General features: G+C 40.7%; 2 protein-coding genes and 2 long non-coding RNA genes across 6 annotated transcripts in view; 2 read left to right on the forward strand and 2 right to left on the reverse strand.

The window, feature by feature from the left end:
* LOC148100827 (uncharacterized) overlaps positions 1-403 on the forward strand; it is a 733-nt gene extending 330 nt beyond the window's left edge. For both annotated transcript variants that reach the window (XR_015719688.1, XR_015719687.1), the window contains exon 2: positions 1-403. This exon is cut by the window's left edge and continues 96 nt beyond it. This is a non-coding gene — a long non-coding RNA (uncharacterized LOC148100827).
* Positions 404-33,484: 33,081 nt separating this feature from the next.
* Positions 33,485-34,216, forward strand: LOC148100828 (uncharacterized). 2 transcript variants are annotated; one of them, XR_015719690.1, is made up of 2 exons: positions 33,485-33,534; positions 33,718-34,216. It is a non-coding gene; the product is annotated as an uncharacterized LOC148100828 (long non-coding RNA). The 2 variants fall into 2 exon arrangements; XR_015719689.1 differs by having other exon boundaries at positions 33,493-33,583.
* A 3,728-nt stretch (positions 34,217-37,944) lies between these two features.
* Positions 37,945-98,389, reverse strand: esama (endothelial cell adhesion molecule a). Its single transcript, XM_006800509.2, has 7 exons — positions 97,966-98,389; positions 48,360-48,511; positions 45,554-45,746; positions 45,294-45,449; positions 44,819-44,941; positions 43,110-43,245; positions 37,945-42,569 (listed from the first exon to the last, which is right to left on the reverse strand). Exons 1-7 carry the CDS (start codon positions 98,033-98,035, stop codon positions 42,032-42,034), a joined length of 1,368 nt encoding a protein of 455 aa, XP_006800572.1. The 5' UTR covers positions 98,036-98,389; the 3' UTR covers positions 37,945-42,031.
* Positions 98,390-102,378: 3,989 nt separating this feature from the next.
* Positions 102,379-109,143, reverse strand: part of msantd2 (Myb/SANT DNA binding domain containing 2) — a 7,471-nt gene continuing 706 nt past the window's right edge. The window contains exons 2-4 of the mRNA XM_087847111.1: positions 106,404-106,659; positions 106,250-106,313; positions 102,379-106,127 (exon numbers count right to left, since the gene is read on the reverse strand). Coding sequence (XP_087703237.1) covers positions 105,206-106,127; positions 106,250-106,313; positions 106,404-106,659 — 1,242 coding nt within the window. The 3' untranslated portion in view covers positions 102,379-105,205. The remainder of the gene's footprint in view (positions 106,128-106,249; positions 106,314-106,403; positions 106,660-109,143) is intronic.

Raw genomic sequence — 109,143 nt, forward strand, 5'->3', positions numbered from 1 at the left:
ATGGTCTTCACCAAACCTCCACAGGAGCAGCTCAGCCGAGTCGCTGCCTTCACAGACGGTACCTACGCGCCTTCACGTCTGCAGTGCCCGGTGGTGCTTTCCGTGGCTCGTTACAAACGATGTGACATATATGAAGTCGTAAGTGTTTGTGTATTTAATATCGTACTAGGCAGATTTACTGCACTACCATTTACTACACATTTACCTGTGTATGGCTATTGTCAGTACATGTTGCTCATTGTAAACTTTCTTTAAGTGTGTAACATTCACAATGATACTGTTGATGGTAACGTGTATGATTCCAGCGTACCTGACAGGCACTATTGACTTTTTGTACACAGTTGATTATGTAAAGCCCCTCGCATTGGATTCATAATCAAGTTCACTGACTGACTACACTGCAGTGCTGTTTTCCTGTATTCCTGTTTCATCCACTTTAATAAAGTGTCCTGTGTTATAGTAACAGTGAGTTGTGGATTCACTTAATGAATGCCTAAGTTGGGCTTTAATCTGCCTTAGACTTACTGATCTTCTTTGAATCAGCACCACAATAATCGTAAGGGCACTGACAAAACATACAAGTATAAATAAATAAAATCTATAGAAAGAGAAACATGTTTGATATGTTTTTATTAAGTTGCACACAAATAGCATTCTCTGCCAACAGGCTCAGAAGACAAAACTATGTAGAAACTGTGGAGGCAAATTTTCTCATGTATTAATCACATGTTTAATCATATCACATTAGTTGTAGTAATATCACTTTCTCACTTTACTATAGTAAGAGCACTCCCATTACCAGTTTACATGCATGTGGAATGTTAACACAGCCATTGTAATGGGAGACGTTAAACAGATAGTGGGATGATCCTAGTGTTTCACTGGGATGCTCTCTCCACATTGCAATGTGTTTATTAAACCCACTTCAAATCAAGCTCACTGGGTGTGTTGCAGGTTATTGTTAAAATTTCCATAACAAAACACATAACAGACCGGAACCACAGAATCAATGTGTACAAGCAGGTGGCAAACACACGTTTTTGAAGTATTTGTACAACACATGCCTCTGCAACAGCTTCAGTGTTTCCTGGAATTGATTCGGAAACAATAACAAAGCTATTATCTATCTGTTATGACAGTCAAATTTCCCCCAAATAGTCTTGGTTGAGGTTGAGTGACTGTGGAAGGTATATGATCACAACATTTTCATAATGAACTATTCAGTGACCCCTCTTCAAATATTATGTCATAGGACAAACATAATCTCTCATAGCATCTTTGTCGTGATTTTACAACTCTTTGACCTTTGACAAGTGGACCCTAACATGGCAGCAAAGTGCAACAATGTCTCTTCGTGTACGGGTCAAGAGTTCACGGTATGCATTTAATTTCTTGCCTGACTGTAAATGATTAGTACAATGGTATGAATAATCCTTCACATTTTACCAGTATAAAAGTAAAACAATTACATCGTCTCATCGGGGCAACCTAAAAGACTCCTTTTATGGCTAGTCTTTGCACATCATAATAACACAGAAGAGAAGAAAGCAATTCATTGTCGATTGCTGTTAATTTCAGGGGATTTTCCAACCTGTTTTAGTTCAAAAGAGCCAAAGGAAAATCCTCATCAATGTTAGAGTGACAACTACATGCTTTTATTGCATGTGCACTGATAATGCTTACTGTCCTGTCATTGTAAGCCAGTCAAAATACATAAATAACACATTGTGATCATGCTGAAGGACCACAGACGGCAGTCCAGGCGTCAGGTGAGACAAAGGAGCTGGAAACATCACCTGATAAAGAAAAAAAGAGATATGAAAAAGAGAAGTCTCCTTTATTGCACATTTTTCACCAATCACAAGCCTCTTCTTCCCCCTTCTGCCACCCTAGACTTTTGACCAATCACCGATCAGGATGAATTGCACTACTGGCTGATAAGGATACGTGGAAGAGGATGGATGGATAATAAACATGAGCATAAATGAAAGCAAAAATATTATGCAAGCATCAAGGCACAAAGGAATTTCAATTGGCTTACAAAAATGAAGCCAGAACAGCGCAGCTAATATTACATAACTTTAGGTGGTACAGTGCAACATTATATCAATTTTCTATATACAGAAAGAAATCCTGTGCTCTAAACAACGGAAACAGTTAAGGGAGACGAGACAGAAAAAGAGGGGACACACACACACACACACACACACACACACAAAGGTACACAGAGGACAATCACACACGGGGAACCTAACCTAGACATATATGCACATGTGTGACTTTCTTAGTCTCAGACAATTTGCATGTTCATGATCAAGGAAGAATATAATCTCTGCTAACACTGTAGCTGCGATTGACTGGTGTTCCCTGAATGCCTCACATACAGCTCCAGGACATTCAGCCACGAGTCACTGATCCAACTTCCAGATTTAAATCCCGGATGAGCACATCTGGTGTTTAAGACTTTGCTGCTTCCCTGTTGACGACTGTAATTTGTTACTATCAGGATTTCCTAAAAAACAAAGCAAAACTGACAGGGAACAGAAAGGGAGAGCATTTTTCTCCTATACTGGCTCCTCTGCACTGGATCCCTCTCAAATCCAGGACTGAATATAAAATACTATTTTTACTTTTAGAGTCTAATTTTTTACATGACACTGTGCACTTCAGGACTTTCAAATATGATTTTTTTTTTCTTTTTTTTAGAGTCAAACAGGAGCTTGTACTTAGTCATGTTGCTGCTGAGTGATCTTATGAAGTGATGATTTTCATCCATGTAACCTGACAAACATTATTGTTGTTTTGGTTAATTTTCACACACAGCTAAAGCTTTGAGCACTTTCCTAGTTTCTACTCACTCCACTATGTGCTTCCATGTTTCACTTGAACTTCTTTGGTCCATCCACATAAATCCATCCATACACACGAATCGATTTTGAATTTTCCTGTACCAGAAAGAGATCCGATGAAGGAGGAGCAGAGGGGGAAAGCTCTTCATTTATGTAAGGCTTTTCTCTGTTTTGCACTTTTCTTTCAGTTGTAAATCAGTGTGAGTTTCTCCAGCAGGCTTGCTTCTTTCCTCCTTGTCTCCCATCCAGTACAACATGGTAGGCTGAACCTCACTGGGATTTATGTAGCACCTCTACAGCCTCATTCTAGAAAATTCATACACAATAACATTCACAGCTGTTTATTGCTGTATAAAGACTATGCAGAAGCAGAAGGTACTGGCTCATCAAACTCTCAACAGCAATAATGTAGACATATGAAGTTGGTGGGATTGTTGCAAAGCAAACAATCAGGCTGTTAGAGTGAACCTGTGAAGTGTTTTAGCTTTATGGATATCAAAGGGTTGCTCAGCGAATCGACCAATAAAATCTGACACCTTGTGGACAGATGATAGAATTACAGCTGATAGAATCACCGGGTTTGTTCTTTTTAGGGGTTATTTTTATGCCTCCAGTGTAACAGTGTGAGCTGTGTTGAAGTACTGCGGGTTCAGTAGAGGTCTCAGGACACCAGTCCTCAAGGCCTGGAGTTGCCCACCCCTTCTGTAGAGGATGCATAGGTCTGATCTTGGAAAAACGAAATGTGTTTGGCAAAAAGATGAAGATCAAAGAATCTTTTTTAGGTCACACAGAAAGCTCTGATCCCAGGATGTTTTTAAGGGATTGTCATACTTTTGAGATCATTGTATTTGCTGATTATTCATCAGTTCGGTTCCCTCTGTCCTCTCCATGCTGACCTCCTACTTCCTGTCCTTCTCTCCACCTCAAGCTATCTACTCAATTCCTCTGCTATCCTGGTTTGTGTCTTTACATGTGTGTGCTTGTTTTTGTGCAGCAGCGGGACTTAGTGGAGATTTTCTGCCTGTTGGTTCCACACTTCCACACGCCTGTGATGACATTGTCCTGAACCGCTACTTAAAGGAGTGGCTGGTCCTCTCTTGGTGCTGGATTGTTTAATGACAGATCCTTGTCAGCTTTTTTCTAACAAAAAACCAAAGAAAAACCCTGTGTCCCTTCAAGCTCAGTTATCAATCCTTCCTTCCTTCTACAAGCTCGCCAAGAAGACAAAATTGGTAAAACTTGGAAAACAAGTAAAAAAACAAAAAACAAAACTGACAAACAGCTGATCTTTTTAAATTTTAATTGAAAATATAATAGAAGGCATTTTAAATGAACATAAATATGGAAGATACAAGTGCACACTGCACATCATTGTCTACAGTTTAGGCCATCTGTATAAATAAGCATATTTGTTTGGCCACCAATTTGTCCACAGCAGTTATACAATCCACACTGGTTTATAACTCAGTGTGATAGTGAGCACCTCTTTCACTTTTCTTAATGTGCTTTTTATACATGTACAATATAAAAATAAAGGCTTGCGTTTAATACATTTGAATGTCCATAATGTACACTTTTAAAGGACACAGAGTCTTAAATGCACAGCAAACAGATTTCCTCTTTTCTTTCAACTTCCCTCATGAAATCTTGGCTTTAGTCTTGAGCTTATATTCTCAAGTGGTTTGCATGAGATGCTTTTACAGTATGTTTTCCTTCATCAGCCTTCATCTCAGAATGTCATGTAAATAACTGTAAAAATATCTGTGCACATTAACCAAAAGCTTAAATAACAAACATATGCTCCAGTGTAATTACACTACAGCAGAATATGACCACGCTTTCTTCTCTTTTCCAAATCTAAATCATATTCAGTAACAACAGACATTACAAATAGCACTAACGTGCAAAAACATAATAAATAGTTTTAGCTCTTAACCAATGAAAAGAAGTTCTGGAATCATTCAGTGTATTAAAATGACCTTAGCTATTTGGATACATTCTTACAAATGTGATTTTTACAAAACAGTGCCTCCCTCACAGCAGTTTTTATTCAAAATATGTCCACACATTTTGGAAATGGAAAATAGTTTCTGAACCAAATCTAGTTTATTCGTTTCAGATTAGAAGCAAACTGAAACACATTTGTTAACTTCCAAGGTGCATGAAGAAAGTCTAAAGAGGTCGAGATTCCAGGAATATCTGTAGTGCGAGACTGATGGTCCTGCAATAATGTTGATGGAGTCTTTAGGTTTTTAGCCAAAAACTCCATCAGCTTAAATGAAACTTGATAAAATGGCTCAAATTTGCTGACCTAACAATGTATCTCGAGGCTTCTTAACAGACTTTCGTGCGCTTTACGCTTGTTAACATTTCCCCAAATATTTCTTAGTAGAATGTGAATACTTGATATACTCAAGTAAAGAAACTATAGAAATTTGTCAAATGTGCTACATAACTGTATATCCACAATTTCTTTCCAAGGAGTTTAAATACATAGGTACTGAAGTGTGGTGGACCATTTTGAAAGGAGACCTGCCTTATGGTTCTAATCCTGATGTGATGCATAGTGGTGCTCTGCTGCTAGCTGATATATTTGGTGGCCTCTTTTTGATCTTCAGTTCAATTCAATTTTATTTATGCAGCAAATCACAACATCAGTTGCCTCAAGGCGCTTTATATTGTAAGGTGGACCCTACAATAATACAGAAAAATAATACAGAGAAAGTCATATTATTGTTAGTTGCCCAACAGTAATATGACCCGCTTTGGCAAGCGCTTTGGCAACAGTGGGAAGGAAAAACTCCCTTTTAACAGGAAGAATCTTCCAGCAGAACCAGGCTCAGGGAGGGGCGGCAATCTACCGCGACTGGTTGGGTTGTGGCAGATGGCCGGTTGTATATTTTTTCAGTTTCTTGATCCACTACTGGTCAAAGAAGGTGGCTCCTGTCATGTATTGATATGGCTATGTCTTAATGTGATGACCTTTGAACCGGATGTTGTTGTCCGAAGGAGGCCCCGTTAAGTGGCTAGTTGTTAGATGGACAGTATTCAATAAAGCAAGATAAAGACCGTGCTTTATGTCCTGATTCAATTCAGAGTGCTCTGCCTAATTTAGTAATAAGGTGGGCACACAACAATGGCGACGAGGATGACACGGACCTGGATTTGTTTTTGTGAAAAGTAGACCCAGCGGCGGTACGGTGTTAGCGAAAAACTTGTGGGCTAACATGGAAAAGTCGGGTATTCAACCGTTCGCCTGCTACACTGATCCAGCTACGCTCGGACCGAGATGGATGCGGTGGTTAACATCCTTCGAGTTGTTTGCTGATGGGAAAGGTCTTATTTTGACGGATAATGCTACAGACGCAATCAGACAGCGGAGACGCGCTCTTCTACTGCACTTGGCCGGACAAGACGTGCAGGACGTCTTCTCCACTCTACCACAGACGGGAGAGGCAAAGGATTACACCGCTGCGGTGACTGCACTCAACACTTATTTTGTTCCTCAAGTGAATGCAGCATACGCACGCCAAACTTTCCACAAATTGTCCCAAACACCAGGTGAGACTGTGCAACAATTTTGTACACGTTTAAGGCGAGCTGCAAAAGACTGTGACTTTCAAGGTGACAATGATAACCAGATACGGGACGCTATCCTGAGTAAATGCACTTCTGAATATGTACGGAGAAAGCTGCTTGAGGAGGGTCCAGGCTTAACCCTAACTCGCACGTTGGAGGTGGCTTCACACTGCGAACGCGTGGAGGAGCAGATGGCGGCGATGAGCGTCGCCGGGGAAAAGAAAGGAGAGGACACGGTCAGCCAGATTTTTACAGCAAAGAAAGAGAAGAACAACAGACCAAAAGGAAAAATGAGAGATGATAATAAAACAGACAGACAATGTTACAGGTGTGGTTATACTGACCACATGGGCAAAGATCCCAAATGCCCAGCACGAGGACAAACATGTCACAAGTGTAATGGTAAGGACCACTTTTCAAAAATGTGTCGTACCAAAAGACAAAAGAAACAAAATGTGAATGCTGTTGAACAAGATGATTATGCATTTACTGTAAATGATGATAATGTATCTGAGAAACTTACCTTTTCTGTTGGGGGAATAGAGTTGAAAATGTTAGTTGACTCTGGAGCTACAAGTAATGTGATGGGCGAAAACATATGGGAAAAGCTAAAAGCTGAAAAGATAAAATGTCACTCATATGTACCCAAAGAGCAGAGGAATTTATATGCATATTCCTCAGCACAGGCACTCACGGTTAAAGGTGCATTCAGATGTGAAATCAAGATTGGTGACAGGACTGAAGAGGCTGAATTTATTGTGATTAGAGGTAATGGTGAACCACTCCTGGGGAAAAAGACTGCCATAAAGTTAGGAGTGTTGAAAATAGGTGAAAATGTGGCGGCTGTCACAGATTTAAAGCACACTCTTAAAGAAAAGTATCCAAAAGTGTTCAAAGGAGTAGGAAAGCTAAACACCAAACAGATCAGCCTGTACATTGATCCAAATGTGAAACCAGTAGCACAGCCACTGAGGCGCATACCTTATCATTTGAGGGATGCAGTGGAGAAAAAGATTAATGAACTAATCGACATGGACATTATAGAACGTGTAGAAGGACCTACACCTTGGGTAAATCCTGTAGTGGTACTCCCAAAGAAATGTGACAAAGATATCAGAATGTGCTTAGACATGAGAAAAGCAAATGAAGCAATAATCAGGGAAAAATACCCCATACCCACTGTGGATGAAATCTTGCAAGGACTAAATGGCTCTGCAATCTTCACCAAACTCGATCTCAAGTGGGGATACCATCAGCTAGAGCTTACCCCGGAGTCAAGAGAGATAACTACATTTGCAGTGCACAACGGAGTATACCGGTATAAAAGGCTAATATTTGGAGTCTCATCAGCTAGTGAGCAATATCAGCATGAGATTGCCAATGCACTAGCTGGCATTGAAGGAGTTGAGAACATTTCAGATGATGTAATCATACATGCGCCAGACCAGGAAACCCATGATAAGCGCCTGCATGCTGTGATGAAGAGACTCTCTGACTGTGGCCTGACACTAAACTCAGAGAAGTGTCAGTTCAACATGGACAGACTCGTGTTCATGGGAATACTGCTGACACAGAAAGGCATCGGCCCAACTGAAGAAAGAGTGAGAGCTGTGGTGGAAGCCCGAGAACCAAAGAATGCTACTGAGGTGAGAAGCTTTCTGGGACTGGTAGGCTTCAGTAGCAGGTTCATACCACAGTTTGCTACACTCTCTGAACCACTTAGACGTTTAACTCGAAAAGAAACTATGTTTACATTCGGGCCAGAACAAAAGCAAGCATTTGAAAGACTAAAGACTGAGTTAGCCAGAGCAGGTACCCTAGCCTATTTTGACAAAGAAGCCCCAACCAGAGTCATAGCAGATGCGAGCCCTGTAGGCTTGGGCGCAGTGCTAATACAAATACAGAACGGAGAAGAGGTACCAGTGTGCTACGTAAGTCGGAGTTTAACAGACTGTGAGCGAAGATATTCTCAAACAGAAAGAGAAGCCCTAGCACTGGTATGGGCATGTGAGAGACTACATCCATATGTGTATGGCAGGAAGTTTGACCTCATCACAGACCACAAGCCATTAGAGGTCATATATAGCCAGAGATCTAAACCTTGTGCACGCATAGAAAGATGGGTTCTCAGACTGCAACCATATGACTTTAAAGTAGTGCACATTGCGGGAAAACAAAACATTGCGGATTCACTGTCAAGACTGCTGTCTGACACCACGTCAAAAGAGATAAATAAGCATGAATCTGAAGAATATGTGAGATTTGTTGCAGTTAATGCTACTCCAAAAGCACTCACAACAAGAGAGGTTGAAGAAGCCTCTGCTACAGACTCAGAATTAACAGAAGTGCGAAGAGCTATTGAAAATGGACATTTTGAAAAATGCAAAACATATGCTCCCATTGCAAATGAACTGTGTGTCATCGGCTACATAGTTTTGCGGGGAACTCGAATTGTATTGCCAGAAAACCTCAGAGCTCAAGCACTTTCACTAGCTCATGAAGGACATTTAGGAATTGTTGGAACCAAACAGCATCTCAGAACAAAAGTTTGGTGGCCAGGGATGGACAAAGCTGCAGAAAAGTTTTGTAAAGCTTGTCACGGATGTCAAATAGTAGCCAGACCAGATCCACCTGAACCACTGAGAAACACACTTTTACCGGATGGACCATGGCGAGATGTGGCGGTAGACCTACTGGGACCGCTACCTTCGAACCACTCAATACTTGTACTGATAGATTACTACAGTCGGTACTATGAGTATGATGTAATGTCATCTACAACTGCTGAAAAAGTCATTGACTCTATTGACTGTATATTTAGCAGACATGGGCTACCAGTTACCATGAAATCTGATAACGGCCCACAGTTCAAATCTGAGCTGTTCAGAGAATATTGTGAAACTAATGGAATCAAACATATAAGAACTACACCAAAATGGGCTCAAGCAAATGGAGAAGTGGAACGGCAAAATGCATCATTGATGAAAAGAATCAGGATTGCACAAGCCGAAGGACTTGACTGGAAGCGAGAGCTAAGAAAATATGTAACAGTGTATCGCAGCATTGAACATCCAACCACGGGCAAAAGTCCAGCAGAACTCCTGTTCAACCGCAAAATGAGAGGAAAGTTACCGAACATCGGTGAGGCAAAAACAACAGAGTTAGACGTGCGTGACAGAGACGCTGAACAGAAAGGAAAATCAAAGATTTATGCTGATGAACGAAGGGGAGCTGAGTATTCAAAAGTTGACACGGGAGACACAGTGCTGGTTCAACAAGACAAAGTGGACAAGTTTACAACACCATTCAACGCAACACCACACAAAGTTGTAAGCAGAACTGGAAACCAAGACATTATTGAATCACCAACAGGAGCTCGCTATCACCGGAACACCACACATGTGAAGAAATGCGAGACAAATGAGACTAGAGAAGGACACTACGACACAATACCTGAAAGGGAGGAAGGTGAAACACCCACAAAGACTGACATCTTCACTCCAACACCACAAGAGGGCTCCCAGGGGCCAGAGAGATTAAGTAGATCACAAAGGGCTAAAAAGATACCTGAGAGGTCTCGTGATTTTGTGGTGAAATAAACTATAATATGTTAAGGTGAAGAGGTAACTGAAAATGGGCAAGTTTCAAGTTGCAAGTTCATATGTGTATGTCGACATGTATATATTGGAAAAAAAAAAGGGGTACGTGTGGTGAGACAGTTAGAAAATATAATTGTTAGAAAGTAAGACAAAAAAAAATGTTCAATGTTGAAGAGAAAAAAAAAAGACATCAAAGTTATTAAGACTAAAGTTTGAATCTAAGGAAAAGAGGGATGTCATGTATTGATATGGCTATGTCTTAATGTGATGACCTTTGAACCGGATGTTGTTGTCCGAAGGAGGCCCCGTTAAGTGGCTAGTTGTTAGATGGACAGTATTCAATAAAGCAAGATAAAGACCGTGCTTTATGTCCTGATTCAATTCAGAGTGCTCTGCCTAATTTAGTAATAAGGTGGGCACACAACAGCTCCTACTCTTGTTAAAAGCGAGAGCTTTATCCTCACTGTGCGGGACTGTGTGATCACCGGGTGTCTTTCTCTAATGCTATAAGCTCTTTGCGCCAGTCTAGAAGAACAGGTCCAAATAATGAATGTATGTAATAAATTTATGTTGATGACGCAGATGATGACTAAGTTACAAAAGAATGCCAACACAAAGTGGTAATAAAGGCAAACATGTCCCCTGTTTCTGTTGTCCATAAAGGCAGCACCCAACAACGTGCTACCAATTACCCCCCAAAATTCACGTTTACAATTTGAATGCTGCAGGCAACTTTAAATTATTAGTTATTAGCAGTGATGGGAATAACGGCATTACTTTTTTCAGTAACGTAATCTAACTAATTACTATTCCGATCGTTACAACGCCGTTACAGTTACTAACAAGAAAATGCGCTCCGGTACTACTTTTCAAGAAACAGACAATTGAAGCTGTGTTCAGCTTACCGCATTTTATATCAGTTGCATGGAAGTAGCTGTAAGCAATCTGGACGCTACAGCTTTAAGCAGCCACGCACTCCCGCGGACGGTAGTCATGATCACGGTCTAGCACAACACCTGGAGCTCAGGGGGCAAAACAATTACATGAGTGCTGCTGTTTGACTGAGGAAGAATAAAGTAGTCTTGGTAAGCCAATCACATGACCACTTAAAGACAAAGCAACAAGGTGATACCAGTTTATAAATTGTGTTGATAGGCGTAAAACCAGAGTCATGATAAACAAGATATACGCGGCGTTTTTTCCTCAATAGTTTCGTCATGTTTACTGTCTAAGGACAGCGCAGCGAGCACTCTCTGCTTATAAGCAAACCCCCCCCCCAAAAAAACGGGAAGTTTTAGGAGTGACGACGCTCTACTCCCTTATTCAGACGTTTTAAGTCCACACACACTCTGACCTCATCCTTGTTGCGCTTTGGAGCAGGCACCATTGGTGCACACCAGTCTGTTGGCTCGGTGACTTTCTCGATGATGTCAAGTTTGAGCATGCGCTTTATTTTCTTTTCCACCTTTGGGAGGAGAGGAAAAGGCATCTTCAGTCAGCTCGATTTTTACAGGTTCACAGTTCAGCAGGCCAATTTCTCCGAACACATCCTCTGATAAGTCATTACTGATTTCGTTAACTTTAGAGACAAGTCCCATGCGCTTTGCCACAATCTTCCCCAGTAGGTTACTTGCGTATTAAGTCCGCCTCGAGCTGTAGTTTTTGTGAGACATCTTTATCAAATAATCCAATGACGATACGGTCCAGGACCTGCTCGTCTTTACTGCTGTCAGAAAGCCTCGACCGTCTCCCCGGCCCTCTGGCTCCGTTTGTGAAAACAGGCACAGTCGTGGATAACGTTTCTCTTTGGGACAAAGTGCTCATCGAACTTTTGTATAACCAGATCATACTCAAACTGCAGACTTGGCCTGGCCTCCGTAGCAGCAGGAAACACAAATGAGCCATATATTGGTTCAGCATCTCTCCCGATGGAGTAAAGAAGCGAGTTCACCTGCACTTCGCCGCTCTCCATCCCTAGCTTGGACGCCACTCGAAAACGGGAGAATCTCTGCTGCCATACTGGCCACTCTGCCGTGTGAAGTCAAATGGTTCTGGAGGTCCAAATTTAGCCATTTCTTCATGTAACTCGAAGTGAAGTCCTCACTTCTGACACCGCTGACAAAATCTCATAAGTGTTAGCTTTATTTTGATACCACAATTGTTTACACAGAGTTTATCATCATCATCGCAAACACGGGGAGAACATGCAAACTCCACACAGAAAGATCCCGGCCTGATGGTGGAATTGAACTCAGGACCTTCTTGCTGTGCGGCAACAGTGCTAACCACCGCTGCTCCTAGTTAAAATATTATATTCATATTTCTAGGAATACAGGACAATTGCAGTTCTTAAAGCATAGACAATCAAAATGAGAGCATTTTGATTATTTTTTTTAAGGGGGATCGACGTTAACATAGATATTTAGCCATAACACTACAATATATTCCCCACAAATCAAAGTCCAACATTTTCTTTATTTAGTTTTAATCAGGAAACAAAAAACAGGAGTAAAAATAATAATCTATTGCTCCTAAAACAGTAACAGTTATAATATTCATCTAGCATTGCATATAGTATTTTTACAACTGCAAGCACTGCTGGAAATGTTGCCTCACACACTCAGTTAGGTATGCTTATGTCCACATCACTATCCAGCAACATTTGTCAGCAACAAATGGACACAGCTGGAAGGAAGACAGAAACAGCTGCTAAACATTTTTCCACCCTTTTTTTCATAGAATTCTATGATTTCTTCCAAAATCATGCTCACATTCCCACTGCTACCTGGTTTTGTAATTATATGCTTTGATCAATTGTCACCATGTAATGTATTGTGATAAAGTCAGGCACAGGCTGTTTGCAGAAGTGGTTAAAGGATAGGTTAACAAATCGTTAGAAGTACTGAACAAAGTGATGGTAATTTATATGAGAATGCTGTTACAGATATATGCTGATTAATGATTAATTGATTATCTGCCATTACTACCTCCTGCCATGCAGATGAAAAACAAAACACTTTCTGTGTGATAACTGAAAGTGTTTTGTAATAACTGTCTTTTTTGTACCTGTTTTTCACTTACAGCACAGAGGCATATCTGACTGGAAGAACGCTGTGTACAGTGGTTGTGTGACTGGAGGAGCTATTGGCTTTTGCAATATGTAACTTACTTTATTAACTTACAGCAACTTTATGCATTTTGTCCACGTGTTTATTTTTCTGTTTTAAAGCTGGTCTGAAGGCTGGTGTTTATTCTCTGCTGCAATTAAACATGACTTGCGGTGAAGCTCTATGGAGTGGCTCGATGGACAAAAACATAAATATTACACATGTGGCCCAGAGAAAGAAGACTCGCGTTGTGAGTTTGCTAACCCTGATGTTTCCCTGGACATCAAGGATTGCTGTTAAAGCAGAATTGAAGTGTACTGTTCAAACACAGGGATTTTAAGTGGCACCACAGTGGGTTAAAACAGACAAACAAACATAAAAAAAGACATGTCGGTTTTTCCTTTCATATTGTGGACAGTTAGAGGAAGGAATGCCAATTTCTCATGGTGAATCTTCAAAGACAAGCAGAGTGGGTCTGCTTCAGTGGCGCACTGATCAGGTGATGAAAGCTGAACTTGTGTGAATTTCACTCTGGGTCTGTAAAAAGTCAGATGAGCAATGTTCTGCCTGTAAAACATTGGTTTGATGTGTAAGTAACTAATCCACACCAGGATTATTTATAATAAAAGCATCTTTTTAAATTGTGGATTTACTACAACACCCAAACTAGTCATTGCTTTAATTTTTTTCTTTTTTTTATTATAGCGAAAGTGGTGTTCAGGAAAAGTTCTCCAGGCTTCTTGAAGGACATTCAATTCAATTCAATTCAATTCAATTCAATTCAATTCAATTCAATTCAATTTTATTTATATTGCACCAAATCACAGCAACAGTCGCCTCACAGCACTTTATATTGTACAGTAGATCATACAATAACAGATACAGAGAAAAACCCAACAATCATATGACCCCCTATGAGCAAGCACTTTGGCGACAGTGGGAAGGAAAAACTCCCTTTTAACAGGAAGAAACCTCCGGCAGAACCAGGCTCAGGGAGGGGCGGTCATCTGCTGCGACCGGTTGGGGTGAGAAGGAAGACAGGATAAAGACATGCATTTAAAGCTCTTCTTTGGATGTTGGCTGCCTTTCCTTCCCTTCTCTGTCAAGATGATCCCACTATTCACTAATGTTGAGGTCCAGGGTTTGGGGAGGCCAATACACAACTGATAGCGTTCCATAATGTGTTTTTCTATTTGACGATGGTGGTGTTGTAAATGCTATTGTATAATTACGTTAGCACAATGGTGATAGGAAGGCCCCAACCCCGCCTTCCTAATGTGGGAGCCAACCAATAGGACCACTCCCTCCATGTCTGCGACCAGTGAGACCACAATCATCACCATCTAAAGAGGTACCAGTGATATGAGACACATATGTTGCTTTCCACTTGTATGCACAATCATACTGGGTCACAGGTTGAATAGATATCCACAGGTGGTATAGGGGAAGTGTGGTAAACAGGTCCCTGGTGGCAGGAAACTAAGTCCGTGGGTCAGAGGGGGCCAGCCGAGATTCAGTCTCTGAGCATGTTACATGTAGGATTAGGGATGGGTATTGATAAGATTTTCACGATTCCGATTCCATTTTCGATTCTGTTTAACAATTCGATTCTTTATCGATTCTCTTATCGATTCTTCTTTTGTTTTTTTAAAAGGAGACACTAAGGTCGATTAGCTTAGAACTTTGTTTTATATCTTCTCTTTGAACAAGATAGAAATTTAGGAGTAACATGGCCTTACAAACCCAGCAGTGTGATCTTAAGAGATCACAGGGTCCCCGGGGAAAAAAATTGTAAATGTAAAATAATAAAATAAATATTCTTCTGTAGCAATTACACAAGAATATCCAGTAATGTCCCTGCCTACAATTAAACACATTCACTTACCGAAAATCGGGGGCATCTGCTGTGGCAGCCTTTTACCACAAACTTAGTCACTGCTCGGTAGGGATGGGTATCGTTTAGGTTTTATCCGATACCAGTACCAAACCAGTACTTTTGAAACGGTGCCGGTGCTTAAACGGTGCTCGAACCGGTGCTTAAAGAATGGAGAACACAAAATTGGTCCAAAAACCTCTCATGTTCAGCTGTTTTTTTGTAAAAAGATAACAATGTTAGCCTTTTCTGCAGCTATAGGGCATATATGGTATCACTCTTGGCTGGAAGCAGTGCTTAATCAATGGAAAAAACACAAACTTTGTCCAAAAACCTCTCATGTTTTGCTGTTTTCCACCTTTTCTTTGGTCATTTTAGCCTTTTTGGCCAGGGTGAAGGGAGTATCTGCCATCAAACAAGAAGACAGCCGCATGTAACTACGACGGTGTTTGCTAGTTCACCTTACATGCATTAATGTAATAACGTGGTTAGCTTACTCAACGTAAATTACACACGAACAACATTAAGCTACTCACGCAGAGAAGAACGGCTGCTGATGCCATCATCATCCTCATCATTTCTGCTACACTGGCAGGGCTAGGGGCCAGGACTCTCCTCTTCGGGTTTTTGGGGAATGTTGCTAACTCCGGGTCCGATAACAGGCACCACACGTGCAGTAGATGCGCTCGGTGTGAGGTCTCGCAGCAAGCTATCAAATACGGCGCATTTCTCGGCTTTAAAAAAAAACGCAATGCGTCGCCAGGTGTTTCATCGGATTCGAGGTGTTACCTCCTTTGGACAGTATCACAGTATCAGCTTAAAGCACTTGTTGCAGCTGCTGAGTTTGCATATTTTGCTGTGAAGTACAGCCAGACTTTGACCGCTTCGCCTTGGGCATTTTTAATCTGTAGCTCTGCTCTAAAAGAACATACGTACCTGGACCCGCCTACTATCCTCAGAAACGTAAAATGATTGGCTAGAATCTAAAGTGTATCACAGCTCAGGAAAAAAAAGCACCGAAATAAAGCACCGAAATGTGCGCTTTTTTTCGGTCTGGTTACTACCGTTTATGTCAGAACCAGTCCCATCATAGCACCGGATACCGGTACCCATCCCTACTGCTCGGTGACATTCGTCTATCCTGGCCTGAAAGGAGACGCTAACGGTAGACTGCAGCGACAACTGCCAGCATCTGAGCCAGCCAGACTCTGTCTGTCTCTCTCATCATGGTCACCTAAATGCACAGTAATGGCAGGTTTTGTAATAAGGCAGATCGCGCTAACATAATATGCACTGTTAGTTGATTATTTACCTGCCGCATTAACGGGAGAGGACGTGCAAATGTTACCACTGCTGCTGGGTTAAGATTCAGGAGTCCGGAGCGAAATTAAAAACACGACATTCATTTAAGGTTGTCACGTGTTTTGTGAGCAAATGCTTTTGCATATTCGTAGTGTTTCCTCCCTTAAATGAAATATCTACTTTGCAAGTATTGCAAGTTGCGCTGTTGTCTTCCGTTCTCGTAAAGTATAATCAAACTTTTTAGTGTTTGAGGCGCTTAGGCGCCGTGTTTTCTGCCAGGTAAATGACGCTCCGCAACGTGGTGACGTCATTCGGGGCGACTGGAATCGATAAGGGAATCGTTTGCAAAAATGGCAAACAATTCCAAGGAATTGAAACAGTGGGAACCGGTTCTCAACAAGAACCGGTTTTCGATACCCATCCCTAATTACGTTAGCACAATGGTGATAGGAAGGCCCCAACCCCGCCTTCCTAATGTGGGAGCCAACCAATAGGACCACTCCCTCCATGTCTGCGACCAGTGAGTTGGGTTCTGTGTTCCCTCTGTTTAGTTTCTGCCCATGTGCTCCTTCTGTTCTCTGTCTGTTACTGTGTCTCTGAGTCCAGTCTGTGCATTTCCTGTTTTATTTTGAAGGTCTGTGTCTTACGTCAGTGTGTTCAGTTTTGTGCTCTCCCTGTCTCGTCTGTGTAATCAGTGTCAGCCGTGTCTCCCAGCTGTTTCCTTTCAGTCCTGTTCACCTCTTGTATTTAGTGTCTGAGTCTTCCCCTGCTCGTCGTTGCGTCGTTCTTCATTCTACTCTGTTTGTTCTATTTGTCCGTTTTCCTGTCTGTTGCTTTCCCAGTTTAGTTAGTTTTCTGTTCAATCGGCAAACTCCCAATAAAGACGGGTGTTTTGACTTCACATTTGCCTCTGTGAGTCCTGCTCTTGGGTTCCTGCCTGCCTTCACACAGCCATGGCATTAATTTCTTTTTTTTCTGTTATTTATCTTCCTTTGTTGAGTCTCTGTTTCCTCCTTTTCTGCTTTGCAGTTTTTCACTTTTTCCTTTTTATTTGTTTCCTGTGTTTGTTCCTGCTGCTTTTATTGGATGCAAGCTCCTCTGCAGAAAGAAACACAATGTAGGACACATGTAGCTTTGGAAGATGGGTGCAACACTGACTGTCCAGCTCAGCTCAAAATTCAGTGTTTAGACATTTTTCTAGCTCTCCCATCTTCTTCTTCTTCATCCTCCTCCTCCCTTGGTCTCCTCCTCGAACCGCCTGGTACTGGGTTTGGGGGCAATAGCACAGGAGCATCCTGGCCATTGTCTCCATCGTCATCACTGTCATCTGTGTCACTATCAGGAGCACTTTCAGTGTCGCTCTCAGATCCCTCATCTTCCCACCACCACCCCATTTCGTCAATAATTGGATCTTCTTCTGCTCCATTATTGTACAAGGGTCGTTCTATTTCTAGAGGTGGATTTCTTTCTCTGTAATCTCCTGCTCCCATCTCTGCTCCATTAATGAACAGTGGTCGTTCTATTTGTTGGGGTGGATTTCTTTCTATGTTATCTCCTACTCCCATCTCTGCTCCATTAATGACCAAGGGTCGTTCTATTTGTTGGGGTAGATTTCTTTCAATGCGATCGCCTACTCCCATTTCTGCTCTATAATTTTCCCATGGTCCTGCTATTTCCTGGGGAGGATTTATTTCGATGCCTCCTACCGGAACATCAACTGCCTCCTCTTGTTGTGGCAGTTGATTATCAACTAAACCACGCAACTGATCGATTTCAATCCAGGGGAACATCATGTGAACTGCTATAAGATTTCCCTGTTGCAGCAGTGCCAAAACCAGCTCATTGAGTGCTAGCTCTACACCAACATGATTTTGTTCACCATCGTCATGGTTTTGTTCACCATCGTCATGGTTTTGTGAGCCGTCTCCTCTATCCATTTTTTGAAAACAGTCTTAATAGACTGGAGGAAACTGGTCGGTACAGCTGTCAAACTTTAGCTGATTGTTATAGAACTTTTAAAATGTCCTTGAAAAAGAGTTTAAATCGCTTTTGCAAACTGTTTAAAAACACGGAGCAAATGTGAACTAATCGCAACTGATTGCTGTGAGGAACACTGCGAACTAACGGCTATTTGAGGATTTTCAGAGATCAAAGTCAAGATTTTGATTGGTTGTGCTTTGATCTGACTTTTGTGACGTCATCGAATTTGGTTCATTCTGATGACGGTCAACGTTCTGCTGATGAAAAAAATTCTGGCTGAATTAAAATAAATTAATTTAAATAAATGATGGAGAGATGAACGTCATCGATTTCCTTTGACGCTTTGTGTTCCTACTCTTGTGACCTGTGATAGTATTTCTTTTGATGTATTTGTATTCTATTACCAATCCTACCAATCGTCAGTCGACGGAAGTTGCGTCACCACCACAACAACAACACGTACCGGGACAGCGAAGCAGCCGGTAAGTCCGCTTTTTTTTGGTGAAAACTTGCATTTCTTTTATGTTTACGGTAAGTTATAGTCTCTAAGACGCTCCTGGACTTAGCTGAAATTACACGAGGCTGAATAGTTCATTCAACGCTTTCTTTAGGGTAAATGTTAGCTGCGCGCTAGCCAGCATCTAATGCATTACGCCCATTTCTAGTCTTTTCAAGTGGCTACACCTGATGATGGCGACACTAGCAATTCGTGTTATACATCCAGATGCCCCTGCACATCGTCAGCAGGCCGGGTGAGAAGTATGGTCTTCACCAAACCTCCACAGGAGCTGCTCAGCCGAGTCGCTGCCTTCACTCAGGCACAGACGGTATCCACGCGCCTTCACGTCTGCAGTGCCCGGTGGTGCTTTCCGTGGCTCGTTACAAACGATGTGACATATATGAAGTCGTAAGTGTTCGTGTATTTAATATCGTACTAGGCAGATTTACTGCACTACCATTTACTACACATTTACCTGTGTATGGCTATTGTCAGTAAATGTTGCTCATTGTAAACTTTCTTTAAGTGTGTAACATTCACAATGATACTGTTGATGGTGACGTGTATGATTCCAGCGTACCTGACAGGCACTATTGACTTTTTGTACACAGTTGATTATGTAAAGCCCCTCGCATTGGATTCATAATCAAGTTCACTGACTGACTACCCTGCAGTGCTGTTTTCCTGTATTCCTGTTTCATCCACTTTAATAAAGTGTCCTGTGTTATAGTAACAGTGAGTTGTGGATTCACTTAATGAATGCCTAAGTTGGGCTTTAATCTGCCTTAGACTTACTGATCTTCTTTGAATCAGCACCACAATAATCGTAAGCGCACTGACAAAACATACAAGTATAAATAAATAAAATCTATAGAAAGAGAAATATGTTTGATATGTTTTTATTAAGTTGCACACAAATAGCATTCTCTGCCAACAGGCTCAGAAGACACAACTATGTAGAAACTGTGGAGGCAAATTTCTTTTCTCATGTATTAATCACATGTTTAATCATATCACATTAGTTATAGTAATATCACTTTCTCACTTTACTATAGTAAGAGCACTCCCATCACCAGTTTACATGCATGTGGAATGTTAACACAGTGAGGCCATTGTAATGGGAGACGTTAAACAGATAGTGTTTCACTGGGATGCTCTCTCCACATTGCAATGTGTTTATTAAACCCACTTCCATAACAAAACACATAACAGACCGGAACCACAGAATCAATGTGTACAAGCAGGTGGCAAACACAAGTTTTTGAAGTATTTGTACAACACATGCCTCTGCAACAGCTTCAGTGTTTCCTGGAATTGATTTGGAAACAATAACCAAGCTATTATCTATCTGTTATGACAGTCAAATTTCCCCCAAATAGTCTTGGTTGAGGTCGAGTGACTGTGAAAGGTATATGATCACAACATTTTCATAATGAACTATTCAGTGACCCCTCTTCAAATATTTTGTCACAGGACAAACATAATCTCTCATAGCATCTTTGTCGTGATTTTACAACTCTTTGACCTTTGACAAGTGGACCCTAACATGGCAGCAAAGTGCAACAATGTCTCTTCGTGTACGGGTCAAGAGTTCACGGTATGCATTTAATTTCTTGCATGTCTGTAAATGACTAGTACAATGGTATGAATAATCCTTCACATTTTACCAGTATAAAAGTAAAACAATTACATCGTCTCATCGGGGCAACCTAAAAGACTCCTTTTATGGCTAGTCTTTGCACATCATAATAACACAGAAGAGAAGAAAGCAATTCATTGTCGATTGCTGTTAATTTCAGGGGATTTTGCAACCTGTTTTAGTTCAAAAGAGCCAAAGGAAAATCCTCATCAATGTTAGAGTGACAACTACATGCTTTTATTGCATGTGCACTGATAATGCTTACTGTCCTGTCATTGTAAGCCAGTCAAAATACATAAATAACACACTGTGATCATGCTGAAGACCACAGACGGCAGTCCAGGCGTCAGGTGAGATAAAGGAGCTGGAGACATCACCTGATAAAGAGAAAAAGAAATGAAACAGAGAAGTCTCCTTTATTGCACATTTTTCACCAATCGGGTATCCCCTTCTTCCCCCTTCTGCCACCCCAGACTTTTGACCAATCACCGATTAGGATGAATTGCACTACTGGCTGATAAGGATACATGGAAGAGGATGGATGGATAATAAAGCAACATGAGCATAAATGAAAGCAAAAATATTATGCAAGCATCAAGGCACAAAGGAATTTCAATTGGCTTACAAAACTGAAGCCAGAACAGCGCAGCTAATATTACGTAACCAGCCTGGAGTTGCCCACCCCTGCTGTAGAGGATGCATAGGTCTGATCTTGGAAAAACGAAATGTGTTTGGCAAAAAGATGAAGATCAAAGAATCTTTTTCAGGTCACACAGAAAGCTCTGATCCCAGGATGTTTTTAAGGGATTGTCATACTTTTGAGATCATTGTATTTACTGATTATTCATCAGTTCTGTTCCCTCTGTCCTCTCCATGCTGACCTCCTACTTCCTGTCCATCTCTCCACCTCAAGCTATCTTCTCAATTCCTCTGCTATCCTGGTTTGTGTGTTTATGTGTGTGCGCTTGTTTTTGTGCAGCAGCGGGACTTAGTGGAGATTTTCTGCACACTTCCACACTTCCACACGCCTGTGATGACATTGTCCTGAACCGCTACTTAAAGGAGTGGCTGGTCCTCTCTTGGTGCTGGATTGTTTAATGACAGATCCTTGTCAGCTTTTTTCTAACAAAAAACGCCAAAGGAAAACCCTGTGTCCTTTCAAGCTCAGTCATCAATCCTTCCTTCCTTCTACAAGCTCGCCAAGAAGACAAAATTGGTAAAACTTGGAAAACAAGAAACAAACAAAACTGACAAACAGCTGATCTTTTTTAATTGAAAATATAATACAAGGCATTTTCAATGAACATAAATATGGAAGATACAAGTGCACACTGCACATTATTGTCTACAGTTTAGGCCGTCTGTATAAATAAGCATATTTGTTTGGCCACCAATTTGTCCACAGCAGTTATACAATCCACACTGGTTTATAACTCAGTGTGATAGTGAGCACTTCTTTCACTTTTCTTAATGTGCTTTTTATATATGTACAATATAAAAATAAAGGCTTGCGTTGAATACATTTGAATGTCCATAATGTACACTTTTAAAGGACACAGAGTCTTAAATGCACAGCAAACAGATTTCCTCTTTTCTTTCAACTTCCCTCATGAAATCTTGGCTTTAGTCTTGAGCTTATATTCTCAAGTGGTTTGCATGAGATGCTTTTACGGTATGTTTTCCTTCATCAGCCTTCATCTCAGAATGTCATGTAAATAATTGTAAAAATATCTGTGCACATCAACCAAAAGCTTAAATAACAAACATATGCTCCAGTGTAATTACACTACAGCAGAATATGGCCACGCTTTCTTCTCTTTTCCAAATCTAAATCATATTCAGTAACAACAGACATTACAAATAGCACTAACGTGTAAAAACATAATAAATAGTTTTAGTTCTTAACTAATGAAAAGAAGTTCTGGAATCATTCAGTGTATTAAAATGACCTTAGCTATTTGGATACATTCTTACAAATGTGATTTTTACAAAACAGTGCCTCCCTCACAGCAGTTGTTATTCAAAATATGTCCACACATTTTGGAAATGGAAAATAGTTTCTGAACCAAATCTAGTTTATTCATTTCATATTAGAAGCAAACTGAAACATATTTGTTAACTTCCAAGGTGCATGAAGAAAGTCTAAAGAGGTCGAGATTCCAGGAATATCTGTAGTGTAGTAAACATGCCATTGTGGAACCAAGGCTCAAAAAACCCAACCTGGACCCAACACTACTTCAAAATTTAAGACCTATCTCCAAACTCCCATTTATGTCAAAACTCCTTGAGAAGGCAGTAGCTGTCCACCTTACGGCATACTTGGAGAAATATAACATCCATGACCGTTTTCAATCTGGGTTCCGTAAATTGCATTCCACTGAGACAGCACTACTGAAAGTAACTAATGATATTATGATGTCAGCAGACTCCGGAGAATACACAGTCCTAGTCTTGTTAGACCTTACCTCAGCCTTTGATACAGTCAACCATACCATCCTGATAAACAGACTGAGAGACCTGGTTGGGATGTCTGGCTCTGTTTTAGACTGGTTTTCATCTTATATATCTGAAAGGAGTTTTAGTGTGTCTGCGAACCAGATCATGTCGGAATCTACAGAGTTGTTGTGTGGAGTTCCTCAGGGCTCTGTGTTGGGACCTATTCTGTTTTTAATATACATTCTTCCTTTAAGTCAGATAATACAGCAGTTTCCTGAAGTATCTTACCATCTTTTTGCTGACGATATTCAGCTATATTATTCGTTTAAGCCTGCTGAAGCTTATAACCTCTCCAATCTGATTGACTGTTTAACCAACATTAAATAATGGTTGAACAATAACTGCTTACAGCTAAACCCAGACAAAACAGAAACTTTGATGTTTGATGAAGCTTTTTCTTTGGAGGGGCATCTAAATCAGACAGTAAGAACCTGCTTTTTTCACCTGAGGAACATTTCTAAACTTAGATCCATCGTGTCAACAAGTGAACTCGAGATGATAATACATGCTTTTATCTCTACAAGACTTGACTACTGTAACAGCCTGTTTACTTGTCTAAACATGAAAGGGCTATCCCGCCTACAGGTTGTTCAAAACTGCAGCGAGGCTACTGACCCGCTCGAACAAGGGTGCTCATATGACCCCTGTGTTAAAGTCGCTGCACTGGCTACCAATCAGATTCAGGTTCCATTTTAAAATTCTGGTTTTAACTTTTAGAGCATTACAGAGACAGGCACCCCCCTACATTGCTGATCTGATTCATACACACACCTCCACTCGTAACCTGAGGTCAGCAAACCAAAATCTTTTAGTGGTCCCCCACACTCGTTTTAAAACCCGAGGGGACCGATCTTTCCAAGCTGTTGCACCCAGATTGTGGAATGCACTTCCCCTATTTCTACGGGGTTTGGACTCAGTGGAGACCTTCAAAAAGCAGCTAAAGACATTTTTATTTCAAAAAGCTTTTAATTAGACCAGGGTTTTCATGGTGTATTTTATGACTGTATTATGTTTTTACCTTGTAAAGCACTTTGTGACATATGTCTGTGAAAGGTGCTATATAAATAAAGTTTACTTACTTACTTACTAGTGCAAGGCTGATGGTCCTACAATAATGTTGATGGAGTCTTTAGGTTTTTAGCCAAAAACTCCATCAGCTTAAATTAAACTTGATAAAATGGCTCAAATTTGCTGACCTAACAATGTATCTCGAGGCTTCTTAACAGACTTTCATGCGCTTTACGCTTGTTAACATTTCCCCAAACATTTCTTAGTAGAATGTGCATACTTGATATACTCAAGTAAAGAAACTATAGAAATTTGTCAAATGTGCTACATAACTGTATATCCACAATTTCTTTCCAAGGAGTTTAAATACATAAGTACTGAAGTGTGGTGGACCATTTTGAAAAGAGACCTGTCTTATGGTTCTAATCCTGATGTGATGCATAGTGGTGCTCTGCTGCTAGCTGATATATTTGGTGGCCTCTTTTTGATCTTCAGTTCAATTCAATTTTATTTATACAGCAAATCACAACAACAGTTGCCTCAAGGCGCTTTATATTGTAAGGTGGACCCTACAATAATACGGAGAAATAATACAGAGAAAGTCATATTATTGTTAGTTGCCCAACAGTAATATGACCCGCTTGGGCAAGTGCTTTGGCAACAGTGGGAAGGAAAAACTCCCTTTTAATAGGAAGAATCCTCCAGCAGAACCAGGCTCAGGGAGGGGCGGCAATCTACCGCGACTGGTTGGGTTGTGGCAGATGACCGGTTGTATATTTTTTCAGTTTCTTGATCCACTACTGGTCAAAGAAGGTGGCTCCTACTCCCTCTTGTTAAAAGCGAGAGCTTTATCCTCACTGTGCGGGACTGTGTGATCACCGGGTGTCTTTCTCTAATGCTATAAGCTCTTTGCGCCAGTCTAGAAGAACAGGTCCAAATAATGAATGTATGTAATGAATTTATGCTGATGACGCAGATGATGACGTTACTATTTTTCAAGAAACAGACCATTGAAGCTGTGTTCAGCTTACCACATCTTATATCAGTTGCATGGAAGTAGCTGTAAGTAATCTGGACGCTACAGCTTTAAGCAGCTGCGCGCGCTCCCGTGGACGGTAATCGCGATCACTGTCTAGCACAACACCTGGAGCTCAGGGGGCAAAACAATCACATGAGTGCTGCTGTTTGACTGAGGAAGAATAAAGTAGTCGTGGTAAGCCAATCACATGACCACTTAAAGCAACAAGGTGATATATACCAGTTTTTAAATTGTGTTGATAGGCCACGTAAAACCAGAGTCATGATAAACAATATATACGCGGCGTTTTTCCCTCAATAGTTTCGTCATGTTTACTGTCTAAGGATAGCGCAGCGAGCACTCTCTGCTTATGAGCAAAAAAACAAACAAAACAAACAAAAAACGGGAAGTTTTAGGAGTGACGGCGCTCTACACCCTTATTCAGACGTTTTAAGTCCACACACACTCTGACCTCATCCTTGTTGTGCTTTGGAGCAGGCACCATTGGTGCACACCAGTCTGTTGGCTCGGTGACTTTCTCGATGATGCCAAGTTTGAGCATGCGCTTTATTTCCTTTTCCACCTTTGGGAGGAGAGGAAAAGGCATCTTCAGTCAGCTCGATTTTTACAGGTTCACAGTTCAGCAGGCCAATTTCTACGAACACATCCTCTGTTAAGTCATTACTGATTTCGTTAACTCTCTTTACTTTACTTGCGTATTAAATCCGCCTCGAGCTGTAGTTTTTGTGAGACATCTTTGTCAAATAATCCAATGACGATACGGTCCAGGATCTGCTCGTCTTTACTGCTGTCAGGCTCCACACAAAAGCCTTGACCGTCTCCCCGGCCCTCTGGCTCCGTTTGTGAAAACAGGCGCAGTCGTGGATAACGTTTCTCTTTGGGACAAAGTGCTCATCGAACTTTTGTATAACCAGATCATACTCAAAATGCGGACTTGGCCTGGCCTCCGTAGCAGCAGGAAACACAAATGAGCCATATATTGGTTCAGCATCTCTCCCAATGGAGTAAAGAAGCGAGTTCACCTGCACTTCGCCGCTCTCCATCCCTAGCTTGGACGCCACTCGAAAACGGGAGAATCTCTGCTGCCATACTGGCCACTCTGCCGCGTGAAGTCAAACGGTTCTGGAGGTCCAAATTTAGCCATTTCTTCATGTAACTCGGAGTGAAGTCCTCAGTTCTGACACCGCTGACGAAATCTCATAAGTGTTAGCTTTATTTTGATACCACAGTTGTTTACACAGAGTTTATCATTGCAGAGAAATAATTTATTTTAGGCATGTCATATTTCCAAATGTTGGTCTGGATGGGAGACACTATTGATATTGTGAATGATTTATAGAAATGGTATAAACAGAATAAATTCCAGTGATGGCAGAATCATGGAGATGACAAAATGAAGCAATATTTTTAATTAGTTAAAATATCCATCCATCAGCTTCCGCTTATCCTTTTCAGGGTCGCGGGGGGCGCTGGAGCCTATCCCAGCTGTCATAGGGCAAGAGGCGGGGTACACCCTGGACAGGTCGCCAGTCTGTCGCAGGGCTAACACACAGGGACAGACAACCATTCTCACTCACATTCACTCGCGCATTCACACGTAGTGGCAATTTGGATTATCCAATTAACCTATCCCCACAAGTTGCATGTCTTTGGACGGTGGGAGGAAGACGGAGTACCCGGAGGGAACCCACGCAAACACGGGGAGAACATGCAAACTCCACACAGAAAGACCCCGGCCTGATGGTGGAATTGAACTCAGGACCTTCTTGCTGTGCGGCAACAGTGCTAACCACCGCTGCCCCTAGTTAAAATATTATACTCATATTTCTAGGAATACAGGACTATTGCAGTTCTTAAAGCATAGACAGACAAAATGAGAGCATTTTGCTTATTTTTTTTAAAGGAAGATGGACATTAACATAGATATTTAGCCATAACACTACAATATATTCCCCACAAATCAAAGTCCAACATTTTCTTTATTTAGTTTTAACAGGAAACAAAAATCAGGAGTAAAAATAATAATCTATTGCTCCTAAAACAGTAACAGTTATAATATTCATCTAGCATTGCATATAGTATTTTTACAACTGCAAGCACTGCTGGAAATGTTGCCTCACACACTCAGTTAGGTATGCTTATGTCCACATCACTATCCAGCAACATTTGTCACCAACAAATGGACACAGCTGGAAGGAAGACAGAAACAGCTGCTAACATTTTTCCACCCTTTTTTCCTAGAATTCTATGATTTCTTCCAAAATCATGCTCACATTCCCACTGCTACCTGGTTTTGTAATTATATGCTTTGTTCAATTGTCACCATGTAATGTATTGTGATAAAGTCAGGCACAGGCTGTTTGCAGAAGTGGTTAAAGGATAGGTTAACAAATCGTTAGAAGTACTGAACAAAGTGATGGTAATTTATATGAGAATACTGTTACAGATATATGCTGATTAATGATTAATAGATTATCTGCCATTACTACCTCCTGCCATGCAGATGAAAAATAATAACTGTCTTTTTTGTACCTGTTTTTCATTTACAGCACAGAGGCATATCTGACTGGAAGAACGCTGTGTACAGTGGTTGTGTGACTGGAGAGGCTATTGGCTTTTGCGATATGTAACTTACTTTATTAACTTACAGCAACTTTATGCATTTTGTCCATGTGTTTATTTTTCTGTTTTGCAGCTGGTATGAAGGCTGGTGTTTATTCTCTGCTGCAATTAAACATGACTTGCGGTTCAATTCAATTCAATTCAATTTTATTTATATAGCGCCAAATCACAACAAAAGTCGCCTCAAGGCGCTTCATAGATACAGAGAAAAACCCAACAATCATATGACCCCCTATGAGCAAGCACTTTGGCAACAGTGGGAAGGAAAAACTCCCTTTTAACAGGAAGAAACCTCCGGCAGAACCAGGCTCAGGGAGGGGCGGCCATCTGCTGCGACCGGTTGGGGTGAGAGAAAGAAGACAGGATAAAGACATGCTGTGGAAGAGAGACAGAGGTTAATGGTGAAGCTCTATGGAGTGGCTCGATGGACAAAAACATAAATATTACACATGTGGCCCAGAGAAAGAAGACTCGCGTTGTGAGTTTGCTAACCCTGATGTTTCCCTGCACCTCAAGGATTGCTGTTAAAGCAGAATTGAAGTGTACTGTTCAAACACAGGGATTTTAAGTGGCACCACAGTGGGTTAAAACAGACAAACAAACATAAAAAAAGACATGTCGGTTTTTCCTTTCATATTGTGGACAGTTTGAGCAAGGAATGCCAATCTCTCATGGTGAATCTTCAAAGACAGAGCAGAGTGGGTCTGCTTCAGTGGTGCACTGATCAGGTGATGAAAGCTGAACTTGTGTGAATTTCACTCTGGGTCTGTAAAAACTCAGATGAGCAATGTTCTGCCTGTAAAACATTGGTTTGATGTGTAAGTAACTAATCCACACCAGGAATATTTATAAGAAAAGCTTTTTTTTAAAAAAAATTGTGGATTTACTACTTTTCCTTGATTATTAAAGGACTACAACACCCAAACTAGTCATTGCTTTAATTTTTTCTTTTTTTTATTATAGCGAAAGTGGTCTTCAGGAAAAATTCTCCAGGCTTCTTGAAGGACATTCAATTCAATTCAATTCAATTCAATTCAATTTTATTTTTATTGCACCAAATCACAACAACAGTCGCCTCACAGCGTTTTATATTGTACAGTAGATCATACAATAATAGATACAGAGAAAAACCCAACAATCATATGACCTCCTATGAGCAAGCACTTTGGCGACAGTGGGAAGGAAAAACTCCCTTTTAACAGGAAGAAACCTCCGGCAGAACCAGGCTCAGGGAGGGGCGGTCATCTGCTGCGACCGGTTGGGGTGAGAAGGAAGACAGGATAAAGACATGCATTCAAAGCTCTTCTTTGGATGTTGGCTGCCTTTCCTTCCCTTCTCTGTCAAGATGATCCCACTATTCACTAATGTTGAGGTCCAGGGTTTGGGGAGGCCAATACACAACTGATAGCGTTCCATAATGTGTTTTTCTATTTGAAGATGGTGGTGTTGTAAATGCTATTGTATAATTATGTTAGCACAATGGTGATAGGAAGGCCCCAACCCCGCCTTCCTAATGTGGGAGCCAACCAATAGGACCACTCCCTCCATGTCTGCGACCAGTGAGACCACAATCATCACCATCTAACAAGGTACCAGTGATATGAGACACATATGTTGCTTTCTACTTGTATGCACAATCATACTGGGTCACAGGTTGAATAGATATCCACAGGTGGTATAGGGGAAGTGTGGTAAACAGGTCCCTGGTGGCAGGAAACTAAGTCCGTGGGTCAGAGGGGGCCAGCCGAGATTCAGTCTCTGAGCATGTTACATGTAGGATTAGGGATGGGTATTGATAAGATTTTCACGATTCCGATTCCATTTTCGATTCTGTTTAACAATTCGATTCTTTATCGATTCTCTTATCGATTCTTCTTTTTTTTTTAAAAAAGGAGAACACTAAGGTCGATTAGCTTAGAACTTTGTTTTATATCTTCTCTTTGAACAAGATAGAAATTTAGGAGTAACATGGCCTTACAAACCCAGCAGTGTGATCTTAAGAGATCCACAACCTACGACTCTTCAATGGGGTGTCACAGGGTCCCCGGGGAAAATAATTGTAAATGTAAAATAATAAAATAAATATTCTTCTGTAGCAATTACACAAGAATATCCAGTAATGTCCCTGCCTACAATTAAACACATTCACTTACCGAAAATCGGGGGCATCTGCTGTGGAAGCCTTTTACCACAAACTTAGTCACTGCTCGGTAGGGATGGGTATCGTTTAGGTTTTATCCGATACCAGTACCAAACCGGTACTTTTGAAACGGTGCCGGTGCTTAAACGGCGCTCGAACCGGTGCTCGAACCGGTGCTCGAACCGGTGCTTAAAGAATGGAGAACACAAAATTGGTCCAAAAACCTCTCATGTTCAGCTGTTTTTTTGTAAAAAGATAACAATGTTAGCCTTTTCTGCAGCTATAGGGCATATATGGTATCACTCTTGGCTGGAAGCAGTGCTTAATCAATGGAAAAAACACAAACTTTGTCCAAAAACCTCTCATGTTTAGCTGTTTTCCACCTTTTCTTTGGTCATTTTAGCCTTTTTGGCCAGGGTGAAGGGAGTATCTGCCATCAAACAAGAAGACAGCCGCATGTAACTACGACGGTGTTTGCTAGTTCACCTTACATGCATTAATGTAATAACGTGGTTAGCCTACTCAACGTAAATTACACACGAACAACATTAAGCTACTCGCGCAGAGAAGAACGGCTGCTGCTGCCATCATCATCCGTCATCACTTCTGCTACACTGGCAGGGCTAGGAGCCAGGACTCTCCTCTTTGGGTTTTTGGGGGATGTTGCTAACTCCGGGTCCGATAACAGGCACCACACCCGCAGTAGATGTGCTCGGAGTGAGGTCTCGCAGCAAGCTATCAAATACGGCGCATTTCTCGGCTTTAAAAAAAACGCTATGCGTCGCCAGGTGTTTCATCGGATTCGAGGTGTTACCTCCTTTGCACAGTATCACAGTATCAGCTTAAAGCACTTGTTGCAGGCTGCTGAGTTTGTATCTTTTGCTCTGAAGTACAGCCAGACTTTGACCGCTTCGCCTTGGGCATTTTTAATCTGTAGCTCTGCTCTAAAAGAACATACGTACCTGGACCCGCCTACTATCCTCGGAAACGTAAAATGATTGGCTAGAATCTAAAGTGTATCACAGCTCAGGAAATAAAGCAGCGAAATAAAGCAGCGAAATGTGCGCTGCTTTTCGGTCTGGTTACTACCGTTTATGTCAGAACCGGTCCCATCATGGCACCAGATACCGGTACCCATCCCTGCTGCTCAGTGACATTGGTCTATCCTGGCCTGAAAGGAGACGCTGACGGTAGACTGCAGCGACAACTGCCAGCATCTGAGCCAGCCAGACTCTGTCTGTCTCTCTCATCATGGTCACCTAAATGCACAGTAATGGCAGGTTTTGTAATAATCGCGCTAACATAATATGCACTGTTAGTTGATTATTTACCTGCCGCATTAACGGGAGAGGACGTGCAAATGTTACCACTGCTGCTGGGTTAAGATTCACGAGTCCGGAGCGGAATTAAAAACACGACATTCATTTAAGGTTGTCACGTGTTTTGTGAGCAAATGCTTTTGCAGATTCGTAGTGTTTCCTCCCTTAAATGAAATATCTACTTTGCAAGTATTGCAAGTTGCCATGTTGTCTTCCGTTCTCGTAAAGTATAATTAAACTTTTTAGTGTTTGAGGCGCCTAGGCGCCGTGTTTCCTGCCAGGTAAATGACGCTCCGCAACGTGGTGACGTCATTCGGGGCGACTGGAATCGATAAGGGAATCATTTGCAAAAATGGCAAACAATTCCAAGGAATTGAAACAGTGGGAAACGGTTCTCAAAGAGAAACGGTTTTCGATACCCATCCCTAATTACGTTAGCACAATGGTGATAGGAAGGCCCCAACCCCGCCTTCCTAATGTGGGAGCCAACCAATAGGACCACTCCCTCCATGTCTGCGACCAGTGAGTTGGGTTCTGTGTTCCCTCTGTTTAGTTTCTGCCCATGTGTTCCTTCTGTTCTCTGTCTGTTACTGTGTCTCTGAGTCCAGTCTGTGCATTTCCTGTTTTATTTTGAAGGTCTGTGTCTTATGTCAGTGTGTTCAGCTTTGTGCTCTCCCTGTCTCGTCTGTGTGATCAGTGTCAGCCGTGTCTCCCAGCTGTTTCCTTTCAGTCCTGTTCACCTCTTGTATTTAGTGTCTGAGTCTTCCCCTGCTCGTCGTTCTTCATTCTACTCTGTTTGTTCTGTTTGTCCGTTTTCCTGTCTGTTGCTTTCCCAGTTTAGTTAGTTTTCTGTTCAATCGGCAAACTCCCAATAAAGACAGGTGTTTTGACTTCACGTTTGCCTCTGTGAGTCCTGCTCTTGGGTTCCTGCCTGCCTTCACACAGCCATGGCATTTTCTTCTTTTTTTTCTGTTATTTATCTTCCTTCGTTGAGTCTCTGTTTCCTCCTTTTCTGCTTTGCAGTTTTTCACTTTTTCCTTTTTATTTGTTTCCTGTGTTTGTTCCTGCTGCTTTTATTGGATGCAAGCTCCTCTGCAGAAAGAAACACAATGTAGGACACATGTAGCTTTGGAAGATGGGTGCAACACTGACTGTCCAGCTCAGCTCAAAATTCAGTGTTTAGACATTTTTCTAGCTCTCCCATCTTCTTCTTCTTCATCCTCCTCCTCCCTTGGTCTCCTCCTCGAACTGCCTGGTACTGGGTTTGGGGGCAATAGCACAGGAGCATCCTGGCCATTGTCTCCATCGTCATCACTGTCATCTGTGTCACTATCAGGAGCACTTTCAGTGTCGCTCTCAGATCCCTCATCTTCCCACCACCACCCCATTTCGTCAATAATTGGATCTTCTTCTGCTCCATTATTGTACAAGGGTCGTTCTATTTCTAGAGGTGGATTTCTTTCTCTGTAATCTCCTGCTCCCATCTCTGCTCCATTAATGAAAAGTGGTCGTTCTATCTGTTGGGGTGGATTTCTTTCTATGTTATCTCCTACTGCCATCTCTGCTCCATTAATGACCAAGGGTCGTTCTATTTGTTGGGGTAGATTTCTTTCAATGCGATCGCCTACTCCCATTTCTGCTCTATAATTTTCCCAGGGTCCTGCTATTTCCTGGGGAGGATTTATTTCGATGCCTCCTACCGGAACATCAACTGCCTCCTCTTGTTGTGGCAGTTGATTATCAACTAAACCACGCAACTGATCGATTTCAATCCAGGGGAACATCATGTGAACTGCTATAAGATTTTCCTGTTGCAGCAGTGCCAAAACTGCTAGCCCTACACCAACATGATTTTGTTCACCATCGTCATGGTTTTGTTCACCATCGTCATGGTTTTGTGAGCCGTCTCCTCTATCCATTTTTTGAAAACGGTCTTAATAGACTGGAGGAAACTGGTCGGTACAGCTGTCAAACTTTAGCTGATTGTTATAGAACTTTTAAAATGTCCTTGAAAAAGAGTTTAAATCGCTTTTGCAAACTGTTTAAAAACACGGAGCAAATGTGAACTAATCGCAACTGATTGCTGTGAGGAACACTGCGAACTAACGGCTATTTGAGGATTTTCAGAGATCAAAGTCAAGAGTTTGATTGGTTGTGCTTTGATCTGACTTTTGTGACGTCATCGAATTTGGTTCATTCTGATGACGTCAACGTTCTGCTGATGAAAAAAATTCTGCCTGAATTAAAATAAATTAATTTAAATAAATGATGAAGAGATGAACGTCATCGATTTCCTTTGACGCTTTGTGTTCCTACTCTTGTGACCTGTGATAGTATTTCTTTTGATGTATTTGTATTCTATTGCATTCGCAGAGTCTGGCCCAATAGGAGCGCTGAATCCCACTTTAGACTACCAATCGTCAGTCGACGGAAGTTGCGTCACCACAACAACAACAACACGTACCGGGACAGCGAAGCAGCCGGTAAGTCCGCTTTTTTTTCATGGAAACTTGCATTTCTTTTATGTTTACGGTAAGTTATAGACTCTAAGACACTCCTGGACTTAGCTGAAATTACACGAGGCTGAATAGTTCATTCAACTCTTACTTTAGGGTAAATGTTAGCTGCGCGCTAGCCAGCATCTAATGCATTACGCCCATTTCTAGTCTTTTCAAGTGGCTACACCTGATGATGGCGACACTAGCAATTCGTGTTATAAATCCAGATGCCCCTGCACATCGTCAGCAGGCCGGGTGAGAAGTATGGTCTTCACCAAACCTCCACAGGAGCAGCTCAGCCGAGTCGCTGCCTTCACAGACGGTACCTACGCGCCTTCACGTCTGCAGTGCCCGGTGGTGCTTTCCGTGGCTCGTTACAAACGATGTGACATATATGAAGTCGTAAGTGTTTGTGTATTTAATATCGTACTAGGCAGATTTACTGCACTACCATTTACTACACATTTACCTGTGTATGGCTATTGTCAGTACATGTTGCTCATTGTAAACTTTCTTTAAGTGTGTAACATTCACAATGATACTGTTGATGGTAACGTGTATGATTCCAGCGTACCTGACAGGCACTATTGACTTTTTGTACACAGTTGATTATGTAAAGCCCCTCGCATTGGATTCATAATCAAGTTCACTGACTGACTACACTGCAGTGCTGTTTTCCTGTATTCCTGTTTCATCCACTTTAATAAAGTGTCCTGTGTTATAGTAACAGTGAGTTGTGGATTCACTTAATGAATGCCTAAGTTGGGCTTTAATCTGCCTTAGACTTACTGATCTTCTTTGAATCAGCACCACAATAATCGTAAGGGCACTGACAAAACATACAAGTATAAATAAATAAAATCTATAGAAAGAGAAACATGTTTGATATGTTTTTATTAAGTTGCACACAAATAGCATTCTCTGCCAACAGGCTCAGAAGACAAAACTATGTAGAAACTGTGGAGGCAAATTTTCTCATGTATTAATCACATGTTTAATCATATCACATTAGTTGTAGTAATATCACTTTCTCACTTTACTATAGTAAGAGCACTCCCATCACCAGTTTACATGCATGTGGAATGTTAACACAGCCATTGTAATGGGAGACGTTAAACAGATAGTGGGATGATCCTAGTGTTTCACTGGGATGCTCTCTCCACATTGCAATGTGTTTATTAAACCCACTTCAAATCAAGCTCACTGGGTGTGTTGCAGGTTATTGTTAAAATTTCCATAACAAAACACATAACAGACCGGAACCACAGAATCAATGTGTACAAGCAGGTGGCAAACACACGTTTTTGAAGTATTTGTACAACACATGCCTCTGCAACAGCTTCAGTGTTTCCTGGAATTGATTCGGAAACAATAACAAAGCTATTATCTATCTGTTATGACAGTCAAATTTCCCCCAAATAGTCTTGGTTGAGGTTGAGTGACTGTGGAAGGTATATGATCACAACATTTTCATAATGAACTATTCAGTGACCCCTCTTCAAATATTATGTCATAGGACAAACATAATCTCTCATAGCATCTTTGTCGTGATTTTACAACTCTTTGACCTTTGACAAGTGGACCCTAACATGGCAGCAAAGTGCAACAATGTCTCTTCGTGTACGGGTCAAGAGTTCACGGTATGCATTTAATTTCTTGCCTGACTGTAAATGATTAGTACAATGGTATGAATAATCCTTCACATTTTACCAGTATAAAAGTAAAACAATTACATCGTCTCATCGGGGCAACCTAAAAGACTCCTTTTATGGCTAGTCTTTGCACATCATAATAACACAGAAGAGAAGAAAGCAATTCATTGTCGATTGCTGTTAATTTCAGGGGATTTTCCAACCTGTTTTAGTTCAAAAGAGCCAAAGGAAAATCCTCATCAATGTTAGAGTGACAACTACATGCTTTTATTGCATGTGCACTGATAATGCTTACTGTCCTGTCATTGTAAGCCAGTCAAAATACATAAATAACACATTGTGATCATGCTGAAGGACCACAGACGGCAGTCCAGGCGTCAGGTGAGACAAAGGAGCTGGAAACATCACCTGATAAAGAAAAAAAGAGATATGAAAAAGAGAAGTCTCCTTTATTGCACATTTTTCACCAATCACAAGCCTCTTCTTCCCCCTTCTGCCACCCTAGACTTTTGACCAATCACCGATCAGGATGAATTGCACTACTGGCTGATAAGGATACGTGGAAGAGGATGGATGGATAATAAACATGAGCATAAATGAAAGCAAAAATATTATGCAAGCATCAAGGCACAAAGGAATTTCAATTGGCTTACAAAAATGAAGCCAGAACAGCGCAGCTAATATTACATAACTTTAGGTGGTACAGTGCAACATTATATCAATTTTCTATATACAGAAAGAAATCCTGTGCTCTAAACAACGGAAACAGTTAAGGGAGACGAGACAGAAAAAGAGGGGACACACACACACACACACACACACACACACAAAGGTACACAGAGGACAATCACACACGGGGAACCTAACCTAGACATATATGCACATGTGTGACTTTCTTAGTCTCAGACAATTTGCATGTTCATGATCAAGGAAGAATATAATCTCTGCTAACACTGTAGCTGCGATTGACTGGTGTTCCCTGAATGCCTCACATACAGCTCCAGGACATTCAGCCACGAGTCACTGATCCAACTTCCAGATTTAAATCCCGGATGAGCACATCTGGTGTTTAAGACTTTGCTGCTTCCCTGTTGACGACTGTAATTTGTTACTATCAGGATTTCCTAAAAAACAAAGCAAAACTGACAGGGAACAGAAAGGGAGAGCATTTTTCTCCTATACTGGCTCCTCTGCACTGGATCCCTCTCAAATCCAGGACTGAATATAAAATACTATTTTTACTTTTAGAGTCTAATTTTTTACATGACACTGTGCACTTCAGGACTTTCAAATATGAAGTTTTTTTTTTTTAGAGTCAAACAGGAGCTTGTACTTAGTCATGTTGCTGCTGAGTGATCTTATGAAGTGATGATTTTCATCCATGTAACCTGACAAACATTATTGTTGTTTTGGTTAATTTTCACACACAGCTAAAGCTTTGAGCACTTTCCTAGTTTCTACTCACTCCACTATGTGCTTCCATGTTTCATTTGAACTTCTTTGGTCCATCCACATAAATCCATCCATACACACGAATCGATTTTGAATTTTCCTGTACCAGAAAGAGATCCGATGAAGGAGGAGCAGAGGGGAAAAGCTCTTCATTTATGTAAGGCTTTTCTCTGTTTTGCACTTTTCTTTCAGTTGTAAATCAGTGTGAGTTTCTCCAGCAGGCTTGCTTCTTTCCTCCTCGTCTCCCATCCAGTACAACATGGTAGGCTGAACCTCACTGGGATTTATGTAGCACCTCTACAGCCTCATTCTAGAAAATTCATACACAATAACATTCACAGCTGTTTATTGCTGTATAAAGACTATGCAGAAGCAGAAGGTACTGGCTCATCAAACTCTCAACAGCAATAATGTAGACATATGAAGTTGGTGGGATTGTTGCAAAGCAAACAATCAGGCTGTTAGGGTGAACATGTGAAGTCTTTTAGCTTTATGGATATCAAAGGGTTGCTCAGTGAATCGACCAATAAAATCTGACACCTTGTGGACAGATGATAGAATTACAGCTGATAGAATCACCGGGTTTGTTCTTTTTAGGCGTTATTTTTATGCCTCCAGTGTAACAGTGTGAGCTGTGTTGAAGTACTGCGGGTTCAGTAGAGGTCTCAGGACACCAGTCCTCGAGGCCTGGAGTTGCCCACCCCTGCTGTAGAGGATGCATAGGTGTGATCTTGGAAAAACGAAATGTGTTTGGCAAAAAGATGAAGATCAAAGAATCTTTTTCAGGTCACACAGAAAGCTCTGATCCCAGGATGTTTTTAAGGGATTGTCATACTTTTGAGATCATTGTATTTTCTGATTATTCATCAGTTCTGTATCTGTTCCCTCTGTCCTCTCCATGCTGACCTCCTACTTTCTGTCCATCTCTCCACCTCAAGCTATCTACTCAATTCCTCTGCTATCCTGGTTTGTGTGTTTACGTGTGTGTGCTTGTTTTTGTGCAGCATCGGGACTTAGTGGAGATTTTCTGCACACTTCCACACTTCCACACGCCTGTGATGACATTGTCCTGAATCGCTACTTAAAGTAGTGGCTGGTCCTCCCTTGGTGCTGGATTGTTTAATGACAGATCCTTGTCAGCTTTTTTCTAACAAAAAACGCCAAAGGAAAACCCTGTGTCCTTTCAAGCTCAGTCATCAATCCTTCCTTCCTTTTACAAGCTCGCCAAGAAGACAAAATTGGTAAAACTTGGAAAACAAGAAAAAAAGAAAAAACAAAACTGACAAACAGCTGATCTTTTTAAATTTTAATTGAAAATATAATACAAGGCATTTTCAATGAACATAAATATGGAAGATACAAGTGCACACTGCACATTATTGTCTACAGTTTAGGCCGTCTGTATAAATAAGCATATTTGTTTGGCCACCAATTTGTCCACAGCAGTTATACAATCCACACTGGTTTATAACTCAGTGTGATAGTGAGCACTTCTTTCACTTTTCTTAATGTGCTTTTTATACATGTACAATATAAAAATAAAGGCTTGCGTTGAATACATTTGAATGTCCATAATGTACACTTTTAAAGGACACAGAGTCTTAAATGCACAGCAAACAGATTTCCTCTTTTCTTTCAACTTCCCTCATGAAATCTTGGCTTTAGTCTTGAGCTTATATTCTCAAGTGGTTTGCATGAGATGCTTTTACAGTATGTTTTCCTTCATCAGCCTTCATCTCAGAATGTCATGTAAATAACTGTAAAAATATCTGTGCACATTAACCAAAAGCTTAAATAACAAACATATGCTCCAGTGTAATTACACTACAGCAGAATATGACCACGCTTTCTTCTCTTTTCCAAATCTAAATCATATTCAGTAACAACAGACATTACAAATAGCGCTAACGTGTAACAACATAATAAATAGTTTTAGTTCTTAACTAATGAAAAGAAGTTCTGGAATCATTCAGTGTATTAAAATGACCTTAGCTATTTGGATACATTCTTACAAATGTGATTTTTACAAAACAGTGCCTCCCTCACAGCAGTTTTTATTCAAAATATGTCCACACATTTTGGAAATGGAAAATAGTTTCTGAACCAAATCTAGTTATTCGTTTCAGATTAGAAGCAAACTGAAAGACATTTGTTAACTTCCAAGGTGCATGAAGAAAGTCTAAAGAGGTCGAGATTCCAGGAATATCTGTAGTGCGAGACTGATGGTCCTGCAATAATGTTGATGGAGTCTTTAGGTTTTTAGCCAAAAACTCCATCAGCTTAAATGAAACTTGATAAAATGGCTCAAATTTGCTGACCTAACAATGTATCTCAAGGCTTCTTAACAGACTTTCGTGCGCTTTATGCTTTTTAACATTTCCCCAAATATTTCTTAGTAGAATGTGAATACTTGATATACTCAAGTAAAGAAACTATAGAAATTTGTCAAATGTGCTACATAACTGTATATCCACAATTTCTTTCCAAGGAGTTTAAATACATAAGTACTGAAGTGTGGTGGACCATTTTGAAAGGAGACCTGCCTTATGGTTCTAATCCTGATGTGATGCATAGTGGTGCTCTGCTGCTAGCTGATATATTTGGTGGCCTCTTTTTGATCTTCAGTTCAATTCAATTTTATTTATACAGCAAATCACAACAACAGTTGCCTCAAGGCGCTTTATATTGTAAGGTGGACCCTACAATAATACGGAAAAATAATACAGAGAAAGTCATATTATTGTTAGTTGCCCAACAGTAATATGACCCGCTTTGGCAAGTGCTTTGGCAACAGTGGGAAGGAAAAACTCCCTTTTAACAGGAAGAATCCTCCAGCAGAACCAGGCTGGGGGGGCGGCAATCTACCGCGACTGGTTGGGTTGTGGCAGATGGCCGGTTGTATATTTTTTCAGTTTCTTGATCCACTACTGGTCAAAGAAGGTGGCTCCTACTCCCTCTTGTTAAAAGCGAGAGCTTTATCCTCACTGTGCGGGACTGTGTGATCACCGGCTGTCTTTCTCTAATGCTATAAGCTCTTTGCGCCAGTCTAGAAGAACAGGTCCAAATAATGAATGTATGTAATGAATTTATGCCGATGACGCAAATGATGACTAAGTTACAAAAGAATGCCAACACAAAGTGGTAATAAAGGCAAACATGTCCCCTGTTTCTGTTGTCCATAAAGGCTGCACCCAACAACGTGCTACCAATTACCCCCAAAATTCACATATTTACAATTTGAATGCTGCAGGCAACTTTAAATTATTAGTTATTAGCAGTGATGGGAATAACGGCATTACTTTTTTCAGTAACGTAATCTAACTAATTACTATTCCTATCGTTACAACGCCGTTACAGTTACTAACAAGAAAATGCGCTCCGTTACTATTTTTCAACAAACAGACGGATGAAGCTGTGTTCAGCTTACCGCATCTTATATCAGTTGCACGGAAGTAGCTGACTACGTAAGTAATATGGACGCTACAGCTTTAAGTAGCTGCGCGCGCTCCCGCGGACGGTAATCACGATCACTGTCTAGCACAACACCTGGAGCTCAGGGGGCAAAACAATTACATGAAGTGCTGCTGTTTGACTGAGGAAGAATAAATTAGTTGTGGTAAGCCAATCACATGACCACTTAAAGACAAAGCAACAACAAGGTGATACCAGTTTATAAATTGTGTTGATAGTCCACAGAGTCATGATAAATAATATATACGCGGCGTTTTTTCCTCAATAGTTTCGTCATGTTTACTGTCTAAGGACAGCGCAGCAAGCACTCTCTGCTTATGAGCAAAAAAACAAAAAACCCGGGAAGTTTTAGGAGTGACGGCGAGAGAGAGAGAGAGCAAAAAGAGAGACAGTTTTGAGATGTGAGAGATTTGTGACGTTTAGCGTGTTTGGAGTGTGTAGTTAGTGTGTAGTGTTGTGGATACTTTTGTGTTGTGTGTCAGAACAATGAGGCGACTGCTGTCTCCAGGTAGAAACAGGAGTGATACACCTGCTGCTGTCAGACCTGCAGGTATCAGGCTGTGATGTTCTCCTTTATAGTGGACAGAAATTATTTTTTTGGAGTGGTACAAATAATTTGTGTGGCATCTTATTGAATGCAGAACAGCTGATTGTTATGTAAATAGTTTGAAATAGTAATTTAAAAAAATCAAGGTAAAAGGTAAATGGATGCAAATATGTTGTTGTTTGCAAAACTTGTGCATAGGATTTTAAAATTGACAATTTATATTTGCATTTAAAGTTATGAAATATGATTCATTAAACATGTTTGTGGTTGTTACAGTAAAAATACAACATTTTCTACTCTGATTTTATGTTTTTTGTCTGATTTTAGATCAATTGTGTTAATACAGTATGTCAAAATGAAAACATAACTGTAAATTCAGACATGTGAGGTTGTGCTGAAAGGAAAGATACCAAACAAGGCAAAGTAAATAGTTTTTAAAGGTGAAATGTAGTTAAAAATGGCCAATTATACCCTGGACCCCAGAGGGTTAAACATTTTTTTTAAAGTAACGCAATAGTTACTTTTCAAATAATTAATTACTTTTAGAATATTGTAACTCAGTTACCAACAGTTACTTTTTTGAAGAAGTAACTAGTAACTATAATTAATTACTTTTTCAAAGTAACTTCCCCAACACTGGTTATTAGTACTAGTCAAGAATATAAGCAAATTTACTGTTCTGCAGTCCTAAACAGAGCTCAGTATTATCAGGAGCTTTTGCTCATCTGTATTTAAAGAAGTGAGTTTAAAAGCATTTTGAAAGCAAGTTGAAAACCCAACAGAAGCAAAAAAAGGATTAGGATACTTTGCAAGGGCAAACTTTATCACACAACACATTATGTTGTCTTTTGATGTCTGGTGCTGAAATAGAGTTAATAATACATAGATTAAACCCAGTGTTTATGAGCAACATTCTCCTTCTTAAACAGTAATGACCTATGAGTCCTTCAGGTAGTTTCTCTAAATAAAGACAATGGATAAAGTGTAGCATGCTGGTGCTCTTTTTTTTCTGTCTTTTTTTTCCAGCTGCGGTTCATAAATGCCAGGAGGAAAACAGTTTGGAAGAAATTACATTTAAAAATCTAAATATGAAAAATGAAAACATTAAAATCCATGAAGTATAAAAGACGATACTGGACAAATGTATGAAAATCATATCTATACATAGTTTCAAATGTGTACAGTGCATACAGAGTACAAAAGAACTATAAGTAAGTATTCTTAAAGGAAGTAAACAGTGTGTCTGAGAGCTTGTTGGCATCAGTAAATGACCTTTTCATTTTGAATTCTTTGCTAAATATTAAAGTCCCTTTGAAAAATCCGCAATTGACCCTTTGTGAGAGTATTCCTTTAGCTCATGCTAGACTAGAGATCCGGCCTGGTTCTGTGCAGGAACCATAATGGGCACTCCTCCCATTCGGGAGATGTTGGAGGCCATGATGGTGGAGGTGGGTAGTGGTGGCGGGGAGGGAGTGGTCTGGAGCTGCAGCCGAGGCTGGTTGTACGTTTGCGGCAGCGCCTGTGCCTGAGGCAACTGGGTGTAGCGCTCGGGTCTGGGCATGGAACCGCCATTGCTGCCGGCCTCTGGGGACAATGGCTGTTCACGTGGGAGGGTGGTGTTGTTGTTGTAGCTGTAATGGGTGGGAGTGGAGGCCCCGTGGTGGCGGGACGGTCTATAGCCGGCATTGCTGCCTGTGGCGGTGATGATGGATGCAGTGTCTGAGGGGGGGCGCTGTGGATACTGCTGCAGGTGGTGGTGGTGGTTGTTGTGGTGATGGGAGGACTCTTTGTGGTGTGGGCTGGAGGCGATGGAGGACAGGGTGCCATTCTTGGAGATGATGTCAGAACCCATGCCGCTCTTAGCCCATGACACACGCTTGGGAGCCTGAGCATCCTCCCTGTAGACATCGAGGTGCAGGATTACTTATTTGTGACGTGTAGATTAATTTTAGAAATGCATAATTAGTGACACTGAAATGGAGTACTTCATTAAATCTTGAAACTATGGTAATTTGTTTCTGCTATCACAGGATATGAAAATTAAATCTGAAAAACAGGCTTCTTAAACAGGTGTTCTTCTCTTAGACTGGGAAAAACAAAAGCATCGAGTCGATGGTTCAAGCAGCAGCAAATACCCAGTGCTAGTGATAGAATCACTTTAGTTTGAGAAATGTGCAAGATCAAAATGTGCATTCCTGTGCAATTGGTGCAAGCCAAAAATAAAACCTGGGTCATCTGCAAAGGACTAAAATTGATTTGATTCAAAGCAGCAGCAACAAGAACTTCATCTACCAACGCTGCGACTTGTGACTTGCCTGAACTGACACTGTTTAGCACTGTGGCAAACGGGTCCTGGTTCAGATCTGCTGGCCAGCTGAGATGCTGTTACGAATTTAAAATGATAAAATTCTGCTTGCATTTAAGCCACATTGACTCACTTGATTTCATTGGCCAAGTCATCCTCGTTGTTTCTTCTCCTTATCACAAAGACAAAAGCGAGGCACACAAAAAGGAGGAAGATGAAGCCAGCCACTGAGCCAACTGTGGCACCAACAATCACCCCCACTTTATTGGCTGGAATTAAAGAACATACAATTACTATCTCAAAGAATTTAAAAACACTTTTATTACCTCATTTCGTGTAGAATCAATAGTACTTGTACAGCACTGGCTAGAAAAGCAGATTGTTTTATATTTGAGTCATGTAAAGATGTCCTTTCTGTTTGACATAGAGATGGACTAATCAGGTGACCAGTTGTGTTGTGGCCTAGCAAATCAGTTTTAAGCTACAATTCAGTTTCATTTATATAGGGACAAATCACAACAGCTGTTGCCTCAAGGCGCTTTATATTGTAATGTAAAGACACTACAATAATGCTGAGATGTTGATCGCTAATCGACCGCTGTCCACTGTTTTCAGGCTTCTGCAACATTATATATTCCCAGGACGCTAGGTTGTGTTGGGCATGGTTGGCTGTCCCGACTCATGTTAAAGTAAGACAAATTCAGCCAACTTTGACAAAAGTATAATTTTCTTAGTTGCTGAATAGAAAAGTCAGCTAAGCTAATGGTTACAATGTAAAATGTCACAGCCCTATGCTAGCAACGTTAAACAGGGTTTGTTTTTTACTTTGAATCTGTGTAAGTCACGAGTGATAGGGGTTTATAATGATACTTTAGCTAAATTATTGTATATTTGTAATATTTTAATATATATGTAAGAAAGTTCGCTGCATATTAGGGATGCAACGATACCAATTCTTTCAAACCAATACGATACCGATACTTGGATCTGAGTACTTGCCGATACAGAGTACAAAAACCAATACTTCTACCACACACACACACACACACACACACACAAATGCAATAAATTGGAAGACAGGTTTTATTTTATTCTCTGCCAATAAAAAATAAAATCTTATTAAAAATGACCACAAAAAATTTCAAGTGAAAAATAAGCACTTCTGTTAAATTATTGCAGAGTCTCCACATTGTAATTTAACAAAATATCACTGAACTATTGGCACTAACTCGAGCTTTCAGAATAATAAATAAACAAACAAACAAATAAATAAATAAATACAAATTAGGTTTGAAAATAAAATAAACTTTTAAATTTTTGCAGTGTCCATATTGTAAACAAGCAAACAAAATAACGAAAGTATTTGGCATTGGCGAACAAACTCCTCATCTGCCCGTGGATCATCAGTCGACTGTGCTGCCTAACCCTGTGCCTGTTTAGTCCCCCTAGTGGCCAATCTAAAAAACGACAACAGAAATGACATGCCACCCTCTGATTAATGAAATAAGTTAGTATTGGTTCATGGTATCGGTTAACTTTTACGAGTATGAGTACACACACATTTTACAGTATCGGCCCCGATACCCGATACCAGTATCGGTATTGGTGCATCCCTACTGCATATTCATTTAGTTTTCTTATGACGTGTCAGCAGTCATAAGAAATTAGTAGGATATGATCATGTCCAACAGAAATAATTGAGAGGCGTGAATGGAATCATTAATTACATCGATACTCGCTGTTCATGCTTGATGATAGTGTATCTGAATGTGTGGTCCATTACTATTTTTCATCACTTATTTTTATTAATAAACCATAACCAGGGTTACACTTGCTGCGTACAGTTGGTAATGTGCAGGTCGATTTCGCAGGTCTTTTCTGCCACCGTGTTGCTGGCTGTGCACACGTATTTCCCCGACATGTTGCTGCTCAGGTTGTTCAGCTTCAGAGTGCCAGTCTTCTCATCTAAAACAGCAGTTTACGTGGAAAAGACAGTCAAACACACATGAAGACACATTATTTCACATGTATATGCACACACACAACAACACAAAATTAGTCTACAAATACACGCGATGATTTGACAGATCTACTCTTCAAACAAAACAAGAGCGAGTGCTTCATACTGAAAAGTAAAGATGCTATTAGAGAACTCGACCAATCAGATGCTCCCTTATGAGCAAGAATGGGTTGTCAGTGACAGTTCTCAAAGATGTGCTAAGTGACAATCCCAAAAGACGGTGTGCAGGCTGCATTTCTATCAACAATTCACATTTATAGCAAACAATGACTCTTAGTTTTTTTGCTGTGCACTCACTGAGCATGGGTGAGAAGAAGACCTCAGAGGTGGGGCTGGTTTTCTTCCACTTGTACAAAGGGATAGGTTTCCCAGAGCTGGACATGCAGATCAGAGTAACATTTCCTTTTACCTCTGGCTTCCCTGTCATAGAGCACTTCGGAACAGAAGGAGGGACTGAGGGGAGAGGATTATGTAATATTTTATTACAAGATTTTCTGTTTTACTGTTTCGCAGTGAATCTGAGAAGTACAGCTGTGCAACTGGTGAATTTCTCTTACCTTTCACATCCAGGGTAACCGTTTCAGTAATACCATCATTAACATTCTGAACGATGTAGCTTCCCGAATCGGACTCCCGGGTGTTGTTGATGTAGAACGACACATCTGATGATGGCATCTGATATAGGAATCCGACACGGCCCTTAAACTGTCCGTCAAACACCTTCACCGTGTTGTCGGTGTAGGAGATGATCTGGACAGAAGGACAGAAAGCAAGCGTCACATGAAACAAAAAGGAGATTAAAAAAAGTTTTTTTTGTGGTCTTTTAGTACATAAAAGAAAGCACAAGAAGAAGTAGTTGTGCATAACAGATATCACCGATCTGTGTCACTGACATCCAGGTCAGGGATGTAATGGACTTTGTATTTATCCAAAACATTTCCAGAGATTTATTTGCTAAATGTCCAAGTGCAAGACTTCAAAGAAAAGAAAGTTTCACTAACACTGGTAAAATCAGCAGAGCTTACAGAGAGAAAAGTTCAGGACATCTTCAACAACTCACCTTAGTATCACTGACATTGGACAGAAGTGAGCTTCACTGACTCATCAACCTTTACTGGACTCTACACAAAGTTTTACAGCCTCCTCCAAAGCAACTACACATGACACATATCGGCAGCTGAGGTAAACAGTGCACGGCGGACTCACAGGCCATACTTTAAAAAGGTACGTTCTCAGTTTAAACATTGGACATGTTTTCTATGTTCAATTGTGAATAAAATAAAATCTAACCTTCACATTTCCACCTATAAGGCCAAATTAAACAGTAATATTAATGTTCTTGAACCTGATCTATAAATTCTCAGCTCTCATTCTCTGCAATTTAATTAACACAAATTATGCAGGTCTGTAGTATTAGATAAATACTACATTCTGACGAATATGGCTCTTGTACAATAAAAAACAAAACACAACAAAAGAAGCCTGATATAAAACCTAGTTCCAGCATATGTATCTCTGCAGTGGAAGGGGCTGAAATACAGTATAAATAGAACGGTTCAAGGCAGATGCATCATTTACAGTAAAAGGTAAAGATGTTCTTAGATTAAAATCTTTTTTCTTTGAGTAATCTAGTCATCTGATGGTCTGGAGCTTGATCACTTGCTGTAACTGATGGAACTGAATTCTGCTTTATACCAGAGAATCCTGCCATCAGCTTGTATTCTGAAGTTCAATTACATTTGAGTTATGCACCAGGAAAGTGACCCAGAACATAGCAGCAAAAGAAAAAATGAAGGTTTTGGAGTGATCAAAATAGTCTACGACCGGACTTAAATCTGATTGAGATGCTTTGGCAAGACCTTAAACCACAGGTGTCGAATTCCAGGCCTCGAGGGCCGGTATCCTGCAGGTTTTAGATGTGTCCTTGATCCAACACAGCTGATTTAAATGGCTAAATGACCTCCTCAACATGTCTTGAAGTTCTCCAGAAGCCTGGCAATGAACTAATCATTTCATTCAGGTGTGTTGACCCACGGTGATATCTAAAACCTGCAGGACACCGGCCCTCGAGGCCTGGAGTTCGACACCCCTGCCTTAAACAGACCGTTTATTTCCAAAAGCCCTCCAATGTGAAAGAAGAGTGGGCCAAAATCACTCCACAGTGATCTAAAAGCATCATCGCCTGTTACCTTAAAGGTAAGAACGGTGAGGAGCAAAAACTGTCTGTTTAAGAGAGAAGATGAACTGAGTGGCTGCACCAAGAACTCATGCATTGGTATTTATGATTACTTTCAACTACAAATGATGCCAAGCAACTCTAATAGCATTCAAAAACAAACCATATTACTATTATTATATCATGCATAGGAAACATATATTAGCAGTTTGGAAAAATATCACTTTGTCAAATTTTAGTTACTTACATAATTAGTACGATATCACCCCATTAGAGCACTTTGCTCTCAGACTGCAGGCTTACTTGTTGTTCCTAGAATATCTAAAAGTAGAATGGGAGGAAGAGCCTTCAGTTTTCAGGCCCCTCTTCTGTGGAACCAGGTTTGGATTGGGGAGACAGACACTATCTCTACTTTTAAGATTAGGGTTCAGAGTTTCCTTCTTGCTAAAGTAGTATAGTTAGGGCGTGATCAGGTGACCCTGAGTTATGCTGAGGCTGCTGGAGGATTCCCATGATGCACTGAGTATTTCTTCTTCAGTCACCTTTCTCGCTCACTATGTGTTTATATACATATTATTTCTAGTTAATAATCTCTGTCTCTCTTCCACAGCATGTCTTTATCCTGTCTTCCTTCTCTCACCCCAACCGGTCGCAGCAGATGGCCCCGCCCCTCCCTGAGCCTGGTTCTGCCGGAGGTTTCTTCCTGTTAAAAGGGAGTTTTTCCTTCCCACTGTTGCCAAAGTGCTTGCTCATAGGAGGTCATATGATTGTTGGGTTTTTCTCTGTATTATTGTAGGATCTACCTTGCACTATAAAGTGACTGTATAAATAAAATACAATAGAATTGAACAATTTGTCAGAGGGGAATTGCTCACTTTATCTTGTCTAAACACATACGACTCTGAATAGATTGCAGTTAAGTTTTGTTCTTTTATCAGTGAAAATGTTTTTACATTTAATGAATGTGTCTTCCTGTAAAGAGTAAAGTAAGGTGAGACACTATGGGAAATAATAAAAAAACCCTGTATCCTTTCCCTTCCTGAGTTCTCTTTCTTCCCCTAAATCTATTTGATTGTGATCCTCCTTTTGGATCATCTATCTGCACAGCACAGTAGTATTAGAAACCTTTAAGTCTTTTCTTGTCTTGGCCTAATATATATTAGACCTAAGTGTAATTGTTTCCTTACCATCTTCATCTGGCTGGTGTTAGGCATCAAAAAGTTCCAGGCGATACTCTTGGAATTTGGGTTGCCGCCAGTGTACCGGGCCTGCAGCTCCACATACTGACCCTCGATCACTTCTCCATTTTTCAGGGGTATTAAAAAGTTGGCCCATATGCCTGGATGAAGGAAGAAAGGGAAAAACACACTGTAAAAATCAGTTTTTTATTTAATCAATAATTGTAATCGCTATATTAATTTCTATTGTTAATCTCTGTCTCTAAGACAGTGTTTTTGTCTGCCCCCCTCACAGCCAACCAGACGTGGTAGAAGAAGAAGCCGTCCCTCCCAGAGCAGAGGCTTCTTCCTATTAAAAGAGGTTTTTTTCTTCCCACTGTCACCAAGTGCTTGCTCCAGTTGCTAGAATGTTCTATGTAATACTGCAGGGTTTATCCTACAGTATAAACTGCCTTAATGTTGTGATTCAATTGAATTGAATTCTGACTCTGAATCATTACCTGCACAGTTGAAGGTGCAGCAGGAAACATGTTTGGATTGTTCTTTGTTTCTCATGCCTGTTTCATGTTTGATGTCATATTTTTTATAAAAAAAAAAAGGTTATAAGCAGAATGATATTATAAGATTAATGAGGATCTGCTTAGCTTCTTTTTAATAATTGCCATTGAAGAAAAAAGTTTGCTTCAAGGACATTATTATAAAACCGTATTCATGATTTTATATGCATGCGGCTCTTCTTACACAGTTTATAATGTTACATTATGTCAAGAGATGTATTCTAAAGACACTTCTTCAGCTAAGAATCTAAATGGTAAATGGCCTGCATTTGTATAGCGCTTTTCTAGTCCCTAAGGACCCCAAAGCGCTTCACACTACATTCAGTCATTCACCCATTCACACACACATTCACACACTGGCGATGGCAAGCTACATTGTAGCCACAGCTGCCCTGGGGCGCACTGACAGAGGCGAGGCTGCCGGACACTAAAGGTAGAAACACACAGACGCTGCAGCTTTTACTTGCAAGGGCGATCACAGAACGCTCACACCAGAGCGGGGGCCCTGTGATGTGCGCCCTGTTACCAATCTGGTCTTTATTTATCTACAAAAGTAATACAATAGTGAATAGACAGGAATGTTGGTGCGTATGTAGAAGGGAGTGAAGATAAGAGTGGTTCAGGTGTATGTGTGTGTGTTGTGGGATACAGAAGGACTCAGCCCCTCTTCTTGATAGTGAGCGCAGATAAAAGTGTCCAGCTCTCCTCTTCCTGGCAGGAGTGAAATAATAGCTTGTTCAGCTATTATCGCTGTGAGAAAGAATTTATAAAACAGAAAGTCTTGCAGTGGACAACAGTCTAAGTCATCAAAAGGTCAACATGCATTTTCTATCATATGCAAACTTATATCATTAAAAGCTTATACTGACTACTAAATACACTTTTCCATTGACACATTACCACAGATGTTATCACAGATGAACTTGTGCATTATCTGGATTTAACGCAATAGTGATAATGAAATCAAGCTGAATAGAGAGAGCACTATCACAGTGAAATGTAATGTTTATTTAAGACCACAGAGAGGCAGCAGAGAGCCAAAACACATCTGCAGCACACACAACCAAATCAGAAAAAAACAAGGTTTTCGCTTACATATTTATATGTGACACTTTTGTTATTAGTTAAAGTGTTCATTTAAGTAGTTGATAAATATGACAAATAAATGACAGAGGCTATAAACCTCAGTCACCGACTGTGCATAATTTGTGTTTACTGTAATCAAAGGTTTTCTCAGGGGAATGTCAGTCTCTCCTACAAAATGAGGGTGGTTTGAATCATGGAATTAGTCAACAGAAACCACATATGTCACCTTTTTTTTCTCAGGGACCCATAACAGAGAAATGCAGAAAGTATGTGAACCTAATATGGTAAATGGTAAATGGACTGGATCTTATATAGCGCTTTTCTACTCTTCTGAGCACTCAAAGCGCTTTATACAACTTGTGTATTCACTCATTCACATTGTTCTAAGTAACATTCATACACATTCATACTCTGATGGATGCACTGGAGAGCAATTTGGGGTTAATATCTTGCCCAAGGATATTTGACATGCAGACTAGGGGAAGCCAGGAATCGAACCACCAACCTTACGATCAGTAGATGACTTGCTCTACCGCCTGAGCTACAACCAACCCCAATATATATAAATAAATATATAAATTAACACACACACACACACACAGGAGCATGACTTTTTGACAGTGGTCAAAAAGTATCAAATGGACAAGCATCTCAGTGCTTGTCCATCTGATACTGTTGACCACAGTATTTTACTACAGCGATTTAAACACACTTGAATCAAGAGTACTAAGTGGACTTTTCCCATATTAGCTGCTCTTCATTGGCTATCAGGCCGCTCTCCTGTGGAACTAGCTCCCAGTTTAGATTACGGGCATATGTGCGCTCTAATTTTGAAATACACTTAAAACCTTCCTTTTTGATAAAGCGTTTAGTTAGGACTGTATCAGGTGAGTCTGAACCTTCCCTTATTTATGCTGCAAAGGTTAGGCTGCTGAGGGCGCTTTACGTTTCTTCTTCACACATCTCTTTCCACTCTCTGTGTGTTTATACACCACTATTGTATTTAATAACTGGGAACTCTCTTCTCTTCTCTTTCCCCTTGCCCATGACTTATCTCAATGGATGGCTGTCCCTCCATGAGCCTGGTTGTATCCGAGGTCTTTCCTGTTAAAAAGGAGATTTTCCTTCCCACTGTCACCAAGTGCTTGCTCACAGGGCACAGAGGGATTGTAGGGGCTTTACCTTATAATATAAATTGCCATGAGGCTGTTGTGAATTGGAACATGGCTGCCAAGTCTAAAGTGCACTGTATGTTTGTGTGTATTCATCAGAACCATGGCATGTTCAATTCAATTCAGTTTTATTTATATAGCAACAAATCACATCAACAGTTGCCTCGAGGTGGTTTATGTTGAAATTTGAAAGGCGTAGGCACATTATAAAAATTGACAGGACTCTTTGTCAGCACAACTTTAATATGGAAAACCACTTACATGAACAAACATTCTTCATACCCCATATTATAGTTTCAAATAGACATTTGAAACAAGCTGTTTATACACGAATACAAGTCATGCATTATGGATTCGCTTTCTTCACTGCACAGCAGTACCTTCCTGCTAATTAGTACCATTATTTAGATGCCACAGTTGTTACCGCAACAAAACTATTTACATGTAAAGGAAGTGATGTAATCAAGTCCAATCAACAAGGCTTCCCAAGACAACTATTACCTGAAACAACTCACTATTTCTGTGGTGGCTAAATATTCAAAGCAGAGGGGTGCAGGTCAAGGCACGTGACTTGTAGTTATTAAAGTAAAGTTAAAACAATTGAAATAGTTTGACATCAGAAAAAATATTGATTGTAGGTTTTTTATACGGCATTGTGCAATGATGTACTGAATATCTGGGCTTTTTTAAGGTTAATTAACTGCATTATGGCTACTCTGGAGCAACAGAAACACAAAACTAACAAACAGATAATATTAAAAAACAGCACTATGATGTTGTGGATGTCAAATGTTTAATTAGAACTACTGTTAATCAATAACTGCCATTATTGCAACTGCACAATCAAATGAATTCTCAGAAAATTCATTGGAATTTTAAATTGTTTCTCAAAAAATTATTTGAGAACTGAAACACAGACTTTATATGCAACTAGACTGCTGATGATAAAAACAAAATAAAGTCAACCAGGTTTGTTTCTGTAGTGTACACAGAGTTGCTTATTTCATTACAGTATTTAGCTTTTCTATTTTCAACAGACAGTCTCTGGCACTGAGCAAGGAGCGCCCCCCTGTGGCCAAAAGCTATAGAAATTCACACAGTTGAAACACATTATAACCTGAATTATTCTAATTTATAGCATTTAAAGCTCAATTTAAAGCATCACAGATTTGGCAAAATATCTTGTTGGATTTGAACTTGTTGGACTAATGAACATCTCTTGTGCTTCATTGCTTCTCCAGCTCTAAATTATACAGGTGGAACGTGAATGGCAACAATGCACCATGTAAAGAGATCTCTATAGAGAGGAGGTGTAGGTATCAGTTTCTCAGTCACTGTGGAGATGGAGTAGATAAGTGACAGTGATGAGAGAATGTGTGGGCTATGCTCCTTTGGGAACATTGCTTCTAACAAAGAATCACACTAGTGAAGCCATAAGATAGACTAAATAAGGGAAGATGTGGAAGGTTAGCGTAAGAATAAATGCTGCTAAAAACAGTGAAAGGAGAAAACAAGGAGAAGCAGAGATCCATTGTGTCAATGGCTCTTTAGGCCCTAAGATTTGGTGCAGCAGTGAGATAGGCCTGTTGTTTTTGGAGGTGCTGACTGATGGATGGTTGGATCAGTGGACATGTAGAGATGACAGAAAGAGGCTTAAATATAAATGCAATGAGTCACTGTGGAGTGGCTCTCTGATGATTGCTATAAGCTTAAAGGGAGCCCAATGAGAGGCTGCTGCATGTCTCACAGAATGGATGAAGGGAAGGAAGAGAAACGGAGACTCTCTGGGATGAAGAAGATTTTACTAAAGCTAAAACAGCAACAAGAGATCTTGAAATGTTTATATTTAGAATAGATGTAAAACTAGATCAGAGAATAGTGTGCCCATGCAGAAATTGTTCTATTTGACACAAATTAGAAACTCCAGCAATGGATAAGTTCACTTTTTAAGCCAAAAAAGTGAACTTTCCAAGGCCAGGAAAACACCTAGCTGGAATCCTTTCAAATCTTTGCGGTAAGACTCTGGAATACAAGACTTCCCAACAGGGATAACCCAGACACAAACATTTCAGTGGGGGAAAACAGGCCAAATTTTCAGCTCCTCATTAGTGTGGATGAGCTGCGCTTCATGATTTAGTCTGATCACATGGGCATTTTTTTCCCCATCAAAATCTTGCCAAGTGCTGCTTTAAGAAGATTTTGTGACAGAAATCCTTCCTGATTCCAATGAGAGCATACTACACTGGAAAAAAAGATGAAACATGTATAGAAAAAAAACTTGGCAGAAAAAATAGAGAAATGAACAAAACCACAGAGATTTACTCTTCCAGTGGTCAGTGAGGCATAATCTTTCCCTCTGTGGCAGGTCTGAAATCTATTCTGCTCGCTTCATGACAATTACTTTTAAATATTCCTTGGTGACTGATGGCAGGGCAGATGGGAGCGAGTTCGCTGAAGGGCGTAATGAGGACTGGATAGGTGTCGCTGGATATAATAGGGCTATTTCACTAAGTCTGATATAACAAGGTGTTTTATGGTTCGCTGGAGAAGCTTTTATTCATCTCTCTCTTTCAAAGTAACAGTTTCTTCACTATATATGGAGATACCACTTTGGAAGCTGGATATGGAGTTGACAGACATAATTACAGGGTAGATTTGAAATGGGAAAAAAGTGGGAGTTACACTGTTGTCCCCCAGTGTAATAAGTGCTATAGTTCTGCAGTACTTGCAAAGCTGGTGATAACAACACTGACAGGGTAAAAACTATCAAGAATAGTGAACTGTACAAAATGTCCTTCTAACCATTCTTGATACCACTACAGAAACCTAATTTCAGAATAACAAGAAGAAGACAAAACTAGAACGTCTTGGTTGTTAGAGTTGCTAGTTAGGGGAGAGACTCTTCTCTAAGAAGAACATGGGAGAAGTTCTGCAAACAATGAGACTTCTAGAAAAATGTCCCTTGGACAGATGAAATGAAAGTGAAGCTACTGGGTGCCAGTTTAGCTCAGCGGGTGAGCAGGTAACCACATGGCCAGAAAGCAGGGACCCGGGTTTGACTGGTGACCAGTGTAGGTCAATTTACTTGAAAAAATTAGTTACTGATTACTTCCCCCAAAAAGTAATCGTGTTACTTTATTGATTACTTATTTAAAAAAGTAATTAATTACTTAGTTACTTTTTAAAAACACGATTTACAACCTGAATAGTTAATAAAGAAATAGATGGATGGGTGGCTGTAGCTCAGGAGGTAGAGCAGGTCACCTACTGATCGGAAGGTCGGTGGTTTGATCCCTGGCTCCTCCAGTCTGCATGTCAAGTATCCTTGGGCAAGATACTAACCCCAAGTTGCTCTCCGATGCATCCATCGGAGTATGAATGTGTATGAATGTCGTTAGAAAGCACTAAGTGTAGATAAAGTGCTTGTGCGAATGGGTGTGATTGGGTGAATGAGGCATGTTGTATAGAGCGCTTTGAGTACTCTGTGAGAGTAGAAAAGCGCTATATAAGAATCAGTCCATTTACCATCTTTCAGCCCAATTCTACTTTTTCTGCATAATCATCATACAAAATGTAATCAAATGGAAAAGTCTCTTTTTAAAACTTGTTTTATTAGTTTTAATCTTTTAACTTTATGCATCAAGCAAAAATTTAATTATATGCAACATTCTCTGACTGGAAGAAATTTGTTTAACATTTAAACCTATTTTCTGCACATTCCAGCACATAAAATAAAATATTTTTTTGTGTTTACACTCAGTCTTTCAAATAAATGCAAGTGAAACACAGCAAAAAATAAATAAATAAATAAATAAAAGACTCAGTGGTCCTGTTGCTCTATTTTCACCTGTATAGCAGGCGGATGTTTGCCCTGGTGCAGGTGAGCTGCAGCGGTCAGTGGAAGAAGTTTCTCTGTGAATTTCCCATTCTGTGGTAGCGCACTCGGTGCTTGCTCGGAAGTTTAGTTTTTTTTTTGCTGTAAAGCGAAGTTTTCCTCCCACGCAGGGAACAGCGGACGCTAATGTTTTTTGTCACTTTTTACGGAATCAAACTCAAAGTAAGGTCAGTACTTCCACGCTTTAAACGCTGCACGCTCATACTCTCTCCTGCACTCGTTATATTATCCATTGTTGATCTGCACACAGCTGTTTTCACGAACGTCGCACTCGCTTACATCATTGTCATGAGACCTTTTTTGCAATAGTAATCCCTTACTTTACTCGTTATTTGAAAAAAGTAATCAGATTACAGTAACGAGTTACTGCCCATCTCTGCTGGTGACCCTTTGCTTGAGTGAACCATGAACTCTGTATACCAAAGTGTTCTACAATCCAAACTGGGAGCTGAGCGGCCTCCCATTCTACTTTTGAAAACTCAAAAGCAGAACAGGAGTCACTAATTTAGATTACAATGTAATCTCAGAGCCAGAGTTGTTGCTTTGATGAAAATACTGTGCTATGTTTAAGTTCCTGTGTGTGCTAATTGTCTAATTACAGGAAACCCTTCGGACTGATCCCTGTTTACTTCAGCAGACCTCAGTGTAGATAAAGCGGAAACCATGCTTTGATGAGGATGACCTTAACTAACGTATTTCATGCTGAAAAGATGGGTGGAGCAGGTCATTTGCTTCCTGTCAGCATCTTATCAGCTGCTTTGGTTAAAATGTTAAAGCAAGTGAGCTACAGAATAAAAAGATATGGTGTCAAGCATAAGTGATGTCTCTGTTGCAATATTACCATCAAATACATCTCTTAATGTCTAACTTGGAGAAATAGCTAATTTAAGAGATTTGAGAATAAGAAGAAAGAGCATATGATCTTGGATGAAGATGACAGTGTGGCAATGATGTCTCCATGGAGCACCACTGCCACTGAACCCTGTCTCTGGAGGATGGGTGGAGATGCAATGACGTGCTCTTTCTCATGGAGATAAACCTCCCCTGATAAGGCTTGGACCACTTTCTGCAGATCTCAGGCTGGATTGGTTCCTGTATCTATAAAGTAGGAGGAAAACTCTTAAAGATCAACAGAACCAGATGGTCTGGGTCCTGATGACCAAAGGTCATCCTGTGAAAATCCTTCATGTTTGCCTTGCCTGATGAAATGAATAAAACCAAAACACACAAAAAAAAAAAAACCCAGTGCACAAAAACCTGTAGAATTGCTGCATTCATGTTTGAGAAAGTCCCCAAGTTCATCTTAGTAGCTGTTGTTTAACAGATGTCTAAATACTGGCCTGCAGGTTGTTTTGGATACCTGCATCAGAAAATGTCCTGATGCTTCGACCATAAGTTGTTGCTGTTCACACTTGACACATAACAATACCACTAACATCTACTACAAGACTTTTTCCTACCTTATGTCACTTTCCAAAACTTTCCAAGTGAAGTTATGGGAATGTTTAAATCAAAGGGGTGATGATGGTATTAAATGACCAATACTGACAAGTCCAGAGAGTCCAGGACCAGAATTCATACATAAGGCGCACTGTCGATTTTTGAGAAAATTAAAGGATTTTAAGTGCACTTTATAGTGCAAAAAATACAGTAACATAAATATATGCGTTCAAATAATGCTGCAAACAGGTTTTTAGTTACATAGATCAGCGGTCCGCAACCTTTTTTGCGCCACGGACCGGTTTATGCCCAACAACATTTTCACGGACCGGCGAAAACCGAGTTAACGATAAAAACGATAACAAAATAACGCTGAAAACCGATAAAAACCCCGAAAACCATACATTTCACACCTGAGCCTCAACTCTCGCGGCCTGTTACCAAACGACTCACGGACCAGTACTGGTCCGAGGCCCGGGGGTTGGGGACCGCTGACATAGATCATAAAATAGTGCTTAAACAATCTTGGACATCTTATTTTATTACACTAATTCTTACATATCATGCAATAACAGCTATAAGACATGACGGAAGTGCTTTCTCTTCTTCTTCTACATATCCTCACCTTTAATTCAGATAATTTGGCTTATCCAGTGTATTAATATTTGATAGTTGCAGATTTTTTTGGTCCTTTAAGAAAAGAAAATCAAAAAAGCAGAACTGGGCAGTGTGCACTGTACCTGGCCATGAAGAAATGCTATAGAAGACAGCAATAACTCACTAATTCACTAGGCTTGCAACAAACAAGTAGACAACTATTGTATCAGTATTCCCAGTGCTTTTAAACTTGAAATAATGCTTTGACATCCTACCACGGTAATTACAGATACTGACTGAACAGTTTTAGCTCTGAAGATGTGGTACAGTATGCTCAGCAAGACAGAAAGATGTGTTTTTTTCCACCGTCCAGAAATATAGTCTGGCTAGTTCCACTGAGATCCACAGTCTGTGCAACATTAACAGCACATTTACGGACAAAAAGAACAAAAGCACCATGAATAATTGATAAGAGATGAGATGAGAAGAAAGACAGAAACAGTGGAACTGTCCAAGCATCTTATTTAATCTTTTAACATAAATTAAGAGGAAATTTAAGGAAGAAACTGAAAACTAACTTCAAGCTGAGAGTTTTTTTTAATCAAGGTGAAGATGTCCAATTTTTAACACACGCACACACACAAGCACACGCACATTCAGATTCTTGTGGGGACATCTGATTGACATAGTACTTTCCGCTCACTCTAGCCATCAAAAATGAATGCCTAACCCTAAACCAAAACCATAACCTAATTGTACTCCTGACACTAAAACCACATTATGAGTCACAAAAATGCCTTCAAACTTGCAGGAATCAGGATTTTGGGCCCTATAACGGCTATAAAGCTGTTGGTCCCCACAAGTACAGTAAACTTCCAATTTTTGGTCCCCACAAAGACATCTAAACAGGCACACACACACACACACACACACACACACACACACACACACACACACACACACACACACACACACACAGAACTTCTCATTCACACAACGGGCTCAGGGCCAAAGTCTGGGGCAGAGCTCATCTTCTGATAACTGCGAGACTGCCATTCCTCACAGGATAATTAAAGGAGAAACACAATGTTAGGACTGCTGCAGAGAGGAATGCGTCGTCTCCTTCTTTCAACCGCCAAACTACCAAACTGCCACTCAAAAGCTGGATGCCCTGTCAGTGACAGAAGAAAGCAGGACAAAGGCAGCTGCTTAATTGGTAGAACAGAGATAGCGAAAGGCCGGGAGGGTTTATGTTTATGCCTTCAACCTACCAAAAATACATATCCATTATCCCGGTCTCTTCCAGTCTGCTAAAGAGCTACAAACACATCTGGGGATGCAAAGTGAATGCTTATTCAGCCTGTGGGCTGACTGCTAATTACAAAGAGACACAGCTGATATGTTCTTCCGCCGTCCTTGCACATTGTCCTTGAGAGCCGAACCAATTAACATCTGGAAGAAGTGAGTGCTCCTTGTAACTTGGCAGCAGCGTAGATGGTAGACATGCTTGTCATGTTTGGGTACGGATAACATTTTCATCAGCAGCAACTTTTAGCCAATCAGATGTGCCCTTACATGTTTCCCTTCTGATATGATTTTGTTTCATAAACAATCCTTCTGGTGGCTAATGGAAAATGAATCAGAAGCTGGTTGTAACAAGTCATATCTCTCCTAATGGCAGTATGTCAGTCTGCCAAAAGAATTCCCTAATACAAGCGTAATACTGTCATATTTATGCAAAATGTAAAGAATTTAAATTCAAATGTCAATCAAAATCATCTATAAATTTAAATTCACCATTGTCTCTAATTAGGCCAATAGTAAAAAAGCAGAGTCAGCTAAATGTGTATGAAGGGTCTCAGCTGTACTGTGTATGTATGCCAGCACACTTACCCTGATGTCAACATGATAACCATTATACCAGCTAAATGTCAGCACATGTTACTGGTCATTTGCATAAAATAATTCTAGTGATCCAGTTTGTGCCTTTACATCTGGAACCCTTAACACTCATACTTAATACATTTACGTTTTACTCTATCATCATTTATCCAGTGGATGTACACCATATTCACACACTGCGTTTGATCAGTTTGGTTCGATTCTACATCAGAACTGAAGGAACTTTGCTTTTATTCATGTGACAGATACACAAACCAGCAACTGTCAACAACAAATACAACTGATGCAAGTGATTGCCTACATATAATATATGATAATAGTAATAATAGAATGTAGGAACAGGGTCATCCATCCATCCATCCATCCATCCATCCATCCATCCATCATCTTCTTAACTACTTCTTTGATTTAAGGTTAAAAGTGCTAGTTCCCAGCTTTCATTGGGCAAACGTTCGGGTACAGTCTCAACAGGTCACCAGTCTGTCACACGGCTGTGATACACGTGATGGAAAAATGAACGATCTGCACCTTGACTTCCGCGTGGAGTTTGCATGTTCCCCATGTGTCTGTCAGTCTCACATAGTGCCAAAGACATACCTGTTTTAGGGCAGCCTGTGATTTTTAACCTTCATTCCAAAAAAGTGAGGATGCTGTGTAAAATGTAAATAAAAACAAATTGCAATGGTTTTCAAATCTCATAAATCTGTATTTATACACAATGGAAAACATTTCAAATGTCAAAAAAAATTTGACCGTTTTCATTGGCTCACTTTAAATTTGATATTAGCAACACATCTCAAAAAAGTTGCGATGGGGCGAGTTTAGACCCGTTTTGACCAGAGCACCCCTAAAAACAGCAATCTACTAATAATAACATATTTTAGTATATTATTTTATGGAATCATTTTCAAATGCTATATTTTCTTGTATGTTTACAACAGTACGTGATAGAATGTAAACAGGTTTTATGTGTTGTTGAGGTCATGATGTTACAGTGCGCTCACACACAGGCTGGCTTCTCATTAATAGCTATGAAAAGGCTTTGGTGGCTGCGGCAGAAAGAACATGCACAGGTATTTTCATGACACAAATTAGTGATGTAGATGTAAGATATGTTTGCACTGATTGCCGATCACGCTACTCCTCCGACACACCTCTCATCTGTGCAGAACTGCGCTGAACACGTTCCCAACCGGAAGTACAGATACCGAGGTGCATCATGGGTAACGTGGTCTAAAACAGTTACAGTGAACCAGCGGACTTTTAACAGTAGATTTAAAAGACACTTTAACTGGAATATAGCAAAAATACAAACTGTTCTGATAATGTGGGGATGTTGCCATGACTGCTTTTTTTATTTGTTCTCAAAATAGTCACGGGTGATCGTGGCTCAAGAGTTGGGAAGGTTGCCGGCACGAGCCCCGGCTTGGACAGTCTTGGTTGTTGTGTCCTTGGGCAAGACACTTCACCCGTTGCCTACTGGTGGTGGTCAGAGGGCCCGGTGGCACCAGTGTCCGGCAGCCTCGCCTCTGTCAGTGCGCCCCAGGGCGGCTGTGGCTACAATGTAGCTTGTAGCTGTGAATGTGTGTGTGAATGGGTGGATGACTGGTTGTGTAAAGCGCTTTGGGGTCCTTAGGGACTAGAAAAGTGCTATACAAATACAGGCCATTTACCATTTAGCCTGAAAAACATTAGCTAATGTAGCTTAAATCACTAGAGATTATTAGCTAATCTTAGCCTTCTGATCCACTAGTCTGCTGGTATCCCACCAATTACCAGCCAAGGAGCTGATGTACTGGTAAAAATCCTGGTCAAAGAGGGTCAAAGAAGTGTTTGTTTACACTACAGCTGCAGATCCAAGCGACCATAAGTCTTGTCTATGTTACTTGTCTATAATGAATGCAAATCTATGATTCTAAACATTTAAGAGATTGTTGCGATTCGTGTCTTAAAAAATGAAAAATATTCACATAAAAATATGAAGATCGCAACATACTAACCCCAAGTTGCTCTGTGATACATCCATCACAGTATGAATGTGAGTGAATGTCAGATACTAAGCACAAAAAGTGTTTGTATGAATGAGTGTGAATGGGTGAACGAGGCAAGTTGTATAAAGTGCTTTGCGTGCTCAGTAAAAAAGTGCTACATAAGAACCAGTCCATAAATGACTTTCTGAATTTAATCACAGTACCATGTGGAAACTCCAGTATTTTGTTCTGCTGGGACTGAGATTTTTGTTTTTGTGGTACAGTTGTCGTATTTGCTCAATCCTGCAAGAAAGCGGAATGAAAATGACATTTTCTTCATGTTTGTGACTAACAACTTCATGCCAAAAGTATTTTACTATTCACAAATTGTCATTGTTGTCATTTCCAATGTAAAATAATTTAATTTTTATATTTTTCTATCAAATATGCGACTTTGCAGGATGGCTGGCCAATACTCAGACTTTATTATTAAGCTCCTTGAGGTGACTGTTGTTGTGACTGGTGCAACCCTACAGATCCTGTTTCATTTTTATTGTAAGAAAGACCAGTGAAAATGTCAAGTTCTAAATTTAATAGTCTAAATAAAAAGAGATAAACGTTGCCTCAGATTTTGATGTGCAAAAAAAGGCCAAAAAATGGGTCAACAGACCATTTACAACAAAAATTTACATCTTGAAATTTAGACACACAGACAGACAACTCTCACCTTCCCTTCACCCAATCATTGTAATCCCAGTTTCCTGCACATCACATAGTGACCTAAGACATAATTCGCCTGTTCTAATGTTATGAGGCAGTGCTTATTTTGCATTGTGGTGTGCAGGTTTTTGAAAGCAGCTAGGCCTTTAACAAGAATAGTGGCAGCTCTGGTTAATTTGAAGCTTCCTTCCATCTGATCAAAGCATCGTGGGAATGGCCACAGAGGAAAAATTACGAAATAATGCCAATGGCCTGAGCTTTAAGCTCTTATTAAACATATGCAGATAAAAAAAAGGCAGTCTCATCAGTCTGAAAGAGTGCTTCTTATCTGGTGACAGAAAACAATGGAACTCCAATTCCCCTGCAGGTTTGGACAAAAAAGAGGAAAAGGAGCAAGGAGTAAAATGACTCCACTGTCTTTGATTAAAACGACTGTAGAGCTGAATAAGGCTTTATAGAAAAATGACCCTTTATGGAAGAAGAGGGGAAAGTTCTCATCATCTACTATATATACACTATATACTATATATACATCGATAAAAATCACAGACAGCCCCTCGCATACAACCTCTACACACAAGTGCACGCACGCACACACACACACACACACACACACACACACACACGCACACACGCACACACACACTTCCTCTGCATTGTGCGGATGACGGCAGGGAGGAAAAAGCTGGGCGTCCTGATAGCGCTGTGATATTCCAGGATTAGTCTGTTTGTCTTGGTAGGCAGCATTAAACTGAAGTCCAGTATTCGGGGTCAGACAGGAAGTTGTCCACACAGAGACACCAACAGCCTTTAACACACTCTCAGCTGCTGGACTACTCCCACATTTGACTCACTGACCTTTTCTTAAGGGTAGCATATATCATACTATTTTACAAAGAATAATGGAAAAACCTCTTAAGGCTCAACTGTTACTGTTTATATAAAAGCTTGTATTGTTTATATTTGATACAATACATTTATTGTTATAGCTCTAAACAATTATTTGCTTTCCAAGAAACGCTACTGCAGTATTTCAATAATTAAACATGCCTTTCTGCACACAACGCAGGCAATGCTAGGACCTTTGTCCTTGTCTGACTCCCTGAGCGTACAGCTGGATGAAATACAGACAAGTACATATGCCTAGCAAACAGCTTTTCCCCCTTTACTGTTATTATGTGAACCAAGAGTAGAAACTTACTGATTTAATACGTTTTTAACATAAACACCCATATGGAAAAGATATATATATAAATCTTATAAAGTTTGTATCTGTCTTGTGTGAAACTTGTATGAAAAGCATACAAGAGTGAAACAGATATAAGATCCCTTGAAAAATTATATAAATGAAACTTGTATGTTTTGGATACTTACTAAAACAATATATGAACGTAATGAGAAAGTGGCCACTTTCATGAGTAAATCATATAAGCCTTATATGATTCACTATATGAAGTAAGCCAAATGTGATGCAAGTTTTTTCGATTTCTTTTCCATATGGGCATGTCACAGTGATATCAGGTAATTTGCCACTTGCTTGCTGTCTAAATAGCCAAATTTGGAATGATGGCAATTTCCAGAAATACACCACATAGATAAGCTAAGCTAAGATGATAAATGCAGATTTCAGGACAATCCCAGAGAAAAAGAAACCTATGAGCAAATTTCCATCCGTACACTAACAGTCAATTTGCAAGTGCAACTTACACAATACAGTAAGCATTAATCTAAGATCCATAAGTCCATGTGAAACGTGTGCTGCACATAACAAATTAGGAGCTAACATGTCACGTAAGCTGCCATCTGCACTGATAAACAGACCTTGGTTTGTATTTGACTGTGGTGCCTCCCTGGGTTAATCAGTGTCACTTTGAAAAATGCACACGCGCCAGGTGGCATTTCCTGTGTTTATATTCAGCTCTGGGCAGCAGGACACAGAACTGTCATTAGTTTTCTTGGAATCGGGCTTATTTCTCAGTGGGAAAACACGTGATTATGATGTGATTCTCGCAAGGTTCTGGTGATTGTGTTTCTGGATGCCATTGAAAGGATTTGGCGGGCTGGCTGGAAGCATAAACACATAAAAAGTAAGGACAGCAACATGAGCACCAACAGACATGTGCATGTTTCTCAGCTACATGCTGCGTGCCTTCAGCTGCTGTGTTATCGCAGCACTTGATCCATAATGCATTTCTGTTGATGCCGGCTGAGCACGGCGCTCTAAGCCAGCACAAAGTGAAGTGAAACTGATTAGATATGTTGATTATCAACAAAAAGGTTTTACTCTTATGAAATGCTTTGATCAGGAATCAGCTGACCTTTGGGGGACAGCGGGCTGCACAGCGATATGCTGTAAAAGACACAGGAGCAGAAGAAAGACTAGGATTTGGGGGACATGAAAGCAACTTGTCTGGCACTGAAGGAGCGGACACGGTCCATAATGACGCCATTTGGTCCTCCCATGGTGCAATGCACACCCTGCATTAGAACCGCCTCCCTGCTCTCAGAACTAGCAGTGGCAGATGCTGATGTTTGCATGGTTAGGTGTGTGTGTGTGTGTGTTTGCATGCCAGAGAGACAAAACCACCTGTTTTATTAGTGAGCAAAAGCCCAATCAGGTGTGTGCAGTAAAGACACACGTTCTTCATTGCAGTCTGATTCTAATCATCACGATTGGCTCATTCTTGCAGGCTCATTAAATTTCCCAAAGGATTTTGAGATTCTGACAGTTTCCTCTTATTAGGATTCACAGCTTCTATCTTGCTTATTTTAAGTGTTGCTCATCTTTTCAGATGTAACTATTCGGTGTTGGAAACGGGTTTGGGTTTTTCCATAATTTAGAGCGTCGTCTTGCACACCCTTGAAAGAAGCGAGGAAGGAGAGAGGGAAGGACGGCGCTCTGAATCGAAGATAAGGGCTCTGCAGGAAGAGAGCAAGAGGCATTCATCTTGTTTTGACACAAAGATATCGCAGTGGTGTGGATGGGGGGAGGGGCGACTGACGCTTAATAATGCTAACTGAAGATGTCAAAGAACTTGCTAGGAGAAAATCATAGATGGCTTTCTGGTATTGAGTGTATGTTCTGGATTATCCCATTATTTTGGACAACATATGGAGAACATAATGATATAATAACATAATGAACTCTGGTGATTGGACGAGACACTGAGAGAAAGCATTAGAGAGACACACCCACCTGTTTACATTGAACGGCCTTTATTAAGGGCATTTAGTTTAAAGCTTATTTTGTGTAATTTTTGTCAAAATGACCATCGCAAAATCCCAGTAACCTATGCAAGGTGCTAGCACAGCTGTTTCATGCTAACAGCACCTTTGTAAAGAACAAGGAGCCATGACTGAGAGGTGTTCATTCAGATGTGCTGTATATCTACCGTGTCATCATAAAATATATAATAATATGTTAAGGCACACCCAGCATCCTCAAAAACATCCTGTCTTCCCGTCTTACAGAAGACATTGTATATCCTAATTAGTAAGTACACAATCCCAGAGAGAACACATAGGGGCGGGGGGGGGCATCAGAAACAAAGAGGCAGGAAGTGACAGGCAAAGTTCACTGTCCCCAGAGGAAACACTTATTTTGCTCGTTATCCCTTCCAACCTAAATGCAACTGAAACATCTTTTTTGTTTTCGCATAAGATGTTTCTAAGTTGAAAATCCATCCTCAGAATAAGAAAAGCACCTGATGATTGAGGCAATAAGCACAATAAAGAAGTGAAATTGAGTTATTTGCTGAGTACAGTGAGAGAACAGAGGAGTAACAGTCCCCTGGGTGTTCAAGCTATCAAAAACCACTTGTGGATAGATTATTTAGAGAGACATCCGTCTGATAAAGTAAGTCTCTGAACTGGGAGGAAATGTTTATGGAAAAACAGCAGTTTGCTCAGTGTCAGCTCTGTGTTGGCAGAGAACCAGGAACAATGACCAAAGATAGAAATTTCATACACAAATATGCAACTGGACATCTAGAGCACATGGTATCCTTACAGCTTGGCCACAGATTTAAGTTGGTTTAGTCATATTCTTATGACAAACATAATGGAGAGCTTTGCATTGTTGCTGGGATTAAACGCAACCTCATTTTAAGCTCATTTTCTTCAGTCAGGAACTGAGCAAGTACTCTGTATTGTCTGCTTGCCTTAAACCTGGGGCAGAAGTGCTATCTATTTGCATTTTACCCCAACTGGCTTTGGAAGTGACAGTAAAGAACTAACTTTTAATGTAATGGAAAACATGATCTGATGTGTTCTTCATTCAGGCCACAAGTATAAAGTTCACTTCACTCATCTGGGAACACTACTGGAAAAAATTTAATGCTGACACCAGAAACAGAAGTGAACAACTAAACAGTGCTTTTGATTCTGAGGCACATTTTGAGTGTTATTATTTTAAAATACTTCTTTACCTGTCAACATTTCCAAGTCTTCAGCCCCTTACTGGCTATTCTCCAGATATGCTGAGGGACAAAATACTCGCTCTATCATGGCTCAAAAACATATGCTGTATATAAAAGATGGATGTTGTTATTAATCTCTCTCACTGTCTTCCACAGCATGTCTTTATCCTGTCTTTCTTCTCTCACCCCAGCAGCAGATGGCCCCGCCCCTCCCTGAGCCTGGTTCTCCCAGAAGTGCTTGCTCATAGGAGGTCATATGATTTTTGGGTTTTTCTCTGTATGTACTATTGTAGGGTCTACCTTACAATATAAAGCACTTTGAGGCGACTGATGTTGTGATTTGATGCTTTATAAATAAAACTGAATTGAATTGAATTGCCACTGCAATGACACTAAATGGTTAGTAGAGTCCTGTTGTGTTAAAACTGTTAGCACACAATCTTTGTCTGTGTCTGACTTAGAAAAAGAGGCATCCTGCACGCTCATAGGATCGAGACACAAGACTGGCCTAGCCTCCCAAAAAAAATAATAAAAAATAACTGACAAAATAAATCTGATGAACTTTAAACTAGCAGCTGAGACATTAGGAAAGTGTTTACTAAGGTCATAGTAAAGGGAGCTTAAGTGCTGTTTTCCTTTTATACAACTGGACTTCTTGTAACCAGAGGAATCATCTGCTGTTTGCCACGAGAAAGAATGAGAGAATATTTGTTTTGATCCTGATTCTAATGGTGACACCTACATGAAAATTTGCATTGATTTGAAACAGTTTTTTCTCACTGTAATTTACATCATGTTTGATTTTTTTCAGGTTGTCTTGATAAACTGAAGATGTATTGAGTGCTTCAACAGGCACCCTACATTATTACTAGCATGCATTATTATCATTATTATTATTATTGTTACATCTAAGCTGGCAGCTGGACAGGGTAACTAGTTATTGTGCAGTTTAAAATATGTATATATGTATATACATATAAAATATGATGCAAAATATAACACAATTCAGACAGAAAATGTTGGAGATAATAATGATTGGATTGGGCTTTTCCAATGTGTTGATGCCCATCTATACTGGACCCAGTAAATGACTTGTTAAACTATGGGAATCATATGCTGTGGCCTTTGCTGTTACCAGATCTCAACCCAAAGAATGTGTCAGGAAGTGCTCTCCACCAGCACCAGCAAACTTTCAGACTGGCACTCTTAGTTCGTACTGTATTGCAGTTGGCCTCACTTCATAAGGCGTTTTACTCAAATAAAGGATATCAAGATTCTCAAAGCTAGGCAAAAAAAAATCAGAATCGCATTTTTAAGCTGCCAGTCTTGTTTAGAAACAGTAAATCACACTCATGAAAATCCAGACACGGACTGAATTTGCTCATGTTGCCTTTTGCTTCAGCCAGTCTTCAGCTGGGCGATGTTATCATTGTGTCCAGAGGATTTTGCGGTTGTCAGAAATAATTCTGGCAATGAACATAAAACTGAACTATCTTGACAGATGCTGTCTGAAGTTTGAGCCTGAAAACACTGTTTGTCTTTCACTGTTTGTCACTCAGCGACTGAGTTCAGGAGAGGTTTGGACTCATATACCATTATCATTCCTTACTATAAAACAGGAAACACGTGTATAATAATAGCGATTGTGTCTTGCATGTGGCTGCCTTGACCTGCTGGGGGGTGGTGGGCCATCATTTCTGCTATAACAGCAGTTTGTGAATCTATTACAAAATGATCTCACTGAATGAACCTATATTTATACTGAAATTATTGTTGTAGCTAGAGAGATTATAATTATGCTATAGCCGCTATTACTGCCATAAAGCCAGTCATTACTGGCACTAATGGCCCTGCATACATAAGTGACACTGATCACAGTATATAGCACTATAGTATTCAATTATTTTAAATTGGTTATGTTTATGTATAGTTACCCCACATGTGTATGAGGACAGATGCGTTTGCATGGTAGATTTTCTTCTCATCGCTGCTGCACTCAGAGTTGATTGGGTAAGATGGGAAAGCAGCAAGGGCCCCTTGGTAAGTCTCAACACTCATAATCCCATCAATGTTCAAAAGCAGTGCTCGTGGTAAGACTCTCCAAAGAGACATACACATCTGGAGCTCGAGCAGATGGATGGCAACATCTGGCAGACAGCATACACATCCAAACAGTACACTGACATCCACCTGCTAACACGTGGAACTGACATTACAACATAAATCTTTTGAAACATTCAGATATTAATAAATGTTGTATTTATACTCCTGCCATCATAGTAAGATTTAAAGGTATCAGTGCAGGATTTTGTGGATAGAAATGACTCTAATTCGTTGGCAGACTATAAACACCGCTCTCACATGCAGGATCAGTAACATTAAACCTTTAGAGCCAGGTTTATTAAACAGAGAAAAATTGCAATCCCCAAACAGCACTGGTGTTTCCTCCATATATTTTGTGCCTTGAGTAAGGAACTGAAAATTACTGCAAAACTCTGAAAAAAAGAGCAGACAAAAGATAATATCTGCTGAGGTCTCACCAGGTAATGTTAAGGGTGAATCTGATGTCCCTTGTAAGGAAACTCTCTAAAAGGTCAGAACAAAGGATTAATAGGCCAAAGCTTGTGGCCTGTGCTACAAAACCAGAAACTTGGACCAACAGGTGACCCGTGAGGTTATGTGAGAGCTGCTATGATGTGATCTTTTCTGTCAGCATGAGCAGATGTCCTGCCTGCTGTGTGCTGAACACATAGACAGTGACTGTGACAACAACACTGAGCTGCAGGAGGCAAAATGTGAATGGCTTTCTGCTAAATTAGTCTCTTTTGTTGAATGAAACATGACTGTATCTTTACTTAAACATCATTACAAAAAAAATGGAACTAATTCTGGATACATTCATTATTTAGCTAAAGGGGTTATTAGGATATTTTCACAACTGCAATAATTCATAGATGTGCATTATTTTTAAATACTGACTCATATTGCTGCACTGATGCAACTTTTAATTCCATTTTGGGATCAGTACTGAAGCTATCGGGCACTCAATTTTACTGTCCCCTGTGATTCATGTATTGTCTTGTAGGACAACGTTAAACGCATCAGAATCTGGTTTTCTGCCAGTATTGCAAGCCTGACGCTTGCCTGACCTAAGGCGGGGCACACCCTGGACCGATCGCCAGCCTGTCGCAGGGCTAATAATTATTTCATGCTTAAAAAAAGAATCAAATCTAATTTGCATTTTCTGATTTTTCAGAGAAGCCAGAGCTGTCAGTGTGAGCTCTGCAGTAAATAATATTGGATTTATTTCTAAACAACATAAATAAACGTACATATACCAGCATATTGAACAGAAAGCACATCTATAAACCAGATTTCCATGTTTCATGTTTTCTCTTCTGCATCTTTTGAAAGGGAAAAATATATTTTTGAAAAGTGAACAAAGTCGTCACACAGCGGCACTCCCTTCACTTCTCTTTTACAGCTCATGCTTCGTTATGGAGTAAAAAGGGGAGGAGGGGTAACAAAGTCAGTGCTGTTCCTTTGCAAGTAAGAGTCTCGTTCTAAATCGAGTCATTGTGTGTACCGCCTGCTCTGTTACCCAGAGTCCCTCAGGACAGTAGACAGTGGGGTCAAACTTCAGTTACTAAGCACCTGTATGCTTGTGCAAAAGGTAAAAATGAAACAGAGAGAGAGAGCTTCAGATGCTCTTCCTCTCTTCCTCTCTCTCTCTTTCTACGAGTGAGCCCCTCTTCCCCCTCAGCAGCAGGGATATAGATGTAGGAGGATGGGACGTGCTCACTTAATCAGCTGCTTTAACAAACCCTTTCTCACTGAGCCTCTGCCAGGTTCATTGCTGAAGCCTTGCTGCACCTTAACAATATGCATCAAGCACAAAAGGTTACAACTTATTGATCCATGCTCACTAAGTAGCTGAGGCCACTCCGACATAGTATGAGCAGCAGACTTGAGTCGCTTCTTCACATGCTCCACCCCATGCCCAGTGTGGATATTCTCCACACTGAGACTGCTTTTTACCCACAAACCTCAGTCTTTGTACTGAAGTGTGGAGAAGCCATTATTCATTTTGGTGGCAAGCTGTTATCAGTGGGATTGATCTCTGTGGGGTGGAATTGGTGCTGGATGGCGTAGAGAGCAATGACAGGAAGGAAGAACGTACTGGAAGGCCTTATCTGGAAGCGCCAGGCTGCTGTGACGGGAAGTGGAATGTCAGGAGGGGAAAGAGGAACTAGGCTCAGATGTAGTGCACAAACACACAAATAGGGCAGTGTGCACAAATACACACATCTAAACAAAGCGTTCACATAGTTGTTCCTGACTAATCGCCAATGAAAGTGAGACAGACAACCTCCATCTTTCTTCTGACTGTGATTTCAATGTAATTCCTCTACTTTTTTCTTCCCGCTCTTTCTTTCTATTTCCCTTTCCCTCTATGTCGTTATCAGCAGGTTTCAAACTGAATGGAGAAACAAATAGTGAAACTGAAGCATTATAGTGAAGAGTTTGCAGTATAATGAACTCAAGCAGGCAAGAATAATATACAAAGAACCCAACTGGTCCAGAAAAGCAAGAGCTATACTAAAACTGTGTTTTTTGTTTTTAACACAACATGCGAGCTAAAGCTTTTTCCTCATTTGTGTGACCCTGACCTTTGACCTACAGTCTTGAAGCATTACATAGCAAAATGGTGTGTTTTACCCATATGATTGGAGCAGAAGATATATTTGCTGTCGATCAGTTTGGTACATTTCATGGCATCATATTGAAAACCGTGTGCTGCACAGCTCTCTCTATGACCTTTCATATGGCTCATGTCCCCCAAAACCTAGTATATTATTGTCAAGACCCTCCATAATAAACTGTGGGTGATGTAAAATTTTTACTCAGTTTGACGTTTGGTGTGACCTTCACCCGATTTTCTCCTAAATTAAATCGAGGTGTTATTTTATCAACCATCATGCAAAATTTAAAGATGATATCTTGAAAACTAGACTGCTAACACCAGACAAATAGAACTGTTTACATACTCCCACCCTTGTATTTCCTGCTGTTTGCAATCACATTCTTAGATGATTAAGTAACAGAGAATAAATAATAATAATACTAAAATAAAAGAAGAATAAAATCACTGTAACTAAAATGAGATATAAAAATACTTTGTATCCCAGCAAACATGTGGGCGGAGTCACATGGCCTACAGATGGACCCCCAGTGGGGCTGCATATAATCTGGGCATACCCACATTAAGAAGACAGTCACACTTTATTATTGTAGGGTCTTTACCTTACAATATAAAGTGCCTTGAGGCAACTGTTGTTGTGGTTTGCGGCTATATAAATAAAACTGAACTGAACTGGGGGAAAAAAGCTGCTTTGAGCCACTCCCTTGTCGATGAGGGGTTATCACACACAGCTAATCTGGCAGATGATTTTCCTGACACAAACACCAAGGGATTATTTCAAACCAGAGATCTTTCCCTTGTTAGTTAAACACATAAACCACAACACTATGGAGCCAGTTGCCCTCAAGTGAAATAAAAAAAACAACAACAAGTTAGTCTGAATTATGAATTATGACCTGATAGTGCTCACTTTTGCAGCATATCGATAAGATACGGTTGAACTGTGTTTTTGAATCAGTGACCTTCTGTCATATTTCTCTAAATAATAAAAAATGTTCTATGGTTTCATCTTCCCCACTATAGTCACATTTCACTGTTTGGTGTTTCCTCATGAATAATGTGCCAGCAAACATGTTTGCTGGGATTGTGTTGCTGAGACATCCACTGAACAAACTAATATGATCCTAATATGTTATTAATCTACCCCACTAAGTATGTAATTAAAGAAACCTTCAATCAGTTTTTATGGATGAAAGATTCCATCAGCAGTACACAGTAAAAATCACAGTTTTCTATCTTAACCTCTTCTAATGTCTCTCTTTTTTTCTAAATCGACCTAATGATCCGTACATTTAAGCCAAATAAGTCAATCTTCCAGGTGAAGGGCCTTCACAGACCAGTGTAGATTCTGATAGCTTCCATTTCTGCAACAGCTTAAGTTTACCAGTCACCAGAAGACAAACCAGTGACAGAACAAAAACCAACGACTTTCTGCTTACTGTCTTGTTCATTCAGTTATGACGCTTTGTTAAAGAGCTCTGAGACACTGCAGCAGTTCTTTTCACACCCATCTTTTACAAAACATGGCCTCAAAACACTTTAAACAACTTGTCTAAATCCTTTCCCATCTTAATCCAGGTTATTTGGCTGTGAAGTATAGTGTACACTGGCAGCTTTCACAGCAGCAGTGGCATGAAGCTGGAAACACACACGCAGAGATGAAAGATGCTCACGCATAAACACACACATACCTCTCAGTGACACCCCAGCATTTGTTGGCATTTGTGCCCGTGTGCTGGGCTGTCACTTGCTGTGTGTGAAATAATGCATGGACTCCAGAGCACGGCCACTTTCTCCCTCTCATTCTCTCGAGTGGCCTGACAGTGAGGACCAGCTTTGTCACAACAACCAGCTCAAAATTTTAAAACCTCTTCCTTCCCCCAAACCTGAAGCCACCACTCTGAAGATGGGACCTGTTAATGGACCCGCTGGGTTCTTAAAGCACCATTTCCAAACTCCAGCAAAACAAAGTACAGAGGGACTAAAACAGAGAGGGTTAAAGTAGACACCACGACAGCAATCTGTGAACACATACTGCAATTTGTGCTGACGGAGCAGGAACGACAATGATGCCTGACAGCACCATGTGATGAAAATAACAACCACCATGCATAATGCAAGACACTCTCCTTCCACTGAACCAAGCACTCGAGACTCAACAGGATGTCGCTGTCCCTTCTTCTAAAAAAGCCATCGGTGTTCAGAGGCTTCACAGTTCGTGCATCTCTCCTCACATTGTCCAGAACCACCAGAGCCCTGTTGGGAGGAGGGGCTTTAATTATGTGATGAGTGGAGGTGATAGTGATATCCTGCGGCAGACTCGAAAGTCAGTTGTTTGCGCTTGATCTGCTCAAGCACGGCGGGCATTGCTTTGCTCCACTGTTAAACAAACAAATCGCCAACAAGGACAAACAGGATGTAGACACATGGCTGCCACAGCCACGAGATAGGACCCTGTGATTTAAAGTATGCACTACATCCAGGCTTCAAACATGTACGCTCGTCTTAGCAGTTAGAGAGAGTTTCCTGTGTTAAAGGATAAAATTCAAGTCAAATCCCTGGTTTTTAGAAAAATATGTTTGATCAGCCTGGAAGCGTGTTTGATGAATCTATATTCTGAGAAGATCAGCACTCTTTAAGTGCCATTTTTCTCTCATTATTGACACATACAAAAGCCACTATGGAGATATGGAAAACATATAATATGAGAAAGTTTAAGAATTAAGTGTTAAATCACTTTAGATTATGTTTTAGATACAAGCATAAGAAATGTAGCATAGCTAGCCCATAGCTGCACTACACACAGTTCTTTGTTCTGATTTTGTGTTTTATTTGATTTTCGGATTCAGTTTGTCTTTTGTCAGTTTTCTATTTTGTTTTTCATCCAATTTTGTATATATGGTCTAACACAGCGGCCCCCAACCCCCGGGCCACGGACCAGTACCGGTCCATGAGTTGTTGGGTACCGGGTCCCGATAGTTGAAGCTCGGGTGTGAAATTTATGGTTTTCAGGGTTTTTATCGTTAACTCGGTTTGTCTGGGTCTTTTCCCGTGTTGTAGTTGTGCGTCTTATTTTGAAAGAATTATTTACACGTTACCATAGTGACCAGAGAGCGTTACGGGGCAGAGAGGAGGATGTTACTCTCGATGTTGTTGGCGTATTTCGGAGGACGCTGCTAATAAAGTTACACAATCACACAGTGAATTCACGTTTATTATTAGATTTACAAAATACCACAGTTTTTGTCTCGGTCGTGTCATTTTATTTTGTTGTATTTATCCACGACACCTTAAAGGCCGGTCCATGAAAATATTGTCTGACATTAAACTGGTGCATGGTGCAAAAACCAGTTGGGAACACTGGTCTAGCAGAACTTATATATTTCTTAATTTCTTATTTCTTTCTTTAGCCCTTGCACAAGGACTGAGTGGTACTGAGGAATACTTCCAGTAGTGTGAACACATCTAAAAGAAAGAGAGCTTTGGATCTGTTAGCTCAGTTAGCTCATATATAGTGTGGACAGAGACCAACAGTGGTTGTTTTCCTTAAATGTTTTCTGCAACATACATCACATGGATGAAGAAAAAGTTCTAACATGCCACGTGCAGCTTAAGAAAGGTATTTGTCACTGTAATCATTCCTTCTGTCTTGGGACACAATCCATTTCTAATCCAACTACAAGTTGATTCTGTTCATCTTGACGTAGCGTTTTTCAAACGTACTGAAAACATCCAGATGAACAGAAGCAACTTTTGGGGATTTACTTACCAGGACGATTGAGCATGCATCAAGACCTAATCCAACTACACTTTTAAAATGGTAAATTACTACTTCTATAGCTTTGGTAAAGTATATTCCAAAGTTCCACAGATACAACTGCTGCTTAACTAGCACATTGCTTTCTCTGCATGAACAAAGAGAAAAAAATGGTCGGCATATTTGGCTAATATGTCCTTCGTGTAGAGCAAATGTTTGGAGCCTAACAAAAGGCTGCTCCAGTTGTTCTTCGAGCTTACCCAAACTGGGTTAGAAGAGCAGGCAAACACAAGCATCTGATGAAGTCATAGAAAGCCAACTACACACACGGCCCATGGTGAAGTGTGTGTACTTTGATGTGTGCAAGTATGCGAAGATGACTGCAGCCTGTTAGCAACTCCAGCCCTGCGCCGGGGCTTGAAACAAATGTGCTGGGTCCAGGTGAAAAGACTGTGATTTAAACGGACACGAGGCAGCCATGACTCCGGGGGACTAAGGCAAAGCATAAAGTCCAAGGTGCTACTGCTGGCTGCAAAAGAGCTCTTATGTAAGGAAGTTCATCCTGTCCTCTGTAGTGGCACACACATGTCTTTGAGATTTTAACAAGCCATATGTCAAATGGTTACCTCTACTTTGAACCCCATCAATTGTCATTAAAGGCCAGCAGAGTCAGTTAAGCTGAGGTGAGCAGGTGACAGGAGACTTGTTTGTTATCACCCACAACCAATAAACCTAATACAGTGTACCAGAGGTGTGTATGTGCATGTATTCATATGTATTCATTGTGGGGACCAAAAATGGGAAGTTTACTATACTTATGGGGACCAACAGCCCTTATGTGGACTCATATCCTGGTCGCCACAAGTTTAGAGGCATTTTTGAGACTCAAAATGTAGTTTTAGTGTCAGGATTACAATTGGGTTATGGGTAGGGTTAGGGTAAGGGTAAGCATTATGTCAATTAGATGGCCCCACGAGATATGAGTGTGTGGGTGTGTGAGGTGAGAGCTGGCATGAGCCTGCATGCCTGCGTGTGAGGCAAGTCATTGCTGATTACACCACGTACAGAAGCCTCACTGGACTGTTTCTGCCTTTACGGGTGCCTGACCTACCTGCTCTGATCAGGTTTCATTGTGCCGGACTGCTCACGGGACTGGAACTACTCGTTTTAGTTTAGGTCTTCTCTGGATGGTAATGCCTGCTGTCTCAGAGCCTTTACAGCTCAGTGGTCAGAGTAAAGCTTTTCCTACATGCCTTCTCAGATGCAGTAAACAAACAAACAAATAAATAAAGATTAATTTGTTCTAGTATCTCACTTTGAGAGGTGCGAACAGCATCTCTGTCTCCTGCTCCTAAGGCTGATATAGTAACAGTAAAGGCACATTTTGTTGCAAAGATGGGGACGAAGTAATCGTGGAAATTATAAAAAAATTCATCATAGGATAAATGTGATCTCTCAGATCTGCTCTGTATTATTTGCAGACAGTTTTCTCTCTGCAGGGACAAGAAGACTCGAGCAATGCCACTGGGCCCTGTCCCCGCAAGGGTCATCAGTCAGCATCTTATTAATTCATTTAATGTCATTATTATTATTCTGAATATATACCAGATTACTTGGGTAACTGTTTTTCTATAAAACAAAATGTCAGAAAAGACCCATTTAATACTCATTTTACATCTAATACGTTGGTATTTTTAAATGTAAAATGCCTCACTAGCTTGAGAACAGCTGTAGATCAATTTTCCTCTAAATGAACCACATAACCAAGTCATTCATGTTACAGTAGCAACCTGTTACTGGTATTTTGTAAGCTGTTATACTGGTTTCAAAGGGGAAAAAAAGATTTTGTGCTGACAAAATGTGTCCACAAACAAACGTAGAGACACATAGCAGCACGCTCATGTTACTTAATCTGCCAATGACATTTGAGCGCATGCTGTGGTATGTTTTAACTGACACCATAAATAATGTCACCTGGTTGCATGTCACACGCACACGCACACACACACACGCACGCACACACACACACGCACACACACAGCTGTCCGGTCAAGTACTTGGGTTTTGTCCGCCTTTCAGATTAAAGCTACCAGGCTAATTTGCTGCTATGTCACAATTCCTACATAATCCGGCTCTAATCCTCACTGACTCGATTAAACCACCAAATCTCCAGCTCAGTATCTGGCCCTATCAGCTGCACTCTTCATTTGTACTCACTTTCTCCTTCACCCTCTCCCTTCTCTCTTGTCCCATGCCCTTGCCTCCACCTCTTGACTCTGAACACAATCTTCCTTATCTTTCTTTGTCTCATCTACCTTTTTCTCGTCAAGCCACTCGCTTATTCTCTGGTCTTCTTTTAAACTCTCGTTCTATCTTAGCATACCCAAGAAGCTTTTATCACATCCTTCTTGTGGCTCAGGTAAAATGTGATCCGTGTTTTATTGATTTTCTGGTGAAAATCAATGAAACATGTTTTTGGCCATAACTCCGTTCATAGTTAAACTATCGCCGCATTTCACCAAAAATGCCTAATATTATAAAATGATATAAAGTCTGGATAGACATCTGTGTTAACCTCAGCAGATCAAAATTATTCCTTTTTCAACTGTGATGTTCAAGTTTTGTAATATGCTATATAAAAATCATACAAAAGGGTAAGTACCAGAGAGAACACTGAAATCAGACAGTGTCCTCTGGGAAGAAGTGAGTGGATGGCCAAAGGAAGATTATCCGCTGCCAGAGATCATCTTTGATCATCTCCCTCCTGATATGCGTGCTGGATAAGAGCATTCCCGTACTTATTTTTTTGCATTTACAAGCCTCTCGATTCGTTGATTACCATTCAGTGTAAAGAGATGTTTCACCATCATTTGAATGCAAAGGTATTATGTTACACTACATTCCTGTATTGTACCTTAAAAATAATCAAGGTACCAAAATGTTATGTTATGTTTTTACTGTGTGTTAATACTTGGCTTGATTTTTAGCTGCAGTTATTATTCCTTATTTTGATATACAGAAAAATCATCCTAATTGATTTACCTAATCTAAACCTTTTAGAATGATCTTGTAGAGCCTATGTTTAAATGTAAATACCACATCAGCTGTCCTGTCAGTAAGGGCAACCACCATCACTGTAGTTTTTTCAGGGTCGAACCATAGCAGGCTCAAAAAGGCACCTTTTAACAGCAAAAGTATCTACAAGAATAAATCTGCAGTGAACTTAGAAAAAATCTTTCTTTTTTGGTTTTAAATGTCTGAACAACTTGCCATCCATTCATTTTCTTAACCACCTATTCCAACGGTGTCCAACTCCAGGCCTAGGGCCGGTGTCCTGCAAGTGTTAGACGTATCCTTGTTCTAACACAGCTGATTTAAATGGCTAAATGACCTCCTCAACGGTCATGTCCAAATTCATGGGCTGCATCCTCCTGAGGACCCAGCCTTCGCGGTCTATGTGGGCCGGGTCCTCCGAAGGTCGGGTAGGCTGGAAGTAAACGGCTGTGAAATGGGACGGTCTAGCCTTCTGATTAGCGTCACCGCTGTCTCGGTGGAGTTTAATAAACTCGGCCGTCTGCTCCTTGCTATCTAAAATATAACAGGACACTGGCGTAAATTCTCGACCGTCTCACACTTCTGTTTAATCGGTTTTCTGTTTGACGTTTAGTCAGCTGTGTAAAAACCAAGGAGGAACCACCCGGGGGATTAATAAAGTTTTATTTTATCTAATCTAATCTAATAACTTTAATCTCAGCCAAACTGATTTACCCACGAACAAACAAAACACTGAAAAAAGCCCAACAATAACATTTTTAGGTTGTCTAAGTGACTTATATATTACGTTTAACCCGAGCAGCGACAGTCTGCGGTGATCTGAAAATGATGTGCCGGGAGTTGTGCCGTTCTCGGCGGCTTCAGTGACCCTCGAGCTAACGGCTAGCTATCGAGCTGGTGGGTAGCAGACATCTCCGAAAACGTCGAAGCACTTTTGCAAATATGCGATATCTTGATAAACCGAGCAGATATTTGATGTTTACACAGCTACTTTCTCGCCTGAAAATATGTTAAAAGTTTATTTTGTGACCCAGAAAGATTAGTAAGAGTAATTTTAAAACTTAGTAGCAGCTGCCATTGTTGGAAACTGGAGTTTGGCTGGGCCGCGCTATGAATTCTGGGATATGGTAGGCCACGAAGGACACACCCGACCCATCCTTCAAATTCGGGGAAAAGGAGGACGCATTTGTCGGCTGCATTCGGAGGAGTCTACGAATTTGGACAGCCTTTGGCGCGTCGCTGTGACGTAATCGGTCTACAAATGCGGCCTCAAGAGGATGCAGCCCATGAATTTGGACACGACCAACATGTCTCGAAGTTCTCCAGAGGCCTGGTAATGAACTAATCATTTGATTCAGGTGTGTTGACCCAGGGTGAGATCTAACACCTGCAGGACACTGGCCGTTGAGGCCTGGAGTTGGACACCCCTGACCGATTCAATACAGGGTTTTGATGGAACTGGAGCCACAGAGAATGCACACAGGCCCAGGGAGAATATACAAACTCCACACAAAAAGTTCCCAGCTGGCTTGAACACTCGACCCTCTTGCTGTGAAAAGACAGCAAGAAAACCAAGCAAAGAAACAAATGAAAAAACGGAATTATGAAGAGATCGGCGAACAGTCAAAGGTCCTTCTAGAAAAGTTTCTCTAAAACCTCAGAGTTCATTTCCAAAGCCATGCTAAATTAATCACACAGACACACATTTGCAGTATCAACTATTTACATAACCCATTCATCAAACACCAAGCAGAAGATAAATGAGCCCTCTGTTAGTGATAACAATCAAAGATTAAAATTCAGTGTGTAAGTGTGCAAGTTTGTGTCCGTTCACTCATGTTACACGAAGCTCTTCAGTACAGCAGAAAAAAACAGGATTCAAATCTTATCACACGCTCTGCACGCTGCTGGTACTGTACCAGTTATTGATTGCATAACTGTAGTTCTAAACTACGCTGGAAAAACATAAACAAACGTTTGATGAAGGGAAGTCTAATCACCATCTATCCTGATGAAAGCACCAGACATTCTTTCTTTATAGAGACTTTGTATCTGCAGGGAGCTGCACGTTTACATCACAAATAACGATTTGTAATTCATTTGTAATCTCTGAAATGTTGTGATACCAGTTGTAAAAAAAAAGCCCTCTTTTTAGGGCCACAACAGTACTGTCAGATGTATTATCTGCAAGCTTTACAAGCATTAACTCACATGGCCTCTAATGACCAAGAAAAGTACTAAAGCCAGCAAATTATGAAACGTTGAACCGAGGGAGCAAAGGCGGTGGAGGCAAACGGAGAAAGGAAAAAAAAAATGTGGTTGACACTTGACAGCTTGGGTCTATTTTTAACACGGGGAAGGTAAAAGGCAGATGAGCGACAAGTTTTGGCGGTTAAGGGGGGTTCTGATCATTTCTCCTGTGCCTTGCTGTGTGATGTTTTGCTCACTGACAGGCGGTGACAGGAGGGGGAGATGAGACAGACGCTTGTATTCCTCTGTGGGTTTCACATGCATGCCAAAGCTGCTATTAAATGGAATCTGTAAAGTTATTCTCCTGATGATTTCGATTGTGGAGGAGGCGCACCGGGAGCGGAGCGGGGGGGAAAAACTTGAGACAGCGATTACGGATCAGACGAGGCTTGCCTTTCGTGCTCCCAGAGGGTGTGTGTTAAAGCAAGTCAGCACGAGCGTGCCGATGGAGGGGGGTGTAGGGATATATGGATCTGCCACCGCGATTAAACCGTTCGCATCCAGGGAATTGGCAGGAGTCTCACGGGAGCTGGGAGGGGGTGTCCGACAACATTAGGGAAGAATGAACGTGTTTCAGCGTAGGGCTGGAACACATGTTGCTTCCAAATGAGGATTTTCATTTCACATGACAGTGTGGTGATGCCGTTTTATAAGGCTTTTGTAAATAAATAAAGCCATGTATGTGCACAGAGCATATATTCCATTGAGTGTGCCTACTGATGTCTACTGCTGAGTCAATTCTTTATAACTGTGCCAGACTGGCGACCTGTCCAGGGTGTACCCCGCCTCACGGAAGAGAATGGATGGATGGTCTTATAGCGCAAAATAAGGACACCACAATGTTAGAGAAAACCCCAACAATCTATAGATCCCTTTAAATTGTTGGGTGAAGACAGTGAAGACAGTGAAGAGGAAGAACTCTCTTCTAAATGAAAGAGAGAAGGATCATGAAGGGACATATATCTGCCACAACCAGCTGGAGCTGAAGAGAAGACAGAAAAGAGGTGCAGAGAGACCAAGCACAAAAGACAGGACGAAACAAAAACTACAGGAGAGAGTAAGACAAAGAGTAAACAACATGTGAAAGTGGCATAAAAATGGAAAGTCCCATAATAAGATGGTTAACTAAGTGATGAGTCTGAGTAATCTGATCCATCCCTTATTATGAGCTTTATCAAAAAGCTGAAAGCCCTATCGATCTGTCTGCTGAAACCAAACAGGAAAAGGCCCTGATAGATGAAAACTGTGATTTCACTTCACTTTAGGTGCCCAATGTGAGTCTGCACGCTGAAGTGTTCTGCTGGGATAATATGGAGCTATATAACAATTTAAATACAGAAAGATAGCATCAAGAGGTCAATTGCCTATCTAATGTAGATTTGTAATTGCTTGAGGACACCAATGCATACATCCACATAAACAATCCTGAAACTGAAAATATGTGCACAAAAAGTGAGCACTCTGCCTAATTACTCTAATGTCTGAAGTTAATGGACTCTCACGGATGGCCGGCCTCAGGAAATCAGTGAACATAATGACCAGTCACTAATGAATGCTCCAAACATCAATGATACTCAGCTGAAAGGCTTTTTGTCTGTTGGCATGTTCTGAAAAACAGACCCAGCAGTGTGAAAAACAGAGTTTTCTGTCGCTTTGTGGTTCGTGAAGCAAACACTTCCAAATTCCCAGTTGTGAAATCGAGTCAGCAAAAAGCTAAACTGCCTCCAACCTGGATTTAATCCTGATAGATCCTGTTTAGCATTCGGATCAGAGAGTTCCACCTCTTCAAAAAATGTGAAGAGGTGATTATATGATACATTATTCCATGGCTCTGTTGACTTCACAGAGTGCTCCTGTACACGGATACATGAGATCTATGAAGGAGTTGTATATGGAGCGTGTGTGTGTGTGTGTGTGGGGGGGGGGGGGGGGGGGGGGGGGACCCGGTAAAGGCAACAGAGAGACATTTAGGATTAAGGGAGAATTCTCAGGAATACACTGCTTTCTATAACAGTCAGTATTTCCTCTGCACTTTCCTGTCTCATAGCTACACGTCGGTTTATGTACCATTGTACTTAGTCTGGAGAAAATAGAGCTTACGTCACACATTCTCTGCAACAGAACGGAACTAGCCTTTCAAAGGACCATAGATCCTTTTCTGTTTTCACACTTAACAATGGTATCATGTGAGGACAGCTGGACATGAGCGACTGATATCAGGTCATCGTAAGATTTACCAAAAGCAAAGGGAATGCTTTGGAAATACTAGAAGCGAAGGGATCACCACAAGGAAAGGTAATACTATTATTTGTTCCAAATACAATAACCCCCTCAATTGTTTACTCCAAACACGTGTTAACAGAACCCCCTAGCTGGAGCAATTAGGGATACTGTCCTAACATAAGAAATGATCTAATAATAACAACGTGAAACATCCCAAACACAATAAGGAGGAGGTGACGTGGATGGGTTGATAAAACGTTAACAAAGCAGTAAGTAGTTCATTTCCACTTTAAGCTGTCTTCTTAATTACATCTTAGGCCTGTCACTATCATTAAGAAGATAAATATCCCATAATCCAAATGACAAATATAATGAGCTCGCCTTAAACTTAACAATCACCACTGATGATTTGTATCAGAGTGTAGGGACACACACACATCTGGTCTTGTGGATTAGAGCACTTTGTCCTATAGACAACTTCACTCACTGGGTCCACGTGCTCATTTGAGGTTTGACAGCGTTTTAGACGATAAAGGTGAACGGCCTGGACATGAATTGTTCTGCAGTTTGGAGAAGGCCTCGGAGAGGACTGGCGGCAGCTCCCGGACCTGGCCGCCATGTACTAAATACTTAAATTAAGGAATTAAGAATTAAGTTAAAGAATTGAAAAGGGCAGGGAGGGAGGGGCATGTAAACAAGAACAAACAGCTTGTAGAGCTGCGGGAACATATACAGATGAGAACGGGAAGGAATGTGTTTGGAGGCGTGGTCCCGCTCCCAAAATTCAGATACTTTATGACCACTTATGGAATCAAAGTGACATTATTATGTGTAAACTATTTGCTGACGATGGCATTTTTCACTGTATTCAATTCAATTCAATAATATTTATACTACACAGACAAGAACAGTTGCCTCAAGGTGCTTTATGATATAAGGTAAAGACTAGGGATGCAACGATACCAATTTTTTCAAACCGATACGATACCGATACTTGGATCTGAGTACTTGCCGATACAGAGTACAAAAAACGATACTTCTACCACACACACACACACACACACACAAATGCAATGAATTGGAAGACAGGTTTTATCATATTCCCTGCCGATAAAAAATAAAATCTTAATAAAAATGACCACAAAAAAATTTCAAGTGAAAAATAAGCACTTCTGTTAAATTATTGCAGAGTCTCCACATTGTAATTTTACAAAATATCACTGAACTATTGGCACTGTCTCGAGCTTTCAGAATAATAAATAAACACTTCTGTTTGGAATAAAATAAATACAAATTAGGTTTACGAATAAATTTAAATTTAAATTATTGCAGAGTGTCCATATTGTAAACAAACAAACAAAATAATTATTATAAAATAAATAATAAATAAAATAATAATTGGCCCCCTAGTGGCCAATCTAAAAAACTACAACAGAAATGACAAGCCACCCTCTGATTAATGAAAAAGTTGGTATCGGTTCTTCGTATCGGTTAACTTTTACGAGTATGAGTACACACACATTTTACAGTATCGGCCCCGATACCCGATAACAGTATCGGTATCGGTGCATCCCTAGTAAAGACCCTACAATAATACAGAGAAACAACAATCAGATGGCTTCCTATGACCACGCACTTGGCGACAGTGGGGAAGAAGAACTCCCTCTTAACAGGGAAACAGTGTGAAACAGGACAAAAGAGAGGCAGAGATTATAATAATTAATGATTAAATGTTGGGAAGCCCCCAGCAGCAAACACAGACATTTAAACTCCTTTAGCCTGCAGTTGCACAAATCAGAGTTGCATATGCACTGCCACTCTGCAACCCTTCTCTACTTCAGGTCCTCTGGCTTTATGCTGTTTGTGACATAATCTGTGTTATATCTGTCACTGATATCACTGACGCCTGACAGTGGATTTGACTGAATTAGAGTTTGAGCAATTAGAGCACTTTGGCCTTAGAGCAATTTGATGGCAGCAACCATGTTTTCTCATGTTTTCTCAGAGGGCTGTTGTCACTTGGACTGAAAATGAAGAAAACGAAATCCAATTATGACAGTATTGGCAGAGATCCCCTTACACTGTCAAAAAACCCCAAACTTTATTAGCAGCGAAAAACACATCATGGCTATCTGTGTGAGGAGGTGCCAGGATAGAATAAGATATAGTCACGGTGCAGAGGATGTTTTTTTTTAATAAACAGCAATTATATTGTATATGGTGGAGCGTGGTGAGGTCTGGGGAAGATGGGGGTGTGGGGGGTTGCTGCACCACTGAGCTATTATCGGAGATAATGACATCAACTGAGCTCTCTCCTGAGTGTAGCTGTGTGTGACAGAAAAATAGATAAGAGCTTATAATTATGCACCACCCAGGGAGAAGAGGAGCTGTGGAAAAAGAAGAAAAACACAGGGAGATATGGAATGAGTAACAATTTAAAGAAAAGGAGAGTAAATCCAGAAAAGTGCGAGGCTAAGAAGTGCAGATGCAGGTGTGAATATAAATCATTACACAGAAAGTATTACAGATATAGTTATGCAGAAACACTAAATGCACTAAGTAAAAGAATGGAGGAGGAATATATATACATATATAATATGTACAAAAACACACACACACGTACATGTACACTACACAGACATCTTAAGCCCCTCACTCTAATCCTCCCGGCTGACCCGAGACACTGATGCTGATGAGATGCTCGAGCTGCAGGCCTCAGGAGAGATGTGATGAAGAAGAAGAAGAGGAAAAGAGGAGGAGGAGGACTAGACAACAAGATGAAAAGGAAAAGGGCAAGAAGAGAGAGGAGGGGGAGGAAGATTTAATCATGCTGATAAAAGACACAGCGGTCTGTGATGAAAAAACTATTGAAATCTTAAGGACAATAAAGGAGATCCATAAGGTGAGAGTCTACTCTTGCTCTGTCAGTGACTAGTAACGTCGAGCGCCTTCGGGTGGCTGTTGTTTTGATGTGGTCCTATATTTAAAAAAATCTAAGCTGAGGTGAATAAAGCTGTTGTTAATGACTCGACGTGAGGTGGTGATTGGGCAGAAAAACATTTTATGAGATGACAGGGGGTGCTGCCCTCTGGAACGTCACAGACGAGCCAGTGAAATAATGTGATCAATAGAGTGGCTGGCTGCTTTTCTATGTTCGTGGTTACAGGACTTAAGGGACTGCAATGACGGGAAAGCTCCGCTTACATTGGTCCTTCATGAACAGCTTCTATATCTGTCTGTCAAATCAGAGCTGAGCTGTAGGTGTGCTCAGAACACTGCTGTAGCTTTGGGATGTGTTGGGAAGGCAAATTCAGGTGATTTCAACCTCAAACTTAGAATGAATGTCCGTGTAGAAGACAAGCAGAACTGTGACATGAAGGGGCCTACGTTATTTATTCTCTGAGGCTACGTCCACACGTACCCGGGTATTTTTGAAAACGCAGATTTTTCTATGCGTTTGCACCTTTCGTCCACACGTAAACTGCGTTTTCGGTCACTGAAAACGGAGATTTCTAAAAACTCCGGCCAGGGTGGATATTTTCTAAAACTCCGTTTTTGCATTTATGTGTGGACGAGAAAAACGGAGAAAACGCAGCGTCAAAGGTGTGCGCCTTTTTTGGACGTAGCCTGAGGCTATGTCCACGCGTACACGGGTATTTTTGAAAAACTGAGATTTTCCGTTTTCATTTTAAAAAAGAATCCCGTCCACACGTAAAGGCAGAAATGAATTAAAACGCTGCTAGGAACATGCCAAAGCAGCAGGTGGCGATATATTCCTAACCGTGTAGAAATGTTGGCCAATCAGAAGTCTAGAAGCCTCGGTGGGAAAAAGTAAACAAAGCTGGAGCATAGAAGCAGAACCGAGTCGTATGTGTGGAGGGACAGTAACTGTGTGTGTATATGTAAGCATTTAAACACTGCAGAGAGAACAATTAACAGTAACAGTATTGTAGAAATTCATTTCACCGAAACAATAACGTGGTGCACAGTGTGATGTCAAAAAAGGCGCACATCTTTGACGCTGCGTTTTCTGGTCCACACATAAATGCAAAAACGGAGTTTTAGAAAATATCCACCCTGGCCGGAGTTTTTAGAAATCTCCGTTTTCAGTGACCGAAAACGCCGTTTACTTGTGGACGAAAGGTGCAAACGCATAGAAAAATCTGCGTTTTCAAAAATACCCGGGTACGTGTGGACATAGCCTGAGTGTCTTTTTATAGATACATCTTACAATGCATACATTATTAAACCTTACTGACAGAAATGTTGATTATTGGCCAATTATTATTTTTAATAATAATGTTATTGTTATTTAGTATTATAATAACTGCTGTGACAAAAATTATTTGCTATAAAGAAATAATATATGTCTTCCATGGTGGTTAGCACTGTTGTCTCAGAGCAACAAGGTCCTCAGTTCAATTCCACCATCAGGTCGGGGTCTTTCTCTCCAGGTACTCCAGCTTCCTCCCACGGTCCAAAGATGTGCTGTTAATGGGATTAGGTTAATTGGAAATTTTAAATTGCCCTTAGGTATGAATGTGAGTGCAAATGGTTTTCTGTGTCTATATGTTAGCCCTGCGACAGACTGGCGACCTGTCCAGGGTGTACCCTGGACAGGCTCCAGCCTCCCTCGCGACCCTGAAAAGGATAGGCGGAAGAGAATGGATGGATGGAATATATGTCTTATCTTTTTACCTTAATTATCAATGATTAACTAAGCGTTATTAGTCCTCTTAGGAAAAAACAAAAAAAACATTCTTTCCAAATGTATGTGGAAATCAGTTTTTCTTATACTGTCGACACAATCTTCATCCTGTAAAACCACTGAAATAGATCTGAACTTGTCAGCTCCTTAATGCTTTTGGTGGTCTTGGAGTACAGGAGCAAATCATAGCATTCGTTCACACAGTGTTGATCATTACTGAAACCTTTCTTAATGCACCTTTCATCACAACGTCACAGAATTGAAGTTCACAGCAATCCAACAATACACATGGCTGTGTGTGCCACTGGCCATGAAGCAGCATGCTGCTATATGCACCATACGAAGGTAAGGGCTGAAAGTCTCTCCACTCTGTTAACACACTTTTCCCAGATTACTGTGTTTATTTATTGTTATATCTATTTTTTTCTTCTTCTGTTCTTTTCTTCTTCTCGTGTTAAGCAGCCCAACTATAAATTCCCAGATTATTCTTAAGCAGAATTGCAGTGTCTCTTTTTGTATGTTTTTATGTGCTATCTAATGTTGACGGCTCTGATTCTCGGGTGCTGATACATTTAATTGTAGGAAAAGTAGGAAATTAGCAGATGACAGAGGATTATGAAGAGTCACGCTAACTAAAAAATAGCACCGAACATCAGACTGATGAATGACATTTAATCCTGAGAGGCGTCTGAAGAGACACGGGACATAAACCCTACCTGTTCCTCCCACTCTCTCTCTAACAGAACCTCTTTGCTTTTTCTGCCTGGCTGAGAACACGAGTCCAACCTCTGATGGCCTGAAGGCTCCAGCTTAATAATGTGACTATAATGGCTTTTTCCACATAGCTGCCAGTGTCACCTCTTACACAATTACTCCATCTGACTTCCACTGAGACACTGCAATTATGTCTTTGATAAAGCTGGAGAAATTATTCTCTTCACACAGGTGTCAGCATCTGCAAAAAACGGCCATTCCCTGTCTGTCCACATGTTGTGTGTTCTGTAGTTATAACGTCATTGATCAAGACACACGCTGGTTACTTTGTTGTAATCTACATGCTAGTATGTATCAAATCATATCATGAGAAAATGATACATTTTTGTTTTTTAAATGCAATATATGGTAAAGCCCTGTGATAGGCTAGTACGTCTCACCTTACATCTGCTGGGATATGCTCCAGTCCCCCTGTGACCTCGAATTACATACATGTTTAAGAAAACGTATGGTTGGAAAATTGTTAACGGCTTTTCGGGGTATATGTGTAGGGCTGCTCAACGGAGCAAAGACTGCGAGTTCAGGCAAGCAGGTTGAGCTGCACTGTGTCCTGCACAGTAATATAGCTCAATCTCTTCACGTCACATACCAGACACGCTTTCCACTTTGTTGGTCTATTCAAGCTGCAAATTTTTTCATCTCTTCAACAGTTTTCCCTGCCTGCTATTTCAACCCCTGCACCACCCGCAGAATCCACGTGTAGGTATATTTGCTCATCGCTCTCGCAACTGTAAATCTGCGGGAGGAGATTAATTTAAAGACTTGACACCAAACTATATTTTGCTGCATAAGAAATCATTTCAAAAGTTACTTGTCAGACTGAAATACAATTAATATGTCCCAACTGATGTCGCAGATCAGTGCAACAGCATATTTCAATAGATTTTTAATGGGTCATATCAACCAAAATTAACATTGTTCTTTCTTACTACACCTCTACCTGCTATTGCAGTGCTGATAATAAATGTCAGTGCTGACATTTAAACTGCTGCCATCAGAATTTCAAGAGTTTAAAAAATGTAATCACGTTAGTTACTCTTTTTTTTTTTAACTTTAATTAATAAACATACAAACCTCATTAATTTGCACTAGTCTTATTTCATATGTGTACGCGACACACTGCTGCATGTTTCTCCTATCATCCTCTCTATCACAACTCCTTTTACTCACACACGACATGAGGACTGCCCTGGTTGCTGTATGAGCTTTTCAGTTTGTGGTTAAATTAAAAAGCGCTGGATGAATTCAAATAAAAGCTGCTGGGCTAGTTCGACTTCTGAACTGCTGTGCCTTTGTTGTTAGCTTCCTCCATGATGAGGAAGCTAGCTCTCCTGTTAGCAACCAGTGATGTGCTGCTGATACATGCTGTAGCAGAGTTCTTGTGTGTGTCACAGGCATCAAACGAGTTCATATTTGAAAATGATGAAGTCTATTCACTTAATAAAGTAATAAAGTAATCATTGAGTGTGCGTATGACCTGCCCTAATACTTGAAGAAAAAAAACCTAGGATTATGTCCAGGATTATGACTCTGTGAAGTTGTTAGAGTGTCGACCTCTAACCCTCACCCTCATTTAGAATAACTTGACATGGTATATCTCGTCTAAGCCCATGCCTTCATTACCATCTGTGAGCTGCTTTATTGACATCTGCTTTAGTTTTTTCAAGGACGGGTGAAGGAAATGTGCGATTGTTGACAAATTCTGGTTGCAACATCTGTTAGCAGCGCTGGAAGCAAGATACATGTGTTCACTAAAGTGGCTGGAGTCAACGCTCTTCTTACTCCATCCCCGGTGGGTTGAGCGAATTCTACAGACCTTGGCCTTAGGAGACCTTTTCAAATCCCATTAAATAACTGTGACAACTATGTTTTTTTTCTTTTTTTAAAAGAAAAACATAATATTTTACCTTCTCTCTGCTACTCGACTGCATACTGTAATAAGGAGATCAAAATATGTCACTAAAGGTACCTGCTTAAACATAAATAAATAAAATGACTGCATGCCATTTTATTATGAGCATGCTGTTTCCTGATTTGATTGAGAAGTGGTTTTGTCGCCTCTGCATTAGAAACGTATACTATAAATTCTGGTGACGTGTAGAAGTGAGTGGATGATTTTATTCTGAAGGTTCAGGTTAGCACTTCTGGATTTATTTCACTATGTCGTATAATTTGCTTCTCCTGAAATGCTTTTAAAGAGAACCAATTCTACTAGCAGATGTTACATTGATTCTATTTTACAAGCCTAATGTGTTGAAAGTGTTTTGTGGAATTTAGCGAAACTTACAAGCCTGAAACGAAAATTCTGACAATCTGGACAAGAGCCAGATATTCCAATTAGCAGCGTCTGTGAAAGACTTAATTATTAGTTAACAGTTAGTGGTTACCATAAAAGGGCTATTTACATCAGACTGCTGATGCACTGGTAATAGAGGGAGATACCCAGCAAAGGATTCAGACTGGCCTTAAGAACCACCTGATAAGCCTCCTGCGGCTCCCTCAGCTGTAAATAGTCATTAGCTAGTATACTGTCAAAGCCTGGCCACATCACAGGCAACCCTGAATTAAACAGTGGGTATAAGGCTGACACTGCAGTCTGCAATGTGTGTTTAATTCCACAGTATATAATGTTCTTAAGACCCCATAAAACCAACATAACTCCTCCACGCCTTACATTTATGTATAAACATAGAGGGCTGCAAAGGGTCATAAATGTTTGAATGCAAATATCAGCTGGGAATAACAGCCCAAATCAAAAACAACAATATGTTTACTGTCCAGATAAGATTTCTATCAGAATTTGCAGGAATGTTCTCAAAAAACAAACAAAGAAAACAATCAATCAACACCCCAAAAGAGCCACTGTGTCCAGGTTTCTTGTCAGGAAAGAATGAAGGGGAGGGACAGACAGAAAAAGACAGACAAAATAAAGAAGCACGAGCGTCTGTGCCTTTAAGAGTCCCCAGGACAGAGCTGATCGTTGGGAAAGTCACCAAGTGATTTTCTCATGACCCCAGAGAGGAGGCCTTCTTCCTTCTGGGTCCATGGATGGAGAAGAGATGTCACTGAAAACCCACGAAAGTGGCACTTGCCACATACAGTAAAAGTCACGGCTGGCACCATGTCTCACTGTACATCTGTCATCTAACTGCTATTTCCATGTTCTCGGTGAAAAATTCCTCTATTACATCCACACATTTCCAAATAACATTACACAGGCCTTGTCGTGTTACTCTTTTGTCTCTTTCCCACAGTTTATCCCATATTGAGACTAAAAATAAGAATGTTTGTATGGACTTAAAAATAGTAGTAACTCAGTGAATGTGGGGCACGAGTTGCAAATCATCAAACCTCCAGTGGCTGGACTGAGCATGGTCTTTACAGGTCAATGCAGCGCTTACAAATGCAGCCAGCACTGCAGTGCTCCACATGCTTCAATCACATCACTAATCCTGTGAATGGGCCTAATTACTGCAATATAATTAGATTAAGGTGTTTGCATGACCCCAGACTTAATTGCAGTATGAGACTGGGATTGAGGTATCAATGTGAGATTGTCTGTCTGAAGTTAATGTTAACATCTCTCATTCAGACAAAGACCGGAAAAATAATCTTGCAGACGTGCTAAATGACCACTAAGAGAAGAAGAACGTGAGATATCAAATGAAACCAAAGATTTAGAGAATGATAACTGGCGTTGGAGTCATTGTATTACACATTACATCTCTTAAACATAAGCAGGCGCATATTACATAGTTAGTCCCTGGAGAAAGTAATTTGTTACACTACTCTTTACACTACTTTCTCATTACTCAGCTGTAGCCTGACTGCTCATTACAGTGATCACATTTTTTTGTGTAATATCTTTGCTTATAATGGCAAATAGACTATAGTCAACAGGATTTATGAAGGGGTTACATATAAAATAAAGAAATGACCTGTCTTTATGGCGTGCATTATATTAAATCCAGCCTATTTTCCAGCCCCTTAAAATGTCTTTATGGAAATGTGATGTTATAGTTGCTGCTGCCCTCTTGGGAAGACCTCTTAAAACGCACAACAGCTTCAATGGGTTGTGCACTAGCGTTGTGTTAGCATGTTCTTTGTGCAGATGTGCAGACTTCAAACCTTTTTAACATGACTTCTTTGAATTTCAGTAGATAATAACATGCTGAATGATCACAAAGAAGATATGAAATAAGAACAAACACAGTGAAAACAACTACAGGGAAAGAAAAGAAGCCCATTGTGGCTTTTTTGGGATGTGATATATTATGCTGTGAGATTGAATCTGAACTAATCTCCACTCCGGTTCTTGTCCTTCTGGGCTTTGTACAGGGTGCAAGTGAGTGTAAATATAAAAGATTACAAGGCACACTGGCACACTTGCACAGACTGACAACTGGACAACAAACTATCTCACTAAAGAGGAAAGAGTGCACTGCTGTATGTATGTCATTATGTACCGATAAATCCCTCAATCTTCCCCCCTGAAATCAAAATTGCACCAGTTGCTGGGGACACATACGTGAGGAGCGCAGCCTTCAAACCCTTGTAATCCCGGCTCAGAGTGGAAAAGGGGCTTTGCTGCACATCTATTTGGTTTTATTCTAAAAAACAGGCAATTAGAGATAAGGCCATAGTTGTACGCTGGAGAAACTGCATTGAATAGCTCGGCTTTTTCCTCTTCTTAGAGTTAAAAACATATTTTGGAATTAAGTAGGGCTGCACGATTAATCGTTAGAAAATCGCGATCTCGATTCATACTTATGTGCGATCTCATTTCCAAATGACAACGATTTAAAAAAAAAAAAAAAAAGACGACGACGACGATTGTACCGCATTTTGATCCGGGACGTAATCTGCATAAAAACAAGCGCTCACTCTTCCTGCTCAACAAATGACAAGGGCGGAGCCTTATACCACGTGATACAGAAGCTGGCTGCTAAAATTGGCAGGGAAAAAACAACGGAGAGCACGTCAGGGATGACGAGAAAGTGACAGGAGAAAATCCGTCCCGGTCAACCACCCAAACATCAATAACGGGAACCTTATACAGCGCTTCCCTATACCCCTCGAACTCCCGCAGGCACGAAGAAATTACGGAGGCTATTACTTATCACCTGACCAAAGATATGGCTCCATCAACACTGTGCAAAACGAGGGATTTAGGAAAGTGATCAACACCCTAGACAAACGCTACACAGTGCCGTCCCACAACTATTTTTCTATTGTTGCACTACCTGCTCTATACACGCAGTGTCGAGCAACGGTGGAGACGCAATTTCAAGCAGTACAACATTTTGCGGCAACGACAAAACGTGAGACATTTGTTGTTTTTATGTTTATTTATTATTTTTATGTTCAGTCTCAACTGTTACAAAGTTGATGTGCAGTTAATAAATGCAATAAATATTTATACTGGAAAAGAAAATCGTGAGAGAATCGTGATCTCAATTCTAAGCATAAAAATCGTGATTCTCATTTCATGCAAAATCGTGCAGCCCTAGAATTAAGCGCTAATGTGGTAAAAAATAGCGTGTGAAACTTCAACCTACCACATGTCATGTGTGCTAGTATACCAAGCTTCAAAAGCTATTATCTTCTAAAGCAGGAAAGCTCATAGCCAAGAGTGACTCTATGTTAAAATAAGACATGCTACTATTAATAATTATCGCAGCACTCTCACTTAGTATTATAAATCACTGACAGTCATCAGCGGTGAGGACACCGCTGCCTCATCTCCCAACAGAGCATTTTGAAGCTTGTATGGGTTGACCTTGTTAAATAACTAGCGTCCATCACAGGACACACCTGGAAAACAAATGAAGATGTGCGCTCTTGCCAGATGGTGTGTCCAGAATGCAAGATTAATTGTACAGCGGCTGCTGAACAGATAAGGCATAGCTCATACATCGCCGCCGCTGGTCTTTGATAGGTGACGTCAAGCTTCAAGATTATTGTGTGTGCTTATGTAAATCCGGTGCTAGAACACGGTGCTGGGACGAGCTAAAACAGCAACTCTTTCAGTTGCAATACCTTCATTTTACGATCATATTAGCCAACAATGTGACTTTAAAGTTTTATTCTTCAGAATCTCTGTCTGCACCCCTCACCAGGATGCCTTGATAACATGAACGCAGGGGCGTGAACCACATACTTCTCGGAATAAAACGCTAAATACACACGACAAGGACTTTTAGTGGTAAGACTGATATAACACCAGGAAAAGATTAAACTCTGCCAACTGACACAGCTTACCTCAGAAGAAGACAAAGGGCAAATTAAGCAATTAGACGCGAGTGAATAATTAGGCACAGTGCTTGATGAACCTAAGCTAATATAATCAAATTAGCTGACCCAAACACAACTTCACTGAGACAATCTTAATGAGTTTGTGTGACTGAGAAGAACTGTTCATGCTAGCAAAGCTTAATATAAAAAGATTCAACTGCTGGGTGGTAGCACAGAAGGTAAGTGTCACGTTTAATTAGGAAAGGTAACACTGAATTAAACAGAGGACAACACTGAAGTTCAGCACTGTGCCACAATGGCAAAGCTGACTATGTGCAGCAGTTTCAGATGGTCTTACTACTACTAATATGTGTGTCTGTGTGTGTGTGTTGGAAGTTTACTACACTTATGGGGACCCAAATCCTGGTTCCCACAAATTTGAAGGCATTTTTGAGACTCAAAATGTGGAATAAGTGTCAAGGTTATGGTTAGGTTTAGGGTAAGGGTCAGGGTTAGGCATTTATTTTTGATGGTTAGGGTTAGGGTAAGCAGCTAGGGAAAGCATTATGTCAATGAGATGTCCCCACGAGGATAGCAACACCAGAAATGTGTGTGTGTGCGTTCGTGTGTCACTTGTTTCTACCTGAAGTGGAGCAGAAGAACACAGCATCTCATGAGCTGATTTTTGTCTAGCTGGCAGGTCATTGTTTTCCCAGAGGTAAATGTGCCTAGTCTAGACTACTTTAACCATTTGAGGTCTAAGTTGCCACCGGTGGTGATCTTAATCGTAACGCCAAATCTGTCACGGTCCCCGTGCCTCACCGGCTGATTCCGTGTTAGGCAACATGTGTTCTTGTGCTCTCTCTCTCTCTCGCTATCCCTCTTTCCCCGGTCACAGCGGTGCTCACTGTGGGCTCCGCCCCTGGCCCACACACCTGTGCTCATCATCACACCTGGTGCTGGTTACCACAATCAGAAGGGCTAAGATGGCAGACCTACACTACTCGTCGCTGGAACGTTGAGTCACCCGCATTCCCCCCGGACCCGTCCCTGTACCCTGGGGTGGCTGTAGCTCAGGTGGCAGAGCGGATCAGCCACTAACCAGAAGGTCGGTGGTTCAATCCCAGGCTGCTCCAGTCTGCATGCCAAATATCCTTGGGCAAGATACTAACCCCATGTTGCTCTCCGATGCATCCATCGGAGTGTGAATGTGTATGTTAGATACTTAGCACTTAAGCTTAGAAGTGCTTGTGTGATTGGGTGAATGAATTAGCTGTATAAAGCGCTTTGAGTGCTCGGACAGAGTAGAAAAGCGCTATATAAGAACCAGTCCATTTACCCCCGAGTGAGCGAGAGGAGCTACTGGATCAGTTTCTGCAAAGGTCTCCTGGTCTGCGCCTGAGTCCGTTTACAAAACCGTGTCAAAATCTACCCACAGGCAATCAGAATATGTAACGTTTGGTTTTATTAAATGCTCTTAGAAACTGGGGAACAAAGAAAACAATCACTGCAGCTTACACACAAGAAAACTATTTACATTTTACAAATCAATTTTTACCCTTCTCCAAAGTACAGGGTTAGAATGGGTAAGAGGTTACCAACTGTAATAACAGTGAAAAAAAAAGAGTGAAGAATTTTAAACCTTCCTAGATCATCCTTCTGAGTCTCAGGTCAGGCCTTCTGCTATAATGTAGGACAACCAAATGCAGTCCAGTCTCAACCTGCGATTCGTCATTGACCAAAAGCGTGAACTGGCACCAAAATCTATGGTGCAGCAGGACAATGAATTAAGCATTCGTTTCTCACAGCAGGAAAATTCTGAGTTTAAATCGACCTTTTTCTGTGGAGTTGTGGGTACTCCCGCTTCCTCCCACAGGAAGGAAGCCAGTTAGTTTGAGTGAAATGGTGATTCTAGAGTCCCATAGGTGTGAGTGTGGACTGTTTTCTGTCTCTCTGTGTCGGCCCTGAGAGAGACTGGCAACCTGTGCGTGTACCCCGCCTCTCACCCTATGGCAGCTGGGATAGATTCCAAACATGGCGAATTGTGCCCTCAAGATGACATTTGAAATGCAGCGACTGTTTCGGAAATCTTAAATAAATAGATTTCACACAAAAAGGCAGTCGTCTGAGAAAATGGGTCAAACGACAATACATGTGCGACAGCAGTCGCCAAGCTTCTGACAAGGAAGAATAATAAGCATGGAATCGTTTTTACAAACAAGTTATTTACCCGACGTGGTCACAGAACACGGTCAGAACGTTCTGTGAAAAAGATCATTTATACATCAACATGTGGTGAATCGTAAAGATTACAGGGAGACAGAAAAGGACAATATGCTGTTCATTAAGGTTTCCTCCTTTTAGAGGAGTAGCAGAATTTCAAATCGGTCATTACACACGGTGACTCCTGCGTTTTTCTGTTGGTGAGAATTTTTCACGCGTAACTTTTTCCCTCTTATGAGTACATCATGCAGTCATAGTGCAAACACACTCAAAAAAGAGTAAGTGTGGAAGTGAAGTCATATGTTTTTGACATATCCTCAATCACTCAGCAGCTGCTTGCGAGTCTGATAACATTCTCCACTGCTCTGGATTTTGACCTGAACCACCATGTTGTTTGTAGGAGGAGGTTTGCTCACTTCCTGCTCTAACGCACACATCTGGGATTCAAAGAGCTCACAGTTTTCCTGTTGCCACCGGGTGCTATTCATGAACATTTCCTCTCTGTGTCTTGACTGCTCAGTGTTTTCAGGACACACCTGCAAGGCGATTGATGGTGAGGTCAAGGTCAGCTACAGTGCTCATATCTTCCAGTTGTCCTGTGACCCTGAATCATAGCCTGCTGATAAAACTGGTTGCCAGACATTGCTTGCAGTCACCCCTTACAATGACTTAAATCGCTGTCTCATCGCAGTGAGCCTAGATGGTGCAAAATGGAAGTGTTACTCAGGTAATACTCCCTCAGAGAGAAACTCCCTCGCTGACAGGGAATGTGACTGTTTTGGCAACAGCACTGAAAAGCACACATAAGCTACGGGCAGCTGAGAACAAATTCAGGCAAAGTGTGTATCTCTCACTGGCTTTCATGTCTCACAGAGCAATATGAAAGTCAGCACCCAGACTCTTGGAAGTGACAGGCGCTCACCTGGAGCAGATGGGGCTCTACAACTTAAATAGATGTTTCCAGTTTCTCCATATGAGAGTGGAGTGGAGCATGTGAGCAGTCCAAAAACTGAGTGTTTGACTCTTTCATCGCTGACACTGATTAAAAAATAATAATTTCTGTCGTTGCTGAGGGTTAAATTAAGACAAGAAGGACGATAAAATGATGATTCAAAATTCATGAGCTCGTGAACGTCCAGCATTTCTTTGTTGCTTTTCAAGGAGAATGACTATTAAATCAGTAGTGCCTTTATATGAACTCTAGTAGGTCTCCGAATGAGAAGAAACTGCACAAAACTCAAGAAATATTAATATTCCCTTGAAATGCAGAAAAAAAAGAAAAAAGACTCCCTTCTAGGTGCAGCCATTAGATTTTTTTCTTTACTGGAATTAATCATTTAAAAACTTCTTGCTCCCCAAAACGTTTGCAAAATACTCGTGCAGCTGTACCGTGGCCCAATTTCTAAATCAAAGAGAGGGAAAAGTAGGCTGCGTGTACTGTACAGCTATCAGTGAAAGTAGGAGTTTAATACATTGCTAGAGAGAGTGACGGCTGAGCCGGTGTTGCAGCAGCTATAAAGGGATTATTCTTCCCTGGAAGACATAATCATGTGTAACACACTTGTTTCAAATCCTGTGAAAAACAAACAGGTGTTTCAGCTTCAAATCCAGCCCTTCATCCTCTGGCACACATGCAGCAAAGAACCCCCAGAAGCAGACCCTGCTGTCATTTCTGTCATTAGTTACAGGTTCCTGATTATGACTCATGTCAGCACAACGTGGTCGGGCTTCAGTAAATCCCACATTCTAATGTACACTATGTTGCTTTGATATTTAATGCTAACAGGATGGATGAAAATGTGATGTCGCATTATTTTAAGATCTGAAATACAAAGTGATAACCACTGTTTGCGTGTGTGTGTGTGCTTCTGGAAATGTGAACAAACAAGGAAACACAACAGAAGGCATTTATATAAGGCAGGTGAAGACTGACCTGTGAGCGCGCACAGAAAGGTAAAGTAGAGCAGGGGAAGTTTCCTCGAAGTAGTGCTGGAGGCTCCCATGGCTGATGTACGCACTTCTCAGTTGTCAACGTCCTTCACCAGGCTTTATGTGAGCACTCCGCCTCAGGCAAATAAAGCTCTTCAAGTCTGCTCCGCCGGCTTCCCACTATCTGGCCGAGGAAGGTAAGGTAGGGGACACTTCAGGTGAGGAAGTGTGGAAAGGGTCTTATCCCACTGACGCACGGATCCCCTTTTCTGACTTGGTGGAGCGATGCGAATATTAAAGTGGAGTGAAAACTGGACTGGCAACGACACTAAAGGTCATCCGAGACTCTTCTTCTCCTCCTTTTAATATCTACAATTCCCTGCTTATCGACACGGCGGCGAGTGGGTTATAACTCTGCAAGTTGTCATCCCGAGACCTTTCCTACGAGAGAGAGAGAGAGAGAGAGACGTGCCACCTCCGCAGTAGAGCTGTAGAGTCAGCTTCAGTGTCGAGCGCAATTTCCGGAAGCCTCCAACAAAATAAGGTCCGTGAAACGCCGCCTTAGACTAGGTCTTTTATTTTGAAAAGAAAAATGTTCCACCTTTATTATTTTACTGTCTGTAAAATTAAGCTTGACGCAGTTTCGCTAGTTCTCAGGTTCAGTAGGGGGCAGGTGTAAGAGTATCTGAATGTGTGTGTGTGTGTGTGTGTGTGTGTGTGTGTGTGTGTGTGTGTGTTTTCACTTCATTTCTACACTTTGCTAATAACGAATTGGATAATTACTCGACTTCGTGAGTTACTGATAACAAGCCGCTGAATCAAACAAAGTGGCGATGAGTGAATGAAAAACTGGATCACTTATCAGTCTTTCCAAAACCCTTACAGTATGCTTTTAATTATTAGTTATTAGTTGTTATTATTTTTAATTGCTGGAACAATAGTGAGCAGTATAGATGTATCGAGCCAGGCCTGATGGAAGAGCGCAGTGTAACTGGGCTAGATGATACCGGCCTCTATAGTCACTCAACCAAGAGCACGACTCCCCATCTCTGCTGTTGTGGACTCTGCAACATGCACTATTCCTACTACCAGTGTCATTGAAATTAACAACCCAATATGGCACTGTGACTGTGATCTTAGAGCACATGGGTATAAAATCAAGGATGTGTGCGGAAGCATAGGGAAAAAGGCTGGAAACCAAATTCCGGGAAGCTCCTAAAGATGTTAGTTTGGTAACTGAGGGCAGCTGGGCGTTATGACTGACAGGATGAAAACAAGGTACAACATTATATCCAAAACTGAGACTGGAGAGATGGTCAGGCACAGGGCTCACAGCTCTGGCCACTAGGCTGAAGAGATATACCAGAGAAGCACAATGGCAGACCCACACAGACATGAAATGAGCAATACAAGAAGAACATCTGGGAGAAAGACGTGTCACACCATCAACGCCAGTGGCTGATGGACCTAAGAGCAGACCACAGCAACTTCCCAGAACAAGCCAGTGAACGTCACAAATACAGACATCCAACAATGTCTGAATTTGCTGGACAGCACCATGACCATACTGCTTGGAGAAGCTAATGGCACGCTATGATTTCATATGTAATAAAAAAATCAAATAACAACAAAAAACAAACAAACAAAAAACTGCATTACTTCCTTCACTACTGAGTCCTTGAATTTTCATTAAAAAAATACAAATAGGAACATAAACAGTTTTAAACTGCTTATTTTAAACGCCACAGCTCAAGCTTTTCTAACAATCAGCCTGTTTTCAACCCCCCACATCTAAAGCTCCATCCTTTTCCCTCACCTCCACTTTAAAATCTCCAGTCTTCAGTTCCTGTTCTATCATGTGTGAAGAGGCATGGTTCTGAGAGCAGAGAAACAGACTCGACACGGCTTGACGTGAATTCCCAAGGTGAGCTCACCATCCTGTTGCAAAAAGAAAGACCGACCTGTCCTCTCCGAGGTGGTCAGACCCCTTTATTTCATTTCCTGAGGTTGCCCAGTTGCCTCAGCAACAAGGGTGAGGCTAATGCAGGCAGACTGCTCAATTATGAGAGGTGAACAGGGGTTGCTCACGTGATTAAATCTAAAGAAGCAGTGTCCAAATTTTGCGGGGATGAGATTTTGTTGTGTTGTTGTAAACTGCATCTGGGCCTCCAGCTCAAATCCACAGCATTCAGGCAAAAGCTGTCAAAACATGCTGTTTTGTATTTAGGAGCAAAAATCAGTGAGGCTCATGCTGCATTCTTGGCCAGGCTACAAGGAGCTGGTCAAACGGTAAACAAACCTGACACCTGGAGGCCGAACATATTGCTCACTCCAATTAACGACCTATAACGAGACATGAAAGAAATTTCCTTCCTCCTGTTATCAGTTTAGTTTTTCTTTAAGCCCATCAAAACATATCCTGTACATATCTCAATCCACTCCACACTTAATCAAACCCAAAGAAATAAAACAGCAAGCACATAAAAACTGATTTATACCAATGTCGTCAAGGTTTTGTATGTATTTGTTCGGAAGTATTTGGAATGGTACACATTTTCTGTTTTGTTCTTTGGTAATAGGAGCAAAGAGCTGCTCAACTGAATGTGCTGCAGAGAACCTGAAGAATACACACACAAAAAAACATATGACTGCCCAACATATTTTATGTGTTCATACATAATCACACTGTAATGGTTTATTTTATATATTTAGATACAAATACATTCTGCAGTGATCTGACCTCTTAAGTTTAATAGATTTGATACATACAGTTTTGTAAAGTTTGACCTTTGATACTTTTTTTGGTCTAAATAAATTGCACAATACATTTTAAGCAATAAATGGCAAAAAAGGAAGAGTGTAACAATTATGATACAAATTAAAAACTTGTATATGCAAATTAATATTTAATTAATTAAAAAATAAATGGCCGAAGGTTTAATAGATTATTATTATTATTATTATTTCATGGTTCAGGCTTTACAGGGTAAATATTCCTATCTAACACCTAACAGTACATTTAGCAGCTATCCATGGAAAGAACCAGAAAGAGAAACAATACTAGATTCATGTTCAAGAGGAACATTACTAACATCTCAAGTGTAATGCATTCAATTATAACTATAAAGGTGGCAATGTGGGGTGGCTGTAGCTCAGGTGGTAGAGCAGGTCATCTACTGATCGGAAGGTTGGTGGTTTGATTCCTGGCTTCCCTTAATCTGCATACCAAATATCCTTGGGCAAGATACTAACCCCAAATTGCTCTCCGATGCATCCATCGGAGTATGAATGTGTGTGAATGTCAGTTAGAAAGCACCTAGGAAAAATGTGCTTGTGTGAATGCACAAGTTGTGTAAAGCGCTTTGAGTGCTCAGAAGAGTAGAAAAGCGCTATATAAGAACCAGTCCATTTACCATTGTTTGTTTTTGGTGATGTAACAGGTCAAAACATAGTCATGGCCTGGATGATTTGGAGCCTTTCTGCACAAATCATAAAAAGATTAAAAAGATAATTAAAAAAAAAACCAACTCATTATTAGTAACTTTATTATTATTTGAACATGAAACATTGCTCTGATTTCCATATTGTTTCAGATATTTGGACACTGAAAAATCTCTAGATATTTGTCCTAGTTTCAAATGCTGCTTTCCAAAAGGTCAGTGGCATTGTCCCTTTGCATACACGTCAAGTATAGTGTACAGTGTCAGTTGTTGTTTGGTCTCCTTCAGCATTTTAGTCCACACCTGTGTCACTAATTTTATGTCATCACATGTTTATACTGTTTGTAAGCAGACTACACTTCATGTCAATTCTCAGGGATGCAAAATTACCATCAGGTGTACCCCACACTGTGTTGTTTTGCAGTGGTAGCTTGCTATGGCCATCTGCTGGCCTCATGGGGGAATGACATGTTTAGTCTGAGCATGCCTAACTGCTTTCACTTTCCCTTCCATTGCAAAAAACACTGACCTGATGAACAAAACGTGCACTGAGAGAAGGCTTCTCCAGTTCATCCTGAAGGAAAGTTGTCCAGGGATGCCCAGGTTGCAGTGGTTGCACTGTTGCCTTGCAGAAAGAAGGCCCTTGGTTTGAATCCATGTATGTTCTCCAGATTAGTTGTGTCTGTGTGCTTCAGCTTCCACCTACAGCTGGTTTAGGTTAACTAGTGATTCTGTTTATCTGTTCATGTTTTTGCTGTGACAGACTCTCCCCCTGTTTATTCATTGAAAACATACTTGAGATTTATGCATGAGCTCATTGCCGTGTTATTCTTTGTCTGTACATACACTTTATACCTGCAGAACTCTTCAAATATGAATCACCAGTAGCAATAACCGATTTTCTTCTAATAGCATATGTGTGGTGTACGCAAGGTACTGACCTAAAGCTCAACACACACACACACACCAGCAAAACCTTCAATTTTCACTGTGTGGCAAATGACAGTGAGTGTCCACTTTATTGTTTTTCAAACATGTAAACATACAAGACAGTGACTTTGAAACAATCACATACAGGACATGGTGTCAACCAATAAAATAGAAAATATCATATTCATCTTTATATACTGTATACCCAAACAAATGAACACTGCAAGTTTGCTAAAGCCAGAATTTTCTTTATATATATATAAATGAATATTACATTTCATTTACATCAGTTCACAATGGAATTACCTGTTGTTTCTTTTCTACACAGTCCTTTCCTGGCACATTGCACATACCCTCAGAAATCCTGTTCAGAAAGGATTATTGGTCAAGGATCAGTTACTCTCTTCAGCTTATAGTCTTATAGCTGTGCCTGGTTTAAACCTGCAAGCGAGCACACTTCACAAACACAGGCACCATTTAGCTTTGCAAAAAGCAGAATGTGGGAGGTGCTAATAACTTCTCAGTATGATCTGAAGAGTGTCTAATTATCCACAAGGATATGGCTGCAGACAGAGATGCTCCAGGTACTGCGCAGTGTCTTACACTCCTGTTAAAATGGTGTATGATGCATCTGCTGCTTAGTTCAGTCAGTAGGGGCAGTTCAGTTAAAGAACGATATCGGGGAATTTATACATTTTACTACTACTTTTCCAATGGTGTCTTTAATTTCTAAACATTACAATCAAGAAAAATATTTATGAGGCAAAGAGACAACACATTAATCAGTGGTTCAGTCTTTGTTCTACTGTCAATAATATCAAATAAACTTGGTAGCAAACATGCCTGCTGAGAAGACCTCTAATGGAAATCAGTCAAATTTATATGTTGTAAGATTTTTGATTTTTTAAAAGCCAATTTTTTGGATTCATCAGTCAAAAAATATTTAGTGCTATTAGAGCATATTGTTTGGAAAGGTAAGGGTGCACTGATGGATTATCTTGCTAATATTTACTCTTCGTTTCTGACCTGAAATTTTAACCGAAGCATCCTGACCTGCAGCCCTCTTACATGTGCAAAATTAAGGCATAACTCCACCAATAATCACTCTGAGACACTTTCGTGTCCACACTGTGACAGTCAAATAAAAGGCAGTTTCAGAATAAATACACACTATGGTCCTTTTGCTGCCATTTTTGCTACATCCTACTGAGGTAGACAGATGCATACTGCAATAGTCACCTTGCCAACCAAACACTCCCTGATGAGGCAATATGTATCTACACTGGAAAAGCAGCAGATCCTTAAATAGTGCACCTCAGTCTAAAAAAAACAGTACACACACTTCTTGTATTGTTTTTCCCTGTAACAGGTTAGGTGTCTGTACATTATGTTTCCTGTATTGTATACTGTTCCTTTTAGACTTGATAAAAAAAATTTCAACTTGAGGCAACTGAAACACAAACGAACAAGAAAATCTGACTCATCTGCAGAAAATCACCTGCACATATTTTAGTGATACACAATAATTTTGACTTCTGCTTTCAAACACATTAAACTTTTTCAGGTATGATCATTTGTGGCAATTATTTGTCAAACAAAATAAATAAATGTAGACCGTTGTATTCGTGACATGTGCAAGTAGTCGCTGTCAACCAAACTGCTCTAAATAATCAGCCTCACAGAGATGCCAGTAAGAGTGGAAATGTTTCATTTGGGCATCGTGGGCTGAGAGAACAGAAGTGCCACACTTTTTGTTTGTGAGGGGCGGCCAATCAGGAGAAAGTAAGATGAAGGTATGAGGAATTAAAGCTAGGGATGCACCGATACTGGTATCGGGTATCGGGGCCGATACTGTAAAATGTGTGTGTACTCATACTCGTAAAAGTTAACCGATACCAAGAACCGATACTAACTTATTTCATTAATCAGAGGGTGGCTTGTCATTTCTGTTGTAGTTTTTTAGATTGGCCACTAGGGGAACATCCTGCACTAAACAGGCACAGGGTTAGACGAGTGAGACTGGCAGCTCCAGATAAAAAAGAGAAACTGGAGGCTGCTGTAGCTAGGCTAAACAAAATGTCAGCAGTGTGGACCGGAACAGCCAACTTTAACTCAGGTTTTGGAAAAGCGATGAAAAATGTCAAGAGAAAATCCACGGACAGTTAAAATAACAGAGGCTCTGACTCATTTTATCGCTCTGGATGACCAGCCAATGCCGGTCGTGGAAAACATAGGATTGCACTGTCTTCTCAGGATACTCGAGCTGCAATATGAAATTCCCAACCGCCCAGACAGTGGCAATAGTTCAGTGATATTTTGTAAAATTACAATGTGGAGACTCTGCAATAATTTAACAGAAGTGCTTATTTTTCACTTGAAATTTTTGTGGTCATTTTTATTAAGATTTTATTTTTTATCGGCAGGGAATATAATAAAACCTGTCTTCCAATTCATTGCATTTTTGTGTGTGTGTGTGTGGTAGAAGTATCGGTTTTTGTACTCTGTATCGGCAAGTACTCAGATCCAAGTATCGGTATCGGTTTTAAAAAATTGGTATCGTTGCATCCCTAATTAAAGCAGTTTGTTTCTGACAGTGGATGAGCTGCACCGAGGACCAGTATAAGATCAAGGCTCTTTTTGAAGAGCTGGTCTGGTCCTACAGTCAGAGCAGAACAGGTCCCCTTAAAAAAAACAACATTTTATCTCCCTGGTCACCTCTCACAATTTTCAGACAATTCACTAGATCATAGTTTGAAAATCCGCCGATAATCATAAAACTTCCACATCCATGCTCTATTACAGACACCTTTCCTGCTGCCGTATTGGCTGTATAAGTTAGTTATAACAGTACAAATCTGAAACAGTGAGGAGTGGTTACAACGTTTCTTTGTTGTTGTATTTTAAGGAATAGCCAACAGCAGTTTCCAGGCACTCCACCAGGGAGCCTGCAGAGAGGAAGTCCAGCTCCACCTCAATAAATTTGATGTAAATGGCACAACGCTCAGGTGAGTCTTCACCTGCCTCGTCCGTCTGACTCGTTCCAGTGACGTGACAGTTCTCCTGCAGGAACCGCGTCACGGCGGAGGGTTCACCATGGACATAGTGTTTGCCAGAGCCCTGAAAGTGCTGAAAGAGACACTGCTGTATGGTCCTGTCCTCAGCTATGCCCAGGTAGCAGTAAGTGACTTTAGCCCCAGTCCTGTCACCACGCTCTACTCCTTCTCCATGAAACTGGCTTTGAGCCCCATTCTCTAACCCACTCTGAGGTAAGCTGTGGTCTTCACTGTCACCTGGGGAAGAGGTCTGTGCAGTGCCATGAGAGGGCGACGCTGCCTCGTAGCCAATAGCGTATAGTCCATACGTCTTGGGAATGTCCCCAGGAAGGAGGTAGTGGGATGTGCCTCTGCTGCAGCTCGTCACCTTTGACTGGGACACACGGACCCAGTCCACCTCCATGTGCAGCTCAAGGCAACGCGCCTCGCTGATGGTAATGTCCAAAAACTTGTAGTAGACATTCTTCCAGTTCATCTTCTGAACTTTGGTCATGATGATGCGGCCTTCAGGCTTCTCCGGGTTGAAGTACTCACGCAGCCGTTTACCAAGCGGCACCTGTGAGCTGATTTCAGCATAGTGGTAACGCACGTGCTCACGCCAGCGCGTGTTGTACCCCACAGCAAAGATGGCCAGCTTGTTGGAGAGGTGTAGCCGGGAAAACTCAGTCCACGTCTGAAAGTGCTCCCACTTCAGCTGCACAGACTCAAGAATATGGATCACCGTCTGCATTGTGTCCCTTTTTCTGTGTGTAATATCAAAAAGCAGTGATGTCAGCTTTTGAGAGGTTATGCAGATTTTATAAACACCAACATAATCTGAGTTGCATTTACAAAGATGGATAAGTCTTGATTCTCGTTGACTTACTGTGTTTGTTCTGACAGCTCCGCTTGGATCTGTAGGACTCTGTGTTTAGGTAACTGGATTTCTTCTGGTAGGAAAAAGCACAAATCTGAGTTCAAAACCACCTGCTGTGTCGTATATTGTTTGGATGTCATCCGCTAGCTAACACCAAACTCACCGGTCTCCATGTCTCCCTCCTGGAATGCCGAGTCCAGCACCTGGTTGCACCAGTCCTCCTGTGAGAAGTCTTCCAGGGTGCTACCATCAGACTCCATCTCCTGATACAGCCCACTGCTGTTGATGAGCACAGGGGCACAGCTCTGGGAGTCCCAGCCTCCCTGACCGAACACCTTCTCCAGCTGCTCGATAGTGTAGCTGCTCTTCCTTTTACCGATGCCGTGCTCCTTCACACGGCTGTAGCAGCGCCGCAGCGTCTGTTTGTAAAAGGAGGATGAACACATCTTTCACAATTAAAAACATCTTTACACTTCTTTACATTGTTACCAAAGGCTGACCAAGTCAGTAGGTAAGTTTTTTGTATCTGTGTAGCAATTATTTCTCCTAAATGCATTCTTAAAACACCACCTGTTGCTTTAAGGGTGATGAATAATCTAGTTTGGTTAAATGCACAGAACAATAAGTACATGTTTATTTAAGAAATCACACTTTTTACTGCTCTTTAAGTTAATTCACAACACTGTGATGACAAATGCCGTGGTGCTGGTTACACCTATGCCTGGCCCTGAAAGGTGCAGCTCATACCTAGCTGCCTCCTTCACCACCTGCCTCTCCTACCCTCAGCAAGATGCCTAATCCAGCCACAACACGGTCAGCCCTCATCGGTCTCCAAGGCAGAGACAGATCTTATCATATGCCGAAACAACAACAAAAACAAAACAATGCAAAACAGCACTTTTGATGATGAAACATCAACATTTTGAACTGAAATGAAACCAAAAAGAAAAAAAATCCAGCAACACCATTTAAATGGAGATTACATCGAAATTTGAACGACACTGCCTGCATCCACTTTATCAGGTTTTTATCGCATACCAATGTGATGTATGTGTTTACGTCAACAAATCAAAATCACTGTGTATGCAAACGGACAAAAAGTTTAGCGCTTTAAATGTATCTGTGAAAAACAAAAAAACCTGCGATTACGATTGCACTGTAGCACTCGAATGTTTTAGGATTTAAAAAAAACCAATACAATTTCATTATTTAAAAATCCAATATGCCGATATACCACCATATATATATATATATATACACCATATATTTTCTTCTTTCATACACACAAAACATAAATTGACTTTGTTATGCGGAATCATTTGTTTACTCATTTACACTCTGCCCTGTTCCAAACAGCTGGCTGTCTTCCAAGTAGGTGTTTACAAACAGGGAAGTTCTACAGCGCCATCTGGTGGACAAACTATACAACACCAACGCTCAGATTTGAAGGACGTGTCTCTCGTCTCTTTTCTTTTTAAATTGACTTTTTTTTTTGTCTTTTTAAAGACTGCAAACATTAGCAAACAGCTAACATTTGCTGTTTCAAGAAATAATAATAATTATAAAAACATTTGCTGTTAACATCTACCTGCCGATAAATCCATTGGGTTCTACTAGAGCAGGGGTGTCAAACTCAAATACACAGTGGGCCAAAATTCAAAACTGGAACAAAGTCGCGGGCTAACATTAATATTTATTGAAATATATTTATTCCTCTAGATATAAGAATGAATCTTTTCTTATGGACTCAAACACGTTTTGCTGGAAAACTGAATATGGAACAAGCAAAGCTTAATACTAAACAATATATATCTTAGCTGTATAATACCAGTAGGCCAGCTCTAATAGTAATCTGGTATGGCTTCGCGGGCCAAATGTAATTAGGCTGCGGGCCAAATTTGGCCCACGGGCCAGAGTTTGACACCTATGTACTAGAGTGTTTCCACAGGCCATGTTAACATGGATAAAAAACTGTCCAGAAAACTAGAGTTCCCTGCAGCTTTCCAAAAATAGAAATGTACTTTTGTTTGAATGAGTCTGACTGAATGTAAGTACCCTAGAACAACCAATCTGAGAACAGCATTCAGAATTCACAGTAAAGTGGGTACCCAGAGACTCTGGAAAGTGAATGATATTTGGCGACTTCAAGTCTCCATGGATGAAATAACTGCATGTGATGCAAAGTCGGTGGGACCCGTGTTCAACTTTCAGGCGAGCGACTGCAGAGACAACCAGTGAGAGTGAAGAATACCGCTGATTGACATATGACCTGCTAGTAAATACATTAAAGGGTCACTTAGGCAACTGGAGCCTGGAATGGCCACAAGTGAACCGCTGTTTTATTAAACTGAGCATGGCAGGAGCTGACTTCCTGTCTCGTTATGCAAAGTTTTGCTTATCACACATGTTGCCAAGGTGCTTAACAAGAATAAGCCCATCTGTGACGATGAGGAGGGCTTGTTTACTTCCTAATGGTAACCACACAAAGCATAGATGGAAGCTGATCTCAGAGCAGTTTAAAGCAGAGCCAGCGGCAGCTTGTCCAGTATGTTAATCTCAGTAATGACACAACAATAACATTTAATAATGGTGCAGCAGATGGTGCAAATAAAATGTGATTGAATAAACTAATGACATGAATCAATATAAATTGCAACATTAATAACAAATGGAAAATATTATTATCACTTTACGGTTTGTTAACAGTAATATAACACTTGACTGAGTTTCTATTTAACATATATGAGTGATGATCATTATGAAGTGTTAAGGACCTTTCTAATGACTTGTGTGCAACATTCATCTGTGTGTCTGTTCCAGGAAGTCAGATGAATAAATCAAAGGGAACTGACTTCACTCTAATAAAGGATATCATCTCTGATAATTGACGTGGTTATAAACAG

This window comes from Neolamprologus brichardi, chromosome 10 (genome assembly GCF_056152115.1).
Source record: "Neolamprologus brichardi isolate AB-2024 chromosome 10, ASM5615211v1, whole genome shotgun sequence".
NCBI classification, from domain to species: domain Eukaryota; kingdom Metazoa; phylum Chordata; class Actinopteri; order Cichliformes; family Cichlidae; genus Neolamprologus; species Neolamprologus brichardi.

What these genes read in the sequence shown, in the direction of transcription:
- esama (XM_006800509.2), bottom strand. Translation starts at nt 98,035, where the DNA reads ATGGGAGCCTCCAGCACTACTTCGAGGAAACTTCCCCTGCTCTACTTT. An exon ending in CTTCTTCTCACCCATGCTCA is followed by an intron (nt 44,942 to 45,293) that starts GTGAGTGCACAG and finishes CTGCTGTTTTAG; the next exon opens with ATGAGAAGACTGGCACTCTG. An exon ending in GACTTGGCCAATGAAATCAA is followed by an intron (nt 42,570 to 43,109) that starts GTGAGTCAATGT and finishes CGATGTCTACAG; the next exon opens with GGAGGATGCTCAGGCTCCCA.